Genomic DNA, 144,179 nt, shown 5'->3' with positions numbered 1-144,179 from the left:
CACTTTACAGGTGTGATGCAACAGAGATCTAAAGTATGTTTAAACAAAAGCGATGTTTATTCTATAAATCCAGATAACATTTTATAAACACACAGTAAACATCTTGACTGGTATTCTCCGATCCTGCGGCCAAGTTCAGATGCCAGCATCAAAAGCGGCACGAGCGACTCCGGCCTCAATGGGCCTCCAGGCCCAGGCATTTACACCTTCCTCGGGGGCTAGTATGGTGCCGGAATGGTGACTGCTGCTCCGGCGCTCGAAAGCCGGCGCAACACGGCCGGTGAGGGTCCACGCATACGTGGGTTCCCATCTCCGTGCCGGCCCCCGGGCAATATGGTGGAGCCCTATAGGGTCCCAGCGCCGAGGAACATAGGCCCCCCATGGAATTAGCCCGGCCACCGATCAGTAGGCCCCGATTGCGGGCCTGGCCACCGTGGAGCCTCCCCCCCCCCCGGAGTTGGATCCCCCCGGCTCCCCACCAGGACGGCCGCCGCAGCCAGAACTCCGAGGTCCCACAAGGTAGGACCATACATAACCCATGCCGGTGGGACTCGGCTGAACTCGCCGGGCTCTTGGCCCGTCAAGGCGCAGAGAATCGCCAGGCGGGCCTCTTTTAACGGCCCCGACCGCCGCCGTGGCGACCCCGAGAACGCAATTGCCACCGATTCGTGGAGAATCCCGGCCCTTATCAACGACCAACACTGATAATCCCCATAGATACAATACTCTATAGGTAACTCTCAATAGCTTTTCTCACAACATCCAGAAGTCAAAAACCATTTTTAACAAAGACTGTAGGTTTGCATTCCTTACAGAAACAGGTATTACTTTAAAATCATCAAAGCTCCCCAGCTGAAAACGAAACCAAGGCACAAAGCGGCTTCCAGCTTACAACGAAAGTAAAAGACAGAAACACATTCCAGCTCCACCCACAGAATTACACCACTGCAGCTATTTGCTAAACACCCATTTCTTAAAGGGACCCGCACATGACAGGTCTGACCAGAGTCTTGTACAGCCATAAAGTACATCCCTGCTCTTACATTCTGGCCTTTCGGCATAAATGCCAACATTGCATTTGTCTTCCCAACTGCTGACTGAACCTGCACGTTAACGTTAAGAGAATCTTGAATGAGGACTCCTAAGTCCCTTTGTGCTTCTAATTTCCTAAGCTTTTTCCCATTTATAAAACAGTCTATGCCTCCATTCTTTCCATCAAAGTTCATAACCTCACAGTTTTCCACATTGTATCCCATCTGCCACTTCTTTGGCCGCACTGCTGGCCTGTCCAAGTCCTTCTGCATCCCCCTTGTTTCCTCAACACTACCTGTCCCTCTACTTATCTTTGAATCATCTGTAAACTTAGCAAAAGTACCCTTAGTTCCTTCTTCCAGACCGTTAATGTATATTGTCAAACGTTGTTCTCCCAACAACCCCGGAGGCACAACACTAGTCACCGGCTGTCATCCTGAAAAAGGCCCCTTTAACACCATTCTCTGCCTTCCACCAGCCAGCCAATCCTCTATCCATGCCAGGATGTTACCTTTACCCACCACAGGCTCTTAACGTATTCAACAGCCTCCTGTACGGCACCTTGTCAAAGGGATTTTGGAATTCTAAATAGATCATGTTCAGTGGTTCTCCTTTGTCTAACTTCCTTGTTACATCCTCAAAGAATTCTAATAGATTTGTCAGACATGACCTACCCATAATCAGATCTGCCTCATTACACATCACCAAATCCAGAATTGCTGCTCCAAAAAACCATCTTGTAGACATTCCACAAATTCCTTTATAAAAGCAAATTACTGCGGATACTGGAATCTGAAGCTAAAAGAAAAAATGCTGGGCTTTAACAAAGGACCACCTGGACTCGAAACGTTAGCTCTTTTCTCATCCTACAGATGCTGCCATTTCCCGCATTTTCTCTTTTGGCCACAAATTCATTTATTTGGGATCTGCTACCAACCTGATTTTCCCAGTCCACCTATCGAAGACCCTCATGATTATTCATATATTGCCTTTTTAATATATTTTTTCTATCTCCTGATTTATTTTCTTCCCTACATTAAGAATACTGCTCGAGCGCCTGTATATAACTCCCATCGGAGTTTTTTCCTTTGCGATTCCTCAACTCTACCCACACAGATTCAATGCCTTCTGATCCTATATCACTTCTTGCTATGGACTTAATTTTATTCCTTACTAACAATGCAACCCCGTCCCCTCTTCCCATCTGCCTGTCCTTTCGATAGGACACATATCCTTGGATATTTAGATCTCAGCCCTGGTCCTCTTGCAGCCATGTCTCTGAAATGCAAAATGAAAATCGCTTATTGTCACGAGTAGGCTTCAATGAAGTTACTGTGAAAAGCCCCTAGTCACCACATTCCGGCGTCTGTTCGGGGAGGCTGTTACGGGAATTGAACCGTGCTGCTGGCCTGCCTTGGTCTGCTTTCAAAGCCAGCGATGTAGCCCAGTGTGCTAAACAGCTCCTGTGACACTCACAAAGATCGTACTGGCCAATTTCAATGTGCGCAACAAGCTCATTTACCTTGTTTTGTATACTGCATGCATTTAGATACAAGACCCTCAGTCCTGCATTGACCACTCCCTTTCTTATATTAGTCCCTTTTTTACTCTACCTGAGGCTAGATTCCTGCCACCTTCTATACTCTCTGTTCTATTACATGGTCTGGAAACTTTACTAACTTCTCCTAAGCCCTCGCTTCCTTTAACTAATTGAAAGTTCTCATCATTAACCTGTACTTCTACACTCTCCTTTAACTTTGATTTTCTAATTCTCCATACAACTGAACCCTCCCCCCACTATTTAGTTTAAAGCCCTGTCCACAGCCCGAGTTATACGATTCGCCAGGACTCTGGTCGCAGCATGATTCCCCAGTGCTGGTGCCAATGTCCCAGAGATTATTACCTTTTTGGTTCTGCTTTTTAATTTAGTTCCTAGCTGTTCATACTCCCTTAGCAGAACCTCTGTCCGGGTTCTATCTATGTCATTGGCATCTACGTGGACCACGATAACTGGATCTTTACCCTCCCACTCCAAGTTCCTCTGCAGCCCAGATGAGATATCCCGAACCCGAGCACTCGGCAGGCAACACATCCTTCACCATTCTCGATCCTGGTCACAGAGAACAGTGTCAATGCCCCTAACTATACCATCTGCAATTACGAGGTGTATGACACTGGATGGGGCAGAGGTTTGAGAGGCCATGAGGGGGCGGGGGAGGTGGATGGTGTGAGGTACCCTGGGGGGTGTAACAAATTAGGGGGTGCTCTCTGATGGGCTCATGAAGGAGCGACCCATCTGCCCACCACCAATCCAATAGGGAAAACTACTGGGCCAGGCTCTTGGCGTATACGAGAATTGAAGTTGTGCTGTTTGCCTTACTCTGCATCACAAACCAGCTGTCACGCTAACTGAGCTGAACCAGCCCCAGAATGCATAGTTGCTTGGCACATGAATGTCTGGCTCAGATGTCCCCATTCCAAGTACAATTAAGGGATAGTTTTCAAAGGGAACATACACTTACGATTGGATCAGAACCCTCATCGTCCAAGGCATGACAAACGGCCACCAATCACACTGCTGCACCCACAAATGAACGTGTTGTTGAGATATTTGAATGTGATAGTAAATTAAGGTAATAATATGGATTATATATTTTGTTCGAAAGTTGGCTCTGTTTCTATAAACATTATCATTTCAATTTCTTAAAACCATTAAATTCAAACTATCCGAAAAATTTTTTTACTGCATAAATCATTAAAACGTAACAAATTCCGTTATTGGAATAGATTTTAGTACGAGCTATCTGACAAAAAGGCATTGTATACAAAGCAGCTCATTAAAATGTAATAATCATGTAGTGAAGTTATACATCCTTTGGGGAAAATATCCCATGGTAAAAAAGAGAATTACAAAACATTTTATAATAACCATGCACAGTATATTGGAAAGAGATAATGGCCGCGTTTCTCCGGAAAGATTTCTAAGTGTGGTTGCGAGCGGTGATTGCCGTGAGCTTCCTGGCGTTTGACCCAGTGAGGCCAGCAATGCTACTCAACGTTAATTGGTCCACTAAACGAGGCCCCACTGGCTTCTCGCTGCAACAAAGGCCCTCCTGCCGATTCGCCGCTCCCGCGCACGCCAGCCCCACACTAACAACGACAAGCAGCACTTAAACAGCACTTGCTCAGCCAACCCTTGCCAACTCGCAACGATGGAGCCCAGAAGACCGTCCCAAAATTCTGGGATGCAGATCCGGGGAGGCTCCCAGATGCAGAGAAGGCCAGGAGCGATGTCCTGTTCCCCCGAGGATCCCGGAGGGTCACTGTAGCCATCTGGGATGGCCACTTAAGCAAGGAACATGGACGTTCGCCAAGCCTAAAGGGAAATGTGGACAATGTAAGATTCAAGCAGGCTCAGAGCCTGAATGTATATGTGAGCAAAGAATCCAGACAGCGTCGAAACCCCTAATCGATTAGCATTTTGATGGCCCATCTCCGTAAGACAAAGGACTGATACTCAAGCAACCGATACAATCCCAGACATTTCCGCACCACTCCCTTTACTCAGGAAGCCGAAACAACAGGGTCAATGACCACTTAGGACAAGTCCAGCCACCATCAAGGCACCCGCCCCTTTATTGGTTCAAATCAAATCCAGTGATCAAGAACGACCTAATTAATGGGGTCCGAACCGCAGGACCGCCCGAAGGAACGTGAAACACCCCAAGGATAAAGAGAGAAACCGCCATGTGTTCGATCTCTCTTGGACCTGGTGCTCCGGCAACATCCACCTCCAATTGCAGCACCACCAGAAGCAAGTTCAAGTTCAACGCCCGCTGCCGGACGGATGAGCCAGGCTGAGCAGCAGTTACTTCTCCAATCCAGTAGATCCAGATTCGAACAAAGGCCACTGTTCCTCTGACCTAAGCTGGGTGTCTGAAGTTAAGTACAGGTTGTCTTGTTGCTAGATGTAGTTTGACTAATAGTGTTTATGTTGCATGTTAATTGTGTGTGTAAATAAAGTTCCATTGATCTTGAACTAACTAACTGGTGTTTGGCTCTTTGATCGATATCGGGTTAAACCTTGTGGTGGTATCATTTGATACCTGGTGACTCTGAGCAACATAATATCGAGATCTAAAGAAAGAAGGCCAACCTTATTTATTGCCATATTTATAGCAGGTAAGAAAGGCAACATCAGTCACAAGGCAGCCAGTGCTGTCTGGGTCGAAATGGCGGTGGCAGTGAGCGCCGGGAGTGTGACCATGAGGCCTGGCTCCAGTGCTGGAAAAGGTCAACGACCTACACCGGGCAGCACAAGTGAGTTGACACCAACGCTTCCCCCCCACCCCAAAACATTTCCACCCCTACGTGAGCATCCACCCCCTCTTTAACTCTCCATGCGGCCCTTAACCCTATCCCCACCCCCCATTTCCCTTAAACCCCTCCAACCCTGATCCCATCTCCTCACCCTTCAACCCCCCTGAACCCCCCACACCCCCTCCCACCAATGTGAACGATGCCCTCTCTGTGTCTTCTCAGGGAAAGCTGTCCCACAATCACCGGGAAAGGGCAAAGACTGGTAGTGGGGCCAGCTTTAAGTGGATCAAGGGGATTTAAGTCCCAACGGCGGAGTGAAAACCGGAGTTTTTCACTCCGGCGTCAGAGGCCGCTCCCAGCCCCCTATTCTCCCGCCCCCGGAGGGCTAGGAGCGGCGTTGCGTCATTTACATGCGCCGGGCCTTGCCGCCCCTTAAAACGGCGCCACATAAATGACGCGGCTGGTGCTGCGTAAATGACATCACCCACGCATGCGCAGGTTGGCCGGCGCCAACCCGCGCATGCGCGGTTGCCGTCCTCCCCACGGCCATCCCGCAAGAAGATGCTGGATGGATCTTGCGGGGCGGCAGAGGAAAGGAGGTCCTCCTTCAGAGAGGCCGGCCCGCCGATCGGTGGACACCGATTGCGGGCCAGACACCTTTTGAGGCCCCTCCCACTGCAAGGACCCCTCCCCCCCCACAGCCCCCACCCCCCCCCCCAGCGTTCCCGCGCTATTCCCGCCAGCAGCGACCAGGTGTGGACGGCGGCGGTGGGAACCTGCCGTGTTGGGCAAGCCGCTCGGCCCATCCGGGCCGGAAAATCGCCGCTTGCCCGTTACAAACGACGAGCGCCGATTCGCCCAGCGGCCAGCCGTGAATCTCTCCACGCCGGTTTTTGGGGGTGGGGGTGGGAGAATCGCGTGCAGGTGCCGGGGCGGCTTGGCGGGACTCGATCGGTGCCCTGTCGATTCTCCCACCCGGCGTGGGGGGGGGGGGGGGGGGGGGGGGGGGGGGGGGGAGAATTCCGCCCAAGAATCCTCACCTCTTTCGTGGAGCGGGCCCGGGAGGTGATTGGGGTGGCCGAGGACAGGACGGTCACCAATGCGGAGGCTGACAAATTCCGCAGAGATGAGGAACCACCGGGCTTCGCATGGAGGACCTGTTAAACGTGAGTTGTTGTTGCCTTACTGACTGACCAATTCCTCCCACTGACCACATGTCCATTCTCCCACAGGTCCTCAAGCTGACAGTGCTGGCCCATTGCAACCTTCCACGGGACCACCTCAGAAGAGAGCTCCGAGAAAGACACGGTTGAGGTGTCATAGCTGTCATCCCCACCCTCCACCAGCGCAGATACACGCAGCTTGGTTGGAAATGTTAGTGATCAGGCTTCTGGGGCGCAGCCTGGTGAACACCACACAGCTGTGTATGTTTATCTGGTGGAGGCAGGAACCCCCAGGCGAGACAGCAGTTGGAGGTCTGTTGGGTCCCATGGTCCAGCTGGGTCCCAGCCTGATGCTGAGCCTATGGAAGAGGTATTCCCAGAGCTGATGGAGATGATAGGCAATGGTCAGGACATTCAGAGGGAGATGTCAGCGACACTCCAGCAGATCCATGGCCGATTGGAGGAGTCCCAGAAGTTATCGGCACAGGAGTTGACACTGGCAATGCGCATGCCGAGGCCAGCAATGCTAGGATGATGACCGCATTTCGCCTATGGGAGCGGGCCGGTTGCATCGCAAACTGATTTGCGTCTGGCGCGGTTCTAATTTTTGCCCTCTCTTGCTATTCACCGGCCTCGTTTCTCTCAAGCGAGAGAATCGTGCCTAATATCTATCAAATGTGCCTAAATTGTGGCGGTATCATGCGTTCAGTCCAAATCTACAATAGTGATAATCTGAAATCATTCAAACGGTTTTAATTAAAGTGATATTCGTCTTTCCTCTCTCTTAACATTTCAACCATTAAATTCGAGTTTTAATATTTTGAAGTAACCTTCCAAATTATTTGAAGTTTAATCCATGTTATGTTCCACTGGTGTATATTTCGTAATAATTCAGACAGATAGGGTTGAATATTAAGCACAGGTAAAAAGGGGGTTGCAGATTATTGACACCACCAGTCGATAGGTCAGTCAGCACCTTGCCAATATGAAATGTGGCTGCCTTGCAGCAATACTACACTGGCGGTGGCCTTAATGAGTGCAGAGTGGGACTTCTGCCCCTCAGGGCCACTCTGATTGGCTGGCGGCTCTGTAGATCCAGCAGCACCAGAAGACAGTAGTGGCCAAGTCTGGGACTACAACCACAAAGAAGTGAAAGTGAATACCAGATTTAAGATAACTCTGAATTTTTGATGGACATGGTGAGGAGGGAGTGGGTGTGGAGTTAAGAGAGTCTAGGTTTGGAAGGAAGGAGAGGGGTACTATCTTTTGTGGTTCGGGGAGCTGCCCCCGATGGGCACAAGTACCCCCTCTACTGTATTATTCATTGTGTCTGAATAAAGCTCGTAGTCTTACAGTCGAAGTAGATGCTTTATTTGTATGAATTTGTTCTCTCTTCAGTGCTTATACTATGTTACATCTGAGCTGCCTGTCTGTGTCCTCTCACCAGCTGCCGTTCCTGTTAAGAACCGACTTCCTGTTTGTCTATGTATACATACATTTCTGGTGCTCCCTCTAGTGGTTACTTAGTTGTAGTGTATTTACCTTAACCCCTTGTGTATATACAGTGATGCATATCACTACATCCCCCTTTTTCTTTTTATATATTTTCTGTACTTTGTTAAAGATAATTGTACAAAACAGGTAGATAAATGATGATATGTACACATTGTGATGATATTGATGGTTGTACAAAGCCAATTAATATTTATTAATCCAATCTTAATTAAAAAAATTATGAGTCCAAACATTATGGGCGAAATTCTCCGCCCCCCACGGCGGGTGGGAGAATAGCGGGAGGGCCCTCCCGACATTTTTGCTGCCCTCCCGCTAATCTCACCCCCCCCCCCGCCGAAGTCCCGACCCGAATCGCTGCCGCCGTTTTTTACGGTCGGCAGCGATTCTCAGCTGTTAGATGGGCCGAAGTCCCAGCCCTTTACGCCGTTTTTACGAACGGCAAACACACCTGGTCTTGCCGTTCGTAAAAACGGCGTCACAAACTCGCTATTAATAACCATGGCACCCTTGGCACGGCCGTGGTACTGCCGTGCCAATCGGTGCCATGGGCCCGCGATCGGTGGGCACCGATCGCGGGCAGCGGGCCCGATGCCCGCGCACTACTTGTCCTTCCGCCGCCCCGCAGTATCCATTCGCGGGGCGGCTGAGGGGCAACCCGGCCCGCGCATGCGCGGGTTTCGCGCAAAAACGCGATGACGTCAACCGCGCATGCGCGGGTTGGAGTCTTCCAAACTGCGCATGCGCGGCTGACGTCATATGACGCGTCAGCCGGCACTAACTCCGGCAAGCGGGCTTAACGATTTTCGTTAAGCCCGTCTTGCCGGAGCCTACGACGTCGGGCTGCTAGCCCCGACCGGGGACCAGAATCGGTCCCCGGTCGGGAAGGGGCGCGCTGCCGTAAAACCCGCCCGGGTTTTACGGCAGCTTTACGATTTCTCCCGTTTTGGGAGAATCTCGCCCTATGAATTTGTTCGGATGAGTTACTTTCTTCTTCTGTTGTTGAAGTGGTGATGTTGATGTAATTCCTTTGTGAACGTTGTCAATGATCTTGTGTTTAAGTAACCAAGAAGTCATCATGAGGTGTGTGAATGGTCGAATCACTTTGTTGTCTGATTTAGACTTTTTTTCTTATGCTTGTGGTAGCAATACTGTATGTCATCTTTGTTGTCTGACATGGACTTTTTTCTGTGTTTGCGGTATTGATTCTGTATGTCATCTGCCTTGAAAACTGGTTTGCTTGTTTGTAGTGGGGCAAATGTGAATTTGTGAGCTTTGTTGTCATGCCATGGTATGTTTGTACTCTTGCCATTGTTTTGAGCTGTGCTGTTACATGTCGTACAAGTTGTTGTTTCATTGTTGTTGTTTTTGTCATTTCTGTCTGTTGTTTCCATTATTGTTCTTGTTGTTTTTGTCGTGCTTGTTGTTGTTGCCTTTGTTATGCTTCTTGTTGTTGTTTTTGTTGTTGTTCTTGTAGTTTTTGTTATCGTGCTTGTAGTTTTTGTTGTTGTGCTTGTTGTTGTTTTTGTTGTTGCTGTTGTTGTTCTTGTTTCTATTGTGCTTCTTGTGGTTTTTATTTTTCTTGTTGCACTCAGTGACTGTTCCGTGTGGATAATTCGAGTCATTCTCAAAGTTATTTGTGTCAGTGTCCTTTGTGGTATTTGATGTTTCATTGAGCGTTTCTTCTTGAGGATTGTGAGAATGATCTGATGTTGCATTGATCTTGGTGACATCACTCCTTTGTGGTTGATGTGATTCCTCTTTGATTTCTTGGTGCTCCTCGTCTGGAGTCATTTCTGGTTCACTTGAATCATCTTTGATTTCTTGGTGTTCCTCTTCTGGAATCAAAATCTTCAAGATTTTGTTTTCCAGTGGGTAGTTAAGAGTAGATGAGGTTTTAATTAACGTGGTCTCACTGGACTCAAGAGTAGTTTCACTTTGACTGTTGAGTGCTTCTGTACATACGAGCTGGGATCTGTCAGTCTTGCTGTGATCTTGCACATCTTGTATGTCGATTGCGATCACATTGTCACTATTCTCACATACAGTGGGTAGACATTCAGTGTCTTCTTGTTGGTTAAATGAGCTGGGTAGACTTTCATAGTCTTCTTTGGTGCTAAAATAAGCTGGGTAGACTTTCATAGTCTTTTTGTTGTTCACGTGAGCTTGGTAGACTTTCATAGTCTGCTGCTAGTTGCTCAGATAAGGTTGATAGACCTTTATGGTCTTGTTCATGCATGGACTTCACTCTGGAGTTTTGAGTTGCTTCCACTTTGGAGTCTGTCAATGAGCTCTCTGTGGAGGCTTGTGTCACCCTCTCTGTGGAGTCTTTCATCGCTCTCTGTGTGGAGTCGTGCAGTGTTCTCTCTGTGGTGTCGATCTGTGCTCTCTCAACAAAGTTGTTCAATACTCACTGTGTGGCATCATTTTCTTCTTGGGTAGGTTGCTGTCATCCAATGTATCGACGATCTGCCATTGCATCATGGTATTGGATTCATTTACCATGAGTAGAGTCGTGTTGAGCTTTTCAACTATGGCGCTGATGCTTTTATGATCATCATATCCGAATAACACAGCCATGTCTGAGTAGTATTTTTCGATAAACAAATCGTCTTTATTTGTTTTGGATTTGTTATTGTCCACTTCATGTTCAATGAACAAATCATCGTCTTTGGTTTCGGACTTGTCATTGTGCTCTTCACGTTGGGTGGTGCAAACTGCTTGTTCCATGGTGCTGCAAAAGTTATGTTCAACTGCTGGCAGAGGTTCAGGCTTTGGAGGTTAAATTTGTTGGTTTTGTGCATTTAAGAGTCTTGTTTGTGATTTTTGGGAATTTTATCCTTTAAGTGGGCATGGTCTGAGTTGTCCAACGTCATGACGCTCGTGACGTAAAGCGTAGGAATCATTGAAAATTTAAATTGAAAATCGCTTATTGTCACGAGTAGGCTTCAATGAAGTTACTGTGAAAAGCCCCTAGTCGCCACATTCCGGCGCCTGTCTGGGGAGGCTGGCACGGGAATCGAAACGTGCTGCTGGCCTGCTTTAAAAGCCAATGATTTAGCCGAGTGAGCTAAATTGATTTTCCTTTACTGTGTGCTTTTTTGTAAACTGTGCATGCGTGCCTTGCGCATGCGCAGATCCCTCTTCGAGCTGTGCGCTCTTTTTGTTCAACTGCGCCCAAAACTTCTTTTTTCAATTGCGCATGCTCGGCTGCGGTTTCCTGTGCATGTGCAGAAACAGATTTGCGTCATTTGTTCCCCAGGCAGTTTAAATTATGCTCAGGCACCATTTTAACTTCTTCAGACCCATGGAAAAGAACTTTTTCGCCGTTTATTCTGGTTAAATTATTTTTTTCTTGCGATCTGCCCTTGTCAATCACGATTGCCAACGTTAAACCTTTCTGTTCTGTTGATTGAGTTTTTAAACTTTAATTCCCTGTGCAATTTGGCCTTTGAGCATTGAATGTCTTGAAGCAGCATGGTTACTGGTGTTACAGTAATCTTCACATTTTTTAATTATTACTTCTAATTTGGTGTTGTCTTCACCTTTCAAGTAATTAAAGTAGTTATAGATTTCTTGCGCTTCATGTCCTGCTCGTAGTTCTATTTTCATTTCTTCTGAGGCCGTGCTCAACTCATTAGCTACAATGTATAGTTTGAACATTTGTTTAAAGATTTTCCATCTGTGACTTAAAATTACTAGTTGTTTTCAGCTGCGGTGGAGTTCCAACGAGTTTTATCGACTCAGCGAAGTCTCCCTATGTACAAGTTTTCTTGTTTTCGATCTTGCTTTGTCTGCATCTTGTGTAACCTTCTAGTAAGCGTTCTGATGTTTCCTTGTACAATGTATTATTCCTTGTGTCTGAATAAAGCTCGTAGTCTTACAGTTGAAGTAGATGCTTTATTTTTGTGAGTTTGTTCTCTCTTCAGCGCTTATACTATGTTACATCTGAGCTGCCTGTCTGTGTCCTGCTTACCCGCTGCTGTTCCTGTGAAGAGTCGACTTCCTGTTTGCCTATGTATATATACATCTCTGGTGCTCCCTCTAGTGGTTACTTATTTGTAGTGTATTTACCTTAACCCCTTGTGTATATACAGTGATGCATATCACTACATCCACCACCACCCCAATGGCGATACTCCCCTTCCAACTGAAAACATCAAACCTGCCGAGCTGCTTACCTTCCCCCGCATATTGAAAATTTGTTGTAAAAGCAGAACGAGGCCCTTAAGTGGCAATTAATTGACCACTTAAAGACGTCAATATGTCTAACAGTTGGGTAGTCAGACGGGCTGCCTGCCACCTTACTCTACATCCATAATATAGGGATTAGGTTGAAGGTAGGCAGGAAGGCACCAGGCTGGCCAACATGCCCATCCCCTCCCCACAGGGTCAACAGTCCATCATGATTAGCTTATCGCGTTACTATTTAGTAACTAGGCAGCAACAGTATTTATATTTGACCATATTTATAAGATTTCCCTCAGCTTGTTCTGATGAAAGGCCATTAACCTGAAACATTAATTCTGTTTCTCGCTCCACCTGCTGAGCATTTTCAGCATTTTTTTGTTTTTATTATGGTACTCAACATGTCACGTTCGATCATTAGCAACTCGATTCTCCATTTGAAGTATATTAAAAATTAGTTCCTCATTTATCATCATGACATAGGTAGCATTGAACTAATCATGGCAACCTTTAATATATTGAGGTGTACATCTGCATTCAGACACACTGTGCTGCAGCATTGTGTTTTGTAATATCATTTAGTTTGCCTCATTAAATATCATATCTTGGTTATGAGACTGTTTATTCTGTTAAGGTTTTGTAAAGTTTCTGCTTAGACCATTGGTAATGGCAGTTGAAGATTTCTTCACTCATTTATGTAAAGAAGTGTTCAGTTTGAAGTTAGCACTGAGCAGGTACCTAGGGTTTTAGTTCCTGGATGGGACAAAAACAGAGGTGAATGGTGTGTGAAAATACTGGTGCCAGTTTGTGTGTGGGTTTCTGAATGCTGTTCCTGATGCCGACAGCCTCGGGAATGCTCGGGAATTCAGTAACAATCGCAATTATGGTCACTGAAGAGCTCCTTGAGGGCCTTAGATTCACAGAGATTTATGGCACAGAGGGAGGCCATTTGATCCACCTGTACTGACTAACAAGGAGCCAAATGGAGTATAATGTGCGAAAATGTAAAGTTGTTCACTTTTGAAGGAAGAACAAAAGAACAGAGTGTTATTTAAATGAAGAAAAACTGCAGAAAGCTGCAACACAAAGGGACTTGGGGGTACGTGTGCACGGAACACAGAAAGATAGCACACAGGTGCAGCAGGTAATCAGGAAGGCTAATGGAATGCTGGCTCTTATTTCAAGGCGGTTGGTGTTTAAGAGTACGGGGAGAGTTACCTGGGCACTTTGTTCCAGGAGGCAGTCACACCCTGTACCTCAAAGTACCTCAAAGTCAGTCAGTGGGCAGGGACAGCAGGGTGTGACTGCGCGTGAGGCAACTAGCAAGATCATGAATTCAGGAATGCAAGAGCCTCAGCACTTGACCTTGTCCAACCAGTCTAAGGTACTTGCTCCTTGTGTGGATAAGGAAAAGGACAGTAGGGAGGACGAGCTAGCAGACCACTGTGGTACAGGAGGCCATTCAAGCAGGAGGATCAAAAAGATGAGAGGCAGTTGTAGACGATTCTACAATTAAGGGAATTGATAGCATCCTTTGTAAGAGGACCGAGAGTCCTGCATGGTATGTTGCCTGCCCAGTGCGAGGTGAGGGATATCTCTGACCAGCTTGAAAGGATATTCCCATAACAGCCTCCCCGAACAGGCGCCGGAATGTGGCGACTAGGGGCTTTTCACGGTAACTTCATTTGAAGCCTACTCGTGACAATAAGCGATTTTCATTTCATTTCATATTGGAGTGGGAGCGAGAGGATCCAGTTATTGTGGTCCACATTGGGGCACAAAACATAGGAAAGACCAGGAAAGAGGACCTGTTGGGGGATTATCAAGCACTAGGAACTAAGTTAAGTAATGGTCCTCGAGGGTTAGAATCTCTGGATTCCTTGAGCTGTGTGCACATTGGCATAGGGATGACAAAATTAGGGAAGTAAACACGTGGCTAAAGTAGTGGTGCGGGAAAGAGGGGTTCCTTTTCATGGGGCACAGGCATCAGTATTGAATCGGGAGGGATCTGTACCGTTGGGACGGTCTCCACCTGAAACGACCTGGGTCCAGTGTTCTAGCGGAAAGGATAAAAAGGGTGGTCGCAAGGACTTTAAACTAGGTAGTGGTGGTGGTGTAGGGATGGGGGGTGGGGGGGGGGGGCAGAAGGATAAAACTATGGGAAGAATAATGGTTAATGGGAAGTAAAACAGCAGGGTAGCATGTGGCGAGGTGGGTTCTATGCCAGGGAAAATTATGAAAAAAGTTAAAGGGAAGGAGGACTCAGGGGTTGTTATAAATTGGGGATGTTAGGATTCAAAAAGATGGTCAAATAAATTAGCATAAGGGCACTTTACCTGAATGCACGTAGCATTCGAAACAAGGTAAATGAGTTGACGGCACAAATCATCGTGAGTGAGTATGATTTAGTGGCCATTACAGAGACATGATTGCAGGGTGGTCATAACTCAGAGTTAAATATCCAGGGATATCAGACTATTCAGAAGCACAGTCAGGAAGGTAAGGGAGGTGGTGTATCTCTGATATTTAAGGATGACATCAAGGTGGTAGTGAGAGATGGTTCTATGGAGAAAAAGGTTGAATCCATCTGGGTGGAAATTAGAAATAGTGAGGGGAAAAGATCACTGACAGTCATAGTCTGTAGGCCCCAAAATAAAAACATCACGGTGGGGCGGGCAATAAAGAAAGCAGCACGGTAGCATAGGGGAAGCACGGTAGCATAGTGGTTAGCACAAATGCTTCACAGCTCCAGGGTCCCAGGTTCGAATCCCGGCTTGGGTCACTGTTTGTGTGGAGTCTGCACGTTCTCCCCATGTGTGCGTGGGTTTCCTCCGGGTGCTCCGGTTTCCTCCCACAGTCCAAAGATGTGCGGGTTAGGTGGATTGGCCATGCTAAATTGCCCTTAGGATCCAAATTGCCCTTAGTGTTAGGTGGGGTTACTGGGTTATGGGGATAGGGTGGAGATATGGGCTTGGGTAGGGCGCTCTTTCCAAGCGCCGGTGCAGACTCGATGGGCCGAATGGCCTCCTTCTGCACTGTAAATTCTATGAAAATAACTGATGCATGCTAAAATTGTGCGGCAATTATCATGGGGGATTTTAATCTACATGTCGATTGGTCAAGCTAGGTCGGTCAAGGCAGCCTTGACGAGGAGTTCATAGAATGTATCCCCAATAGTATCCTTGAGCAGTATGAAATGGAACCTACGAGGGAGCAAGCTATCCCAGATCTGGTCCTGTGTAATGAGACAGGAGTAATTAATTATCTCATAGTTAGGCATCCTCTTGGAAGGGGCGGTCACAGTATGGTTGAATTTAAAATACAGATGGAAGGTAAAATCCAACACCAGTGTCTTATGCTTAAAGAAAGGAGACTACAATGGGATGAGGGAGGAGTTGGCTAAGGTAGGAGCAAAGGCTTTATGGCGGGACAATTGAGGAACAGTGGAGGACTTTTAAAGTGATTTTTCAGAGTGCTCAGCAAATGTATATTCGAGTGAAAAGGCAGGACTGTAGGAAGTTCACAGTTGACACAAACATGAGTGGCAGAGCAAAGTGTGCAGAGTACTGTCTGCAGAGGGATACAGATAGTTTAAGTGAGTGGACAAGGGTCTGACAGATGGAGCAAATGTTGGTAAATGTGAGGTCATCCATTTTTATAGGGATAACAGCAAAATGGACGATTACTTAAATGGTAAAAATTTGTAGCATGCTGCTGTGCAGGGGGACCTTGGTGTCCTTGTATATGAATCGCAAAAAGTTAGTTTGCAGGTTCAGCAGGTAAATCAAGAAGGCAAATGGAATGTTGCCATTCATTGCGAGAGGGATGGTGTTTAAAAACTGGGAGATTATGTTGCAGTTGTATAGGGTGCTGCTGAGGCCACACCTGGAGAACTGTGTGCAGTTTTGTTAGTGTGGTCAAGGTTTGTCTCTGAGTTCCTACCTTCTCAAGTTCTTCAATCATTTCATTCATTTATTTAAAAAGTGATTTCTTTATGTTTCTTGATAAAGGAACTCTTTGCCATGCATTTGAATATTTTGCTTCTGAGTTTTGATTTAGTTCTTATGTAGTGTGTTGAAGTGAATCATTAGCAATAAAGTTATATTTTAGACACCTCCAATCAAGCGGACAATCAACTGTTATTAAAAGATAAAGAAGAGATCTTACAGCTTATGAGGAGTGACTGAGTATTCTGGGACTATATTCATTGGAATTTAGAAGAATGAAGGGAATAATTAAGATAGAAGCAGGAGGTTATTTCCACTGTGGGCGAAACTAGAACTAGAGGGCATAGCTTCAAAATAATGGGGATCAGATTTAGGACTGAGTTGAGGAGGAACTTCACCAAAAGGATTGTAAATCTGTGGAATTCGCTGCCAAGGGAAGCAGTTGAGGATACCTGGTTGAATGTTCTTAAGGCAAAGGTAGATATATTTTTGAACAGTAAAGGAATTAAGGGTTATGGTGAGCAGGTGGGTAAGTGGAGCTGATTCCACAAAAAGAGCTTCCATAATCATATTGAATGGTGGAGCAGGCTTGAAGGGCCAGGTGGCCTATTCCTGTTCCTAGTTCTTATGCTCTCAAATCGGCAAAGTCCAATTTTGGGCGGTGAAAGTGACGCTGACCCAACAATGGCAATAACACTTTTTTCCACCGTATAATGTGACACTTGTTTTAAAAAATGCAGAGGCACAGGTTTCATGTTAGATCAGTGGTAGGATGAAATGAAATGAAAATGAAAATCGCTTATTGTCACGAGTAGGCTTCAATGAAGTTACTGTGAAAAGCCCCTAGTCGCCACATTCCGGCGCCTGTCTGGGGAAGCTGGTGCGGGAATCGAACTGTGCTGCTGGCCTGCTTGGTCTGCTTTAAAAGCCAGCGATTTAGCCCAGTATACTAAACCTCTGATTCAGTTACCCGACATGACAAATGGAACTTCAGTAATCCAGGTGTCATATTTAAAGACCACCCCTGCACAAATCGTGCAGAAGATGGCACATGTGTGTGACCAGTGCCCTTGACATGTGCAATCATCAGCGACACTGATTCTCACTCATTTGCAGTTCTGCTCCAGCCTTTGGCAAGCCAAGAGGCGCCGTCACATTTAATTCCATCTCTCCTGCCTATAGTCAATGAGGCAGGCAGTGAGATCGCCAGGTTCCATTTTACTGACAGTCTTTTCACTGCTGTATCAAAGAGAGAAACATGAGGATCAGCAGTTATCTCCTGACGACCACTGTTCCACAGAAACATAGAAAAATGGAGCAGGAAGAGTGCACTAGGCCCTTCAAGCCTGTTCTGCTATTAATTATAATTATGAATTATCATCCAATGCCTGATCCCGCCTTCTCCCCATAACCCTTTTATTCCCTTTGCCTCAAGTGCAAACTGCTTTTTGAAAACATGCAATGTTTTGGCTCCAACTACTTTCCCTGGTAGCGAATTCCACAGACTAACCATTCTCTGGGTGAAGAAATTTCTCCTCACCTCTGTCCTCAATGGTCCACGCCTATCCTCAGACTATGATCCCTGGTTCTGGACACACCCACAACTGGGAACATCCTTCTTGCATCTACCCTGTCTTGTCCTGTAAGAGTTTTCTTTCTTTCTATGAGATACTCCTCATTCTTCTGAACTACAGTGAAGACAATCCTAACTGACTCAATTTCGTTTCATTTGTAAGTCCTGCTGTCCTAGGAATCGGTCTGGCAATCATGTCATAGCCTAGTTACCTGTCAAAGCCGCTTAATGCACACCAGTGAGTCCAGGCCACCACATTGATGCCCAGTGTTTATTAATGGTTTACCAAACTCCCCACCCACCCCCAACCCACTCAACAACACCCAAGAAGCTCGGCACCATCCAGGACAAAGCAGCCCGCTTGATTACACCTCCTTCCACAAACATTCAAACCTTCCACCATTGATGAGCAGTGGCACCCATGTGTACCATCTATAAGATGCCCTGCAGTAACTCCTCGAGGTTCCTTCGACAGCACCTTCCAAACCCACAACCACAACCATCTAGAAGGACAAGAGCTGCTGGGAACCCCACCACCTGGAGGTTCCGCTCCACGTCACTCACCACCCTGACTTGGAAATATACAGCTGATTCTCCACTACCGCTGGGACAAAATCCTGGAACCCCCTCTCTAACAGCACAGTGGGTGTACCTGCACCTCAAGGACTGCAGCATTTCAAGAAAGCAACTCACCACCATCTTCTGAAGAGCAGTTAGTGATGGGCAATAAATGCTGGCTTAACCAGCGATGCCCACATCCCATAAATTAATCCAACACCACCCCACACCACATGACTGAGTGGCAACTGCTTCAGCCACTTGACTGCATCCTGAGCTCTCATCGCAGATGCAGGCATTGTCCGGACCTACGGTTTGCTTGGAGCATTAGGGTGATTTTTCAATGTTTACTTAAACATACAGAAAGGGGTTAGGAGCACATTGTTCCATTAGTGTTCCATGGCCACCTTTTCAAAGGAATCCCCAAGCTTGCCCAGTGATTCTGCAGCATCATAGCACTCATTCAATTTTGGTTTGCATGCAAGGGGTTAAGAATAGAGGAACAATCATTAGAATTATTGAATCACAGAATTTACAGTGCAGAAAGAAGGTGGCATTCGGCCCATTGAGTCTGCACCAGCCTTAGCAAGAGCACCTTACTTAAGCCCACGCTTCCACTCCATCCCTGTTACCCAGTAACCCCACCTAAACTTTTGGATGCTAAGGGGCAATTTAGCATGGCCAAGCCACCTAACCTGCACATCTTTGAACTGTGGGAGGAAACCGGAGCACCCGGAGGAAACCCACGCAGACGCGTGGAGAACGTGCAGACTCCACACAGACAGTGACCTCAGCCAGGAATCGAACCTGGGACCTTGGAGCTGTGAAGCAACTGTGCTAACCACTGTGCTACAGTGCTGCCCAACTGCTCTTCCCTCAGACTCCTGGAAGTGGTCACACAATATGTTGATCACACAACCCTCCTTCCCAAGGCTTTTCAATGTCTCCTGCTTCCGGCTTTTGGAATTCTGGCAATCTTATATTTCGTTCATATACCTTAGTGTCATTACTGGTTGTACTTTGAAACATTTTTTCACCACCCTCATCAGTGATGGCTCAGATGCATAGATTTTTCAATGGGCCAAATAGAATTTGCAGAGCGTTTGATTGGCATCACATGCTGTGCTTGGCGCTGGTCCCACTGTAATTATCTGATTGCATTACGGCTAAAACCTTCCATCCTCATTCATGGCTGGGAATTTCCGTTAACAGTGAGTGGAGTTTTGGCTGGAGCGCCAAAGTTTCCATTCTCACTCGCAATGGGTCCCACCACGGACGAGACTAGAGACTCCCTCCCTGCAGGTGAGCTCCAGGAATCAGAAATGCCTCTGGGTAGGGCCCTGAGAATAGTTGTCCAAAGGAATTTAAATGATTTCCCACATTTATCTATGCCAACCTGACTACTTCACATCCTTGTAAACAATACAGGAAGCAGCTTGGTGAAGCAGCTTTATCAGGTGAGATAAGGTATGAGAAACAGATTTTTCCTCAACTGTCGTATAATGTATGCTTGCCACTTCCAATTACTCTTCTTTTAGAGAAGTTTAAATTGTTACAATAAATGCAAATGAAACAGCATGGTGCTCTTCACACCTCCAAATTTCATCTGGAACTGCTCTTTCTTTTACATTCTCATAAGAACTCAGCACAAAAAGCCTCTTGTGCAATGTGACTGCTTGTCGCACTCAAATGTATCAGATGCATAATGTGTTAGCCGCTGACACATGATTATTACTGGATGTCATGGTAACATTAGTTACTTCTCAACGCTTCTGAAGGAGAAGACAGTCCATAACAACAGGGAGAGTGCACCATTGGGTTATAGCCCTATAAACCTGAAACCTTTTACCCACAAGGAAGAGATTTCCTTGGAGAGAATCCATTAGGCGCTGGAGAAGTAGGAGGGCACGTTCTAGTTCCATTTGTCTTTTCCTATATCTGATTATCCTGTCATTAATGACAGAAAAATATTTGATGAAATAAAAACAGAAAATGCCGGAAAAGCTCGGCAGGACTGGCAGCATCTGTGGAGGGAGAAACAGAGTTAACGTTCTGAATCCGTATCGCTCTTCTTCAGGGCAGAGCATTTCTTGAAGCTGTGCATCATCTCACTTCTCCTACAAGTTAGTCACAATATCTACTGATTGTAAGACTCTGTCGCAAACTATCTTTCACTCCTGAATCAACCTGATGTAAAGAAGCGAGTTCTCACTATGTGCAACATGCAAGGACTCCATCCAATCACTCACTACCCTTCCTAAAGCACCAGAGAAGAAATATCCACCTTAGGGACTGAGTGATTGAAAAGAGAGGGTGGGGTGAGACACATAAAATGGGAGCAACTGAATGGGTAGTGGAAGGAGGAGGTATCTGCTGTCTGAAAAAAACTGCTGACTCAGGTCTCTCCTGATGACCATGGAAATTTAAATCTAGTTTTGAAATAAATGAATAATTTTGCGCATCAAGCTGAGATGCAAGCATCAAGAGTTTGAATCTGGCAGTGCCTGTGGGGAAACCCATTGTATTTGTATAGCCATCCTGAACAGCTTTGTAACACTGCAGTCCACCAACGCTGAGAGCAACACCATGCACAAGTTCTTTTGTGTTTTTCACCGATCATCAGCCAGCGATCTCAGCTGCGGCGCAGAAGTGTCCTCTCGGTACAACAAGGCATGCAGGATTCTGATCCTGACAGCCCAACAGACCCCGATGCTGACTGCCTCGAGTCTCCATATCGGGTGGGCATCATAACCACACGCGAGCTGGTCTCCACTGCACCTGCAAACCGCCTTTCGATCCTCAGTGTGGATCCCGACGACGAGTGGTGTGCTGTCCTCACAGTCAACCAGGCTCGCATCTGATTTAAACTGGACACCGTGTGTCTGCGAACCTCATATCACAGTCAGATCTCGACAGCATCCGTGCCCAACCAAGCATTCTTCCACCAGCCTGCCAGCTCCTTGACTACAATGGGATTGCCATAGCTGCCAGTGGATTGTGTCAGCTCAGGGTATCTCACAAGGCAATCAAGGCAACATTACGATTCGAGATCGTCCAGCCTGACAGGGCGTCCCTGTTCGGTGCTCACGCCTGCAAGCTCCTGAATCTGGTCCAGCGAGTCCACACCATGTCCTCGACACCGGCAACTGCCTCGCCCAATGTGAATCTCCAGGCCGAGATAGACTACATTCTCACACAATACCACAACGTGTTTGATGGAATGGCCACGCTCCCATATCGCTACAAGATATTGCTCAAGCCGAACGCCACCCTAGTGATCCATGCACCACGCTGGGTGCCGGCTCCTCTCAAGGATCGTCTGAAAAAGCAGCTACAAGACCTCCAAGACCAGGGCATCATCTCAAAGGTCACGGAACCAACAGACTGGGTCAGTTCCATGGTCTGCGTTAAGAAGCTCTCTGGTGAACTCCTCATTTGCCTTGATCCCAAAGACCTGAACTGCAACATCATGCGAGACCACCACCCAATCCCAAAGCGTGAAGAGTTAACCAGTGAGATGGCTCATGCCAAATTCTTTACCAAGCTGGACGCTTCCCGTGGCTTCTGGCAAATACAGCTGGACGTGTCCAGCCGAAAGCTGTGCACGTTTAACGCTCCATTTGGCCGCTATTGCTACAACCGCATGCCTTTCGGTATCATAGCAGCTTCCAAAGATTTTCATCGCCTTATGGAGCAAATGATGGAGGGAATCGAGGGGTGCGAGTCTATGTGGACGACATGATCATCTGGTCCACAACGCCCGAGGATCACATTGCCCGCCTCAGACAGGTCTTCCAGCGGATTCATGAAAATGGCCTCCAGCTCAACAGGGCCAAATGCTCGTTTGGTCGATCCGCTATCAAGTTTCTGGGTGACCACATTTCACAGCAGGGTGTGCAACCTGACGGCGACAAGGTGCTGGCAAACAACGCCATGAAGAACCCGGAGGACAAAAAGGTGGTCCTCCGTTTCCTCGGGATGGTGAATTTTCTCGGGAAATTCATTCCCAACATGGCAGCCCACATCACGGCCCTCCGGCATCTCGTAAAGAGGTCAACAGTGTTCCAGTGGCTGCCCGCCCATGAAAAGGAGTGGCTTGAGCTGAAGGCGAAGCTCACCACAACCCCAGTACTGGCGTTCTTTGACCCAACCAAGGACACCAAGACATCTACTGACGCAAGCCAGGATGGCATTGGGGCGGTGGTCCTCCAGCGACACGACTCCTTGTCCTGGGCTCCAGCAAGAAGTCTTACAACACCAGGTTAAAGTCCAACAGGTTTGTTTCAAACACGAGCTTTCGGAGCGCAGCTCCTTCTTCAGGTGACTGGTAAGGTATGGAGAGGTACCTCTCCAGTCACCTGAAGAAGGAGCTGCGCTCCGAAAGCTCGTGTTTGAAACAAACCTGTTGGACTTTAACCTGGTGTTGTAAGAGTTCTTACTGTGCTCACCCCAGTCCAACGCCGGCATCTCCACATCTGGGCTCCAGTGGCATATGCCTCCAGGGCCATGACACCGACCGAGCAATGGTATGCCCAGATCGAAAAGGAGTGCCTGAGTCACCTGACAGGAATAGTCAAGTTTCATGACTACGTATACGACCTGCCAAAGTTCACGGTGGAAACAGACCACAGGCTTTTAGTCCACATAATCCAAAAGGATTTAAATGACATGACACCTCGGCTGCAGCGAATTCTTCTTTGTCTCCGCCGATATGACTTCGAACTCGTCTACACACCGGGTAAGGAGCTGATCATCGCGGATGCCCTATCCCAATCCATCACCACGCCATGTGAACAGGGCGACTTCATCTGCCACATAGAGGCACAGGTGCAGTTGTGTGCCAGCAACCTCCCAGCCACTGATGAACGAGTGGTCCAAATACACGAAGAAACTGCCAAAGATCCTCTACTGCAGCGCGTGATGCAACACCTCGCCCATGGCTGGCAAAAGGGGCAATGTCCCCAGTTCTTTAACGTCGAGGACGAGTTAACGGTTGTTGAGGGAATCCTTCTTGAACTAGATAGGATCGTCATTCCTCAAAGCATGCAAGCTCGGGCAGCACGGTGGCGCAGTGGGTTAGCCCTGTTGCCTCATGGCGCCGAGGCCCCAGGTTCGGTACCGGCTCTGGGTCACTGTCCGTGTGGAGTTTGCACATTCTCCCCGTGTTTGCGTGGGTTTTGCCCTCACAATCCAAAGATGTGCAAGGGAGGTGGATTGAACATGCTAAATGGCCCCTTAATTAGAAAAAAAATGAATTGGGCACTCTAAAATAAAAAAAGCATGCAAGCTATCATGCTCGGACAGATCCGTGAGGGTCACCTTGGGGTCGAAAAATATTGACGCAGAGCTCGGCAGGCAGTTTACTGGCCTGGCATCAACCAGGACATTGCCGACACAGTCCTCAACTGCACAACCTGCCAGAAGTTTCAACCGGCTCAGCCCAAGGAAACACTGCAACAGCACGAGATTGTGACCTCTCCATGGTCTAAAGTGGAGATAGACCTCTTTCACGCCAATGGGCGTGACTACGTGCTCTTGGTCGACTACTTCTCCAGTTACCCAGAAGTGGTGAAACTGTCGGACCTCACGTCCAAGTCAGTCATCAGAGCCTGCAAAGAGACGTTTGCCAGGCACGGGGTACCACTCACAGTAATGAGTGACAACGGTCCATGTTTCTACAGCCAAGATGGTCCAACTTTGCACGATCCTACAACTTCAGTCACATCACCTCCAGTCCCCATTCCCCGCAATCAAACAGGAAGGCCGAGAAATGGATCCATATTGTCAAGCGGTTGTTGTGCAAGGCTGCAGACTCAGCCTCGGATTTCAACTTGGCGCTGCTGGCATACAGGGCAGCCCCCCTGTCGACTGATTTGTCTCCGGCACAGCTGCTGATGAACCGCAACCTATGGACGAATGTTCCAGCCATTCATATTCCAGATCCTGACCACCTCACGGTGCTGCAAAAGGTGCAGCGATCTAGGGACCAGCAGAATATTATGTATGATGCTCATGCAACGGATCTGCTCCAGCAGATGTTGTTCGCATCCAGTTGCCTGAGGGAGGCTGGTCAGCCCCAGCTGTTGTTGTCAGGAAGGCCGCCCCAAGGTCCTTCTTTATTCAAATGGCTGATGGCTCCATTCTCCGGCGCAACAGGAGGGTGCTGCGGAGAGTTCCCCGCCCACCACCTGACCGCATTGCTCCGCCGGTTATCATGCTTCCTCCGGACGTCTCCTGCCACGAGGCCACCGATCTGCCAGCGATACCACCTGTCCACGACACCGCCGCGATGCTAGCGATCCCACCTGTCCATGACGCCACCGCAATGGCAGCAATCCCGCCTGTCCAAGTGCCGGCGTCTCCTGCTCCACCTCTGCGGCAATCAACAAGAATTTGTCGCCCGCCTCAAAGACTGAATCCATAGAACAAAGAACAAAGAACAAAGAAAATTACAGCACAGGAACAGGTCCTTTGGCCCTCCCAGCCTGCGCCGATCTCCTATTTTCCAAGCACTACTTCCCTCTGTTCCCGCCCATTCATATACCTGTCTAGATGCTTCTTAAATGATGCTATCGTGCCCGCCTCTACCACCTCCGCTGGTAAAGCGTTCCAGGCACCCACCACCCTCTGCGTAAAAAAACTTTCCACGCACATCTCCCTTAAACTTTCCCCCTCTCACTTTGAAATCGTGACCCCTTGTAACTGACACCCCCACTCTTGGGAAAAGCTTGTTGCTATCCACCCTGTCCATACCTCTCATAATTTTGTAGACCTCAATCAGGTCCCCCCTCAACCTCCGTCTTTCCAACGAAAACAATCCTAATCTACTCAACCTTTCTTCATAGCTAGCACCCTCCATACCAGGCAACATCCTGGTGAACCTCCTCTGCACCCTCTCCAAGGCATCCACATCCTTCTGGTAATGTGGCGACCAGAACTGCACGCAGTATTCCAAATGTGGCCGAACCAAAGTCCTATACAACTGTAACATGACCTTCCAACTCTTGTACTCAATACCCCGTCCGATGAAGGCAAGCATGCTGTATGCCTTCTTGACCACTCTATCAACCTGCGTTGCCACCTTCAGGGTACAATGGACCTGAACTCCCAGATCTCTCTGCACATCAATTTTCCCCAAGACCCTTCCATTGACCATATAGTCCGCTCTTGAATTTGATCTTCCAAAATGCATCACCTTGCATTTGCCTGGATTGAACTCCATCTGCCATTTCTCTGCCCAACTCTCCAATCTATCTATATTTTGTTGTATTCTCTGACAGTCCTCCTCGCTATCTGCAACTCCACCAACCTTAGTATCATCTGCAAACTTGCTAATCAGACCACCTATACCTTCCTCCAGGTCATTTATGTAGATCACAAACATCAGTGGTCCAAGCACGGATCCCTGTGGAACACCACTAGTCACCCTTCTCCATTTTGAGACACTCCCTTCCACCACTACTCTCTGTCTCTTGTTGCCCAGCCAGTTCTTTATCCATCTAGCTAGTACACCCTGAACCCCATACGACTTCACTTTTTCCATCAACATGCCATGGGAAACCTTATCAAACGCCTTACTAAAATCCATGTATACGACATCTACAGCCCTTCCCTCATCAATTAACTTTGTCACTTCTTCAAAGAATTCTATTAGGTTTGTAAGACATGACCTTCCCTGCACAAAACCATGATGCCTATCACTGATAAGTCTATTTTCTTCCAGATATGAATAGATCCTATCCCTCAGTATCTTCTCCAACAGTTTGCCTACCACTGACGTCAAGCTCACAGGTCTATAATTCCCTGGATTATCCCTGCTACCCTTCTTAAACAAAGGGACAACATTAGCAATTCTCCAGTCCTCCGGGACCTCACCCGTGCTCAAAGATGCTGCAAAGATATCTGTTAAGGCCCCAACTATTTTGACCCTCGCTTCCCTCAGTAACCTGGGATAGATCCCATCCGGTCCTGGGGACTTGTCCACCTTAATGTCTTTCAGAATACCCAAAACTTCCCCCTTCCGTATGACAACTTGACCAAGAGTATTTAAACATCCATCCCTAGCCTCAACATCCATCTTGTCCCTCTCCTTTGTGAATACCGATGCAAAGTACTCATTAAGAATCTCACCCATTTCCTTTGAGTCCGCACATAAATTCCCTCTTTTGTCTTTAAGTGGGCCAATCCTTTCTCTAGTTACCCTCTTGCTCCTTACATACGAATAAAATGCTTTGGGATTTTCCTTAACCCTGTTAGCCAAAGATATTTCATGACCCCTTTTAGCCCTCTTTATTGCGCGTTTGAGATTCGTCCTACTTTCCCGATATTCCTCCAAAGCTTCATCAGTTTTGAGTTGCCTTGATCGTATGTATGCTTCCTTTTTCATCTTAGCTAGTCTCACAATTTCACCCGTCATCCATGGTTCCATAATCTTGTCATTTCTATCTTTCATTTTCACAGGAACATGTCTGTCCTGCACTCTAATCAACCTTTCCTTAAAAGACTTCCACATTTCAAATGTGGATTTACCCTTAAACAGCTGCTTTCAATCCACATTCCCTAGCTCCTGCCGAATTTTGTTATACTCTGCCTTTCCCCAATTTAGCACTCTTCCTTTTGGACCACTCTTGTCCTTGTCCATGAGTATTTTAAAACTTACGGAATTGTGATTGCTATTCCCAAAGTAATCACCGACTGAAACATCAACCACCTGGCCGGGATCATTCCCCAATACCAGGTCCAGTATGGCCCCTTCCCGAGTTGGACTATTTACATACTGCTCTAAAAAACTCTCCTGGATGCTCCTTATAAACTCTGCTCCATCTACGCCTCCAACACTACACAAATCCCATTCAATGTTGGGGAAGTTAAAATCTCCCATCACAACCACCCTATTGCTCCTACATTTTTCTATAATCTGTCTGCATATTTGTACATCTACTTCATGCTCGCTTTTGGGAGGCCTGTAGTAAAGTCCCAACAATGTTACTGCACCCTTCCTATTTCTCAGCTCCTCCCATATTGCCTCAGTGCTCGAATCCTCCATCGTGCCCTCCTTAATCACAGCTGTGATATCATCTCTGACGAGTAATGCAACTCCTCCACCCCTTCTACCTCCCTCTCTATCCCTCCTGAAGCATCTATACCCTGGGATATTCAGTTGCCAGTCCTGCCCTTCCCTCAACCAAGTCTCAGTAATTCCAATAACATCATATTCCCAGGTACTGATCCAAGCCCTAAGTTCATCTGCCTTACCTGCTACACTTCTCGCATTAAAACAAATGCACCTCAGACCACCTTTGCGTTCATCATCTCTTCCCTGTCTACTCTTCCCCTTAGTCACATAGACTTAACATTTTGTTCAGTTTGCTCTGTATCTGCACGACACCTTACCATGTACATATGTTCATTAAATCATCACTTGCACATAGTCAGGCATGTATATACCTCCACGTTCCAAAATGTATTTTAAAAAAGGGGAGATGTCATAATATCCACTCATGTACATTATGAAATGCAGACAGGCAGTGATTGACACACAGGATGTCCAATGAACACACAACATAGAACACCCAATCACCAGACAGGACACAACCACTATAAAGCCCACAGGGCATTAAGACTCTCCCTCTCTCAGGACCCAGCTACTGAGACAGTCAGAGTGCACAAGCTAGTGAGCATTATCACCATGCAGTAGCCAGCAAATCTGGTCAAGCCAGTAAGAGGTCATCAGTTAGATTGGTGGAGTGTCAACCCACAGCTGAACATGTACAGCAGTCCACTAGTTAAATAAAACAGTGTTGGATCATCTCCTGTGTCAGATGCCTGTTTCTAGTTTCACTGCATCCTTCGACTTTTAATTCCAGATATTTTATTGAGTTTATATTCCACCACCTTCCATGGTGGGATTCCAACCCAGGTCCCGTGTCTCATTATCCTGGGTGACTGGATTACTAGTCCAGTGCCAATGCCATGAGGTCACCGCCTCCTCAGTGCTTCTTCATCCATCGAAGCTTGGTATGCCAAAGTGGAAAGTGCCAGGCATATGAACTGGTTAGAATCACAGGTCAGGATTTCACTGAGCTCTTTGGTGTCATTATAACAGTGAATGTTAGTAATGTAATGCCCAGAAGCAGAAATATGGTTCCAATAGGCATGGGTGACGCTGCTGTTTCTTCTAATGTCAACATAACTAGGCTCTCCAGCCTGCCTCCTCTTACACTTGCACAAGTAAGGAAAATAATGTAGGCTCAGGATGCACGATCTCAAGAAGTTCCTATTGGCACACAACAGCCAGACAGACTATACAATCCTGTAATTGAGGCAGCATCAAGGCAAAGTATCAAATTATGGTTGAGGTCTCAGGTGACTGTGTGAAGTTTGCACGTTCGCCCCGTGTCTGTGTGGGTTTCCTCCGGGTGCTCTGGTTTCCTCCCACAGTCCAAAGATGTGCAGGTCGGACGGATTGGCCATGATAAATTGCCCCTTAGTGTCCAAAGGTTAGGTGGGGTTACTGGGTTACGAGGATTGGGTGGAGCATAAGTTTAAGTAAGGTGCACTTTCCAAGTGCAGGTGCAGACTTGATGGGCCGAATGACCTCCTTCTGCATTGTAAATTCTATAATTTTATGATCTACTGATGCAATATACCTTTAAATGGTTAAGTGCTAATGCCAGTAAGGGCAAAACATAAAATTTTCCAGTATCAGCCTAGTTGCACAATTACAAATATCCAAGTACCTTTCTAGATAGAACACAGTGATGAGAGGAAAAATGGAAGAAAAATTCAAAGAGGTGGAGTAGCAGCATGCCTGTCTACTTAATTTAGTTTCAGTTCTGTCTGCAGATTCAGATATGTAGGCACTGGTGGGAGACAAAGTGAATTGTTGTGCACCCTAACATCCCAGGCACCCCCTATAAGAAGGAAAATACGGCAGTTTGGTGGATTCCTATTTGTTAATCAACCAATACCAGTGATAAATAATGAGAAAAAAATGACTAACGGGGCAGCAAGGTGGCACAGTGGTTATCATTGCTGCCTCACAGCGCCAGATACTTGGGTTCAATTCCCGCCTTGGGTGACTATCTGTTTGGAGTTTGTACATTCTCCGCTCCTTCAGATGGTCGGTGCAGACTCGATTGGCTGAGTGGTCTCTGTGGTGATATGCATCACTGTAAATACACAAGGGGTTAATGTAAATACACTTAGACTAGATAAACACTAGAGGGAGTACCAGAGACATCATGACACACAGACATTCAACCAATAGGTCAGTAAGATAGGACACGACCAATGGGCATTCAAGACACACACACAGGTGACACTACCACAGGGGTGCATTACACCAACCCATATAAAAGGACACAGCACACATGCTCAGTCTCTTTCCAGTGGAGACACTTAGTGAGTACATATAGGGTTGATTGAAACACATCACACCCACCACGTGGATTGTAGCAGACTGGTTAGTTAGTCTGAGTAGCTATAGCAGGATTAACAGGAGAGTCGAATCCAAGTAGGAGAATTGTGAACAGTTCAATAAATGTGTTAAAGCTATCTCCAAGTCTGAACCTTCCTTTGTCAGAGTGCACATCAAGGAAGCAGCTTATGCTATGTCAAGAACATAACAAAACATGGTACCAGTGAGTGACTGTTAAATCCATATAGTCACAACTCAGCAAACACTGATAACCAGCAACGGCACCCAGGCAAGATGATGTTCGCGATTCCGGTTCCACATCAGCTCAGGTACCAAGGCAATCTTAGTGAAAACTGGTGTGCGTTCAGGCAGAGACTCGAGATCTACCTGGTAGCGTCCGACTTAGATGGCATGGCAGATACAGAGAAAATAAAGCTTCTACTCACCATCGCGGGTAAAAAAGCAGCAGAAATCTTCGAGACCTTCAAATACTCAAAGGGGCAAAACAAGAGCGACTTCCAGGCAGTCCTGGACAAATTCCAAGAGTTCTGCGAGGAACATATAAGAATAAATAGTAAAAGAGGCGCCAGTACTGACCACGAGGCGAAGGTAGGCTTTCCATTGCAGAAAACGGCAGTTTTGATTGGCGGCCATCTTGGAAAAGGTGCCGCACATGCGTAGTTGAGAGGAGGGCGCAAAGTAAAGGAACAGCGGTCTGCGCATGCGAAATCCATTCCTACGCTCTAGTCACAAGCGTCATGACATCAGAGGCCCCGGACCACACCCACTTAAAGGGGAAATGTCCCAAAACACAAAAAAAATGTTTTAAAGCCGTAAAACCCAATTCTTTCACCTGGAACGACGTCATAATGCCTGAAATTCGACCAGCAGCTGAAAATAACCTCCGCAGCACCCTGCAACATTCAGTAAGCACCGCCCTAGAAGATGATATGGTCTTGGAAGACAACGACTCAGACGAAAATTTAATCTTGGGAGGTGGCTACCCCAGTGCCAAATCCGAACCGCAACTAAAGGTGTTGCACATTGAAGACTCTGACGATGAGTTCTTCGGATTGGGGAATCCTCAGCCCAGCAAAAATGACATCCCGCCTCGTGAGTGCAGGGTTATGCTGCGGCCTGACGCCAAGAGACAGAGACAGGTACAAGCCCACAGAGAGTGGCCTGCTGCCACACAGAGAGTGGTCCACGCACCGCAAAGAATCCCTGACTCCACACAGAGAGTGGTCCACGCACCACGAAGTGCCCCAGCCTCCACACAGAAAGTGATGAAAGACTCCACAGCGAGTCAACTGCACGTCTCCACACAGAAAGTGACTCCAGTGACACAGCGAGCTCGTGAACAGCCTCCACGATAGAAGCAACGCAAGACTCCAGAGCGCAGTCCTTGCATGAACAAGAAGTGATGACAGTCTCCACAGCGAGACAAATGCACGATTCCACACAGGGAATGCTGCAAGACTCCACAAGGGGAGTGACACAAGCCTCCACAGCGAGCTCGTGGACAGACTCCATGATGGAAGGAACGAAAGACTCCAGAGCGCAGTCCTTGCATGAACAAGACTATGAGTGTCTAGCAACCTCCTCAGAGCAACCAGCAGCAGACGATGCAGGGAAGAGATGGTCGAGTGAGGGAACCATGGTTAACAATAGAGGTTGAATGTCTTGTTAAGAGGAAGAAGGATACTTATGTAAGGCTAAGGAAACAAGGTTCAGACAGGGCGCTTGAGCGATACAAGATAGCCAGGAGGGAACTGAAGAAAGGGATTAGGAGAGCTAAGAGAGGGCAATGAAAAATCTTTGGCGGATAGAATCAAGGAAAACCCCAAGGCCTTTTACACATATGTGAGAAATATGAGAATGACTGGAGCGAGGGTGGCTCCGATCAAGGACAGTAGCAGGAGATTGTCTATTGAGTCAGAAGAGATAGGAGAGGTCTTGAACGAGTACTTTACTTCGGTATTTATGAATGAGAGGGGCCATATTGTTGGAGAGGACAGTGTGAAACAGACTGGTAAGCTCGAGGAGATACTTGTTAGGAAGGAAGATGTGTTGGGCATTTTGAAAAACTTGAGGATAGACAAGTCCCCCGGGCCTGATGGGATATATCCAAGGATTCTATGGGAAGCAAGAGATGAAGTTGCAGAGCCGTTGGCAATGATCTTTTCATCCTCATTGTCAACAGGGTGGTACCAGGGGATTGGAGAGTGGCAAATGTCATGCCCCTGTTCAAAAAAGGGAATAGGGGTAACCCTGGTGTTCTTGAAAATACAGAAAAATGTGTCATTTGAAACATGGAAGTCTGGCAATATCTGGTTTGAGAGGATACAGGGAAAGATCCCACAAAAGTTTCATAGCAGCTTCAAAGAGCAGGGTTGTAAAATGCAGATTCTTGCTCACAAGCAGGTTTAGCAAACACACAGGTTTCATGTGGTAAGCTAAAACAATGGCTCACACCTTCATGGAATGTAACTATCTCAGGAAGCATCTGGAAAAGCATGGATGAGAGTTTCAATTGCATTAAGTGACGAATGTTTAAAACAGGCAAGTCTTTCAAGTCATAACCAAGTTAAATTTTAGCATACAGCTAAAAGCAAAGTTTCACACCTTAATTGAAATAAACTCTCTTAGTAAACAGCTGGAAAGGATGGAAGATGCTCAGTCGAATTTGGTGTCAATTCTAAAGTGTAAAATTCTATGAACATCAAGTCAATTAAAAGAAAATTGGAGACGACCTGTCTACGAGAAACATAATTTAAGTCAAAATCAAAGGCAAAGTTATGAGCTGGGGACAATTGGAAAATTAAACGATTCGAAATCACAGAAATAAAAGTAACACCTATTGAAACCAAAGCATTGTTTAATCAGATCTGAGAGGAGACGATATGCCCAAAATGAATAATTAGTTGTAGTAAAATGTTTACATCAAAGATACTTTTAAACTATCAAAGTGAAACAAGCTCATTTACAATAAAGTCGTTAAAACTTAATAACTCTCAGAAAGAGAATATAAACCCAGGGAGCAGCAGCAACAAGGACAGAGGACAGAGGACAGGACAGAGGAAACCAGCAACAGGAGAGAAGGGGAGGAGAACTCAGAGAGAGAGAGAGAGAGAGAGAGAGCTCGGTCATGGGAAAGACAAGGCAAGCAGCCAAGTTTAAACAGTTATACATCTAAGGAAGACTAGAATTTAAACAGGAGCAGAGCCAGAGCCAGCTCTCACAGCTCGGTACATGGGAAGGACAGGACACAGCAACCGAGTTCACCAGCGAATACAACTCAAGAAGACCAGATTTTAAGAAGATCGATTGTCAAGGTGGGCCTGAAGGTCTGTACAATCAACCAGCAGCAGCCAGAAGCAAGATCTTTTTTCCTTTCTGTAAAGAAAGTGTTTGCAGCTTTTAAAAGAAAAAATATAATAATAAAAATAACTTAACCTGAAAAAGTGGTTATTAGCTTACTTCACTTCCTTAATAACGCAGGACCCAGGACATCGATGCTATTAAGGGGTAAGTAGGTAAAATTCTTTGGTGAAGGTATGGGTTATACCAGGGGATAACTTGAAAAGATAGTTTGACCTGAATAGCACCCACAGAAGCCTGCATCGGAGTCAGGGAGTGAGAATCCCTGTTCACCATTTAGAATATCGACCTTTTTTTGGTATAGGGGGAATTCTAAGAATAGTGGTGAGTTTTAACTTCATGGCGCCCAGCGTGGAGGCCTAGAATATTAGAAGTTTCTAGGTAAAGTGAGCCTAGAATATTAGAAGTTTCTAGGTAAAGCGGGGCTAGAATATTAGAAGTTTCTAGTTCCCAAGAAACGGTTGGAATATTAGAAGTTTCTAACCGGCACAAAGGCTAGAATATTAGAAGTTTCTAATCTATGTGTGAGTCAAACTTTACCTGCCGAGTTTAGTTTGGAAAGTCATGTGTGATTGGCTTTTGTAAGGATATTCTGTGGATCGAGGGGACTGAAGCTCAGGTTGGGTGTGAAAATCAGTAGACTAGAAGATACTGACCCTGAGTGAAAGTCTGCAAGACATCTTGGTGACAGCACTAAAAATCTTGCATCCATTACTGGTAAAAGGAGGCCAAAAAATAAATCATCCTTAGAGTAAGGCAGATTGTGTGGAAAATGTTCTGGAAAATGGGGACGCCTAGAATTCAGAGACCAATAACCAATCGACCCTTAACTAAAACAGGAAGATAGTGCCTTAGTCAGCCTTGGATAGGGCCCAGAAAGGGTACTTATCCTTAATTTCAGATTGCAACTGAAAGGGACAACCAGGAACAGAACTTGAATTCCGAAAAATGGCAATGAGAATAATCCTCTTGCTCTGAAACATGGTCAAGAGAGTTGAAACAATGAAACAAGAGTAGAAAAGCTTAACAGAGGCTTATGCAGAAAGTAAGGAGGCATGGGATAGTGGGACATTTGGCCAGTTGGATAACGAACTGGCTAACCGATAGAAGTCAGAGAGTGGTGGTGGATGGCAAATATTCAGCCTGGAGTCCAGTTACCAGTGGCGTACCGCAGGGATCAGTTCTGGGTCCTCTGCTGTTTGTGATTTTCATTAATGACTAGGATGAGGGAGTTGTAGGGTGGGTCAGTAAATTTGCAGACAATACGAAGATTGGTGGAGTTGTGGATAGTGAGGAGGGCTGTTGTCGGCTGCAAAGAGACATAGATAAGATGCAGAGCTGGGCTGAGAAGTGGCAGATGGAGTTTAACCCTGAAAAGTGTGAGGTTGTCCATTTTGGAAGGACAAATATGAACCCGGAATACAGGGTTAACAGGGATCTTGGCAATGGGGAGGAGCAGAGAGATCTTGGGGTCTATGTTCATAGAACTTTGAAAGTTGCCACTCAAGTGGGTAGAGCTTTGAAGAAGGCCTATGGTGTGCCAGCGTTCATTAGCAGAGGGATTGAATTTAAGAGCCGTGAGGTGATGATGCAGCTGTACAAAACCTTGGTAAGGCCCCATTTGGAATACTGTGTGCAGTTCTGGTCGCCTCATTTCAGGAAGGATGTGGAAGCTTTGGAAAAGGTGTAAAGGAGATTTACTAGGATGTTGCCTGGAATGGAAAGTAGATCTTACGAGGAAATGTTGAGGGTGAGGGATTAGAATAGAGAAGGATGAGGGGCGACTTGATAGAGGCTTATAAGATGATCAAGGGAATAGATAGACAGTCAGAGACTGTTTCCCCGGGTGGAACAAACCATTACAAGGGGACATAAATTTAAGGTGAATGGTGGAAGATATAGGGAGGATGTCAGAGGTAGGTTCTTTACCCAGAGAGTAGTGGGGGCATGGAAGGCATTGCCTGTGGAAGTAGTTGAGTCAGAAAAATTAGGGACTTTCAAGCGGCTATTGGACAGGTACATGGATTATGGTAGAATGATGGAGTGTAGATGAATTTGTTCTTAATCTGGGACAAAAGTTCGGCACAACATCGTGGGCAGAAGGGCCTGTTCTGTGCTGTATTTTTCTATGTTCTATGTTCTATGTCTGCCACGCTCAAGTGAACAACAGAAAGACTATGACAGTCTGCCATTCTCAAGTGCACAGCAAGAAGACTATGACAATCTACCACGCTCCAGTGAACAGCAAGAAGACTATGACAGTCTACCACGCTCACGTCAACGACAAGAAGACACTGAGGCTCTACCCAATGTATGTGCAACAAGTGCCGATGGCATCCCACATCCTATAAAAGATGTGCAACGTGGCAGACCTCAGCTAGTGTGTACAGAGGCACTCGACAAGCACAGTGAGACCACTGGTGACTCCGGTGACACCACGTTACTTCAAACCTCATCCGCTCGAGCCTCTCCACAAGCAAATGCATTCCTGAACGTTTTGACTCTGGACGGGGAGCATCAAGAAACCTCAGCTGACTCAAGTGAACCAGAAATGGCTCCAGACGGGGACCAACCACAAGCCAAAGCTGATTCAAGTAAGCCGGACATGACTCAAGTAAGACGGTGAGCGCCGCAAACTCAGTGACGGCACGCTCAAGGTGACAGCAGATGCCACAAAGCATGCTGACACGAGTAACTGTGTGAAGGACTCGTATTATCCACAGGGTGTGGTCCTTGAGCGCAGCAAACACGACAACAAAACCAAACAACACAACCTATGAAAACCATATCAAAGATAATGACACAAAGTGTACCAAAGGCAACAACGTCGGCAATAAGCGCGACAACATCAACAATGGAACTACAACTTGTACAATATAGTACAACTCTGCAAATGAGGGAAGCTGTTAAATTATCTAAAATACCAGAACTATAACATCATTAAATATAAGAGATCTATTGCACCGAGCGTCATCTTATCTTTCTTGAATCTATTTTTATATCAGTCTCAGCCCCCCTCCAAATTTTCCTCAGTTTAACGTAAGTGTTGTTGCTTTATATGTCAGCTTTGAGACTGACATACATCGGCCTTTGCATTACTTTTTGTTTTACATTTGAATTCCCCCTGAAGCTGCATGATTGTGGTCGAGATATGCTTCTTTGTACAAGATCTGAAGAAAAATATATTTGAAAGTAATTGCTTTGTACTTGAGCCAAGATATTCATGTAGAATCTCCCTTCAGTGAATTGGACGCTGCTGAGGTGTGCCTGGAGCGTGCTTCGGAGCCTAATGTGGATTTATCCATCTTTCAGACATGGTTTATTTGATTTTTTTTTTGCCCTTTTGGAAAACGATAATATTGCTCGAATATTCTTTTTATATAGAATGGATTAAAGAAGAATCCACCTGCTTTGGGGAAAGTTTTGTCCCTGATTAAGAGCCCCTTGGGCAAAATTGACAAACAGTTCCATGAAATCAAAATGGAGTGGAATTTTCCGGCCCTTTCCCCTGGCAGGATCTTCCGGTCCCGCTGAAGGCGGTCCGCTGCTGAGGGTTCCCCGGCAGTGGAACGGATTAGCCACCTCCACTGCTGGAAAACACGGCACGGGGAGGATAGAAAATCTGCCCGTCTACTTCCCGAACATTGGAAACTTGTGTTACACTTGGGGGGTTTTGAATACTCCAAGAGGTAATTAAAATTCTTGATAAATTTAAACACATGATTGATGGAAAGTATATTTTAAATTTTTGAATATATAGAATATTGAAGTACGTTAGGTGGACAATAGTGACATAATAAAGTGACTGCCATAGAAAAGCAGAGGATTGAAATAAGGTAAGATAAAGTTGCCATAGTCCCAGATGACCAAAGGCTGTTTTCCCTTTTGAGGGGAAGAGCTGACTGGTAGTTGTTTAACCTAAGGGCCACCACACCACCACAAAGGAGCAAGGTTGAGAAGACGGAACCTTCATGAATAACCTCAGCCAGTATGGGAGTATGAACCCGCGCTGCTGGCCTTATTCTGCATCACATAACAGCTGTCAAGCCCACTGAGCTAAACCAGCCCCATTGGAATAGTAATTTCACAAAGCAGTTGGAGAATTTGAATTCAGTTCAGAAGAAAATGTGAAAATCTAGTATCATAAAAAATATTACAATGAAAATGTTGGGTTGGAAAGAGAAACAAATTGGGTTATTAATGTTTTCCTTTTGTACTAAGCCACCACCTGCACCACCTCATGCCCATGCCTCTGCCAATATGATGGTCAGAAAACATGCACACTTTCATTATGACAATGCCAGCTGCTTGTTAATGAGAGAAATAAAAGAGGTGCCTGAAACATAATAAGGGGCTTATTAAGGGGCCAATTTGAAGCTGGTGCAGCGAGACTGGATTGCAGGCAGCTGGCACCAACAAAGACACACTCAATTAAATACCAACCAAATAAAGAGGCTTTTAAGTTTACTAAACTGAATGTCGAGCTGGGAGGGACAGGCCCCTGATCGTCTGACCTCCTGCCTTCACTTACTTGAGGACTAATGCAATGCAATCAATATTTTTTATTCATTCATGGGATGTGGGCATCACTGGTTCGGCCACCAATTATTGCCCATCCCTAATTGTCCTTGAGAAGATGATGGTGAGTTGCCTTCTTGAAGCGCTGCAGTCCATGTGCAGGACACCGACAGTACTGTTAGGGAGGGAATATCCAAATTCTGCCCCAGCAACAGTGGAGGAATGGTTTCAGGATGGTGAGTGGCTTGAGAGAACCTCCAGGTGGTAGTGTTCCCATGTATCTGTTGCCCTTGCCCTCTAGATGGTACTGGTTATGGGTTTGGAAGGTGGTGTCAAAGGAGCCTTGCTGAGTTCCTGATGTGCATCATGTAGATGGTACACACTGTTGCTATTGTGCGTCGGTGATGGAGGGTTTGAATATGGATGGTGTGCCAATCAAAGTGGTCTGCTCAAGATTCCAAGCCTCTGACCTGCTCTTGTCGGCACAGTATTTGTATGGCTAGTTAGTCCAGTTCAGTTTCTAGTCAATGGTAACCTCAGGATGTTAATGGCAGAGGATTCAGCAATGGTAATTCCATTGAATGTCAGGGGGCAATGGTTGGATTCTGTCTTGTTGGAAATAACCATTGCCTGCAACTTGTATGGGGCAAATATTACTTGCCACGTGTGTGCCCAAGCCTGGATATTGTCCAGGTCTTGCTGCATTTGGACATTGATTGCTTTGGTCTCTGAAGAGTGTGCAATCATCAGCAAATATTCCCACTTCTGACCTTAAAATAGTCTGATCTTGGATTGCCATTCATTCTCTGCTCCAATGTTTACTTCCTTTGCGATAGTGGAGGAAGTGTCATCTACCCTTACTCACTTGGTTATTCCAAGTGCTACTTCAGTGGGGTCTGGTTGACTCACTTGAACCATTGTTTATGCTTGATCATAAGATGGTCATAAGATGGTCATAAGATGGTACCGGTGGCTCAGCTGTCTCATTGCCACTCTCCCCTACCTGTGCCTTCTCGTGAATATGTACCTGATTAGTACCAGAATTCAAATTGTGATCTTGGCAAATAACATGGATCAAAGTATGATTTTCTTGATTTGCATAGAAATTCATTGTAGTGTGTGACAATATTCACTGAACAACAACTTACATTTATGTTTTGCCTTTCACTTAACGAAAAGTCACAAGGTGCTTCAAGAATGATAACAAGCCACCTAAGGACATATGGCCAAAAGCTTGGTCAAGGAGATAGGATTTAAGGAGTGTCTTACAGGAGGAATCAGAGAGGTAGTGAGGCATAGGCAATCCCAGAGTTTGAGGCCCAGGCAATGAAGGCACAGCCACCAGTGGAGGAGCAATTATAACTGGGGAGTCACAAGAGGCAGAATTAGAGATGTGCAGATACTGTGGAGCTTTTGGGGCAGGAGGAGGGGCGAAATTCTCCCCTACCCAGCGGGGCGGGGGTCCCGGCGTAGCGGAGTGGGGCCAACCACTCCGGCGTCGGGCCTCCCCAAAAGGTGCGGAATGCTCTGCACCTTTAGGGGCTAGGCCCGCGCCGGAGTGGCTCTCGCTCCGCCGACCGCCACGAACGGCCTTTGGTGCTACGCCGCCCGGCGTCGGGTCTGGCCGAAAGGCCTTCGCCGGTCCGCGCATGCGCCGGAGCGTCAGCGGCTGCTGACGTCACCACCGGTGCATGCGCGTGGAGGGGGTCTCTTCCGCCTCCGCCATAGTGGAGGCCGTGGCGGCGGTGGAAGAAAAAGAGTGCCCCCACGGCACTGGCCCGCCCGCCGATCGGTGGGCCCCGATCGCTGGCCAGGCCACCGTGGGGGCACCCCCGGGGCCCGATTGCCCCGCGCCCCCCCCCCCCCCAGGACCCCGGGGGCCCGCTCGTGCCGCCAATCCCGCCAGCAGAGAGGTGGTTTAAACCACGTTGGCGGGATTGGCCTGTCAGCGGTGGGATTCGGCCCATCGCGGGCCGGAGAATCGCCACGGGGGCATGCCAATTGGCGGGGGGAGCACACCGATCGGCAGGACGTGATTCCTGCTCCTGGCAATTCCCAAGTGGCGGAGAATTCCGGCCACGGCGGGGGCAGGATTTACGCCGGCCCCTGGCGATTCCCCGACCCTGCGGGTGGTCGGAGAATTTTGCCCGAGATTTCAGAGAAAGGGAAGGGCAAGGCCATGGGGGGGGATTTGAAACCAAATTGAGAATTTGCGAAGTCAAGATGCTGCTGGACTGGGAATAAATTTAAATCTATGAGCATTGGTATGATCGGGGAAGGGAACTTGCAGCAATTTACGACACGAGCAACAGAGATTTGGATGACCTCAGGTTTATGGAGAATAGAATGTGGAAATCAGCCAGGAGTGTGCTGGAATAATTAAGTTGAGAGGTAACAAAGGCGGGAATGAATACTTCTGCTGCAGATGAGATAATATTAGGACTGTTACGACCCCTTTGGTGGCCAAGAGCTGTGCTTTATATGATTCCCCCCTTACACAGCTGGGTATGAACTCCCCTGGTAATAAACTCAGTATAAAAACCCTGATCTGGGTGCAGGTCAGGGAGGGTGGTCCTTTGAGGAAAGGAGCTGTAGTTTTCTTATTTGTGTATACCGCAATTAAACCTTTTTGTTCATTTCTATCCTACCATGCATTCCTGCCGCCTCTCCCGTCGGATTCTACACTGGTAACGAGGGTGAAGTGGAGCTACCGCAGCTCCTGCCGCCATGCGTTATACCACCAACCTACTTTGTCTAGGCTCGCAGGGCCCTCCACTCTGAATGGTGGGATGACGCGCATAGGGAAATTTGCTGAACAGTTTGTTGTTGGTACCAATGACTGGACACAGTAACTCGAGCGGGTACAGTATTTTTTACGGTTGAACGCAATCATTAGGGGTGAACGACAGACCATTATCCTGTTGACTGCAGTTGGGGGAACCACCCATGCGCTCATCAAAAGCGTCACACACGCGGACAGGCCAGGCTCCAAGCAGTGGCGGACTGGGTCTAAAAATATTGGTTGCCAGGAGACAAAGGGGGCCCACCCACAACTACAATGCTATCATTTAATTTTCATAACGAATAAATAAAATTTTCCAAAAAATACATGTGGAAAAAAGGGTACAATTAAAATTTTTGTGGAAAAAAATGTGTATTTCTTAGTAATTACAATGTACATGTACTGCACATATTACTGGCAGTAGATACCAAATGTAAATACAGAATGTTAGAATTGAATTTTTATTTTTTTATTTTAAGTAATTGATTGATATTTTTTAATAGTTTACTGCACAATTTACACATTAACAGAAAGTTCAAAAGCACAATAGAGCATTGCATGCAGTCCACTATATTAAGAGCAATCGTTTGTGTTCGCTAGATGATTGTGCAAATCTGCCAATAATTGCTTCTGCATCCAATTCATCTAACAATTCCTTTTCAGTAGAGAGCAACATGTATGATTCTAAATTCTCCTCAGACAGCGAATTTCTTAACCTTGTCTTTATGATCTTTAGCTTTGAAAATGTCCTCTCACATTGGGCTTGAGTAACTGATAGTGTGCAGATGACTTTATAAAGTTCATAAAAGTTATCATATGCCTTGTCATGAAGTCTGTTGGATGCCAGAATTTTTAGTACACACGATGGGCAAGTGCTGCAAATTTTACAATTGTTGCAACTGGAATCCACATTCTCACCATCATTAAGCAATAGCTTTAATACATCAAAGTTTGAAGCAAAAGAAAACAGTTCGAATATTACTTGATCTTTGCTGATTTGTGGAAACAGCTTAATAATACCTTCCAATGCTTCATCTTCAAGGCCCTTCTCTGCAATAGTTTTAAACTTTGCTGGGTCCAAGCAGGACAAATCTTTATACAACTGTTTGTGTTGTACAAAGCGTGATTCTAGTGACTGGACAATGCGATCCATTATTAAGTTAAACACATTTACTCGAAAATCAGCTAGAGAATCTGAGGAATTTCTTTCATCATCAATAAGCTCATCTGCCATTCTTTTCTTCGTCCTCTGCCTCTTAACTGGCAATGCTGTTTCCATTTCCAATATTTGATTTTCATCCATATTCATCTGTGAAATCCTGTCATTACATTTATTTACAAATTCCAAAGCCTTGCTGTGAACGTTATCAAATGTTCTTGTCTGTTCCTTCAACTTTGTTGTAGCTGAATCTATCAAACTCCATGCAGTAAACGTATCTAAACTACTTGTCTGTAGATAACTTGATAACGGGGTTGTAGTTTCAAATATATACAAGTTAAGTAAATGCTGTCAATATGGTTTCAAACTTTAGAAGACTTTGAAGTAAAACATTTGCTTCATGTTTTGTTTTTGCATCAAACTTTTCTGAATCTTGTATCATTGATAAGCATGTCAATAGATTTACGAAAGTTCTGGCAGCGGCATCATCAAAATGTCCAAATATAGTTGTTGCTGCATTGGATTTTCCTGACCATCTGGTCTCACCAATTAGCTTTAATCATTTCATTTTTTCTTGTCCTAGATGTTCAACAACTTCTATCCATACAGCCATTCTCTTGTATGATGCTTTCACAAAAGTTGCTATATTCTGGAGCAAATTGAAAAAAGAAACTGCAGGCACACAACATTTTGTTGTTTCAGTTATCACCAAATTCAAGACATGGGCATTTCACCATCTATGAACATGTTGATCAGCCACATCAGCAATTTTACTTTGTAAACCATTATACTGGCCATGGTAGCTTGCAGCGCCACCTGTGCTATCAGATAAACATTTTTGGGGGTCAATTTTAAGATGCTGTAATGTTTCAATCAATAGATCAAAAAGTCCCTGTCCTGTACCATCATTACTTGGCACAACTGAAAGTAGTCGCTCACAGATAATACCTTTAAGCACATACCGAATAATAATGCTAAACTGATCGATGGATGAATTATCTTGTGTTGAATCAACCTGAATAGAATAATATTTTGCTTGAGAAACTTCATGAGTAATTCTTTCTTGTATCATATTCTTCATAATTTTGATTAACATGTTTATAGTTGTTTTACTGAGGTATGTAACAAGTCCACCACGGCCTTTACTTTGAGCCTTTCCTTGTTTCTCTAATCGTTTGATTCTTTGTTTAGACTTGTTTTGCACTGCAGAAATGTGAGCTACCATAATGGGGTCATATTTTGCCATCAACTGCACTGTAGCTAAAAATTGCCATGATTCAGAACCTCATTACCTAGAGTGTAGGCCGATTCATTTCTGTGACCTCGAAAAGGAAGTGCTTGCTTGCCTAACATCGTTATGGTGTCTATAATCCTCATGACAATACTTCTCTGCTTCAATACTTCTTCTTTCCTTTTAATTAGTGATGCTGCAAAAAATTTATCTAAGGTGCCATCATTAACCACACTGATATATTGCTGAGCATTTCTGACATGTGTTGTTGTCGATTCATGTAAACTCAAGCTCTGGCTAATACGCCTGTAGTCACTAAAGCCACGTACAAAGGGTGATGGATTACAAGTGTTGGGAAACTCAAAGGCTAAGCAGTATGAACAATATAAGCATCTATTTTCTTTGTTATATGTTAGCCATTTTCTTGGGACTGAGTCATTCATAATTTTCCTCTCAGACAAACGAGCATCAAATGGCAGATCATCAAGTGGCTGAAGTGGATGTTCAGCAAAAAACTGTTTTAGCTTTGCTCGTGATGGATATTGGAAGATTCAAGTAATTGATCTTTCATTTTCTTGCGTAGGTTCATTTACAGGATGTGCTTCAGAAACCAAGTCATTTATGCTTGAAGGAATATCTGATTCCCTGTCACTAGTTGAAGCTATATGTTCAGACGTTGCAACTACAGGCAGTACAGATACCGGAACAAGGAAGCCAGAAGAAATATTGGGCCTGTGTTGATTAGTAATGGATGCACTTGTATTTGTCTCTACATTCAAAGTAGCTCTTCTCTGTTCTTGTAACTCGCATGTCATTGCATCATCACCATGAGCATTGTTTCTTGATTCTTGATTATTTGTTGCAGAACTGGATATTGATGTGGATTGTGCTTGTGGTATTATAAACTCTGTAATAGGCCTGCATCGCTTGGCTGATTCCTTCCTTTCTGCTTCTTTTTGTTCTTTGCATTTTAGTGACCCAGATTTATGCTTTTTCTTTTCCATGCTGGTAAGGGTAATATTCCTGAAATAAAAACTTAATTAAAAATAGCCCACATTGGGAGAAATGAATATTGATCATTGCAAGAATAACTTGAAGGATCGCCAGATAAACCCCTACTTGATAAAAAATATAAAATAACTTACTTACACTTCAATAGGCTATGTTCATTAGTCAATACTACTGTGGCCTATGAGGCTTCAGAAGAGGAGACAATCCACTGTCCAGTGTTCACACCAGCAAGCAACTGAGACAACTGTTGAAACTTAGAAGTTTGATCCGACTATAGTAAGACATTAAGAATGGTTCCACGACCAAAGTTAACATGTCCAGTTTGATACCAGTGTAGCGTTACAAGTCGCAACCCTTTGAGTTTACCGATCATGGCTTATCACTTCAATATCTTTGACCTCATGAGTCACGGTCAAAGGTACCGCTTCTCCTTTTCGGTGACCTCACGACCCTATGTACTGCTTGATATCCTTTCAAGTTGCCGACCATCTCAAATCACGAACTGTAACTTTATCTTTAAATTCACACACTCTTGCTGAAAACGTGGATTTCCAACTATGTCCGACCCGGGTGAACCAGCCCCCTCCCCCCTCCACTCCTTTTCACATCCGTTTAACACTGCTTCGTTCCTTCATACACTGAGTGATTATTTGTTTGTTTCTTTATTGCATTTTTATTTGGTATTGCTCTTTTTAAAACCAATTATATTTTATTAAGTTAGAATACAAATCTCAGGAAAGAAGTTGGAGATTTATTTATCTAATTAATTATAATTTTTAAGGGCCCTTCAGAGATTCACGGGCCCCTTCTTGGCTCTCCGGGCTCCGGGCCCCGGACCGATGTACCGGCTGAACCAAGACTACTGCTTGATATCCTTTGAAGTTGCTGACCATCTCAAATCACGAATTGTAACTTTCTCTTTAAATTCACACACTCTTGCTGAAAACATGGAATTTCCGTAATTATGCCCGACCCGGGCCCTCCTATTCCACATCCTTCCACTACCTCCCCTGCTTTGTTCCTTTTCATGCACTGCTTATTTGTGTCCTGTTCTGTTTTTTTTCTTATTCCTTTTTATTACTAAAATAGTTGTCTGTGTTTGTTTCTTTATTGAATTTTTATTTGATATAGGGGGCCCACTTCATCAGGGGCCCACTTGCCATCGGACAAGCTGACACCCTGGCCAGTCCGCCACCGGCTCCAAGTCTTTTGCAGCATTGGCATCGCTGGTAGAGGCGCATCTTAAACCTGCAGTCCCTGATAATGGTCCGCTGGTTCACACGGTCTCTCAGGCCCAAGAAGAATAAAATAGCAAATGTTTGGCGCACCTAAGAACACTCACAGCCCCCTGAGTGTTCGGGGTTGCCCTGACTGAATCCTTGCTGGACCGTTTACTCTATAGACTCCGAGACACTGATACCCAATGAAAACTCCTTATGACGTCCCAGTTAAACCTCCAGCAGGTGGTCGATATCGCTGTTTCCCAAGAGAGCATGGAGGACGGTGTCCAGGAGTTGCAGGGCTTGTCTGTCCTAAACCTCAGTTGCCAAAGCGACAGTCAACCGACCGCTCCCAGGCTCGAAAGGCACAAGCCTCTGTTAAGCAAGACTGGCCACAGTACCCAAGGCCATCGCTATGGCGCATTTGGGCACAACCAGGATGATTCCACCGAACCAGAGCACTCAGGTGGCAGTCGCAGGCCACGGTCTGTATGTCGCTAACAGCGCTGGGATACCAGACAGGCCCCTGAAAGCACTCTTCCCCATCGAACACTCAGGTGTTACCACCCCCCTAGAGGCCAAGCATGTTATGTTGAAGAGCAAGAGGAAGAGTACTATCAGTAGCACCCATCTGGTTTACCTGAGAGGTGAATGGACACCGCACTGAAATGGCTCTTCATACCAGAGTGGTGATCTCAATGATCAGCCGCCGGACATCACCATGATCAAATCCGGTCTCCAGACTTTGGACTTTCGGGACACGCATGCCCAATTGGTGACATAACTGGAGAGCCTTTTGTCATTGAAGGCACCATCCATGTGACCATTGCATATGAGGACCATTCTTAATGTAGTTCGCTTACTGGGCCACAATTGTCTGTGCCATTTAAAATTGGACTGGCAACATGTCTGCCACATGTACCCTCATGACCTGGAAGGACTGCTGGTGAAGTTCCCAGGAGTCTTCGCTGAAGACACAGTGGCCAAAATCAGTGTGGATGAGAATGCGCAACCCCGTTATTTCCACGCCTGCCCAGTGCCATATGCACTGCAGCTCAAGGTCAACGCAGAGCTGGATTGTTTGGAACACTTGGGCATCATTCACCCCCTTAACTTCGCTGATTGGGCTGTGCCAGTGGTCCCAGAGCTAAAACCCAACAGGTCCATATGTCTATGCAGACATTACAGGGTCTCTAGTGAATCGTGTTTCTAGCCTTGACCGTTACCCAGTCCCGCGCATTGAGGATCTGTATGCCAAACTCAGCAGGGGAACAACATTCACGAAGCTGGACATGATCCCTGAGTACCTACAGCAGCTGCTAGCTCCCAATTCTCGGATGTTCGTTACAGTCAACACCCACAGATGGCTGTACGAATACACCAGACTGCTTTTTGGGATCTAATCGGCCTGTGTGATTTTCCAACGTGTGATTGAAAAACATCCTGTGAGGCCTACCCAGGGTGGCCGTATACCTAGATGATGTACTCATCACGGAGCCTCGGACAAAGAACATTTAGAGTACCTGGTGAAGTCCTCCGGCGTTTTGTTCAGGCAAGCGTCCACCTCCACAGAGAGAAATATGTTTTTAACACCCCCAAAGTCATCTATTTATGGTCCCAGGTAGATAGGAGGGGGCTTCACTCAGAGGAACACAAAATGCTGGCTGTCCGGCAAATCCCCATCTCTCAATGCCCGACCTAACTCTGCTCCTTTTTGGGACTCATCAACTACTGCAGGAAATTCATTCCCAACTTGGGACACTGCTGAATACCCTGCACCAATTATTAAGAAAAAGGACACCAGTGGGAATAGAACTCCCCGACAACAGAAGGCGTTCCAAGAGGTCAAGCAGCAATTGTCATCCAAAAAGCTGCTGAAACACTTCAACCCAGTAAGGTCACTTCAACTGACATGCCACAGGAGCCGTCCTCGCACACCGGATGCGCAACAGGTCAGAGCGACCAATAGCTTTTGCGTTGTGCACACAGGCTAACGCCAAACAAAACTATTCCCAAATCAAGAAGGAAGGCCCGGCTGTTATGTTTGGTGTGAGGAGGTTCCATAGCATGTCTACAGTGTACAGCCACACATTCATGGTCTATACGAACCACAAACCTTTACTTGGGCTATTCAAAGAGGATCGTGTGATTCCACCGACTGCATCTGCCAATGTCCCGTGATGGGCATTACACCTAGCAGCATACAAGTCCACGCTGGAGCACCACTCGGGCACGCGGATCCCACATGCTGATGCATTGAGATGCCTGCCCCTCCCCATAAGACCGCCGGCTCCCGCTTCAGCTGCAGAAGTAGTAGTGGCCCTCCACTTCATGGACTAGTTGCCAGACACGGCGGCTCGCATAAATGAGTGGACCAGATGGGCTCGCAGCTATCAACGATCGACACATGGTCCAGTATGGGAGCCACAGAACTTTGCCCGACGATCTATACGACAAAGCTCTCGGAGCTGAGCGTGGAGGATGGGGGACACGGGTAGTCGTCCCGGAATGCGGACATGTGCTTTTAATACAAGACCTTCACAATGGACACCCTGGGGTATCCAAGATGAAGATGCATGCCTGCAGCTATGTTTGGTGGCCTGGGATAGACTTGGACATTGAGAAGGTGGCCCAACACTGCGGCTCTTTCCAGGAGAATCTTTCTTCATGGACGTCCAGAGTGATTTGCCCGCGGTTTCACGCTGGAGTGGGTACATAGCCCCTTTATTGCAGAATCCCGTTCGTGATGTTTCACAACTGCAGCATATGGGAGCTCCTGGATGTCATTTGATCCCAAGCAAACATATCTGCAATAAGTGTTTGTTGCTCAAGGAACTTCAGCTCAGAGTCATTGCATTGGAGGCCGAGCTGCAGACACTGCGATGTATCAGGCAGGGGCAAGATTACCAGGATGTTTTGTTCCAAGAGGCAGTCACATCCCTTAGGATAGGGTCTTCCAATTTTGAAATAAACGTGTTTTTCTTGTTGTTCAAACCAATTGACAGTCCTGTGACTCTGTTCTGTCACCTTTTACAAAACAAGTTACGGTCTTTTGAGCTAGGATTCCTTCTGGGATCTTCCAGTTCAGCTATAACATCCGCTGGGATTGTAACATCTAATATAATGTTTTGTCAATTGATAGAGGAATTGAATACAAAAATGGACAAGTTATGCTTCAGTCATACAGGGCAATGGTAAGACCACATCTATTGCACCATGTACAGTACTGGTCACCTTACTTAAGGAAGGATGCAAATGCATTGGAAGCAGTTCAGAGAGGGTTTACTAGGCTAGTACCTGGAATGCGTGTTTTGTCTCATGAGGAAAAGTTAGACAGTCTAAGCTTAGATTCCCTGAAGTTTAGCTGAGTAAGTCACGACTTGATCGAACCATGTAAGATCCTGGGTGGTCTTGACAGGGTGAATGTGGAGAGGATGTTTCGTCTTGTGGGAGAATGTAGGACAAGGGGTTAAAGTTTTGAAATATGTGGTCGCCCATTTAAGGCACAGATAAGGAGAAATCTTTTCTCTCAGAGAGGCGTGAGTCCTTGGAACTTTCTTCCTCAAAGCAGAGTCTTGGAATATTTCTGAGGCACAAGTAGATAAATTCTTGATAGGCAAGGAGGTGAAAGGTTATCAGGGTAGGTGGGAATGTGGAGTTGAGGTTACGATCAAGCCAGCCATGATTTTATTGAATAATGGAACAGGATCGAGGGGCCATGTACAAAATATGTACAAAATATTTAACTGACTCAAAAATATATTCAATGATGGGTAAATAATCAATAAGCAGTTCACTCGTCCCATCACTGAAAAAATGCACTAAAAGGAAGTTTATGCTTGAATTAAAACTTTTAACGATGGTCGGCCACATTCACTGAGCTAATCTTTATTCACATAACTATGTCAGTTGAAAATAATGAATTCTCTAAATTGGAACAATATGAGCCAAGTGTTTGTACAATGAAATATAAACATATAAAAATGCGTCAGACGTAAACATTGTCCAAGAAAAGAGAAATTGCAGTTTGAAAGGTCAATGGCCATTGATGCAGTATCAATGTTTATTTTGTTATTAATGTATAATTTAAGAGTATCACAATGTGTCATCAAGTTATTTCCAGTCAATGCCTTTGCATTGCTTTAATCAAATGGCTTGCTAACACTTGTGTTCAAAAGAGTCTACGCTGGATCTAATTGGTTGGTTATACAGTGGTTATACATTACAGTATACAGCATCCATCTGCACGGTAAATATTAATTGGAAAAAAAATGATATCTGACTCATCCTATTTCCAAGAAGACTGAGACCACAGGAGGATACTGGGTAAGATAATAATGATAGAAATAGGCACTGATTCAAGCAGTCATAATAAAACTGAAGTACAGCTGTGGAGAATAAATTTACTGATTGCAATGGCTAACCATGTCTCAAATAATTTATGCAGCTGAAGGCTGTATTTTACATGTTGTCTTATCCCATCAAAATAAGAGAGACATCCACGTCAACTGCTTTCGCCTGCCTCCAGGTTATCTGATGTACAGGATTTTCTTCAATTCTATTTGAAGTCAAGTTTTAGAAGTTGGCATGAAACTAAAAATTGAGAACAGAAATATTATGCTCAATGGAAAACATCTATCTAAAAACCACTTTTCCACATTTTTATTTTGCCTTTCAATGTTTTTTTTTTAACTTTAGACTTCTTCATTTCTATTTTGAAGGTAGACTTAAGGGAACAGTTACATTAATGGGCGCGATTCTCCGCAAATGCGGAGAGTCGTAAAGGCTGCCGTGAAACTGGCCGTGTTTCACGGCAGCCTCCGCGCCCCCTCCCGGGACCCGATTCTGCTCCCCGGTCGAGGCTAGCAGCGCGGCCCCGTGAACCACAGCATCGCAGGCTTAGCGACCGTCGCTAAGCCCGCGCGCCAAGGGTCACGGCGGCTGATGCGCATGATGACATCAGCCGCGCATGCGCGGATTGGACAGCTCCAACCCGCGCATGCGCGGATGACATCATCACGCATATGCATCAAACCCGTGCATGCGCGGGCCGTCATGCCCCTCAGCCGCCCCGCGGACTGATCCAGCGGGGCGGCGGAGGAACAAAGAGTGCGCAGGTTTCGGACCCGCTGCCCGCGATCGGTGCCCACCGATTGCGGGCCCATGCCACCCTTGGCACGGCCGTGGTGCGGCCGTGCCAATCGGCGCCATGGTTGTCGGGAACGGAACTTTGCGGCCGTTTTCACGAACGGTGAGAGCAGGTGTGTTTGCGTTCGTGAAAACAGCCGTAAAGGCCTGGGAACTCAGCCCATCGGATAGGGGGGAATCGCTGCTCGCCGTAAAAAAATGGCGAGCAGCGATTCGTGTCATGGGGCGGCCGTGGGGGGGGGGGGGAGAATAGCGGGAGGTCGGGAAAAATGTCGGGAAGGCCCTCCCGCTATTCTCCGACCCGTCGTGGGGGGCGGAGAATCGCGCCCGCTATTATTCATGCTTTCAAGTTTCTTCCATCACAACTTCAAAGTCACGAGGCAGAATTCTCCGTCGGCTGACGGCGAAATCACGAAACGCGATTGATCGAAGAATAGATTCTAACGCTAAAATCGCGGAGGGCGTCGATTTGACACCAAATCACAATAGTCCATCACCTCGACAGCGGCGTCAATGTGGTCTGGAACACACATACAGTAAACCCCGGTATTCTCTGGGGCCTCCACAATGCTCCACCTCCAATGGGGCGAATTCTCGACAGCGCGGTTCACTTGCACTTTTACATATCGTGAAACCGGCGTCTTGGCTGCTGAGGAAGAGAGAGGGAGTACAGAAAGTGTCCACCATCACCATAGTATGCTGACAGTTGTGCTGCAGGCCTGGGGATTCTGCCAAGGCCGGAGGGAGTAGCAGGGGTGGCCAGGAGGTGTGCTGTGGGGTCGTGGTGGATGGGCAAGGAACACCATTGCCTCAGCCGGTAAGGCAGTCATGTAGCTGCACACGCCGTTGACAGCCCACTGTGAACCTAGGGCCATGTGTTGTATGGGTGTCCCCCACGCCATCCCCCTAAGTGCCTTCTGGCCCAGCTGACCCATCAGCCATATGGGCATGTTCCAGCACAACCAGTGCCATCTTATTGGCTGGTATGAGTGTGTGTGGGCACTTTGGTGTGTATATGGCTGGTTTAGCACAGTGGGCTTGTAATGTAGAACAAGGCCAACAGAGTGGGTTCAATTCCTGTACCGGCCTCCCCGAACATGCACCGGAATGTGGTGACTAGCGGCTTTTCATAGTAACTTCATTGAAGCCTACTTGTGACAATAAGTGATTATATAATTATTATTATATATGCGGCTGCAACTTGCCAATCTCCTGAGTGTCAATCATGGAGTGGTTAGCACAGTTGCTGCACAGCGTCCGGGTCCCCCAAGTTCGATTCCCGGCTTGGGTCACTGTCTGTGCAGAGTCTGCACATTCTCCCCGTGTCTGCGTGGGTTTTCTCCGGGTGCTCCGGTTTCCTCCAACAGTCCAAAGTTGTGCGGTTATGTGGATTGGCCATGGTAAATTGCCCTTAGTGTCCAAAAAGGTTAAGTGGGGTTACTGCGTTACGGGAATATGATGGAGGTGTGGGTGCTCTTCCCAAGGGTCGGTGCAGACTTGATGGGCCGAATAGCCTCCTTCTGCTTTGTAAATTCGATGTCTATGTCTATAGTGCTCTGGGGACCCAGGTTCACATTCCACCATGGCGGATGGTAAAATTTGAATTGACTATAAATCTTGAATTAAAGTCTAATGATAACCATTGCGACATTGTCGATTATCACAAAATCAGATCAGGTCCACGAGTGTCCTTTAGGGAAGAAAATCTGCTGTCCTTACCTGGGCTGACTTGCATGTGACTCAAGATCCAGCAATGTGATTGTCTCTTAAATTCTCTCTGAAATGGCCGAACAAGCCACTCAGTTCAAGGACAATGAAGATTGTACAATAAATGCTGGTCTACCCAGTGATGCCCACATCCATAAGAAACCCTACAGTGCAGAAGGAAGCCATTCAGCCCATCAAGTCTGCACTGACCCCCCCAAAGGTGCACCCAACCCATTCTCCCGCCCTATTCCTGCAATCCCACCAACCTGCCCATCCCCGGACACTAAGGGGCAATTTTATCATGGTCTATCTTCTGTGTATCTGAACAGGTGTCAGAATGTGGGGACTAGGGGCTTTTCACAGTAACTTCAGTGTGGTGTTAATGTAAGCCTACTTGTGACATTAAAGATTAGTATTATTAACCTGCATATCTTTGGACTGAATCCTTTGAATGAATTCAAAAAATATATCTGGGGCGGAGAGGGACACTGTCCAAGAAAGGAAGACAAACTGTCTGGAGCAGAGAGGAAGGCAGCGAGGGTATGCAAGGGTGCAGATGTGGGATGGAGGAAAAGGCCTTGCCTGTTAGGTCTGGGATCCTGTGGTTGAGTAAGGGAGTACACTTCCAGGCACTGGTGGAGGTGTTCCTAGAGGGCAAGGTTGATGCTATCCATGGTGGGGTCCGTATGGGTTGAACTGAAGGTACTGGGCAGTGGAGGGAACAGTCATAATGAAGGAGGGAGTGGGATGAAGTAGGGTTGCATGTCAAGGGTGATAGCTGGATAGCTGAAGGTTTCATGGAAGGTTCATAGGAACAGACTAAACAGTAATGGGAGCGATGAGGATCAGAGTTGGCTTAGGGTCAATAATGGGTGTAGGTTCAGAGGGGAATCAAGGAATGTGAAGGGTCATGGTTATAGTGGCATGACTAACAGGGGTAGGCTCAAGGATGACATGGGGAGAGGGAGGTTATATTGAGTGCTTCAAGGGTGATGGGTGACAGGTGTGGTATAAAAAATTAAAATTATGAAAGATGATGTTGTACTACTAATATCAGTCGGTCATGTGTAAGACTCTCACTCTTGAGAGAGAGAGACAGAGACAGACAGAGAGAAAGAGAGAGAAAAGAAAGAGGTTGGAATAACACCTGGGAGCTGCAAGCATTAAGCAGATACCAGAGTATCTATAATCATGTCTAAAGTCTGTCTACAAACTAATTCCCATGCATGGAGCACAGGATAGAAGAACACACTCGGAACAGCAGAAGGAGGTGAGAAGGTGGTGGAGCAACTCTCGAATGTGACGCACACCATTTTGGTATTCTCTGTCATACCACACTGTCTCTCTTAAACTGCGATCCTTCAAGGTGAAACAAGGGTCTTGGGTGGGTTTGTTCCCAACTCATCTATCTCAAAACATCGAGGTCCCAGCAATTTGCCATCTAAACAGGTTACAGGGTAGGCACATTGGTGTGTTGGGTATGCTGGGTCTGCGAGGACTGCGTTTACCATAGCAGTGAGAGAGACAGGCTTCCAACACTTGAATAAATGCAACTCGATTTTATTGAACTCTTAACTATCATACATACTTTAACTGTGGGTGGACACTATGCTGAGTTGACTGGAGACCTGAGGCTAACCTGACCAGACTATCTTACTACCACATGGTGGATGTTCTAGTTGTTGCTCACAGGCTCTGACTGTCTCAGAGGCTGCATCCCAAGAGAGCGGGAAAACTAGTGCCCTCTGGCTTTATAGTGGCCGTGTCCTGTCTGGTGATTGGCTGCTGTGTTCTGTGTGTTCATTGGTCATCCTGTGTGTCAATCAATGTCTGTCTGTGCACCCTCATATACTTGTCTGTATATTATGACATCTCCCCCCTTTTTAAAAATGTGTATATGTCAAGAAATAGTGAGTGTGTGTATGAGCCTGACTATGTACAAAGTATGTGAGCGTATTTACATGAATAGGAGCCTGACTATATACAAAATACGTGAACGTATTTACATGGGAAGGTGTCTAGTGCAGATAGAGGGCATACAACAAATTAGGAAGAAACAATATGTACAGACGTGTAAACGAAGCACAAGGCAATGAAACATTCAGTCTATAAATTCAGTCTCTGTGGTGGGCGTCAAATTCTGTTGACCGCCTCAAGGGAGGGTCAGGGGCTGCCTGCGGTAGAATAGGCGGAGCTGCACCCAATGTAGTGGGTGGCAAAAGAAGGGGCAAATCGGTGACCTCTTGGAAGGGTGTGTCCTGAGGAATCAGCAGGCGAGGCGGGACATCACGTTCAGGTGGTGAGCGTGGAAGCAGCCGCAGTGCCCGCCTATTACGCCGAAGAAAAGAGCCATCATGTATGCGAATGAGAAATGATCTGGGGGCCACTTGCTTGACCACCACAGCTGTGGCAGACCAGCTACCGTCAGGTAGCTGAACACGAACTCGGTCAGCAGGGGCGAGAGCAGGGAGATCTGTGGCGTGGGCGTCATACGGCAACTTGCATAGGGCCCGAGACAGTTCTTTGCAGGACCGGAAAATTGTCAAGTTCCGGGATGTGGATAGCTGGCACCGCCGTCCGTAGTGTGCGGTTCCTTAGCAGGTGTGCTGGGGACAGGCCAGCGGACAAAGGAGTCGCCCTGTAGGCTAACAGTGCGATGTTAAAATCTGAACCCGAAACAGCTGCTTTACACAGCAGTCATTTGACAATGTGTACCCCCTTTTCAGCTTTCCCATTTGAATGGGGGTAGTGGGGGCTCGAAGTAACGTGCGTGAAATTGTACTGTCGGGAAAAATCCATCCACTCCTGACTGAAGAAGCACGGGCCATTATCAGTCATGACCGTGAGTGGAATGCCATGACGGGCAAAGGTCTCTTTGCATGCCCTGATGACTGTTGCTGATGTGAGGTCATTCAGTCTGACTACCCCGGGGTAGTTAGAAAAATAATCCACGATGAGGACGTAGTCCCGGCCTTTTGCGTGAAAGAGATCAATGCCAACCTTTGTTCTTGGGGATGACACCAGTTCATGCGGCTGCAAAGTCTCTTTTGGCTGAGCCGGCTGGAACCGTTGGCACGTTGGGCAATTGAGGACAGTGTTGGCAATATCCTGATTGATGCCAGGCCAATATACTGCCTCTCGGGCTCGCCGGCGACACTTTCCCACCCCCAGGTGACCCTCGTGGAGTTGGCCGAAGACGAGCTCTCGCATACTCTGTGGTATTACTACCCTGTCCAGGTTCATCAGTATGCCATCGACCACTGCCAGATCGTCTTTTATATTGTAGAACTGTGGGCACTGGCCCTTTTGTCAACCATCTGTGAGATGGTGCATGACCCGTTGGAGTAGAGGATCCCTGACCGTTTCATGACCAATCTGTACGACCCTTTCGTCAGTGGCTGGAAAGTTGGATGCGCAGAACTCAACATGGGCGTCGATCTGGCAGACGAGGTCCGACTACTCGCACGGCGTGGTGATGGAGCGAGAGAGTGCATCGGCCACAATGAGCTCTTTGCCCGGGGTGTAGACCAGGTTGAAATCATAGGGTCGGAGTTTGAGGAGGATACGTTGTAGGTGTGATGTTATATCGTTGAGGTCCTTCTGTATGATGTGAACCAGTGGCCCGTGGTCCGTTTCGACCATAAACTTGGGGAGTCCATACACGTAATCATGGAATTTGTCAATCCCCGTGTGGAGGCCCAGGCACTCTTTCTCGATTTGAGCATAGCGCTGCTCAGTAGCTGTCATGGTTCTAGATGCATATGCAACTGGGGCCCAGGAGGAGGATTCTGATGTGTTGGGTACTCTGGATCTGTGAAGACTGCGGTTACCCGAGCAGTAACATAGACAGGCTACCAACACTTGTAGAAGTACAACTCTATTTTATTTAACTACGAGCTGTTAAACATACTTGCACTGTGGGTCGACACTATAGAACATAGAACATAGAACAGTACAGCACAGAACAGGCCCTTCGGCCCTCGATGTTGTGCCGAACAATGATCACCCTACTTAAACCCACGTAACCCGTATACCCATAACCCAACAATCCCCCCATTAACCTTACACTACGGGCAATTTAGCATGGCCAATCCACCTAACCCGCACATCTTTGGACTGTTAGGTTGACTGAAGACCTATGCCTAACCTGATCAGCCTATACTGCTAGCACATGGTAGAGGTTTGTGCTACTGACTGCGGGCTCTGTCTGTCTCAGAGGCTGCATCCCGAATGAGCGGGAAAACTAGTGCCCTCTGGCTTTATAGTGACTGTGCCCTATCTGGTGATTGGCTTCTGTGTTGTGTGTATTGATTGGTCTTGCAGTGTGTCAGTCAGTGTGTGTCTATGCACCATCATATACTTATGTGTATATTATGACAGATTCGTTCCACTGGAGGAGTACTGCCCCAATGCCAGACTGGCTCGCATCAGTGGAGATCTTCATCTCCTTGGCAGGGTCGAAAAACGCCAGTACCGGGGCCTTTGTGAGTTTCGCCCTGAGCTCACGCCACTCTCGCTCATGAGCGGGTAGCCACTGGATGTTGGTGGTTTTCTTTACACGATTGCGGAGAGCTGTGGTGTGAGATGCAAGGTTGGGGATAAACTTCCCAAGGAAGTTGACCATCCCCAGGAAGCAGAGGACCGCCTTCTTGTCCTCCGGTGTCTTCATAGCATTGATCGCCGACACCTTATCTGCATCTGGCTGCACACCAAACTGCGAAATATGGTCGCCGATGAACTTTACTTCTGCTTGACTGAACGAGCATTTGGCTCTGTTGAGTCGGAGGCCATGCTCGTGGATCCTCTGGAACACTCGCTTCAGGCGATCGATGTGTTCCTACGGAGTCGTGGACCAGACAATGATGTAATCGACATACACTCGCACCCCCGCGATGCCCTCCATCATTTGCTCCATTATTCGGTGGAACACCTCCGATACGGAGATGATGCCAAAGGGCATCCGGTTGTAACAATACCGACCAAACGGGGTTTTAAATGTGCAGAGCTTTCGACTGGATGCGTCCGGTTGTATTTGCCAAAACCCCTTGTAGTCATCCAGCTTCGTGAAAAACTTGGTGTGAGCCATATCGCTGGTGAGCTCTTTGCGCTTAGGAATAGGGTAGTGTTCCCTCATGAAGTTACGGTTCAAATCTTTGGGGTCGATACAAATGCGCAGTTCCCCTGACGGTTTTGTGACACAAACCATGGAGCTAACCAAGTCCGAGGGTTCCGTGACCTTAGAAATGACGCCCTGGTCCTGGAGGTCTTGCAGCTGCTGCTTGAGGCGGTCCTTAAGAGGTGCCGGCACCCGACGGGGTGCATGAACCACAGGTTCAGTTTCAGAAGAATCTGGTATGTGTAGGGGAGTGTGCCCATACCCTCGAAGACGCTGTGGTATCGTGCTATGATGTCATCTAATTGGATTTGGAAGTTGGCATCTGGCAAGGCCATTGCCTCAGCGGGCGACATGGAGTGAACCCGCTGCACAAGATTCAGGATTTTGCAGGCTTGGGCATTGAGCAAGGAAGCTTTATTGGACCCTACAATTTTGAAACGCAGGGTGGCTCTTGAAGAACAATGGGATACCGCAAGCTGGCATGAGCCACTGGCAGCAATGGCATTGCCATTGTAGTCGAGAAGCTGGCAGGCCGATGGAAGAATGTTCGGCTTGATATGGATGGTGTCCAGGTCAGACTGCAAAATGAGGTTGGCTGAAGCGCCGGTGTCCAGCCTGAAGCGTATGCGAGATTTTTTGACCGTAAGGGTGGCACACCACTCGTCGTCCGGATCAATGCTCATCACTGGTAGGGGTTTAGCCTTTTTTGCGGAAAACATCGTATGCTTGGTGATGATGCCCACCCGGAATGGGGATGTGAGATCATTGGTGTCGGGATCTGGAACCATGTCGGAGTCGGAGTCTGCAATGGGTAGCTGCACGGACCGAACATTCCTGCGCTGCTGCTGGGATCGTGGGAGTTGAGCAGATCTGCACAGGTCTGCGTAGTGGCCAAGCTTGCCACACTGGAGACAGCGTCGAGATTTCGCGGGAACATTGCCGCTTTAAGTGGGAGGAGCCACAGTTGTTGCACGTCATGGCGCAGACGTCAGGACGCTCTGTGCGCCGCCGCGCATGCGCGGTGCTGTCGAACGATGTGCGCACCTGCGCAGTTCGGTTTTCGGCCTCGCCGTCCTCTCGGTAATTGCGCGCATGCGCAGGAGCCCGGGTAAAGCACACTAAATGGCTGCCCTCATCTAGTCTCAGGCCCTGGAGCTGTTTTACGGCCTGCACCCCTCCGCATCATGGGGGCCTTGCGTCTCTGTCGCCTTGATATGGGAGTACCGGTTAGTAGCGTGCACATGTAGGACACAGGTCTCGATGGCGAGGGTGAGCTGCTTTACTTTAAGGAGCTGCTGGCGAAGGGGGTCGGAGTGGACCCCGAAAACAATCTGGTCGCGAATCATGGAGTCGGAAGTGGAGCCGTAGTTGCAGGATTGCACGAGGATACGGAGATGGGTTAAGAAGGACTGAAAAGGTTCGTCCTCACCCTGAAGCCTCTGCTGGAACACATAGCGTTCAAAGCTCTCATTGACTTCGATGTCACAGTGGCTGTTGAACTTCAGCAGGACTGTTTTAAACTTTGTCTTGTCCTCTTCTTCAAGAAAGATGAGTGAGTTAAAGATGTGGATAGCGTTGTCCCCGGCTGTAGAGAGGAAGAGAGCAATCTTCTTGGCATCCGATGTGGCTTCAAGGTCGGTGGCTTCAAGATACAGCTGGAACTTCTGCTTGAAAATCTTCCAGTTTGCACTGAGGTTGCCGGCAGTTACCATAGCAGTGAGAGAGACAGACTTCCAACACTTGGAGAAATGCAACTCTATTTTATTGAACTCTTAACTATAAAATATACTTTAACTGTGGGTTGACACTATGCTGAGTTGACTGGAGACCTGAGGCTAACCTGACCAGACTATCTTACTACCACATGGTGGATGTTGTAGTTGTTGCTCACAGGCTCTGACTGTCTCAGAGGCTATATCCCCAGAGAGCGGGAAAACTAGTGCCCTCTAGCTTTATAGTGGCCGTGTCCTGTCTGGTGATTGGCTGCTGTGTTCTGTGTGTTCATTGGTCATCCTGTGTGTCAATCAATGTCTGTCTGTGCACCATCATATATTTGTGTCTATATTATGACACACGTAACTCCTCGGCTTTATTCCAACCTCTCTCTCTCTTCCTCTCTGCCGAGCCCAACACAAGGCTCCTCACACATGGCTGTCATAACCCCAGTCAAAGAGAAATGTTTCCTTCCACGGATATGTATGAACAGGAGGAGCAATCACCTCTGTTCCCCCAGGATTTATTTCACCTGGAAAGGGTAAAGTGGGTGTGCCACGTCTAGATGGAAGCCAGGCCCAGGGTTTAGCATTGGCTAAGTGTCTCAATGATGGAGGTAAACTAGCAAAGAAAATGCTTCAATTCGTTTTCAGAACCACGGAGACCAAGATGATGAAGGCTCCAGGCAACCCTGCCTTGCTTCTGGCTCTCATCCAGATGAGGATGAAGAGGGCCCATTGCAGATTGACACATGCCATGAGGAGCGATGGACTGCGCAACAAGAGGCAGTAGGGTTTTGACAAGGTCAGAGTAACAGCGAGCATTGATCCGACCATGGTTATATCACAAGTGGTGCACCTGTCTACAGATGAGTGAAAGGCAATATCGGAGGCAACTTAGGATATCCCAGAATGTGGTTCAACACATCTGCCAGATTTTCCATGAAGACGTGTGCTGCAAAGACTTGAATGACAATTTCATGCTGAACACATTAAAGGTCAACACCGCATTAAACCTCTTTGAAAGTGTGTCCTTCCAGAGCTCCACTGGGGACAAGTGTGGCATCTTAGAGTCAGCGACAGACAAGTGTACCCACCCTGGAGTTGACAGGTGCCCTGTTCAGAAGAGTGGACCAATTTGTTCAATTCTGTCTGCAACCCAAACGTCTGGCAGTAACAGCATTGAGTTTTACAGCAATCGCAGGTTTTTAAAATTCATTACGGAATGTGGGTGTCGCTGGTTAGGCCAGCATTTATTGCCCATCCCTAGCTTCCCGTGGTGCATTTCCTTCTTGAACTGCTGCAGTCCTTGAGGTGTAGGTACACCTACAGTGCTGTTGGAGAGGAGATTCCAGAATGTTGCCCCAGCGTCAGTGAAGGAATGACGATATTTTCCAAGTCGGGGTGATGAGTGACTTGGAGGGGAACCTCTAGGTGGTGGGGTTCCCAGGTATCTGCTGCTCTTATCCATCTGGATGGTAGTGGTCGTGGATTTGGAAGGTGCTGCCTAAGGAACCTTGGCAAGTTTCTATGGTGCATCTTCTAGATGATACACAGGCTGCCACTGATGGTAGCGTAGTGGTATGGGATTGGATGTATGTAAAGGGGTAAAAATCAAGCGGGGTGCTTTGTCCTGGATGGTGTTGAGCTTTTTGAGTGTTGTTGGAGCTGTACTCATCCAGGCAAGTGGAGTGTATTCCATTACACTCCTGTCTTGTGCCTTGTCAATGATGGTCAGGCTTTGGGGGTGAGGAGATGAGTTACTCGCCATAGGATTCCTAGCTGTTGACCTGCTCTGCTAGCCACAGTATTAATATGGCTAGTCCAGTTCAGTTTCTGATCAATGGTAACCCCCCAGGATGTTAATTGTGGGGGATTCAGCGATGGTAATGCCATTGAATGTCAAGGGGCAATGGTCAGATCCTATCTTGTCAGAGATGGTCATTGCCTGGCACTTGTGTACCTCAAATGTAACTTGCCACTTGTCAGCCAAAGCCTGCATATTGTCCACGTCTTGCTGCATTTGGACATGGACTGCGTCATTATCTGAGGAGTCGTGAATGGTGCTGAACATTGCGCAGTCATCTGCGAACATCCCCGCTTCTGACCTTATGATGGAAGGGAGGTCATTGATGAAGCAGCTGAAGATAGTTGAGCTAAGGACACTACCCTGAGGAACTCCTGCAGTAATGTCCTGTGGCGGAGGTGATTTACCTCCAACCATCACAACCATCTTCCTGCAATTGCAAGATGTTATTGACTGCAACACATGAGGCATTGAGAGCTCCCTGGCAATACCCAGTCAAATTCAACAACAGGAAAGGTTTCCAGCCTTTGAATACACAGCTGATATGTGACAAATCCTCTAAATGTGTGTGTGGTTCCCCCGGAGCTCTCACAATGCCTACATTCTGAACCACTCCAAGGTGCCACACATTTTTGCAAGGTCTCGGTCATTGCAATACTGGCTTATTAAAGGGCTACTCCGAGAAGATCTGGCAGGTAATGCCAATTCACCATTCAGAGTGCAACTGAGTAGAGTTACAATGCTGCACATACCTCCATGGTTGAGCAGATGATTGGCTTCCTTAAGATGAGGTTTGGATGTTTGAACCACAGAGAGAGTAAAGGGATTATCATTGTCTGCCCAACCTCGAGTTGAGAGAGAGAAATAAGAATGGGTGTAACGTTCAATAGAAAGATGCTGCAGGGCGTTAAACAAAGTGACCTGAAGTTCAAACACACATTGCCCTGAAGTGTGAGTACAGGTAGATGAAACCATAAAAAAGGCCAACTGCATTTTAGGTGCCCGACATGGTGCTCATCTATACATTTACCCGTGAAGCAGGACTGAGCATCTTTAGCACCACTATTACTGGTGGTATACATTCCCCAAATGAAGAAGGAAACTATTTTCTGGTACTTGTACATGGATGAATGGTAATTTTCATTGCTTGATTTTCTGTTGGATAGTCTTTCTCATTTATATATTCATTTATGTTCAGTTAATCAGATATATGATTACTTTGCAAAGTGCTTATTTCAGCCAATCACTGTTTTTGCTCAGATGTGACACCTCTGAGGCCACACTTTCAAGTGTTTTAAAAGACACATCATGATGGATGCTAGATTTAATTATAGAGATTCAAATATTGGACCGAGCTCTCCAGTGAGATACACATTTTTCAATCACCATTACATTTGCATACTGATTTTATATGGTTTACTGTGAGCTGTTTTGATTTGCAAAGCATAAAAAATGGGTAGTTTTTAGAGCAGCAATTCTAATCCGAGAATAATTTATGTTTTTATAGCAATATGAAGTATTTGGCGGAAGGCGTCAAACAGCAGGAAAAAGGTGGGGGGGGGGAAGAAATGGGGCAGAATCCAAGTGCACAATTGAATGGAAGGAAAAGGAACAGATTTTTGAAATGGGGAGCAGAGTGTAGGGAACTGGGCAAAGAGTTACAGTGGGTACCAGCTAAATAGCTGAATAGGTAACCATGAATAAATAAAAGCCCACGGTTTGGACTTTTCTCAGGAAAAGCGTACCATGTGCCTTCAAATGTTTATAGAAACTTGCTGCATTTGAAGAGGAAGGACTTGACGTTCTATAGAGTTCCCTCTGATTTCCTACTGTCAGGAAAACAAATGTAGTTTTCAGGGATTTATATTTTTTGCATTGGTAAAAATTAGAAATAAGGTATATCTTTAAGTGGGTTTAATTTAATGTTTCTGTTCCTTTTAGGGAAAGTGTGTAGTTAGATTCATGCTAGACAAAGGTGTGTGTATATGTTGGGGTAGGTTAAGTTCCACCTATGTTTTTACTGTGCTTAGGGAAGGCTACGTCATGAAGAATAAATAAAAGGCATAAGCATGTAGGTGCTTACAAGAGGCCATCTTCCTTTGTTCTTAGTTTTAACTGGAAGCCTGAGCAGTTGGAGACAAAATATCATGGTATGAATGTCCCTTAACTCTGTCGGAAGAAAAAATTGGACAGGACAGGAGCTGCATTGAGGCAGGCTTCCTAAAGTATAAGTTACAATCCAGATAACTAGTGAACTGGGACAGAAAGAATGTTTGAGGTGACTGAAATTAATAGAACAGGCCAAGGTATTTTCAGAAGTGTTCAAGGAAGAGTAAACAAAGTGTTCTGAATTAGAGACAATTATAGTAACTAGATTTAAAGTTTTTCAGTAGAATTCAGAGGTAAATGAAACATTTGGGGCTGGATTCTCCCAAAATGGGACGATGTCCCCACGCCGGCGTAAAAACGCTGGCGTTTCACTCTCGGGTTTCCGATAAAAAAAGATCAGCTAATTCACTCACCTTCAGTGGGCTGGCAGGGACCCAGAGTGATTCACGTAGCTTTAGCTGCAGACACTGGCCCCCGCACTTCCGTTTTCGGGTCCGCGCATGTGCACGAAGGCAGCCTCCAGTGGCCGCGCCGAACACCATGGCAGATTTGGACTTCGGAGGCAGCTGCAGAACGTAGGCCCCCACGGTCGGCCGCGCGCCCGAAGATCCGACCGGCCCGATCTGTCCCCCGGCCGCCCATAAGATTCCCCCCCCCCCCCCCCCCCCCAGTGCCCGATCCCCCTGTCCCCCAACAGCGTGGCCGCGGACTGAGTCCACAGCAGCCACGTGAGCTTCCCGAACGGCGATAGGTGGTTAGAACCACGCCGTTGGGAACTCGGCCTGTTGGGCCGCCAAACACAATATTGGTGGGGGGCTGCGGAGAATCCAACCCTTGATACCATGTTAATACAGTCTGGGAATCAAAAGGTAAAACAATTATGAGCAGTTTGCATAGCAGTCAAGAAAAGGAAATCCAGGGAAGCTATCTGAAAGTGTGATAGAAATTGATAGGAAACTGAAGAAGGGATGTAAATAGAAAGGTAATTGACCTGAAAGCTTTGCCTTGATGCTAACACCACACCCCCTCCATGATGGCTTGGTGAGAGTTGGGAAAAGGCATGGTTCAAGACTTAATTCTGCAGAAGGCATTCCCAACACAACAAGCACACACATACACGTAGCGGCCTCCCCGAACAGGCACCGCAATGTGGCGACTAGGGGCTTTTCACTGTAACGTCATTGAAGCCTAGTGTGACAATAAGCGATTATTATTATTATTATGCTTTTCTTTAGCGGCGGTTGTAAAGGAGCCCAAGTTTCATTCCTGGGATGAAGGGCTTATTTTCGGAAGAAAGGTTGAACTAATTGGCCAGCGCCCATTAAAGTTTAGAAGAATCAGATGTCACCTTATTGGGACGTTGAAGATCCTGAGGCAACTTGACAATAATAATCTTTATTAGTGCCACAAGTCGGTTTAGATTAACACTGCAATGAAGTTACTGTGAAAATCCCCTAGTCGTCACAATCTGTCGCCTGTTCGGGTACACAGAGAAAGAATTCAGAATGTCCAGTTCATCTAACAAGAACATCTTTCGGGACTTGTGGGAGGAAACCGGAGCAGCTGAACAAAATCCATGCCGACACGGGGAGAACGTGCAGTGACTCAAACCGGGAATCGAACCCGGGTCCTTGGCACTGTTAAGTACAGTGCTAACCAAGGTGCTACCATGCCACCCATAGTGATAGTACCCTATCATGTGAGGATGTTTTCACTTGTGGAGGAGGCTAGAAGTTGGGTACAGAGGTTAAGAGTAAGAGGCCTTCTATTAAGATACAAAAGAGGAGAATCTTTTCTCTCAAAGGGTCATTAGTCTCTGGAATTCCCTTCCTTAGACAGCAATGGAGGCAGGTAACTGAGTTTACTCGAGGTTGACTTAGATAGAAATTTGATAGGGAGTCAAGGGTTATAGCAGCAGAGGGGAAGGTGGAGATGGCACCATAATCAGATCAGATCACGATTTTATCAAATGGCGGAGCAAGGTTTAAAGGTGGAATGGCCTACTCCTGTTCCTACATCCTGTTTTCCTACGTGTTCTGCAGCAGAGAGAGGACACTTTATTATCAATGAATCTGGAATCCAGATTAAAAATTAACTGCTGCTGCTTGAGATCCACATAGGTTTGGAAACCCCATTGTAAAGTGTTACCTTCTACCCCGACAGGTTACTGTACTGTCTGGACATGAGAGTGTGGTAGTCACCACTGTTGTATTATATACTGCATACGAGGGTATTACGGTAAGGCCCCTGTACTACATGTACGGGGGTAGATCCCTGCCTGCTGGCTCCGCCCAGTAGGTGGAGTATAAATGTGTGGGCTCTCCGAGCTGCAGCAATTTCGGCAACAGCTGTGGGAGGCTCCACATCCCTGCGTAATAAAGCCTCGATAACTCTCTACTCTCGTCTCGTCGTAATTGATAGTGCATCAGAGAGTTAGGAGAAACAATAGGTAGAATTTAATGTGTCCAATGGAGGTCCAACCCACAGATTGGAACACCAGAGGGAGGCCCATGTTGCTTCTCTCATGGAGGCCCGTCGCAATTACCAAGTAATCGGGCATTTACCTGGACAGCATCAGATTTCCCACACAATCAAATCCCCTTTAGGGCAGAAATCTCACCCTCAAGAACTGCCTACCAACAAGAGACCAGTATCTTTCAGGTACTGCAGGGACACTGGGAGCACTGACGATACTGCACTCAGACCTGCAGAACGGATTGGTCACTGATCTCCTGATGGAAGTGAATGTGTGTAGTATGGGGCTTGCAAGAAGGGGCACCAACAAGGTGGAGAGGGGGTCAGAACAAGGGCATTTGGGTGACATTTTGTGGGCAACCCTTCCCAATTTTGGGTTTCCTAATGGGGCACTGAGTGCCTGTGAATGTGGGACCCCCTTGGCCAGTGAAACCTAACAGGGTTTACTGGACCTGATTTTGCCCTTGGAAACCTGCTTCCAGTGGGAAATTCATTGAATTTTGGATTCCCTAAGGGATGAGCACTTAATTATTATGTCAATGTATTTTATGCCCAATTAAAGCCGGGGGGGCAAGAACAGAGGCAGGTTTCAGACACTAAGGCAGAGCTATGCATATGATCACCCAGAGAGCGGTCACCTCCTGTTGGTCATTACCTACAAAAACTAACCAGGTTGTCCGTCTAACATTGGTTTCAAAGATCTTTATAGTTTTCATTCCACCTGAGCGATGTTCCATGGACAAGATCATATTGTCCTATCAAAATTCACCTTAAGCAACAATTACCCAATTAAGTGTCTAATTCGTTCTTCAAACTATAATATTAGAGAATTCTTGACATGGTCCATGTTTTGAACCTTCTTTGAAGCCTTTCTTTCCCCAGCAACCATGGGCCGGGACTCTCTGAAAATGCGGCTAAGTGTTGATGTCAGCGTAAACACCGGAGTGTTTCACGTCGGCGTCAATGGGCCTCTTGGCCCAGCGATTCTGTTGTCCACAGGGGGCCAGAACGGTGTTGGAGTACTGCGTGCTGCTCCAGCTGCCGTACGCGGCCCTGCAGTGCTTGCTGCAGTTTCGCGCAGGCACGTGCCAGCTGCTTGCGTGCTGGTGCGGCGCAACATGGTGGAGCCACACAGCGGCCAGGCACGGAAGAAGTTAGGCCCCCCCGATCGTGCGCGGCAACCGATCGGTGGCCCTTGATCACCGGCCTGGCCGTCGTGGAGGCCCCCCACACCCGGAGATCGATCCCCCTGCCCCCCCCCACCAGAATGGCCATGACAGCCGCGATGCCAATCTCCCACCAAGTGGAACCATACGTGAACCACATCAGCAGAAACTCAGCTGGTCGACCACGGAGAATCACCATGGGGGCCTCTTTCAATGCCCCCTGACCGATGCCGCATCAATCGCGTGCGACTGCCGCCGATTCTCCGGTTGCCGGAGAATCGCGTCCCGGCATCGGACCGGCGTCGTGGGTCGTCTTGGTGTCAACTCCAATTCACTCTTATATTGTCAGTTTAGCCTCTATCTCCCCAACCAATCATGGCCTCTCCAGTTCTACCCCAACCATTTCAGGCTCCCTTTTCCTCAGTCTTTTTGTGTTATCTCTCCTCTTGCCAATCACAGCTTCACACTCCCTCCTTGCTGGCCGCAGTCTCTCTTCCACCCCCCAAACCCCACCTCATTCACAGCCCCTCTGTCTTCGCTTGCCAAGGGTCCTAGTGGCTGCCTGCTGCTTGTTTTCTCAGGGTTTGACAGTATCTTTGCAATCCTGGTTTTTCCAAGTTCTTCAGCTGTGTTCCGCCTCCTCTACCAGGGCCCTGAATTCTACTTCTCTCTCTGTAGATGCTGCCTGATCTGCTGAGAATCTTTGAGTATTCTCTGTTTTTATTAAAGAGGAACCTACACACATTCTGGAATCAAGGACAATATACCTTTATACAAAAATAAAACAAAATACCTCCAAGAAGAGAGACTCGATCAAGTATAACTTTCTCTCAATATTTCTGATGCAGTCCTTGTACAACAATGAAATATTACTTTGTGTCTGACTCAAGTTTTCTAATGTATTCTCAGAACAATCCAGCATAGGTTCTAGTTTATATTCTGTGCCAAATACTTCTCTGAATTAGAAATAGAAGGCAGCGAGATGGCAAAGGCATAAGCGAAGCAAAGGTGGGACAAGCAATTTTTCTTCAGTATTTCTGTAGAGATACTCTGACCTTAATCTTCAATTCCTATTGGAACTGGCCAAGAATTTCCCCATGCTGTAGCTGTCAATGTCAAAATGAAGGTGATGAAAATTGCACTCTCCTATCCCTCTTCGTGCCAAAATCATGATACACGTGTTATCTAGTTACATTTTGCAACTGAGCCAGAGAATGAATGAAGCAAGTTCAGTAACCTGAAATTGGTCGGGCTTGTACAACAAATGCACAGAGAAGAAAATGGCTCATTTGGGAACAACTATCCAGTGTGTGTATTTTGCTGTTGAAACTGAGCTCAAGGTAGCTTGTTGAACATATATCTTATCGATGATGACCCTTAAGCTTAATATAGAAGCAATTTCTTCTGAAGTCTTTGCCAGTCTGTTTCACATTGGGATATATCGCACGTTACTTACTTTGAATGTCAATATTCCACAGGTAGCCTCAGAATGGTGACATAGATGATATCCACTGAGTGGAATTCTCATGATCAGAATTAGCATTATGAGTGATAGGGGTTGCAACCAAGTAATGAACTTCACAAAGTCCCTCAATTTGATAATAAAATACTCCCTTAATAAACATAAAAAGAAAAAATACCATCACGTCACTGCTGGGACCATCTGCTCAGATTTTCCTTGCACTGTTAAAGTTTCCTTATCTGGAGAAATAAGGAGGCTTCTCTGGGCACCATCTAAATAAGCACATTAGAAGCAGTTGGGGGCCTGCACTTTATTCCGAGACTGTTAAAAAAGAAAGATAAAAGCTGTGTCAATTCTGCATGTGCCATGTTTCAGTAATGTTTGATAATTAAAGCCAGGCATTGGAACCATTAGGAATAACAACAAAAGGGATTATTATTTAAATGATAAAATATTATAACATGCTGCTGTGCAGAGGGACCTGGGTGTCCCAGTGCATGAGTCGCATAAAGTGGTTTACAGGTGCAACAGGTGATTAAGAAGGTGAATGGAGTTTTGTCTTTCATTGCTAGAAGGATGGAGTTTAAGACTAGGGAGGTTATGCTGCAATTGTATAAGGTGTTAGTGAGGCCACACCTGGAGTATTGTGTTCAGTTTTGGTCTCCTTATCTGAGAAAGGACGTACTGGCGCTGGAGGGTGTGCAGAGGAGATTCACTAGGTTAATCACACAGTTGAGGGGGTTGGATTACGAGGAGAGGTTGAGTAGACTGGGACTGTATTTGTTGCAATTTAGAAGGATGCAGGGGGGATCTTATAGAAACATATAAAATTATGAAGGGAATAGATAGGATAGATGCAGGCAGACTGTTTCCACTGATGGGTGAGAGCAGAACTAGGGGGCATAGCTTCAAAATAAGGGGACATAGATTTAGGACTGAGCTTAGGAGGGACTTCTAATAGGGGCTGGTTTCGCACACTGGGCTACATCACTGGCTTTTAAAGCAGACTAAGGCAGGTCAGCAGGTCAGCAGCATGGTTCAATTCCCGTACCAGCCTCCCTGAACAGGCGCCGGAATATGGCGACTACAGTAACTTCATTGAAGCCTACTTGTGACAATAAGCGATTTTCATTTAATTTCATTTCTTCACTCAAAGGGTTGTGAATCTATGGAATTCCCTGCCCAGTGAAGCAGTTGAGGCTCCTTCATTAAATGTTTTCAAAGTAAAGATAGATAGTTTTTTGAAGAATAAAGGAGTAAAAGGTTATGGTGTTTGGGCGGGAAAGCGGAGCTGAGTCATGATCACATTGAATGGCGGAGCAGGCTCGAAGGGCCAGATGGTCTACTCCTGCTCCTAGTTCTTATGTTCTTATGTTCTTATTACCCAGGATGAGCAATAAGCATGTTATGACCCAATCGCAGGAGTTTCCAACATTGTGTGGATGGGAGTGGAATTTAAATAATCCTTCATGTTGAGCTTTACATGAATTTAGTTATAATGGGATGGGGGTGACAGATTTGGCTCGGAGCTATGAAAATTTCCGCAGGGCATTCCACCCCTTTAATGTGTTCCACCCTTCAGTTCGATCATTGCTGATATTGAGTTATCAATATTCTGAACTTTGCATCATATACATTAATCACAGAAGGGCAATGGCCAAAACACAACATAATACTCCAGATGGGGTCTGACCAAAATTCTGTCCAATCAAAATGTTATTTCTTCAGGACTTGGCCTCCACAGCCTTCTGTGGTACCAAGTTCCACAGGTTCACGACCTTTGAGTGAAGAAATATTTCCTCATTTCAGTGCTCAACGGTCTTCCCTGTATCCTGAGACTGTGTCCCTGGTTCTAGATTCCCCAACCAGGGAAAACTTCCTCCCTCCATTTAGTCTGTCCAATCCTGTGAGAATGTTAGATGTTTCAATCAGATCTCCTCTCGTCCTTCTAAACTCTAGTGAACACAAAGGATGGTCCAACCAATTCCCGTATCAGGCTAGTTAACCTCCGCTGCAATAGTGAAAATCTTAAGTTAGTATTTGTTCCGTTACCCCAAATTTCAGTGGACAAACTCGAGCAGGATATTGGCTCAGTCTTCCATGATATACATCCTTCTCACAGCAGTTCATAACCTTTCCCTTATTGGATTTATCCTCTGAGACTGAGATTGCACAAATATTTAATTAGCTAGAAAATCTATTTGTGGTAATGAGAAGCTGGTGGTCGGGAAAATTAAGTCTGGTTTTCTGAAGCTTCTCACAGGCTGTAACGTTCATTCAGATTTTAGTCTGTTGTGATCCTTGGCCAGACCCTGGGAGGTGGGGTGAGATCTGTTAGGGGCCAATAACGTTTTGTTTAAACTAGTTAAAGGTTGAGACTTAAGGCACCTGCTTTTGGAATAATGCCACAAGATTCCACAGATTTTGAACAAACAAAAACAAACTTTACAATTCGAGTTTAGAAAGATAAAACAACTTGCAATTTGTTTGTTCTTCTCTGATATTCAGCATACATATGAGGTACATTACTAAATTGTGGTAGTTGGGCACATGATACTACAGAGTAAATGACAAATGCAACCAAAACAGATTCCATACAATCCTCAACAAATCACCCAGATGTTACTCTCACTGTATGTCTGTCTCTTTCCAAACTCCACCTTTGAAGATCTCCCCTTGTAATTCTCTCTAAAATCCGCAGCAACTCGGATGCTTTAACAATGGCCGACCTCACAGGATTTCAACCTTGCCTTCTGAGATCCTTCTCCCTGCATTCCCAAGGACACCAAACACGAGCTTACAAGCACGCTTTCTGATCTGTGGCCATCCAAGCAGAACACCGCTGCTCTAAAGGGGTACGTCTTCCCCAACAGCTCTCTTTTCTGCAAAGTCTACTCTACACAGTTCTTTCTTCAACTTAATTGGGGCCTGGGCCGGGATTCTCCCCTACCCGGCGGGGCAGGGGGTCCCGGCAGGACGGTGTGGCGTGAACCACTCCGGCGTCGGGCCTCCCCAAAGGTTCTCCGCACCTTTAGGGGCTAGGCCCGCGCCGGAGTGGCTCCCGCTCCGCAGGCCGGCGCAAATGGCCTTTCTCGCCCTGCCAGCCGGGGCCGAAAGGCCTTGGCGGAAGTCCGCGCATGTGCCGGTACGTCAGCGGCTGCTGACGTCATACCAGCGCATGCGCAGGGGAGGGGGTCTCTTCCGCCCCCACCATGGTGAAGGCCATGGCGGGGCGGAAGAAAAAGAGTGCCCCCACAGCACAGGCCCGCCCGCCGATTGGTGGGCCCCGATCGCAGGCCAGGCCACCGTGGCGGCACCCCCCGGGGTCAGATCGCCCCCCCCCCCCAGGACCCCGGAGCCCACCCGCGCCGCCAATCCCGCCAGTACCAGAGGTGGTTTAAACCATGCCGTCGGGAAAGGCCTGTCAGCGGTGGGACTTTGGCCTATCGCAGGCCGGAGAATCGCTGCGGGGGGCCCGTCGACCGGCGCGGCGCAATACCCTCCCCCGCCGAATCTCGGGGGGTCGGAGAATTCTGTTTCTGTCCCTTTTGACTTTGTGACACTTGTTGGCTGGCAGACTGCCTCAAACTGACTGCCTCGCAAGGAGGTGTTCACTGATCCTCGAACTGATCTGGTGACCTATCAAAATACCGTCAGGTGGTGTCCCCCCTCCCCACTTTGCTACTTGGCAGGGACCAATATAACACGCATTGGACATCCTTTCCTTAAATGTTACAGTCTCCACAGACTGCTAATTTAACACCCATGGACACAAAGATCAATGGATTTCAAGATGTGTTTGAAAATAAAATCAATACACATGTCATTACATCTAAAACGCTCCACATGTAACGTGCCTTGGAAACTGGAGTTAATTTCATTTTCATCTAAACCAGTTATATTGTAACACTTTGGTGTTTTTGCAAAGATAAGTAGACTCCTGCAGACTTGTGATGGCAAAATATCCTTTGGATGGGTGTCTGGAATGGATCAAAATTCTCCTCATTAGGCAGAACATTAAAAATCTTTGAAGAAAACTGACCACCTAGAAATAACAGAACGATGCCATTCATCATTTGTGATACAAGCACATGAGAAAGGGAAGTACTGTGGTGGTATGATTTGCATAGCTATCTGCCATTGGTGCAGAACACCGGCTTACCATTGGCCCTGGTCGGTCATGTGCCTCTTGACCGATTGGTTGAGACCAGTCATGTGACGGCTCTCCAATTGGTCGAGAGGCTGAGTTAACCACGCCTCCATACCGAGGTATAAATAGTCAGAACGCCCGGCGGTCGTCCATTTTATTGTAGTCGACCGCAGGGCTAAGTTCTATCTTATTAAAGCCTAACTTTTGTATAGCAACTCGTCTCTCGTGCAATTGATGGCTCATCAAGTACTTTAAAGGGGGATGCAAACAGGATGAAAGTGCTTATTCCATTGTGCTTTGGAAATCAAAGGTAAGATGTGACAGTCTAATTAATTCCTTATCCATTGATTCCATCCACCTTCCTGGCAGCCTTCTGAGGTTAAAGGATACTTCATATTGATCTTCTAACTCCATATCGTCTCCATCACTAAGCTCCTCTGCTTCCATATTCATAATTTCACACATCTCCCAACTTCCTCAGCCCATCAGCAGCTGAAACCCTCATCCGAATCTTTAGTACCTCCAGACTCAATATTCCAATTTTTTCCAGCTGGCTTTGCACCGTCTGCATACTTCAGCTCATCAAAAAACTCCACTGCATATATTCAAAGCCAGTTCCGTTCATCATTCACACCTATACTCACTATTGGCTCCTGGTTCAGCATGCTTGTATGTTTGAAATTTTCATCCTTGCACTCAAACCCCGACATGGTCTCGGCCATCTCAATAGTCTAACTGCGGCCAGTCCCACAAATCTCCAAGATCTCTGCAATCCTCCAATTATGGCCTTTTATGTACTCCTGATTAGCACTGCCATCATTGGTGGCCTGTCAGCTGCCGAGGCCTTAAGTTCTGGAATTCCATCCCTGAACGTCTCCACCTGCCTACATCTCTCTCCTCCTTGTAGAAGCTCATTAAAGCCAGTCTCTATATCCAAGCATTTGGGTACCTGCATTGACTCTCCAATATCTCCTTACATGTCTTGGTATCAAATTTTGTGAATTAGGATGTTTGACTATGTTAAAGGTGTTATGTAACACCAGTTATTGTTGGCGGTAAACTGGGTATTGGGGGGAAACATAGTCTACCCTCTTACATGCATTGCTCCCGAATTCTTATTTTAGCAGCAGAGGTGATTGAATACAATGGACGTGATCTACCAGCCACGTCACGCCTGAACAGGAGCGCGCCATGGCCAGGAGCGCGCCTGGCTTCCCAGCAGCCAGCACGCCTTGTGAGATCAACTCGAGGTGTCGCGATTAGGATCCCGCCCAAAATGGGCATGACCAAGGCTCATGCACCAAAGTCGTTTTTAAATCCACTTCGGCATGCTCAACTGGGATCTACCGTCTCCCGGCATCTAACAACCTCCGCAGGGAGTCCCAGCCATGTGCTGTTCAGTATTGATCCACACAAATGTTGACCAGGTGGAATGGCACCCGGAGGGGGGATCTCCCTGGCCATTAGATCTAAGATTCTGTTAGATCGTGCCCAGCATCTTTAAAACAGCAGACAAAAATGTAAGGACGAACATAGAGGCTTGTCAACTACAGAGGTTTATACCTTTAGCGTGCAGGCCATTTGTTATCAAGGTCTGAACATTTACGATGCCCTGTCATCCGAAGGTTCTCAACTGGCTTCGGCTGCCCCACTGCACCTTTAAGCTCTAATAAGCATTGATTGGCATTCGGCTGGTCTGCCACCACTCACTCAGGAGGAAGTCACGTCTTGGAGAGTTGCCGGCCAAACTGGTTGCAGAGCTGTCATGTATTGTAGCCATTGCCCTCTGTCACATGATTATGTGGTGACATCATCAAAGGCACTTTGGATATTTCCCTCCACTTCCATCTTAGACTGTGAGCAAGCAACACCTCTACAATAAACCCTGACAATTGGATAAGTAACCTAGAGTTTGGTAACCTGGTTATCCTTGATTGGTACTGTGAGTAAAAGTAAAATCCCCGAAAACATAATAGTATTAAAAACAAAGCTGGCGATGAGGATCTTTTTCCACCAACATTCAGAAGAATAACAACAGCCGGACCTGGACCTCGAGGTGAAGGTCGTTTTTCCGGAGACCACTCCATCATCCATAAATATGCGGTAAAACTGGCCATCAGGAAAGGGGTTTTTAGCCTTGCTATGAATGCATGTTAACTTTAGAAATTCCCAGGCCTTGGACATGCTGATCCACGACCATTCTTACATTTTTCTCGACACAACTGTGACCCGGGAGCGCTCAGAGATTCGGAGGCGGGAAAAGAGAACATTTTCTCAGCCAGAGAATCAGTCGATCTGCACAATCAGTGGGCATAGAAAAAAACAACCTCCCTGGAAAGGAGAAAGCCAGGAAATATGGAGGTAGACTGTAAATAAAAAAGTTCCTCATCGAGCTTGGGGTTTTTTCCAGCTGCGCGCCATTGCACGTAATGGGCAGCAGCATCGGATCCTCAAACTCACAGAGAGAGAAAGGCCTGCTTTTGGGAAATAAACTGCTCAAAAAGGCAAAATAACATGCTGGTAACCAAAACTAAGCAGAATTACAGCTGAAATCTTCTGTTTAAAAACTGATTGGTGTTTGCAAATAAAAATGTTTTTAAAGTCACAGTCCAACCAAGAAAATATATTTTTTTAAAGAAACAACAAAAGAAATAATACAATTGAATTGGAAGAGAAAGGCATGAGATGTGAGGAAAAGTTAAAGAAAATACTACAACGTAAGAACAGGTAACTGCGATGCCGGGAAAAGGTGGTGCGATAGAACCATTTGAGGAGAATGTGGAATCATTGAGTTCCTATGAAGAGAGATTTCAATACAAGCTTGTTGCAAACAGGATGCCAGATGAAATTTAAATAGCAATTTTCTAGAGTGTAACAGGATAGAAAAACTTCACCGATTACAAAGTCTTGACCATCCTGCAAAACCTGGTGCAATAACTTGTGAGGAATTAACAAAAATCCAAACCATTAATCATAGAAGAGAGATTCAGGTTTTATCGACTGAGGCAAGTAGAGGGTGAAAATATTCCACAATTTGGAGCAATATTATGGAAACTAGCTGCGAGCTCCAGAACGGCAGCCTGCTAGCCCCTGCAAGGCAATGAATCTGTGGCCTTTTGACGCCAGTTTTCCTGGCGTACTGGCTGCGGTGGGGGGCCCCCTGCCAGTGCCTGGGGAGAGAGTGGGACGGGCTTAACAGTTGGGGTGCCCCTCCCTCTACCACCGCAGGACTGGGGTGGTGCCATCTTGCTGTGCACCCACTGACCACCCACCTCGGCCCCTGGTTCTACACAGTGACACCGGCCATATGTGTGCAGCCACCTCCGCATCCCAGCGCACGCCAAATCACTCCCCCACCCCCGGCCCCAAACAGCTGCCTAACTGGCCACCACACACCGGGGCACCACACAGGGCCATATCCAAGGCAGTGCCAGCCAATGCTACCTCTGGTAGCAGGGATGGGCACCAGTACCAGGGGCATGAGATGGAGGATGATGACAACCCACTGTGTGATGAGGCCTGGTGCTCCACATCGTACGACAACATCTGGCTCCTGCCCATGGTCGCACTTACCACCGTCCACCTGGGTGATTCCTGCTTGTGAGCTGGCCATTCCAGCGCACGTTCTCGTCGGATAGCCAAGGATGGCGGTGGTGGGAACTGTCGGAGGGAGTGGGTTGTATTCCCAGCCTGCCCACAACGTCCGCCCATTCCACACTCCCTCCCCACCTCCCCACCCCCCTCCCATCCCCGGCCAGCCCAGACTAGCCCACTCCTCACACCCATCTGGCAGAGCACCAAGGCAAGTTGTAACAGTGTGAACAGGTGTTTAATGCAAACAAATATTTACAGGTTTGTGCCCTAGCCCCTACAACTAAACTGTGCTCTGCATTCGTGCCTACTTAACTGTGCTCTGCATTCGTGCCTACTTAACTGTGCTCTGCATTCGTGCCTACTTAACTGTGCTCTGCATTCATGCCTACTTAACTGTGCTCTGCATTCATGCCTACTTAACTGTGCTCTGCATTCGTGCTTACTTAACTGTGCTCTGCATTCGTGCCTACTTAACTGTGCTCTGCATTCGTGCCTACTTAACTGTGCTCTGCATTCGTGCCTACTTAACTGTGCTCTGCATTCGTGCCTACTTAACTGTGCTCTGCATTCGTGCCTACTTAACTGTGCTCTGCATTCGTGCCTACTTAACTGTGCTCTGCATTCGTGCCTACTTAACTGTGCTCTGCATTCGTGCCTACTTAACTGTGCTCTGCATTCGTGCCTACTTAACTGTGCTCTGCATTCGTGCCTACTTAACTGTGCTCTGCATTCGTGCTTACTTAACTGTGCTCTGCATTCGTGCCTACTTAACTGTGCTCTGCATTCGTGCCAATGTAACTGTGCTCTGCATTCGTGCCTACTTAACTGTGCTCTGCATTCGTGCCTACTTAACTGTGCTCTGCATTCGTGCCAACTTAACTGTGCTCTGCATTCGTGCCTACTTAACTGTGCTCTGCATTCGTGCCTACTTAACTGTGCTCTGCATTCGTGCCTACTTAACTAGTGTCTAACTTTCTGGCCTAACAGGGATATAATGCTGCACCTAAGTGGTTCCCCAGATGGTGCAACAGGAGTAGAGGCGGCCTGCTGTGATTCCTGCCCTGTGACCTAGGTCCCTGTTGGTGGCCATCTTATTGGGCGACCGGGCCTGGATGGGCCCAGCTGCTGCTCGGATGTCCTAGGTGGCATGGTGCTGCCCTGTTCTGCCTGATGCACCAAATGCACCAGCGACAATGCCTGAGCAATGCCGCCAATGTTCCCACCGTGGCCTGCTCTGACTGGGCCATGCTCACGAGCACCACTGCAATGTCCAGATGGCTCTGAGACATGGTTGCCTGTGAGACGGCAACCCTGTCCTGGGCCTCAGCCAGCCCCTGCACAGAATGTCCCAGGCGTTGGACATGCTGACCCATAGCAAAACTGTTGTCCCCAATGCCTCCACCACGGATGCGCGGTGTTGGCCTGGGTGGCACGCATTGTTGGATTCCTCCAACTGCACCTGCAGGCGCTGGACGGTCGCCGACAAGCACTCATGTAGTCGGCTCTGCGACTCCATCTCCATGATTAATGGGACTGTCCGTTACAGCAGTGTTTTTCAAACTTTTATTCCGGGGGACCCATTTTTACCAACTGGCCAACCTTCAGGGCCCACGCCGGCCGACCTTTGCAACCCGCGCGGGCCGACCTTCGCAACCCATGCCGGCTCACCTTCACAACCCACATGGCCGACATTCACGGCCCAACATTAATCCCCAACCAACATGACTGAAAGAGATGATTTGGTCATTGTTTATGGGAGCCGGTGTGCACATACTGACTGCTGCATTTCCTGTCTTACAGCAATGACTATACTTACTCGGTTGTAAAGCACTTTGGAAATATCCTGAGGTCATGAAAGGTGCTATATAAATGTAAATTGAAACAGTCCCAAGATGAGCTTGCAGTGCTGGGAAAGACCACTCTATCTATCAGGACTCTGTTGAAATTTGGGGCCTCAGTGGGGGACACCCTGCTCCATTCGCCGGAACTCCTCAGTGCAGGAAGACATCGGTGGGGTGGGGGGGGGGGGGGGGGGGGGGGGGGGGCAGCTTCTATCCCACAATCACTTAAAATTTCTTGTCTTGTCAGTTCAAAATGAAAAACCTACCCAACAAGCAGTTACAAGGCATAACACCCGCAATGCATATCAAAGTGTTTCATTATTAGAATACATGTTAGGAACATGGTTCTGCGCCTATGAACCGATGAGTGGGCACGCATGCGCAGTGCACCCACATGTTTCTTCAGGTCGCGGACGTCATTTTGAAGGCTGCTCTCAGCCGGCATTGTTAAAAGCTGGATGCTGCGGCAATCGTGCATGAATTTGCGCAATCGGGAGCACTGCGACAGACGGCTCCGCGACCCTCCCAACACCTGCCCATGACCCACCTGCGGGTTGCGACCCCGACTTTGAAAATGCCTGTGTTACAGAAGCCCAAAACCCGTCTGGATGGCAGCTCATCTCTGCGACGGTCCACCCTATAATAATAATTTTTATGGTCACAAGTAGGCTTACATTAACACTGCAATTAAGTTACTGTGAAAATCCCCGAGTCACCACATTCCAGCACCTGTTCGGGTACATAGAACATAAAACATAGAACAGTACAGCACAGAACAGGCCCTTCGGCCCTCGATGTTGTGCCGAGCAATGATCACCCTACTCAAACCCACGTATCCACCCTATACCCGTAACCCAACAACCCCCCCCCCCCCTTAACCTTACTTATTAAGGACACTACGGGCAATTTAGCATGGCCAATCCACCTAACCCGCACATCTTTGGACTGTGGGAGGAAACTGGAGCACCCGGAGGAAACCCACGCACACACGGGGAGGACGTGCAGACTCCACACAGACAGTGACCCAAGCCGGAATCGAACCTGGGACCCTGGAGCTGTGAAGCATTTATGCTAACCACCATGCTACCGTGCTGCCCTACACTGAGGGAGAATTCAGAATGTCTAAATTACCCAACTGTGCATCTTTTGGGACTTGTGGGAGGAAACCGGAGCACCCAGAGGAAACCCATGCAGACACAGGGAGAACATGCAGATTTCGCACAGACAGTGACCCAAGTCAGGAATCGAACTTGGGACCCTGGCGCTGTGAAGTAACAGTGCTAACCACAGTGCTGCCGTGTCACCCAAAGTTGATGAAGATTGGTACTATTGAATGATTGAATTGGCGAGTATGATTGTGTCTACTGATGATGCCTCTTATGTTTGAAGTGCTGTGAGATTTGTGAAAGATGCAGAAGTGTAGGGGTTGTGATGATCAATGTATAAATGGATGGTGAATGTAAAGGGCCGTGATTGTGATGTCGGTTGTAGCACAGTTATGGAGAAGTGTGTATGTGTGAGATCAAATCATACCTTGACAACTCATGTCAAATTGTTACATTTCTTGCAGCATTGGACCCAATTCCTGGGGCAATGCTCCTGTCGATGACCTCTTCACTAATCACCTCCAAAGCCGTCAGATTAATTGTCCCAGTGGTGTCCTATGCCCCCATCTTCAAACACTCCCTTCTCCATGCACACAAGACATGCCTACTGTGCAGTACTTCCTCCACCAGAGCCTCAGTACTACTTCTGTGAACCTCTGAACTCTGTCCCTCAGTCCCCAAGCTATCCTGAAACATTCTGCTGTCTGTCAGCCAATGTACTCCACAGCTTCAGTGGGAGTGCATATCTCCTCCAGGAGAATTGTTTCTGATAAGTGCCTGAATGCTAAATGTGCAGATGCCACATTTTTTTGCCTTCAGGCAGGTTTAAATCACGGTAATCATCAATTCACTCAAAAATTGCAGGCTAAAATCAAGCTTTTAAACAGGCTTTTCTTGTGAGCATAGAACCCACTCAGTGCCTGTTTTCATCCTTTCCCCTCAACCGCCTTAGGTGAAAAAGGCAGAAGGTCTCAATGCTGTAATCACCTTTAAAAAGTTAGCTAGTCTCTACTCATCATGCCTGCTCCTGAGAATGCTGCAAATTACATACATTGTATATGGCAGCAATTAACTTAAAAACCTGAAGAAATATTACATTCGTATAAGTGCCATATAAATGCAAGTTATTGTTGCTGTCAGGGACTTGGCAACTCTGGCACCTTGAGTCATCGGACTCATGAGCAGCTATGTATTGGTAAAGAGGTGGACAGAGCAACCTGCTCCCTGCAGTGGATCAGGACCTTTGGAGAATCAAAATCGGAGGTGAACGACAATGGAAACTGGTCGCAAGATAAATTGCGAGCTTATAAATTCTACTGTATGGCCTGTAAACCTCTAATTTACCATTAGAAATGCAGCGTTTTAGGGTTCGGGTGCAGTGTACAGTCTTTCACTTACTTAACCTCTGGAATTAAGTTCCAATGAGAAGTGAAGAATATTGCATGACTGTCCCATCCTCTCACAACTTCTCAGAACTCCCATTCATTTCAGTCACTTGGTGACTGACAGTTTGGTTGAAATGCTTTGGTTAGCAACTATGTTAGTTTTTATTCGTAGTCCATGTCCAAAAGATACAAAGAGAATCTTTGCTCTATTACTGCGGATGAGCTACAGAGTGCATCACTTCTTGGCCAACAGTTCTAGTCAAACATCAAATACAGCAAGAAATTATACCAAGACAATATAATCATGGAATCACTACAGCTCTGAAGGAGGCCATGAACTAAGAGTCTGCACACGCCCTCCGAAAGAACACCCTACTTAGACCCAACAATCACCAGCCCCCATATTCCCATAACGGCACAGAACCTTTGGGCACTAAGAGGCAATATAGCATGGCCAATCCACCAAACCTGCACATCTTTGAACTGTGGAGGAAACACACGCAAACACGGGAAGAATGTGAAAACTCCACACAGTCACCCAAGGTTGGAATTGAACCCGGGTCCCTGGAGCTGTGAGGCTGTAGTGCTAACGACTATGCGCCCCAGCTTGTAGATTTGTTCTGTCAATTGTGATTTGTTATCATTGTTTTGAAGTGCTTTAGAAATCTTAATCAAGCCTTCTGTAGCCTGAATCCCCACTTGCATTTCTTCTTAAATAATTAATCATTGAGTAAGCACCATGACAAGTTACTGTATTTAATTTTATAGTATTGTTGAATAATTTTGTACCCCTTACATCTTTATAACATCAAGTATACAGCACAAAGGCAAGTGGAGCATCAATGGAACTCAGGTTGTTTCCACTGGAAAGGATTGCTAATGCTGTTAAAGGCACAAAAAGAGGGTATCAGAGAAGGCTAGAATTTTTAAAGAGGAATTTTAACCAGTGCCAGGGGTTAAGTTAACAGGATTGGCACCAAACGTGCCAAATACTGGCCGTATGAGGCTGTTCCTTTTTAACTGCTGCACCTCAACTGCATGACATTGACCATTCCAAATGATTAAGAAGCTGCAGCTGATTGGTGAGCTGTAGCGTACATTTTCACAGTAACTTGCAGTGTTAATGTAAGCCTCCTTGTGACAATGAAGATTATTATTATTATTTGGCCAGTGAGAAGTCGCTGGTCAGCACCAAAGTCGCGGGTTGTGGATTTCAGAAGGCTATTATGACAGAGAATGGGTGGTGGAAGCCAGAGGCACACCTATTATTCCTGATCCCAAGCGAAAAGTAAAAAGTTAAAACTTTCCTAGAAATGTCCTCTTCTGGTTTTAGACTCCCTTCTCACTCTCCTCCCCTGGCAGGAAAGTTAAGCACCGACTTCTGTACTCAGGTCACTGTCAAAACTGCAGGCAGAAGCTGATGACACCTTCAGAGTACAACCTGCATATTTATTACTCGTCCCCTGTTTAGAAGAATTGGTTAAAATTAGGAACAGTGTGAAGCTGAACCACCCAAAGATCGGTGGTTGTGGGAGGGTGGGAACGTTCAAACCTGACACAGGCAGGGAGACCTGCAGGGCAGCACAAGTGGCTAGCACAGTGGCTTCACAGCGCCAGGGTCCCAGGTTTGATTGCCGCTTGCGTCACTGTCTGTGCGGAGTCTACACGTTCTCCCTGTGTGTGCATGGGTTTCCTCCGCGTGCTCCGGTTTCTTCCCACAGTCCAAAGACGGGCAGGTCAAGTGGATTGGCCATGATAAATTGCCCTCAGTGACCAAAAAGGTTAGGAGGGGTTATTGGGTTACGGGGATAGGGTGGAAGTGAGGGCTTAAGTGGGTCGGTGCAGACCCGGTGGGTCGAATGGCCTCCTGCACTGTATGTTCGATGTTCTAAAGCACCCTCCAATCCCTGGTTAAAATAGAGGTCTATCAGACTGCAGGTGACCAATCCACTTTCAGGAGGAAGGCCATCACTAAAATATTTCAAAGCGGTCACATGCTTCAATTTTAACACCATTTTTATTTTTAACACTTGCAGACAAGGAATCTCAGGCTGTGGAAAAGGTGACAGGGAAAAGAAGGTGAGAAGGGTTGAATCCAGGAGGTAAGTGCCTTTACTGCATTGTTTGTGGATTATGGGCATCAAGGGGGCGGGATTCTCCCATCCGGCGGCTAAGTGCCGACGCCGGTGTAAAAACGGGAGTGTTTTACTCCGGCGTCGGCACCTGTTCCGGGACCTCATTCGGCAGCCCACAGGGGGCTAGCACGGCGCTGGAGGGGCCCATGCCGCTCCAGCTGCCGATCCCAGCCTGAACTCGGCTCCGCGGGATCCGTGCATGCGCAGTTGGGCCGGCACCAACTACCGCATGTGCAGTGGCCTTCTTCCCCACGTCGGCCCCGACGCCAAATGGCGCAGGCCTACTGGAGCCGGCGCGGAGGAAAGGAGGCCGGGGAACAGAGAGGCCGGCCCCCCGATCGGTGGGCCCCGATTGCGGGCCAGGCCACTATGGAGGCCCCCCCAGGGTCGGACCCCCCCCCCCCTTCAACGGCGAGGTCCTGCCAGCTCAGAGGATGTTAGAATGGCGCCGGCGGTACTCGGCTTTTTGGTGACGGCCCCTCAGCCCATCCGGGCCGGGGAATCGGCGCGCCGGCCCGTGCCGTCCCGGGCCGGAGATTCGGCGCATACCCCGACCGGCACCTTGCCGACCATGCCGGCCCCAGTGGTGCTCTGCGGAGAATCACGTCCCGGCATCGGGGAGGTGTGGTGTGATTCACGCGGTCCGCCGGCGATTCTCCGACCCGGCGGGGGGTCGGAGAATTCCACCCGCGGTGTTTCTCCAGCCACTACAAGCTCGCCTTCATGCAGACTGACCTCAGAAAATGGGTGGTCCCCAGCCCTTTGTCATTGCCCAACACCTACTCTGATGTCCAATTCATCCTCAACCTCCTTGCAATATCCAAGCTCCACCTCCCCCCCCACCCCCCAATATCTGTTTGGCTGTCAGGCAGGAAACTGATTGAAACCGTTTAGCAGGCACCCTACTCTTAAATTTGGTGGGATGTGTGGAAAACCAATGTTTCTGGGTTACCTGTCAAAACATTTTCCACACTCCTGGCCCTCTTCTTGGTTCCTCGTAAATAACGGAGCCAGTGTGTATCTGTTGGTTGTGTCTGAAAATTCAATCATTTTAAGCTGTCTCCTTACTTAGCAATCTGCGATATTGAACACAACCTGACAGAACAAAAACAAAAGAGAGCAAATTTGTCACATTAACCAAATGTCAAATTATTTCAACCTTGTCAGCTCTTGAAGTCTTTCTGGCATGAGAGAGATCTGAGGAACGTAATGCTTGGAATTATGATTGAGTGAATTGACTTCTTGACTGACTAGACTGACGAGGTATATGTACGACATACATTTCTGTTCATAAGTGCAGCAGCAAGTAACAGTATTTAATGAAATTAATCGTCTCCTTTAACTGAAATACACACTTTCGTTATGAGACTGGAACTCCTTACTCAGAATTAATCATCAGCCCTCACAAATTTCATGTGAATGGGAAGTTTTAGCACATATGCAGACTAAATCTGTAAAGCTGATAAACATGCACAATGAATGAGATTTATATGGCATAAACAATTCATTGCCAGTTCCTTGCAGCATTATACATTGTTATAATATCATGTTTTGGGACTGCATTCAGGGATATAAATGATGTAAAATGCAACACACTCGATATCCCACAGTTCTCCCTTGTACCGCTGCATTCAATTATTTTTTAAATAATGCTAGAGCTTTAAAGATTTTACTATCTTTCAATGATAAAACTTGCAGATGCTGATTCTCTCCTCTATATTGTATGAGCCATTTTCATTTCCATCCACGGGCCACCATTTTAAAAATGCCAGAAGCAAAGATGAAGTATTAACCAGATTGACATTGGCTTAAATATTATTTTTCAGAGTCTGAAGTACTCCTGATTAGAAAAATAAAATACATTTGTAGCCACAATATCAGCCACTGTGCAAAAATTAACCTCATTATAATTCAATTTAAAAGCATACGTGAAGCCGTATGAATAGGAATACAGGTCACCCAGCTGATTGCATTGCTGGCAACATTTGTAATTTAATTAATTACTTATTGATTTTGTCCTATTGCTAACATTTCTGTGACTCATCAGGTAAAAAACGAGGGAGGGAGAAGATTTGTCTCTATTCCTAAATCAATAAATCATTAACAAAATCACAAGTGTTGGCAGTGATATGATTAACCTTGCTTCTTCCACTTGTCATGAACAATTTGTAGGTTGGGGACCTTTGTAAATTATTTTCTGGGCAGATCGGCAAATCGCGAAGAAGATAAATGTTCGAACCTCCATGCGGACCATGGCGAAACAATCATTGATCTCCCTGTGGGACTCACTGTGGTAGTCACCACTGTTGTATACATATCGCATATGAGATGTATTACGGTAAGGCTCCTGTACTACAGGTACGGGGGTCGGTCCCTGCCTGCTGGCTCCGCCTAGTAGGCGGAGTATAAATGTGTGGGCTCTCCGAGCTGCAGCCATTTTGGCAGCAGCTGCGGGAGGCTACACATCTCTGCGTAATAAAGCCTAGATTACACTCTACTCTCATCTCGTTGTAATTGATAGTGCATCAATTTATTACGCAGAGATTTTACAACGATGGATCTCCGCATCAAGCCTGATCGTCTGCAGCTGCACCCTCAAGCAGACAACGGCAAGTCGGCCTTCGCACATTGGCTAGCTTGCTTTGAAGCATACATCGGATCCGCGACAGAACCACCCTCAGAGGCTCAGAAGCTCCAGATCCTCTACATGCGGCTGAGCTCCGATATCTTTCCCCTCATCCGGGACACACCTGCCTACGCTGAGGCTATGGCGCGACTGAAGGAGAACTACACGCAGCAGATCAACAAAATCTACGCCAGGCACCTCCTGTCCACGCGGCATCAACTCCCCGCTGAGTCTGTGGAAGATTTCTGGCATGCCCTGCACGCCCTGGCGAGGGACTGCGATTGCCAGGCCGTTTCGGCTGTTGAACATTCTGAACTTCTAATTAGAGACGCTTTCATAACGGGCATAGGTCAGCTTACATCCGCCAGCGCCTCTTAGAAGGGGCTACCCTCAACCTCGCGGCGACCAAGAAACTCGCAATCTCACTCACAGTCTCCACCCGCAATGTACAGGCGTACGCCCCCGACCGCATGCCCCCCACTCCTGGGCTAGCGAACACCCCATCGTGGACACCACCAGAAACCGCCACCAGCCAACCCCAAGCCTACACCGTGCGGCACCCAACCAACCCCGGGGGACCCAAGTGCTACTTCTGCAGACAGACAAAACACCTCGGCAGCGCTGCCTGGCCCAGAGCGCGCTCTGCAAGGCCTGCGGGACGAAAGGACAGTTCGCTGTTGTGTGTCAGGCCCACTCGATTGCCGCTATTGTCCCTGCATCCCCTACGTGCGACCCATGGGTGCTGCCATCTTCCTCGCCTCTGACTTCGTGCGGCCTGTGGACGCCGCCATTTTTCTCACCTCAGACCATGGGCGGCCCATGGGCGCCGCCATCTTGCTTGCCTCAGGACACGTGCTGCCCATGGGCGCAGCCATCTTTAATGCCGCCCGCCACATGTGTCCCGTGGGCGCCGCCATCTTCCCCGCCCCAGGACCCCTGCTCGCGGGCACCTCATCAGGCCGTTCATCACCTGCAACCTGCGCCGACCAGCCAGGGGCTTTCCAACACCAGCCGCATCTCGCCTCCATCACGATTGACCAATCCCGACCGCACAACTCGCGACCGCGTCGACAACAGTGAACTTCGATGGGCATGAGACATCATGCCTTCTGGACTCCGGGAGCACTGAGAGCTTCATCCACCCCAATAGGGTAAGGCGCTGCTCCCTCACGGTACACCCCATTAACCAAAGAATCTCCCTGGCCTCCGGATCCCACTCCGTGGAGATCCGGGGGTATTGCACCGCCACCCTCACCATCCAGGGTGTAGAGTTCAGCGGCGTCCGGCTCTACATCCTACCCAACCTCTGTGCTGCCTTCCTACTCGGCCTGGACTTCCAGTGCAACCTCCAGAGCCTAACCCTGAAATTTGGCAGGCCCCTACCACCCCTTACTGTCTGCCGTCTCACAACCCTCAAGGTGGACCCACCTTCTCTGTTTCCAAACCTCATCCCGGTTTGCAAACCCGTCGCCACCAGGAGCAGACGGTACAGCGCCCAGGACAGGACCTTCATCAGGTCTGAGGTCCAGTGGTTGCTACAGGAAGGCATTATCGAGGCCAGCAACAGCCCCTGGAGAGCCCAAGTGTAGTTGTGAAAACTGGGGAGAAAAACAGGATGGTCGTTGACTTCAGTCAGACCATCAATCGGTACATGCAGCTTGACGCGTACCCCCTCCCTCGCATATCTGATATGGTCAATCAGATTGCACAGTACCGGTTCTTCTCGACAGTGGACCTGAAATCTGCCTACCACCAGCTCCCCATTCGCAAGGCAGAGCGCCCGTACACCGTGTTTGAAGAGGATGGCCGCCTTTACCACTTCCTTATGGTTCCATTCGGCGTCACAAATGGGGTCTCGGTCTTCCAACGGGAGATGGACCGAATGGTTGACTGGTACGGACTGCGGGCCACCTTCCCGTACCTGGATAATGTCACCATCTGCGTCCATGACCAGCAGGACCACGACGCTAACCTTTCCAAATTCCTCCACACCGCCAAACTCCTCAACCTAACCTGCAACAAGGAGAAGTGTGTGTTCAGTACTAGCCGATTAGCCATCCTCGGCTATATGGTTCAAAATGAAGTTCTAGGGCCCGAACCTGATCGCATGCGCCCCCTCATGGAACACCCCCTTTCCCACTGCCCCAAGGACCTCAAACGATGCCTGGGATTCTTTACGAATTATGTCCAGTGGGTCCCAAACTATGCGGACACGGCCCGCCAATCATTCACTCCACTGGTTTCCCACTGACGGCCGGGGCTCACCAGGCCTTCAACCATATCAAGGCAGACATCGCCAAGGCCGCGATGCACGTGGTTGACGAGACGCTCCCCTTCCAAGTCGAGAGCGATGCATCAGACGTCACTCTGGCTGCCACCCTCAACCAGGCAGGCAGGCCTGTGGCATTTTTTTCCTGCACCCTCCTTGCCTCCGAAATTCGGCACTCCTCCGTCGAGAAGGAGCCCCATGCCACAGTAAAAGCAGTGCGACATTGGAGGCATTACCTGGCCGGCAGGGGATTCACTCTCCTCACTGACCAACGGTCGGTTGCCTTCATGTTCAAAAACACAGCAGGGTAAGATCAAAAATGATAAGATCTTGAGGTGGAGGATCGAGCTCTCCACCTACCATTATGAGATTTTGTATTGCCCCGGTAAACTCAACAAGCCCCCCGATGCCCTATCCCGAGGTGCATGTGCCAGCGCGCAAGTGGACCGACTCCGGACCCTGCACGACGATCTCTGTCACCAAGGGGTCACCCGGTTTTTTCACTTCATAAAGGCCCGCAATCTGCCCTACTCCATCGAGGAGGTCAAGGCTATCACCAGAGACTGCCAGGTCTGCGCGGAGTGTAAACCGCACTTCTACCGGCCAGACCGAGCGCAACTGGTGAAGGTCTCCAGCCCCTTTGAATGTCTCAGCGTGGATTTCAAGGGGCCCCTCCCCTCCACCGACCTAAACACGTACTTTCTTAACGTGGTCAACAAATTCTCCCGATTCCCCTTCGCCATCCCATGCCCCGATATGACGTCTGCCACCGTCATCAAAGTCCTCAACACCATCTTCGCTCTGTTCGGTTTCCCCTCCTACGTCCACAGCGACCGGGTATCCTCATTTATGAGCGATGAGCTGCGCCAGTACCTGCTCAGCAGGGGCATCGCCTCGAGCAGGACGACCAGCTACAACCCCAGGGGAAACGGGCAGGTGGAGCGGGAGAATGGGACGGTCTGGAAGGCCGTCCTACTGACCCTCCGGTCCAGGAATCTCCCGGCCCTCCGCTGGCAGGAGGTTCTCCCCGACGCCCTTCACTCCATTCGGTTGCTCCTTTGCACTGCGACTAATGAAACCCCCCATGAATGTCTCTTTGCCTTCCCCAGGAAGTCCACCTCCGGGGTTTCGCTCCCAACGTGGCTGGCAGCTCCAGGACCCGTTCTCCTCCGTAGACACGTTCGACTCTACAAGGTGGGCCCGTTGGTTGAGAGGGTACAGCTACTTCATGCCAACCCGCAGTACGCCCGTATCCCAACGGCCGCCAAGACACAGTCTCCCTCAGGGACCTGGCGCCAGTTGGGTCCCTACATGCCCCCCCTCTGCCCCGGCGCCACACTCCCTCCCCCAGGCGCATCTCACCACAGCCCCCGCTCCAGGACGATCCGTCCTCCCCTTGGTCCCACCCGGGGATGAAGATGATGTAGACATGCTCTCGAAGTCACCGGCGACCGAACCAACGCCTACATCACCACCGGGACTGTGGTGCTCGCAACGAAGGATCAAGGCGCCCGATCGTCTGAATTTGTAAACTTTTCCTAAAATGTTAAACATATGCATGTAAATGGTCTTCCACCACCACCGCTGGACTCTGTTTTTACCAGGGGGTGAATGTGGTTGTCACCACTGTTGTATATATATCGCATATGAGGTGTATTACGGTAAGGCTCCTATACTGCAGGTCCAGGGGTAGATCCCTGCCTGCTGGCTCCGCCTAGTAGGCGGAGTATAAATGTGTGGGCTCTCCGAGCTGCAGCCATTTTGGCAGCAGCTGCGGGAGGCTACACATCTCTGCGTAATAAAGCCTTGATTACACTCTACTCTCGTCTTGTCGCAATTGATAGTGCATCACTCACGGAATACGAACTCCCTTGGTAGGGGGCGGAGGTCAACAACCTGGGGCTTGTTGAGGCAGGGGTTGAAAGCAGGCCCAACTGAGGGCCTGATGAGATCTATCCTCCCAGCAAGGTCTGCAACTGGAAGTGAGTTGCTGTGCTAAGCATGTAATTGGAAATAAATTCATCTTTGTCCGCGACAGCTTCCTTATGAGTTTTATGATTTTATTTGCAATTGTTTCCTGGCACTTGATAGTAAAGATGAAAAACTGCAGAACTGCCTAGCTTTCAGATCTGATCAATTATATTTTACAAGCGTATCGCTAGTTTTAGTAGGATTAGAGCCATGGTGCAACATTAATCTTTACGCCTAAGTTTTACACGGCACGTGACCTAACTGGAGAAGGAACATCGAGCAGGGAGGCCTGCATGTGCCTTACAGAACCTGCAAGATTTTCCTTCATTAATTTCAGTCAGTGAGGGGAAAATGAGCCCAAAATGTTGCCAGACGTGATCCTCCTGGTCAGAATATCCTTTCTAAACTCTGTTCAGATGGCACTTTGTGCTCGGGTGATCAGGATGAAGCTCAACCTTTCGTACAAGATTTGATCGTCGATGCCAATAATTAATCTTATCACCGTTATAGCATTCCAAGCCCCCTTACAGAGTTAATATTGTAAAGCACCTGGATATCTTAGAACTTATTTGTAGTACAGATGACATTTTAGAGGATTGTCTTGAACTCTTAATAACCTTCAGAGTGGCCTTCAGATACCATTGGTTTCCCAAGCTGTCCAGTACTTATCAGGGTCACCAAGATGAAAACACAATGGGGATTGATGATTCAGTGAAACTGACATGTTGGGAAGCCTTTAAATACTAAAGTATAGAATCAATAGAGTGCATAAGACAGCCATTTGGCCCATCAAGTCTGCACTGACCCTCTGAAAGAGCACCCGACCTCGGCCCAATCATCCACCCTATCCCCATAACCTCGGGGCAATTTAGAATAGCCAAACCACCTAACCTGCACATCTTTGGATCGTGGGAGGAAACCACAGCACCCCAGAGGAAACCCACGCAGACACAGGGGAATGTGCAAACTCCACACAGCCAGTCACCCCATGTTGAAATCAAACCTGGGTCCTTGGCACAATGAGGCAGCAGTGCTAACCAATGTGCCACCATGCTAGTGAAAGGCTTTTGTTCATAGGACTTGTTCTGAGATTTCTACATTCACTGCCTTAGAGTGATTTCGAGCATATTACAATTTATTTTTGCTACCTTGAAATTTACTTAGGAAGAAAAAGAGAAGAAAGACCAACACCATCAGAAAAAACACCAACACCAGCAGCAACAGCTTCAGGAGAAACGGTAACACCAGCAGCAACAGCCTCAGGAGAAACGGCAACAACAGCAGCAACACCATCAGGAGAAACACCAACACCAGCAGCAACACGATCAGGAGAAACACCAACACCAGCAGTAACACCATCAGGAGAAATGCCAACACCAGCAGCAACACCATCAGGAGAAACACCAACACCAGCAGTAACACCATCAGGAGAAATGCCAACACCAGCAGCAACACCATCAGGAGAAACACCAACACCAGCAGTAACACCATCAGGAGAAACACCAACACCAGCAGTAACACCATCAGGAGAAACACCAACACCAGCAGCAACACCATCAGGAGAAACACCAACACCAGCAGTAACACCATCAGGAGAAACACCAACACCAGCAGCAACACCATCAGGAGAAACACCAACACCAGCAGCAACACCATCAGGAGAAACGCCAACACCAGCAGCAACACCATCAGGTGAAACACCAACACCAGCAGTAACACCATCAGGAGAAACGCCAACACCAGCAGCAACACCATCAGGAGAAACGCTCAACCTCAATGGATGTGAAATCCCAATATAGGGAATGTACTGCCAGGTTGTCTGGGGCAGTACATATGGGTGCCAGGTTGGCATTGCCAGGGTGACAAGGTACCAGATTGGCCCTGCAAGGGGTGGGGCCTGAGGGGGGTCATGTATATGAAAGCAGGCTGAGGGGGTGTATGAATGGAGGGGGACATGTAGGGGGGTATGAATGGTGGCGATGAAGGGATGGGTCCTGAAAGTGGTGGTGGGAGAGTGGGGGGGGGGGGGGGGGGGGGGGGGGGGTGTTGGGAGCGGTGCTGGCAGAATCTGAAAGGGAGCCCTAAAGGTGGATGGTCCTCAGCGACCCTATAATTAGGTATTTACTTGGGGAGAGAAACGGAGGGCAATGCCTTGATGCCCACAAGGATGAATGGGACGCCCTCATGCCAGGTTGATAAGGAAGGGGAGCTTACTCAGACTTGTAGTGATGATTGGAGAGGTTGCCCTTCGTGGTTGATGGTTGGGCGTGTTGCCCATGTCTGCAGAGGGTCACATTGTCTGTGGGTGGGTGTGTGGGGGATCCTCAACTTCCTGAGATCAGGGCATCCATTCAAAATGGCGCCCCGATCTCTGAGGAGCTGGTCTGGTTGGTGAGTTTAGTTCCCCATGACAGAAATATTGTGGGATTTATCAGTGAGGAACTCCTCATGTCCCCCAAAAATGACTGAAATGTGGGTGAATAACTGTCTAGATCTCACCAAAAAGCTGACAGGAATCACCCTGCCAAACTCACCCGAAATGCCACTTAGGGTGCGATTCAGTGGACTCAAGTTAAAGTCCACCAAACGCCACATTTCACAGGGTGTTTCTCGCCGGCGAAGCCGTTTTTTTTGGCCCGGGGGAGTTTCTCCCCATCTAGTTGCACAAGAGGGATTTCCTGCCAGCGAGTTCAAGCTCGCCTAGGAGAGCCTTCTCACAGATTGAGGTGCCATTTTGTCAGTCAGCCCCGATCTTTCCCCTCATTCCTCACCCCCCCCCCCCCTATTCATCTCCGCCCCCCCCACCCGCTCCTTTTTTACCCACCAACATTGGGAAAGCCCCCGGGAAATCCCCCTCAGCACCCCCTCTACATAGCAAGGCCCACCCAGGCCAGACTGGCAGTATAAAGGTGCGAGGATGCAAGAGGAAGTGCCAGGTTGCCACCCTGCCCTGTCCCCGACCACCCAGGTGACTCCAATGGCCGAGGAGACCTCCACAGGTGCCATTACGACGAGGTCCCCCAGGTGGAGCCGGTGAGTCCCGGGTGCCGGATGAATATTCAGATTTGGATCCCCCTCTCACTGAGTGACACGCGATTGGCCCTGTGCCCGACGCGAAGCCCGATTTGGGGCTGACGCGTGATTCATCCGTGCACCCAGATACACGGCGGGCCTAATGGGGCCACTGAATCATGCCCCTAGTCATTTTTTGGGTTAATCACACCCATAGAAACTTTTGCACCAACATCAATGAGAAGCGATACTGAGATGCCCACAATCTCGACTGGGCATTCCTGAAAACGAGCTAGTGCTTTACCATGCATGCAGATACACACAGTGAGCCATATCACATTCCCAGTGTGAGACTCCTCCAAGTGTCAAACTAATTAAGTACTCTTCTTAGACACGCAGACCTTTTCCATGTGGTTCCACTTTAAGTATGGTTTACACTTCTACCCTCGATTTGCCATGGCATTGTAAATGAATGAGCACTTCCACATCTGGGCACATGTTTGTGTGTGATCCTGATGGGGCCCAGGTTGATGAAATGTCTGCAGGCTCTTTTTTTTAAACTTCCAGGAAACTTGAAGGTCATATATATATTTACTAAAAGTTTTTTTTGTTACCAGAAATCTGATCCCAGGTAAACCTAGCTATTAAGGGCACCGTCACCCGATAGAAAATCTCAACTTTTTTTTCCCCCAAAGCACATGGGCTACCACAATATATTTAAACTTTTCAGCATCATCCGAGTCGCCTGTTGTGTTTCATGCCTTGAAGATATGCAGACATGGTACACCAGTTTCTTTGTGTGGAGGAGGAGTTTTATTTACAATGCCTTAATGGTTTGATTTCAGCATCGATGGTAGCCATGATGTGGAGATGCTGGCGTTGGACTGGGGTGGGCACAGTAAGAAGTCTTACAACATCAGGTTAAAGTCCAACAGGTTTGTTTCAAATCACTAGCTTTTGGAGCGCAGCTCCTTCATCAGGTAAATGAAGAATTTGTCTTCAGATGTGTTTATGGAACCCACCCCTTTATTCAGCTGCTGAAGGAGCTGTGCTCCGAAAACTAGTGATTCGAAACAAACCTGTTGGACTTTAACCTGGTGTTGTAAGACGTCTTACTTGATTTCAGCAGCTAATGGACTACAACTTCTAATTGTGAGTATAATTGTTACATTCCTCTCTTTACAATACTAATTCATTCCATTTGTCTCTGCCAGGGTCTTTCCATGTGTCACATTAATCCGTGAACCAGCCGAATGAAAAATTCTCAATATATTCCTTCTGAAGCTCCACTACCAGAGGATTCATGCTCAACATGAATTGCAGATCAGGGGTTTGCAGGTGTCATTTTCACCTGCTGACACAAGGTGAACAAGAGAGTAAGAAAAGACAATCATAACAGTGATAGCAGTGGTGAACCCACACTGAAGCGTCAGTCCTCTCCAACTCTGCTCAGATGACCGGTTTAAAAAAGAGGGTAATCATTCAGGGACAGCAGAAAATCTGCAACATGAAGGCACATATTATCCAAGATTTCAGAGAGAATGAGCAGCCCAGTTTAAGCCTAAATGGGTTGATGTCACAGAATATTGTGCGGCTGTCTTACTGATGATAATAATAATAATCTTTATTCTCACAAGTAGGCTTACATTAACACTGCAATGAAGTTACTGTGAAAAGCCCCGAGTCGTCACACTCTGGCGCCTGTTCGGGTACTGATGTACCATCAATTGAACGCGAGACGAGTTGCTGTACAAAAGTATGGCTTTAATAAGCTAGATGTTAGCCCTACGGTCAACTACAGTAAATGGATGACCGCCGGGCGTACTGGGTATTTATACCCCACCCTGGAGGCGGGGTTAACTCAGCCTCTCGACCAATCAGGGAGCCGTCACATGACGGGTCTCAACCAATCGGTCGAGAGGCACATGACCGACCAGGGCCAATGGTAAGCCGGTGTTCTGCACCAATGGCAGACAGCTATGTTAATCATACCACCACAGGTACACTGAGGGAGAATTCACAATGTCTAATTCACCTCACAGCATGTCTTTTGGGACTTGTGGGAGGAAACCGGAGCACCTGGAGGAAACCCTCGCAGACACAGGGAGAACATGCAGATGCCGCACAGATGTGACCCAAGCCGGGCATCGAACCTGGGACCCTGGTGCTGTGAAGCAACAGTGCTAACCTCCTTCATGGCCAGGACAGGCAGCTTTGTGGAACATCAATAATGGCAATCAAATTCGTCCAGGCCTTCAGCAAAGGCATGCAGTCTCTGAGAGACAATGGGCAGGAATTTCCAGCCCCGCCTTACCTCAGGATCATCCAGTTCCCCGAAACTCAATGGACGTTTGGCTGGTCTGCCGAATCTCCCATGCCGGGACCTGCAATGACGGGGCCAGAAATTCCCAGCCAATGTGTTTGATACTTTAAATATAATGAAAGACAGCTAAGCTGTGGCCTTCTTGTGCTGCGCTAGTCTACACCAGTGTTTTACAAACTTTTTTTCCTCCCCATTTTTACCAACCGGCCAACCTTCGCGACCCACGCCGGCCGACCTTCACGACCCACGCCGGCTGACCTGTGCGACCCGCCATTTTCTCTTACCTTGTCTGTTGCTGACAATAATGGAGGAAATGGTTTTGGGTCCCTTTGGCCCCAATGGTCCCTTTGGTCCCATTGCCCCCCTCCCGAACTTGTAAAAAAAAGGCTGCGACCAAATGAAAAAAAAAATGCGGCCGTACTGCGCATGCTTTTGCGCATGCGCACCAATGATTGGGCACGCATGCGCAGTGCGGGTAAATTTTAAAAATATGTTTGTGGCCATTTTGAAGGCCGCTTGCAGCCGACATTATTAAAAGCCGGCTGCTGTGGCTGTTGCGCACGGATTCGCGCGATCGGGAGTGCCGCTACGGACGGCTCCGCGGCCCTCCTGACACCCGCCCGCGACGCATTCGTGGGTCGCGCCCCCGAGTTTGACAATGCCTGGTCTACACCAAGCTGCTCCTCAGCAGAGTAGTAAAAGTTAAGGGTGTCTGGCTTATGAAAGTGATGGATTGTTCTACCATGTTGAAATGATAGGAAAGGAAAGGTAAAGCTTTGCACAAGGCGATACTTTTGCGTGTGGGAGAAAGTGCTATGTGCCCTGAAAAGCAAAAGAATTGAGAGTGCTGGTACATTCACAGCTACTGGTAAAGTGTGGCCACCAGATCCAGCAGAGAGCAAGCCTTCTTCTCGAAGTTTCCTGAAGATTACCATCACCTGAGGTGACAACTGCTCTTCTAAGAGATAAACAAAACTGAGCCTCCGCTTGTATACTCTTTGACAAGGGTATCAGCTTCTGTGAACTAACTGCTGCTTCCCTCTCTGCTGACCCCACTCCACAGCAGGATGCTGCTAATGTGCATCTTGCCCCTTGTTCTAGGGTCCAAATTAAGGAAGCTACAGTGTTACTTACCTCTTCTGAGCTTGTCTGCAAAGTGCACAAATTACCTCTCACTGCAAATACTCTGAGAAAACACTTTCCACGTGAGAGGTAAGCAGCTGCATGCATTGTGTACTTATTGCTGTATTTGCCTGACATTTTTTTTTATAAATTTAGATTACCCAATTACTTTTTCCAATTAAGGGGCAATTTAGCGTGGCCAATCCACCTACTCTGCACATTTTTGGGTTGTGGGGGCGAAACCCACGCAGACACGGGGAGAATGTGCAAACTCCACACGGACAGTGACCCAGAGCCGGGATCGAACTTGGGACCTCAGCGCCGTGAGGCGGTTGTGCTAACCACTAGGCCACCGTGCTGCCCTATTTGCCTGACATTTAATAAACCCCATGAATTGCCATTCTCTTCTTGCCTTGATTTCAATGACAGTTTTCAGGAAGCCTGGGAAACCTATGTGCAGTAAAGGAAAGATTGGCGATTGTCAGTCGGTGTGTGTAATGAATTATAATAGTTTATTTACAAACAGTATTAACAGAGTCTTTCACAATGTTATCACTACTAGCTCTAGGATCTAATCTAGCTGCAAAGTCCCACGCTCTGTCCCAAGATCCCCTTGATCGATTCCCATTGGGTGATGGGGTCACATGACCCTCCTGTTGTACACCCCTTAAAGGGGCCAGCTCCTACATCCCTCCCCCTTTAATCCCTCATTATACAATACATGAAAAAGTTACACCATGAACAAAACCCCAGTACTGAGAAGCAATTCCTAGACACAGTCTATCAACACCTCAGTCTATCAGAGGACTTTCTTTTCCTCTGGGAATGACGTCGCTCAATTGTCGAGTTCGATTCTGCTACAATTACCTCACTCGGACTCTCCTCTAGAACCTGTGTCTCGCTTTCTTCAGTTTCAATGGGAGCAGTACTTTGGCCTATCACTGGCTGATCAATCACTTCATCTCTTGAACAAACCACCACACTACCTCGGGGACAACTGGATTAGGCAGCAGACTGGCTCTCGGGATGGTTCCCGCCTTCTTAAATGGTCCACACGCTTCTTGTACTTGCCCCTCATACAATAGTGGACCTGTTCTACAACAGCCACCACATCTCCAGGAACCCAGTTTGAACCACTTATAAAGTTTTTGCTGAAGTCATCTATCTCAAACGCCCTCTCTATTTTTGAATAATCGTGGTTCCTCTTTTGACAACTCTGCCTTGTCACCACTCTCGCCTCCAAATTCAGAACTATGATGCTTAAAAACTCGACTAGAGCTATTCCCGTCGTAGTATACAGGGCTGCTCTCTAAGCCAGGCGAAAATGTGCTGCTTTAGTCTCCATTGAAGCAAGTGATTGTTTATTCATGCCAGCCTTGAATGACTTGGACAGCACGTTGAGCTAACCCATTCAATGAGGGGTGGTAAGGTGCTGTGTAAATGTGTTTAATGCCATTGAAGGCCATGAACCTTTGGAACTCGGCACTAATGAATGCTGTGCCATTGTTTGAAAGTAGCACCTCTGGCACACCGTGGGTTGCAAAGCATTGACACAACTTGTCAAGTGGAGCATTGGACAGGGCAGCACGGTGGCTAGCACTGCTGCCTCACAGCACCGAGGTCCCAGGTTCGATCCCGGCTCTGGGTCACTGCCTGTGTGGAGTTTGCACATTCTCCCCGTGTTTGGGTGGGTTTTGCCCCCACAACCCAAAGATGTGCAGGCTAGGTGGATTGGTCACGCTAAAATTGCCCCTTAATTGGAAAAAATAAATTGGGTACTCTAAATTTCAAAAAAAGTGTAGCATGGGACGTTGTAGACCTCATTTTGAAAACCTCGATCCATTTTGTATGATATACACTAGCAACACGAACATTGTGCCCATAAATGGGCTACCTAATCCATGTGGACTCTCACCCACAGCCGACCTGGCCACTCCGAAGGGTGTATGGAAGCAGTGGCAGGTAATTTCTGTTGTAGTTGGCACTGGTCACACTGTTTTACCATCTGTTCTATATCTGCATTAATCACGGGCCACCAGGAGTAGCTCCTCGCTAACATTTCCATCTTTGATATGCCTAGATCAGGGGTGGGCAAACTACGGCCCGCCAAAGGTCTTTATGCGGCCCACCAAGATCAAGTCATTAAAAAAAAAAAATTTTTTTTTTTTTTTTAAATTTTTTAAATTTAAAAACATTTTTTTTTTTAAAATAAGGTTAATGGGGGGGGGGGGGCTGTTGGGTTACTGGTATAGGGTGGATACGTTGACTTGAGTAGGGTGATCATTGCTCGGCACAACATCGAGGGCCGAAGGGCCTGTTCTGTGCTGTACTGTTCTTTGTTCTATGTTCTATATGAGGCGCCCAGAATCATAACCGGGTGAAGCACCATTTTTGAAAAGTAGACAAAATGAGGGCTAAATGCAGGATGCCGCCGTGGGAAGCGCTGAGGTATATGCCGCACGCTAATTGGTTACAACCGGGACTATTAATTAATATACTATGCGGCCCTTTAAAATTGTGAATTTCTGAATGTGGCCCTTGCACGGAAAAGTTTGCCCACCCCTGGCCTAGATGGTCACTATGTAATTCTTTTATGAACAACTATCTTCCTTTTTTGGGACAACCTCTCTAGTTCCCAAAGGATGACACCATCCTCATAAATAAACTAATCCTTTCTGAGCTGATATAGCTTCATCTCTTCAGGAGCTTTCACGTTTTACCATTCATATAATATCATGTACTTAATCTTTGACAACAAAAGGTCCCTGTTAGTTCAGTATTTGACTTGCTGTGCTGTGATGGACAAGGAATCCATAAAGTTGAGAGCCATCACTATTTCTTGCGTGCTAAGGGGAGTGATGTGTGTTCAGGTAACGGTAGACAACTTAAGGTGTCTACATTTGCTATGTGAGGCCCTGGTAAATGCTCAAAAGTATACTCGTAGACCGCTAGGACCTACACCCACTGCTGAATTTGGGCTGAAGCTATATCTTCTTTAAAAGTCCTAAAAGTCCTTCTGATCTGCAATAATGGTGAAGTGGAGGCTGTGTACATTTTGGTGAAATGCCTTAATGCCATAAAAGATCGCAAAGCCTTCCTTTTCAATCTGTGAATATCCCCATTCTGCATCAGATAAAGATCTGATACATATGGGTCCCTCAGACCTGTCTTCCATTACATGGGATAATACAGTCCAGCTCCATACGGTGATGCATCACACAAATATTTTTCGCTTTGAATAAAAATGTACTAATAAACTTGGAGATTGAAGCACTTGCTCCACTTAATTGAAAGCTTTGTTTTGTGGAATCTTCCAGTACCATTTTTGGCACTTCTTCAACAACACATGTTGATAGGTGAGGGAGGGACTTTCTGTAATTGTTAACCATTCCCGGGACATTGGGTGTCGCCCTTGCGTATTCACCCTATATGCAAGATAAGCCGTATCATTCACCTGAAAGGTACACTTTCTCCCTTCAGGCACATTCCCGCTTCCTGTAAACTCTTTAAAACTTCATCCAGATGTTCCTCCTCAGTGCACCCTATAATCAGGATGTCCTCTATGTAAACAATAACTTTGGACAACCCTTGCAATCAGCTCTCCACATTCCACTGGAAGATGCCACAAACTGACAAAATCCAAGGGATAAATGTGTATATTGCCTTTGTGGGTATGAAATGAAATGAAAATCGCTTATTGTCACGAGTAGGCTTCAACGAAGTTACTGTGAAAAGCCCCTAGTCGCCACATTACGGCGCCTGTCCGGGGAGGCTGGTACGGGTATTTATGGTGACATAAGTTTTTGACATCTCATCTAGTTCCAATTGTTGGTAGGTATGGCTCATGTCAAACTTAGTACATGTCAGGCCCCCAGCCAACTTTGCATACAGATCCTCTATTTTGGATATTGGGCAGCTGCCCAACTTCGCAGCTTGATTCATCGTTATCTTATAATTTCCACAAATTCTGATTGTTTTGGATTAAACTATCGGTAGGATGGGTGCGGCCCACTCAGAAAATTGTATTGGTTTGATGATGCCCAGATCTTCCAATCACCATAATTCTCTTTCAACTTTTCCCCTAACGCATAAGGCACTGCCTTGCCTTAAAAAACCTTGGTGTAGGTTCTGGATCTACGTGGATCTCAGCTTCTAATCCTCTAAACTTTCCAAGTTCTTCGAGGAATACTTTTTGATACTTCTTACAACCTCAATCAGACCCCCTCCTTTAATATTAAAAATCTCCAGCCAGTTTAATTTTATCTCGAGGGCGGCATGGTGGTGCAATAGTTAGCACTGCTGCCTCATGGCACCAAGGACCTGGGTTTGATCCTGGCCTCAGCTCAGTGTCCGTGTTGAGTTTGCACATTTTCCCTGTGTCTGCGTGGGTCTCACCCCTACAACCCAAAGATGTGCAAGGTAGGTGGATTGGCCACGCTAAGTTGCCCCTTTATTGGAAAAAAAGAATTGGGTACTCTAAATTAATATTTTAAAAACATTAATAAACTTAACTATGTTTAAATTTACAAACCTGATGACTGTAATTATTGGGCTGCTAAGGGCCAAAGACTTCAGGTATTTTTCCAGGAATTAATAATTAATTCAATTGTGTTGCGACTCCCGTCAAGGGTTAGAATTGACCATGCACTGGCCCAGGGTGTTGTAACAAGCTCCTTTTGGACCTGGAGGGAAAACTCTTGCTCCTCCAGGACTAGTGCTGTAAGTGCATTTACCTCATGGATCCAACATTCTCATTTCTTTTTACCTGTTGCGTTTCCCAAAACGGATAAAACGTATGACAATGGAAACACACAGCTTTCTTAAAAGCTTTTACCAACTGACCAACCTCCTGAGCGTGGATTGATCACTCGCCTATGTTAAAATAAATTAAATCGGTAGTGGACTGGTTGGAGGTAGGAAATGAAATGAAGTGAAAATGAAATTAAATGAAAATCGCTTATTGTCACAAGTAGGCTTCAAATGAAGTTACTGTGAAAAGCCCCTAGTCGCCACATTCCGGCACCTGTTCGGGGAGGCTGGTATGGGAATTGAACCATGCTGCTGGCCTGCCTCGGTCTGCTTTCAAAGCCAGCGATTTAGCCCCGTGCTAAACCAGCCCCATTGATTTGAAAGTCTTAGAATTTCAGTATTAGCGATATCTTTATTTTGTTTACTGCTTACCCCCAAGACTGAGAAATTATGCATTGGGAAGCAAGCGAAAACCTCGTTGCCCATTCCGCCTCTGAGGGCAGCATTTATATTTTGCTTCTTCTGGTGCTGCCAAAAGTCATTTCTCAGGTTGGCCTTAACAGCTCCAGGGGAAGCCAATACAACTTCATTCTGCCGTTATTGGCAGTGGTGTGGCTGAAAAGTAAATAGGGCTTCACACATTAAATTGTAGTAAGGGTAGGCTGAAGATCAGAACTGTGGACAAAATATTGCCACGTGTATGAGAAATTGGTGTCATTCTGGACTATAATCACAAAGGTCTATCATATTAAAACATCAGAACATATATTGTGTAAACCATGATCACTTTATGATGCGGGTCGTTTTTGCCAGCATTTTTATTTCAGTTGAAGTACTGATATTGTGATTGATATCATTACACTGTCTAGTTTCATTGCAAGGAAGCAGCGAGCATCATTTGCTCAATTGTGAACAAATGGTTGTTGCTTCCAGCAGTGAAAGCCCCTTCAGGATCCGAATAACTGATAATACCTTCTCCAATGCCATTCGGCTTGGATCGATGGCTCTAATATGTCCTAAAAGTATTACTTAGAAACAACCCACTGAGAAACAAAAAGATGCGAGCAGGGGAGAGTTTAACTCTTTAGTGGAATTCGGGAGGGAGATAAAATCAGGTGGTTCGAATCGGCGCTCCATTGTTGCTCCACAGCATGTTTAACTCTGCCGATTTTTCCAACAGAAACATCAGAAAAAAGATAGGACTCTGCTATTGTCCTGCTTTATAGGTAGGCAGAGGGAAATTACTGGGGAGGAATTCGGGACAGAAAGCCTGGAAACACGGATTTCCTGGACATGCTGCTGGAATTGACAGCAGAAAAGATTTACAAACGTTTTCACCAGATTTCTACTTTAACAACGGCCAGTACGCACAGCAGAATCTGTTGGGAAAAAGCAAATAATAATCATCTTTATTGTCACAAGTAGACTTACATTAACACTGCAATGAAGTTATTGTGAAAAACCTCTGGTCGCCACATTCCTGTGCCTTTTCGGGTACCAAGAGGGAGAATTCAGAATTTCCAAATTACCTAACAGCCCAGCTTTCGGGACTTCTGGGAGGAAACCGGAGCACCCGGAGGAAACCCACGCAGACATGGGGAGAACGTGCAGACTCCACACAGACAGTGACCCAAGCCAGGAATCGAACCTGTGACCTATGTCATAAAAGATCAGTTTTAAACTTGTTATGTAGAGTGAGAGGAAATAGAAAAGTCTTGAGTTCTAATGTCACAGGTTTATGTCAATTTAAACGTTTGTGCTCTTTGGGTGGAATTTTCAGACCCCATCAGGGCAGGGTGAGGATTGGAAAATCTGGTGAGCCCTTCAAAACTCCAATGACTCCCAGGGGATAGAAAAATTCCCCTGGTGGCAGGGGCTATAAAATTCTGACCTCTATATTTTTTTTGCACACATAGCCAGTATATCAGACAAGTTTGTCCATTATTTATTTTATTTATTATTTACCATCTGCATAAGAAATTCAAACCTACAACTTCCTCAGTAAACTAGCATAACCTCATGGAATTCACAGGCCTAGACCCTAAGGACCTCTGCATTAGCCTACACACACTTAACTACTGAATACTGATCTCCAGCATGGTGCCATTCTGCCCACACTAAACTTATCGATGTGCAATTCAACTGGACAATGTGCATCATTATAGGTTATCTTCGACCAACTTGCCTCCCTTGGCTCCCAGTACTGAGCAACATTGTGCCTAAGCACACCCAGATTAAATAATTACTGGCATCTGTCGGGAGGCGATGGACTGTGTCCAGGGTGAATGTCAATTCTATGTTGGACATTGTCTGTTGTGGCTGTAGAGGACAATTCATGACTGGAAGTCCCTTCTGCAGCTGGTTTAGATGAATAGTTTTGGCCCAATAACTTGTGTCAATGCTGATTGTCAGTCCAAACTGCTTGTAGGCCCAGAACTGATCCACTAGCAAGTTGCAAGTGAACTTCAGTATGAGATGCCAATGCAACATAATAAGCAAACAGCAAGTCACAGAATAGAATATGATGTATATTGGTCATCGAGCACAGTTGAACAGCTTACCACCAGCTTTATTATGTAGGTAAATACACTCATTTGAGGAATGAAAGCGTACAATAGAAAGATGGAGAAAAATAACAGGGAGTTGGCACCGGGACGCAGCCCTGTTTTACCCTGCTGCTGATCTTGAAAGCTTCTAATAATACTCTGCTGCTACTGTTTAAACTGTGCGTAAGCTCATGGAAAGAGGAAATGACACCAAGGAGTCCAGGCGGGCTGCCTATTTTCCACAGCAGTTCAAAGAATCCACCTTTGCTGGCAAGCTCGAAGGCTTTGGTGAGGTCTAAGAAAGCAATCTAGAATGATCTGTGCCGTGCAGCCGTCTGGATGGCCACTTACAAAGTAAACATGGATACTTGCAAAGTCTCAAGGGAAATATGGCCAATACAGGATTCAGGCAAACTCAGAGCCTGAATGTGTATTTGCTGACAGAGAACCAGACAGTATCGAAACCCCTAACCGATTTGCATTCTAATGACCCATTTCCCCAGGACAAAGGAATAGTACTCAGGTATCCAATACCATTCCAGACACATTGGCACCACTCCCTTCACCCAGGAAGCCCAAACAGCCAAGGTCAATGACAGCTCAGGACACGCCCAGCCATCAAGGCACCCATCTCTTTATTGGCTCAAATCTAAGTCAGTGATTGAAGCCTGCCGAATTATTGGGTCCAAAGCTAAGGACCACCCAAAAGAGCACGAAACCCCAAATGATAAAGCGAGCCACTGCCCTGTGTTCGATCTCTTTTGGTCCTGGCACACCATCACTCTTTGGCCCAACCTATACCTGAAGCCAATTGCAGCACCACAACCAGAAGCAAGTTCAAGATCAACGATCGCTACCAGACGGATGAGCCCAGCAGAAACAAAGTAACTTCTCCAGACCTAGCCACTCCAGATCCGAACAAAGGCCTTGTTCCTCTGCCAAAGCCAGGTGCCTGAAAGTTAAGTACTCAAGGTTGTTGTAGTGTTAGGTGTAGTTTAGCTTGTAGTGTTTTTATGTTGCATGTGTGAGTTAATCTTGTGTGTAATTAAACCATTATTGAACTTGAACTAACTGACTGGTTGTTGGGTCTTTGATCAATATCCGGTTGAACCTTGTTGTGGTATCATCTGATACCTGGCGACTCTGAAAAGCAATTTTACTCACTATTGAGATCGTCAACATTATTGGCGCCTCTGGTGCAGAGTTGGCAACAGTTATTAGTGACGCTAGTGGTATAGTACTCCACTCATCAAAACCAGCAACAGTCGTCCACAGAATTTCTCCTGCAGCTACCAAAGAGAGAAAATTAACTGTCGACTGTCGATCTGCCAACTGTGAAGTGGTACTGAAACTCAGGGTAGATGTATGACGCATTGGTCTCCAATCTGGTCAGAACAATGCAGGCAGCGGCCTTCCCCACAATACACAACATGGAGATGCCTCAGTATTTGCTGCAGTCAGAGCGATCCCCTTTGTTTTAGCACAGGTTAGGGGCTGGTTTAGCACAGGGCTAATAGCTGGTTGTTAAAGCAGACCAAGACAGGCCAGAGCACGGTTCAATTCCTGTACCAGCCTTCCCGAACAGGCGCTGGAATGTGGCGACTAGGGGCTTTTCATAGTAACTTCATTTGAAGCCTACTTGTGACAATAAGCGATTTTCATTTCATTTTCATTTCACGTTGACGATATTTGCAGCAGGCATGTCTTGAGGTACAAATCTTTCCTTCCAGCGGAAAGGTAAATTTCATGGAGATCCTTCAGCAGTATTGGTTTTCCACTTTTAATAATTTCAGGCGGAATACTACATAGTTTCCTGGGACTTTATCACTGGCAAAACAGACTGGCAACACAGCTCAACTTGTTGAGCTCTACTGGCGTAGGTTTACTGTCCTCCAGCTCCCCCATGACAGGAAAGTCTGGAATGGAGCTGACAGTTTCTCAGTGCCAACATTCTCCATTGTGTGGAATGTGAAATAGTGCTCCACCCACACATCCATCTGCTGGCTAGATTCAGTGATGATCATCTGCCTTTGTCTTCAAGGGGGCTGATTTGATTGCTGCTGGGCCTGTTACTTTCTTCATTCTTTAATACATCCCTCAAACAGATTGTAAGCTGTTGCAGAGTTTCAACTGGTATTGATTGGCACAGTGCCCAAGCAATCTGTTGAAACTTGATTCAAGCAGCTCTGAGAGCATCTAAATTTTGTTTGCGAGAGATTAGCTTCTACTTCATGAGTGCTCTCCTTTTGCTTGCAGTAACTGGCTCCATTTCAGTCCAATAAGCCTCAAAGAAGTTCCTCTGATCTCTTTTCCCATAAGCAGTGAGTGCAGAATTATAAAAGGTGTTGGCCAAATGATTTCACTTTGACACCACACTGGCCTTGGGCATTGTTGTCCAAAAGAACCTGATTGAGGAACTCCTGGATCCTTTCTGGATCAGAGGTATGGCAAGGGTTGATCCAAGGATGACCTTTCTTCTTGGGGTGGTATAGTTTCCTTGGCTGAAGCTTGACCTTGCTTCACATCAGGGACTGGTTAGTGTCACAGTCAGCGCTATGATAGCTACAAGTGGTAAGGACACTTGAGGTTGGCATGTCTGGTGATGATGATATCTGGCTGGTGCCAGTGTTGTGATCTCAGATCACGGACATCTTGTTTAGAGATAACTGTTTGTCAAACAATGTCCATGATAAAGCATAGCTTAAAAAAACAATCTCTGTCCATTTCTGTTCATCTTGCCGATCCTATGGTGCCCAATGAATGTTGGCCAAGCTGTGTAGCCGGTCCCCATCCTTACATTGAAGTTCCTTAAAAGGTATGGTCCCTTGCTGCTGGCAACATCAAGTGTTCTCATAGCAATGATCCTTGCCATCTGGGATGGAGGTGAGCGTTGGTGAGGCAATGAAGCATGGAGTGAGATTTACAGTAAATATACTCTATTCATAACGATTGAACTCTTCAGAGAAGGCTCAGAGAACTTTGTACTGTTCACTTGTCAACAAGCATGGTCCCAGTTACCATTAGAAGAAAACATATTTCATATGTAAAATTGACTTTTTCCCTGGAATGCTGGAAATTCTTCCTACCTACCCTAATATGTATGGCCCTCAATTTTCTACACCTCGATCAGGTCTCCCCTCAGCCTTCTCTGCTCTAAGGAAAACTACACCAGCCTAATCCACCTCACTTTAGAGCTGAAATGCTCCAGCCCAGGCAACATCCTCATGAATCTCCTCTGCACCCTCTCCAGTGTAATCACATGATTCTGTGGAGAGAGTTAAGCTTCCGGCCAAGGGCCTTTCATCAAAGCTTTTCTTGCAGCTGCAATGCACCCCTCCGTTACAAAGGACCAGGCTGCCTTTAAGTAGCACTAGCCATTTATCATATTGCACCTCCTATACTGCATTCAGCCAATGAAAGGCATGGGTAACCCAGGTTGCATGCAACATTCATGCCAAGCAGCAAATAGCACAAATTTACTATCCTGCAGCACAATGAACAAGTATGGGTTAATTGTATACTGTGATCCCCACACCCATTTCTGAGGGGTAGGCAATTTCTTCCTCATCTCCTCTTTCCTCACCGATAATTTGGTCCAATTGCTGTCTTTGACAGACTGCCATGTAGATTGTATCAATTTGATAAATCCATGTGGAAAATGCAAACTCCACAACATCTTGTTTAATGTTAACTAGATGTTAAATTAATGCAGATTAACTTCTGCTTTTTTTGATTACAAGAAATAAAATACATAAATATATTAACATTTCAAAATGTCTGAAAGCAATATTCCCACTCCTTCCTGTCATATTATTATACAGATACATACCTATCTGGAAGAAGCTGCTCTCCTATGATTAAACAGCTCACTCAACCTTAGGCATTGGCATTTAACCAGCAGAGGAGTAGCTTTACTTTGATCAAACAAAGACAGCACATAAGTATTCCAAACCACTACAAGGCCCCTCATTTCTTATGTTATTTTAAGTAAGGTTATTTTTTTGCTCCTGTCCTGTCGGCTGAATCAAAATTTATTTGTGTTAACAGTAAATAAACAATGACTGTGCAATGACTCCAGGGTGTTCTTGGTTAACCTGGGACTGGGTTATGGCTCAAAGTAATTTTTCTTCCTTAAGTGGTGTTATATATGCAGGGAAGCCATTTAGAAATGCATTAACATTTCAATTCTCAGTCCTTGCAGTTGGTATTGAGTGTTTACTCTGGAGCTCCTGAAATGATCTGTAAACCATACATTGGTGAACAAAACAGTCAATGTGGTTGTAATTGGAAGGTAATCAGTTTGAAAAAAGATTTAATTCTCCAACCAAATCAAATATTTAACTTTAAAACAAATTCTTGATCTGTTTTTTGTGTGTTGTTGCAAAGAATATATTTAAGTCATTATCCTATTGGAATGGATTTGGTTGTGTGTTTGTTTTTACCTGTGATGTTAAAATGTCAGATTTATAATTCTAAATTTAGATTTATGCATTTTTTCAGACCACTGATATGAGAGTAAATTTATCAGTTATTTTACTTCTATTATATGGATATTTTAAAGTGCGCTTTAACAGCGTTGGCACAGACACTGGCTGCATCACAGACCTTCCAATGAAATCCAATGACTGCAAAATAATCACCCAAAATGCCATTTGGTTTCATGAACATTTTATGAAGAAAGCCATTTGTACAGATGCATAATTGTAAAAAAATCCATAAAGAATGCTACACGGCAGTAATTAAAATAAGTATGGTCAATGCAAACTGGTTTAGAACTTGGGTGACTGAGGATATTGTCGTTTGTTGCAAGGAGAATGGAATGAAAAAGTAAAGAAGTTTTGCTATAGTTCACAGGACATTGGTGAGGCCCCATCTAAAGAACTGTGCACAGTTTTAATCTTATTTCTGAGAACATATAATTGCATGAGATTACTTGACTGATTCTTGGAATGGGCATTATTTTATAAGGAGGATTTAGCCAGGCTTGGTTGTATCCCTTGGAGTTTAGAAGAATAAGAGGTCTAATTGAATTGTGTAAAATCCTGAGGGGACTTGACAAGGTGGATGCTGAAAGGATGGGCAGGATTCCCCCCCCCCCCCGGCAGCATACTCTCCAGTAGTAGACACAGCCCATCATTGGCCAGCGGCAGAATCTTCCAGTCCTGCCGATGCCAAGAGGAATTTGGGAGCCTTACACCCTCAGCTGCCGGGAAACACACTGCTGGGAGTCTCCATTGGCATGACCAGAAGATCCCGTCAGCGGACTGAGATGGAAAATTATAGCCGATGTTTTTCATCGTGGGAGAGATTCGAATGAGGTGAGAATGTTTAAAATTAAGGGGTCTCACATTAATGGTAGAAATTAGGAGAATTATTTCCTCTCAGAAGGTCACTACTTTCTGTAATCCACTTCGCTGGAGAGCAGTGAAGGCAGGTTTTGAAGGATGAGTTAAATTCTTGACGACAAGGGAATCAAAGAGTATAGGTAGACGACAGGAAAGTGAGGTGAGGTCACAATCAGATCAGGAAAGATCTGATCAAATAGTGCAGCAACCTCAAGAAGCCAAATAACCAACTCCCGCTCCCAATTAACAAATAGGCACATGTTTATGAATGTAGTTCCAATATCTACTAAAATTAATGGGCCCGATTTGGCAACCGCATTGCGCCTGCTGTGGATCTAGGTGTGCCTGGTGAATAGTGGGAGAGTGCACAATCGAGATTTGCGCTGTGCAAAAACCATTTTGCAATTCATCTGCTCCACTCCCAATGACGAGTTCCAGATAAGAACATAAGAACTAGAAGCAGGAGTAGGCCATTTGGCCCTTCGAGCCTGCTCTGCCATTCATTGAAATTCAGGCTGATCATTTGTGGACTCAGCTCCACTTTCACACCTGAACACCATAACACTTTATTCCTTTATTCTTCAAAAAACAATCTATCTTTATCTTGAAAACATTTAATGAAGGAGCCTCAACTGCTTCACTGGTCAGGGAATTCCATGTATTCACAATCCTTTGGGTGAAGAAGTTCCTCCTAAGCTCTGCCCTAAATCTACTTCGCCTTATTTTGAGGCTACGTCCCCTAGTTCTGCTTTCACCCGCCAGTGGAAACAACCTGCCCGCATCTATCCTATCTATTCCCTTCATAATTTTATATGCTTCGATAAGATCCCCCCGCATCCTTATATATTCCAACGGTACAGTCCCAGTCCACTCAACCTCTCCTCGTAATCCAACCCCCGCAACTCTGGGATTAACCTAGTGAATCTCCTCTGCATACCATCCAGTGCCAGTACGTCCTTTCTCAGGTAAGGAGACCAAAACTGAACACAATACTCCAGGTGTGGCCTCACTAACACCTTATACAATTGCAGCATAACCTCCCTAGTCCTAAACACCATCCTTCCAGCAATGAAGGACAAAACTCCATTCGCCTTCTTAATCACCCGTTGCTCACCCGTTTCACATGCAAACCAACTTTTTGCGACTCATGCTCTAGGACACCCAGGTCCCTCTGCACAGCAGCATATTTTAATATTTTATCATTTAAATAATAATCCCTTTTGCTGTTCTGCTTACCAAAATAGATAACCTCACATTTGTCAACATTGTACTCCATCTGCCAGACCCTAGCCCATTCACTTAAACTATCTAAATTCCTCTGCAGATGTCCAGTATCCTCTGCACATTTTGCTTTACCACTCATCTTAGTGTTGTCTGCAAACTTGGACACATTGCCCTTGGTCCCCAACTCCAAATCATCTCTGTAAATTGTGAATAATTGTGGGTCAAACACTGATTCCTGAGGGACACCACTGATTGCGAACCAGAGAAAAATCCATTATCCCCACTCTTTGCTTTCTATTAATTAACCAATCCTTTCTCCATGCTACTACTTTACCCCTTACACCATGCATCTTTATCTTATGCAGCAACTTTTTGTGTGGCACCTTGTCAAAAGCTTTCTGGAATCCAGATATACCACATCTATTAGCTCCCCATTGTCTCCCGCACTGGTAATGTCCTCAAAGAAATCCACTAAATTAGTTAGGCACAACCTGCCCTTTGTGAACCCATGCTGCGTCTGCCCAATGGGACAATTTCCATCCAGATGCCTCGCTATTTCTTCCTTGATGATATATTCCAGCATCTTCCCTACTACCGAAGTTAATCTAACTGGCCTATAATTACCCGCTTTCTGCCTACCTCCTTTTTTAAACAGTGGTGTCACGTTTGCTCATTTCCAATCCGCTGGGACCACGCCAGAGTCTAGTGAATTTTGGTAAATTATCAATAGTGCATTTGCAATTTCCCTAGCCATCTCTTTAAGTACTCTGGGGTGCATTTCATCAAGGCCAAGAGACTTGTCTACCTTTAGCCCCTTGAACTTGCCCATCATTACCTCCTTAGTGATAACAATCGTCTCAAGGTCCTCACCTGTCATAGCCTCATTTCTATCAGTCACTGGCATGTTATTTGTATCTTCCACTGTGAAGACCGCCCCAAAAAACCTGTTCAGTTGCTCAGCCATTTCCACATCTCCCATTATTAAATCTCCCTTCTCATCCTCTAAAGCACCAATATTTACCTCAGCCACTATTTTTGTTTTACATATTTGTAGAAACTTTTACTGTCTTTTTATATTCTGAGCAAGTTTACTCTCATAATCTATCTTACTCTTCTTTGTAGCTTTTTTAGTAGCTTTCTGTTGCCCCCTAAAGATTTCCCAGTCCTCTAGTCTCCCACTAATCTTTGCCACCTTTTATGCTTTTTCCTTAAATTCGATACTCCCCCTTATTTCCTGAGATATTCACGGTCGATTTTTCCTCTTTCTACAGTCCTTCCTTTTTGTTGGTATAACAAAATTGGTACAACAAACAATTGTTGATCTTGCCCAATAATTGTTTGAATATGATTAACTCTAATTTGCATTCATTTCAATCTCATTAATGATCTGGGAAATACCCAGATTTCCAGTGGAAAGTCACACACGTGTCGTTTAGTTTCCCTTTGCAAAAATGCAAAGCTGGTGCAATAGCTACTGAAGGGAAGTGAGGACGGGAGTAGTGATGTGCCATCAACGAACACGAGATGGGCAATGATCGTAACTGAGGCTTTAATAAACTAAACAGAAAGCCTCCTGGCCTCGGATCCCGAACTGGGGCAGCAGCGGAGATCAGCCACCTTTATACTGAGCCTGAGGGGAGGCAGAGCCAGCAGGCAGTGGTTCACCACATCACATATAATACAGTGGCAGTTTACCACAATACACATATTATATACTACAGTGGTTCAGAGCCAGCAGGGGCAAGCCCAGGCATGTAGAAATACAACAGTACAATACAATACAGTGGTTTACCACAAGTAGTCCTTTCCATTTACGGGCATGCTGCTCAAAGGCACCAGGGGTGCTTTCCAGTGCTCCATGGGAGAAAGCCCTTCGGGGGGTAGGGGCTGTTCGGGGAGCTGGAGAGTTCCAGGTCAGGGTTGCCCATGGGTCAAGGAGGTGAGGGGCTTTGCATCTGTGTGACATTCAAGCCATCTTTAAATATTGTGCAGAACCATAACGGGACAACCAACCACAGCTGCAACCTGTCTATCTGACCAAACTCTTCCAGGGCAGAGGCTGCTGCAGCTTCTTTCCTGAAAAACAACTTCTCCCTCTTTGACTGTGAGCAGTCTCTAGTTTCATAGCTGAAGGCTAGAGCTGATGAGGAAATAGCCTTGTTAGTTCTGATTGCACTTCATAGCTGCAGGTTGTGTTTGCTACTTGCTCCTGCTGGTCTCTGCAAATGCCTGGAGGCTGCTGTTGCTGTTTCCTTCCTTTTCTGCAGCCGGAAAGAAGGACAATTGTTTCCAACATACCTGAGTCCTGTAACACCGGGCTCAAGAGAATGTTTGAGTTTGGAAGGCAATCCGGTTTGAAGCAAGAACACTCTGTGTGACCTGGTGCACAACATTGTTCCAAACCAGCTAATGCCGTTGAAGAAGTGCATTCGCAGATTGCTGATGCTTTTGTTGCTGCTGTGGTGAATGCTGCATGTAACTAGCACGTCACCGCGGGTTAAACATGCCGGAAGTCAAGATGTTCAACTGCACCTTTCGCACTCTTGGAATATGTGGATGCCAGGATTTGGTTCCGATGTGATTGGGCCATGTGGGAGGTTCTGCACAGCTCCGGCTCCTGGACAGCGAATGGCACTGACACATGGATCCAGTCACACACTAATGGACAGATCATTTCTACGATAAAGTTCTGGACATGATAACACATTCTCAGGCTTGTCGTCCATTTCTATTGAGGAACCTATGAGGGGTGATACCATGGGTGGGATTCTCCGTTGGCTGACGCCAAAATCACGAAACGCAATTGGGTGGAGAATTAGTTCCAATACCAAAATCGCAGGTGCAGATTTGACGCCAAACAGCAATACTCCATCACCTCGACAGCGGCGACAACGCGGTCCGGAATACACGCACAGTTAACTCCATTTGCATGCTATTAGCGGGCCCAACCCGGTATTCTCCGAGGCCTCCATGATTCTCCGCCTCCGATGGGCTGAGTTCACGACAACGCGGTTCACTTGTAATTTTAAAAATCATGAAACCGACATCGAGGCTGATGAGGGGAAGAGAGGATGTAGGGCATAGAGAGGAGCGACTGTGGACTGTCGGGCCTGACACTGGCTGGGGTGAGGGGGGGCACAGCCTGCCCGGATCGGGGGAGGGGAAGGGTGATGGGGAGCAGGCCGAGTGGCCGGGGTGACCCCGCACAGGACTGGGGCAGTGTCCAGGCACTGACCGTCATTACCTGCGAGGCAGCCAACTTGCTGCACACTCTACTGACCACCCACCTTGGCCCTTGGTTCTGCAATGGGACACCAGCCATATGGGTGCCCGCACCACACCCCCACCCCTGCACCTAACCCTCCACTATACCCCCCTCCTCGACCACCACCCTCTAGAGGCCCACCGAGGGCAATGGCCACTGTAGCTCCTACGGGGGTGAGGGGCGGGGGCCGCGGTGCGTACCGCGGGCGAGGTCAGTGCCATTTGACGGTGCACCTGACATCAGGGACAGCTGCCAGAGCCAAATGCCCCCAGGGTGCCGGGCAACAAAGGGGCCGGGGTGAGGAGATGGAGGGGGGAACATGTGAGGGCAGAGCCCGCAGTGCCAACCATGTAGCCTGGTGGACCTGGTTAGACTCAGGGGTATGCACCATTGTCACATGTCAGCCATTCACCCCCTGCAGACAATGGATATTGGAATTCAACCTGCAATGGTGGCCTTCCTGCTCATCGCCGCAGTCCTGGGTGATGCGGTGCAGCTGTACGGTTTGGAGGGTTGGAGCTGCTCAATGAGGAGGATCTTGCAGCAACAAAGCCTACAGCAGCGGAGCTTGCTGCTATGGAACAGGCTGAGGAGGAAGAGGTGACAAGGAGGAGCCGTGTCCAGGCCACCCACAACATCTGCCCATTCCCCCACAATCGTCCGCCCATTTCCATCCAACCCCTTCTCTGGCCAGCTCACCCCTCACATCCATCTGCCAGAGCTTCGAGACAGGTTGTAACAGAGGTAATAGGTCGTTAATGTGACAACGTATATACAGATTTGTGGCCAAGCCCCTATAACTGAACTGTGCCCTGCACCCGTGCCAACTTAACTGGTGTCTAACTTTATGGCCTTAAGGGCCTTCACACTACATCTTGGCGGTTCCCCAGACGGTACAGCAAGAATGGAGGTGGCCTGCTGTGATTCCTGCCCTGCAACCTGGGTCCCCATTGGCAGGTGTCTTCTGGAGCAACCGGGCCAAGATGGGCTCGGCTGCTGCACGGGCATCCCAGATGGCATGGTGCCACCCTGTTCTGCTCACTGCCCACCAGATGCACCAGGGACAGGAGGGGTGGGGGGTGGGGGTGGGGGGGGGGGGAGTCCAAGGTGCTGCAGTGTTCCGGCACCTCCCCGGCAAGATTCACAGGCACTGGACCCATCACCTCCTCCTCCCTTGCGGTGCCCAATGGCCCTCGAGCTACTCGAGCAGGAGTTCGAGGGGAGCTAACCCCCGAGGCTACCCCTGCCATGTGGCGCTGCCAGTCCTGTACGCCCAGTCTGGTCTCGAAAAGGGTCTGCCTGCTCACGACCATGGAGCACAGGGAGTGGGCCATCTCTGCCTGGGACTTCACCACATCACCCATTGGTGACTGTGCCACGACATTCTGCAGCCTATGAGTCATCTGGCTCTGTCAGTTCTGGAGGCTCGCTGTTTGCACCATTGTGTTGCGCGCTTAACAATGGTCCTCAGTGACTGGGTCACACTCTGGGTCACACCTGTGTGTGGGATATGTCCCTCATCAAATGGTCATGGTGCCGAGGCCCTCAGCCATGGTCATCACGGACTGAGCTATACCTTGGACACCACCACTCAAGGCCCGGATGTCATGCTCCTAAAGGCTTTGGGACTCCTCCGGTCGGTCTTGCAGTCGCTGGAATGTCGATGATACCCATCCTGAAGCTCACGGCTCTAGCCTATCATCTGCATCAGCTCTGGAGAATTTAGTCCAAAGGGTCGACATCTGGCTGGGACCCAGATTTCTCCTGGAATCCAGCAGACCTGCTACTGCTGTTGCCCCTGGATGTTCTTGCCTCCACCTGATGTGCGTCAGCAACTGTGTGGTGCTCAACAGTTTGTGCCTAAGAAGCCTTTCCATTAATGTCACCCAGCAAGTAGTGTGTCTCTGAGCTGGTGGAAGGTGCGGGTAATAGCTGTGATGCATTGCCGGTGTTCTCCTTGGAGCACTCATCCGAGCTGGTCTCTTGGGTGGCAAAGGGGGGGCACGACTCCGGATGGCCCAGCCCCAACAGTTGGTGATCCTGCGAGATAATGGATATGTGGTCAGGGAAAGGGAAAGGCTAATTTTGTTGGACATCAACAACTCACTTGTGACAGGTCATCTGGGTGAGCGGGCAGTGGATCCTCATCCTTCTGACACAGGCCAACCTCGCTGTCAGTCACTGCTCTCTCTGCGGGCAACGCCCCTCCCGATCTCCAGGGCCCATTCCTTATAGGGGGTAAGGATTCAGGTCTCTGGAACTCCTCCTGCCCATTGTCGCCCTTTCCCGCTTACTATGGGCTATTTTCTCCTGCAGGTTCAAAGACAACCTGTGTCGGGCGGGGTCTATAACAGCTGGTATATGTGGGCACCGCACCTAGACATGAAGGTTTTGCTGGACGGTGCCAGGGGATTCTGAGGAACAAGCGTAAAGCTCGGATGTGGCGATGGCGCGAGGTGTCAGCCAGTCATTTGGGTTGGAGGAGGCACGTTTGATAATTTGAGGGGAGGCAGGCAGAACTAATAGCTGGAGAGACGTGGTAACTTACCCTTACAGCTCGTTGGAGGTTGTATATCTTCTTGCATCATTGGATGGCAGTCTTCCTGGTCATGCCTCCCATACTGACTGCAACTACCACTGCCTGCCAGGTGGCATTGCTGACATTGCTGCTGGTTCTCCGACCCGGGGAATGAGGTGCCCTATCTCTCATCCACTGCGTCGAGAAGCCTGGCTATGTTGGCACCTGCCATACTGGGGTGTTGACTGGGAGTGAGTCATGAGGAAGCGCTTAAAAGCAGCTTCCCCTTGCTGGCGGCAAGCAGCTGAGATGCCAGTCAGGCCAATCAAATGGTGAGGGCACCAGAAATGGCGAGATTCACATGGGGGCTCATTTTTGGCACTAAGTGCCGTTGAATACAGGCTGCGATTTCACCAACGCGGCTGCCATGAAACACCCTGCCAATGCATCCAAAAGCGGACTTTAACCTTTTTCCGCTGAATCACGCACATTGTTTACCAGTTTGCACCGTGTTTTCTACTGTCATTTAATTTATTTCAATTAACCTTTTTCCTTGCGATCTACCTCTATATTGATGAAGCCTCCTGTTGAATAAATGGAAGAGCCTCAAGTGTTATGGGTGCATTGATGGGTAAGAACCAAATCCGGGACATGCATACACAGCTGCACATGTTATACAGAAAGCTGAGTAATGCAAATAGATACATATCCTTGTGTGTCAGTCGCTTGGTTATCTAGAACACAGTCCTGCAGTTTCAAATTTGTTCAAACCTACCCAGTAGGCAGTGTATAATTGTTTGGGGCTGTACCTACCTAGATGATGGGGTTAATATTAAGAGACTTAAAGGTGGCTGTTAGTGTTCCTTTATAAAGTTTCATCTGATCATCTCTGTTCCAATTGCAGGTCACCTTAAAGAACAACTTTTGGAACAATGGGCCATGGTACAGGAATGCAATTGGAGTTTATTGACCTTGGCCTCATTTCCATGTGACGAACATGTGAGGAAATCAGGGCGAAATTCTCCGACCCCCACGACGGGTCGGAGAATAGCGGGAGGGCCTTCCCGACATTTTTCCCGCCCTCCCGCTATTCTCCCCCACCCCCCGCCCAACTCCCGACACGAATCGCTGCCGCCGTTTTTTTACAGCCGGCAGCGATTCACAGCTGTTCGATGGGCCGAAGTCCCAGCCCTTTACGCCGTTTTTACGAACGGCAAACACACCTGGTCTGGCCGTTCGTAAAAACGGCGTCACAAACTCGCTTTTCATAACCATGGCACCGATTGGCACGGCAGTACCACGGCCGTGCCAAGGGTGCCATGGGCCCGCGATCGGTGGGCACCGATCGCGGGCAGCGGGCCCGATGCCCGCGCACTCTTTCTCCTTCCGCCGCCCCGCAGTATCCATTCGCGGGGCGGCTGAGGGGCAACCCGGCCCACGCATGCGCGGGTTTCGCGCAAATACGCGATGACGTCATCCGCGCATGCGCGGGTTGGAGTCTTCCAATCCGCGCATGCGCGGCTGACGTCATATGACGCGTCAGCCGGCGCTAACTCCGGCAAGCGGGCTTAACGATATTCGTTAAGCCCGTCATGCCGGAGCCTACGGCGTCGGGCTGCTAGCCCCGACCGGGGACCAGAATCGGTTCCCGGTCGGGAAGGGGCACGCTGGCGTCAAACTCGCCCGGGTTTGACGCCAGCTTTACGATTTCTCCCGTTTTGGGAGAATCGCGCCCTCTGTTCTGGCACTCTTTTCTGCCACTTGTTGCCAGTGATACATTATAGGTAGTGCAAGTGCAAATAGTTAAGACAATTGATTTGGAAGATCACCTTTCAGTAATCTCCTTTGCAGAATTAAAAGCACCGGTTGTAGGATTGGATTCTCCTCTGTGAGGATCCTCATGTTTAAGCCCTGTTTGTTCTCTGCTTTCCCCTTTCTTTTATTTTGTTTTGCTATTTATATTTTACATTTTGATCCATGGAAGATTAATGGAACTGTGCATTTAATTCGAACAGGAGCCTGGGCTGGTTCAAACTGGAAAATAACCTGTGACTTTAAGAAGACAGTCTGCATGAAGCAGCCTTTAATTCAAACAAGTAAATTCTAGAGCGATTTGACTTCATCAATGATGATTCAGATTTATGGACTTGGCTGGCAACCAATGAACTGGGTTTTGCCGATAGCCTGTGGTGATTGGTTCTGATTTCTCTGGAATCTCTCTCACCCCAGTAAGGCTGGGTTGTAGTTTTTCTTTCAGTTCAGAAGGTGGGGAAAGCTTCTCTGAGTTTCCAGTATAACAACACGTTTCTTTCCCCAGTAAGGTTGGAAGGTCATTTTAGTGACACTGCAAAGGATTTGAGATTAAAAACTTGGGCTGGGAGCTGGGTTTGATGCAAAACCAAGAGTCTTGTGAGAGACATAATCTCAAAGGTGGACCTTTGCATTGAAGGCAGAGTTTAATAAAGGCTAAAGTGTCTCTCCAGAGGAAATCCTGCTGTCTGTGAGTACTGTTGCTAGAAGACCATCACAAACTGTGGGCGAAATTCTCCGCACCCGCGGAAAATCGTAAAACCGTCGTAAAAATCGGGAGCTTTTTACGACGGTCGCGAAGGCTTCATTTCCCGACGGATTCACTTCCTGGAAATGGGCTAGTAGCGCGGCCGCGTCAATTACGTGCGTGATGACGACGGAACGCGGCGACGACACGATCACGCCCACGTGACGCCGCCCGAGGCCGTAAAAAGGCGCGGGCGACCACAGAATCTGTCGGGCAGGATGTCGGAGCCGAGGAGAGCTGCTCCTCGCTTTGTTGATGCTAATGTCGAGGTGCTGCTCGATGCCATGGAGCAGAGGAGGGGCATCATCTGCCCGCGGAGAGGGCATCGCCAACCTGCCAGCGCGGTACGCCAGGCCTGGCGTGACGTGGCTGCTGCCGTCAGTGCTGTGGGGCAGACCCCTCGCTCAGCTGATCAATGTAGGAAGAAGCTACACGACCTCACCAGGTCTGCCAGGGTAAGTGCCATGAGGGTGCCCCCTAGTCACAACCATCCCTCCCCCTTAACTTAAGCACCCCCCCCCCCCCCCCCCCCGGGCACGGGAGGGGGGGGGGGGAGAGGGATTGGGGCAGAGTTATTTGAGGATGGTTCACAAAGTTGTTGCAGACCCAGCGCTCTGGCCCCGAGGAGAGATGCAATCGTCTTATGACAACTTGACCCCCCCCAAAACTGTGCCAGTATCTGAACGGACTGCTGATACCTTCCGTTTTGTAATGATCTACCTATGTTCCCTCCCCCAACAGGCCAAGGCCATTCACAACCACCGTGAGCGGCACAAGACTGGAGGGGGTTCGCCCAACCTGCACCCCCTCAGCACCTTTGAACAGAGGGCCCTGGACCTTGTTGGGGGGTCTGCCACCCGCGATATCGCGCTATGCGAGGTTGGCGGAACTGTAGCAAGTGAGACAACCCTCCCTGACAAACACTCACCCCTCCCCCATCCTCTGTCCCTTCACACACCCTGCCCACTGGGACACCTCCCCCATCCTCTGTCCCTTCACACACCCTGCCCACTGGGACACCTCCCCCATCCTCTGTCCCTTCACACACCCTGCCCACTGGGACACCTCCCCCATCCTCTGTCCCTTCACACACCCTGCCCACTGGGACCGTCCAGCGGCCTGCCGAGCAAATCAAAATAACCCGTCTCATTCTCTTCCCTAGGACGTGATGCCGAACGACCAGGGCCGTCTGCCTCCAGACGGAGACAGGAATCTGCCGCCACCTCACCCGGGGCCTCACAACAGAGGGTGCCCAATCAGCGGGCAGCCCCATCCGCCCCAACCCAATCTGCGAACCAGGACGCACAGAGGGTTCGAAGTCCACAACCACCAGAAATGGCCAGGGACAACCCTCCTGACGCTGAGCAGCCCCACACCCTGGAGGAGGCCCTAAACATTGAGAGCGTCGGGCTTGCGGCACTGCTTTCTCCCACCACATCCATCATCCCAGAGATACACACCCCGGCGGGCCTATTTAGTGATGAGTCTCCTGGGGCACAGTCTGGTTGGCACATCACAGCTGAGCAGGTACAGCAGGTGGAGGTCGGAGCAACAGAGGGCCCGGACTCGCGGAGGCCAGACCAGGCCCAGGATGCAGCTGGCTCCCAGACGTTTTCTGAGTTCCTGGAGTTTATCAACCCACCCGCACAGCCGATGCCTCAGGAAGCCCAGGGAAACAATGGCGAGAGGAGGGCTGCCTTCCTGGCTCTGCAGACGCTGTTAGAGGAGTCGAACCGCGTCCAAGAGCAGGGAGTGGTGCCTCTCATGGCAGAGACCCAGTCCGACACCGCACGGGTGGCATCCGCGGTGGAGGCAATGGGTCAGGTTATGCAAGACGTTGGGGTTAATGTGCACGCGTCATCCTCGGCCCTGGACAGGGTTGCCCTCTCACAGGCAGCAATGTGCCAGAGCCAAAACGACATTGCCGGCGCCCTGCGGGCCATGGCCGAGTCTCAGCAGGTCATGGCCCAGTCGCAGCACGCCATGGCACAGTCCCAGCAGTCGATAGTACAGTCCCAGCAGTCGATAGCACAGTCCCAGCAGTCGATAGCACAGTCCCAGCAGTCGGTCGCGGAGACCATCAACCGCCTGACACATGTGCTGGATGGCGTCGTGCACACACAGGTTGAGGTCGTACAGTCCCTGGTGGGAATGTCTAACTCCCTGGACTCCGTCTCTGCAAACCTTCGGATCCTGGTGGATACCGTTGCAGGCCTCCAGGACTGGCAGCGCCAGGTGTTGGTGGTGCGACGGGGCACCTCCCCGCTCGCACCTCTGTCCCAAAGTGAGGCCCGGGGGCCACCGGGCTCCCCGAGGGAGGAGGAGGTTTCGGGGTCCGTCCCATTAAGGCCATCACGGGACATCCCGGAATTCTCGGCCTCCCCCCGTCCCATCCCTGGTGCATCGGGTGGGCAGCAGGCAGAGCAGGGTGGCACAATGTCACCCGAGACGCCCGCAGAGCAGCCTGGCCCATCAAGGCCGGGTCGCCCCAGGAAACGCATAGCCAAGGAGAAACGAGTCGAGGGGGGCGATTCACAGCAATCCTCCTCCACTCCTGCTGTATCATCTGGGGAGTCACTTAGACGTAGTGGTAGGGCCCGTAAGGCAACTAAGATAGACACTGAGTAAGTTGGCACGGGTGAAGGGCACAGTTTAATTGTAGGGGCTAGGGCACCTGTAAATAATTGTTAATATTAAACGCACTGTTCCACCTTACTTGTAATACCGTGTGATTGTTCCACAGCCACAGGAATCGTGATGGTGACCGAGTGTCGCTGGGGTTGACGGGTGGTGAAACCTCGGTGCCGGGTGTGCAGTTCCTGCCCCTACCCCCTCCCACAGCTAGCCCACACGGGCACGTGATGGAGTGTCAGTGACAAACTCAGAGGCCACCAAGGTGGATGGTTCAGCTATTGCCATGGGACTCTCTCTAACGATTCTGAGCTCTCAGCTCTTCGCAGAGCGGGCTGTCATCATTCCACATGGCACTGATCACACCCGCTGACACAGCCATCAATGTTGTGCCATACCCTCTGGACCCAGTGATAAGCGTGATGTCGAAGTGGAGCAGTGTACACTGAGAGGGGGGGGGGGGGGGGGGGGGGTTGTGGTGGTGGCAGTTGTGTGGTGACCCTCTGCATGACTAGCGATGCAGGTGGTGGTTTGGTGTTCATCGGGGACGTCACATGCGATGCGTGAACCGTGCTGCCACCAGGGCGTTGCGTTCCCGCCGTCCTTGCGGGTCCGTCGTGCCGCCTCCTGGACATCATCAGCACCTGGGTCGTGTCTGCGTTCTGCGCCCGCCACTCCGCCAGCCTCCTCCTCCTCCTCCTCCCTCGCCTCCTCCTCCTCCTCCTCCTCCTCCTCCTCCGTGCTGGCACCACTGTCACTGGCTTCTCCCTCCGCCTCCTGCAGCAGGTCATCTCCCCTCTGCATCGCGATGTTGTGCAGCGCACAGCAGACCACTACAATGCGAGCGACCCTGTCGGCCTGGTACTGCAGGGCCCCTCCGGAGCGGTCCAGGCACCTGAATCTCATCTTCAGGAGGCCAAGGCAGCGCTCCACCACACCCCTGGTTGCTGCATGGGCCTCGTTGTATCGTGTTTCCGCATTGGTCTGAGGCCTCCATATAGGCGTCATCAGCCAAGACCTCAGCGGATAACCCCTGTCGCCTAGCAACCAGCCCCTCAGCCTGGGGGGACGTCCCTCAAACATCGCAGGGATGAACGACTGCGCCAGTATGTAGGAGTCATGCACACTCCCTGGGAACCTTGCACAGACGTTCATGATCCTCATGTGGGGGTCGCATACCACCTGGACATTAATGGAGTATGTCCCCCTTCTGTTTGTGAACACTTCCTTGTCCACAGCAGGCGGGCGCATGGGGACGTGAACACAGTCGATTGACCCCTGAACCCTCGGTATCCCGGCCACACTGGCAAATCCACGAGCTCGTGAGTCTTGACTTGCTTGGTCCTCGGGAAAGGTGATGTAGCGGTCCGCGATGGCATAGAGGGCGTCGGTCACATCCCGGATGCACCTGCGCACCGATGACTGGGAGATCCCGGAGACGTCCCCGCACGGAGACTGGAAGGAGCCGGTAGCATAGAAGTTCAGAGCGACCGTCACCTTGATGGCAACCGGGATCGCGTGTCCTCCCCCCGTTCCACGTGGGGCGAGGTGCAACAGGAGTTGGCAGATATGTATCACCGTCTGCCTACTCAGCCGGAGTCTTCTCCTGCAGGTGATGTCCGTCATTGTTTGGAAAGAGACCCGGACACGGTACACCCTCGGCTTTGGTCGTCGCCTCTGGCGCCGTGGCTGCACCCTCACTCTCTCCTCTTCCTCTTCCTCCTCCTCCTCCCCCCCATGCTGCTCGACGACTGGCGACTCCTCGGCCCTTCCCTCTGCTGCTGCAGCTGGCCCTGCATCCACTGTGGGCTGTGGCTGTGGATGCTGCTGCATCTCCAAATGCAGTGCAGCGGCCCCAACCACTGCGCAGAACATAGTCGTTCTGTTCACAGGCATTGTGCTAACCTACAGAAGGGTGGTGGGGGGCAGAGAAACGGGACATGTTAGACGGAGGTTAGTCGACACCTCGGCAGCCGCCTGCCACGGGATACCTGTGTGTCCCGGTGGCCTGGTCGCGCTGCTGACACGCGGGCAGCCTAACCCCTGGTCACTTTCTGCATCCAACGGCCAGTAAAATATGGCCTCCTCACGGGTGCGTCAGTGGCCTGTGGCCGGAAGCCACAGGGGAACCAGCGGCTATGTCCTCGTGACCGGCACGCCATGGCATGCTGGCAGACATTTTGTTACGGGGTTGGACGGCTCACTCTCTACCTAACCCCCCCCCTCCGTCGCCCCCCACTGCCTCCCCCGTCGCCCCCCACTGCCTCCCCCGTCTCCCCCACTGCCCCCTCCGTCTCCCCCACTGCCTCCCCCGTCGCCCCCCACTTATTCCCCCGTCGCCCCCCACTGCCCCCTCCGTCTCCCCCACTGCCCCCTCCGTCTCACCCACTGCCTCCCCCGTCTCCCCCACTGTCTCCCCCGTCGCCCCCACTGCCTCCCCCGTCGCCCCCCACTGCCCCCTCCGTCTCCCCCACTGCCCCCTCCGTCTCCCCCACTGCCTCCCCCGTCGCCCCCCACTGCCCCCTCCGTCTCCCCCACTGCCCCCTCCGTCTCCCCCACTGCCTCCCCGTCTCCCCCACTGCCTCCCCCGTTGCCCCCACTGCCTCCCCCGTTGCCCCCACTCCCCCCGCTCTGGACCCCCTCCCGTTCTCAGGGATGCCTTCCCCGTTGTGGCCAGACTCGAGCGGTGCGCTGAGCGGTGCGCTGAGCGGTGCGCAGAGTGGTGCCCTGACCTCCTCCAAGCTGTCGTCAGCCAGGCCGACTGGTTGACGAATTGAAAAAGCAGGTGTGTTTCACGACGTGCAAACAGGGCGCCATGACGTCGGGACTTTGGCCCATCCGGGCCGGTGAATAGCGGGGGGGGCTATCAGTAGCGATTCTGGTCGTGTCAGGGGCGGGAAGGAGGCGTTTGTCGGGAATGGCGACTCCGACATTTTGCGGGGTTCGGAGAATAGCGGGAGGGCGTCGGAACAGCGTCGCCGTAAAAATTTCCGACGCCCGCTATTCTCCGAACCGTCGTGAGTCCGGAGAATCGCGCCCTGTATACCTGTGGCTTTGACCACTCAGCAGGCTGGGAGTGCAGCAAATAATACAACCTCATATCTTTCTTTTATCTTAATCCTTATTATTTTCACCCCTTTCCACCCCTCTGTGTTTGTTTGTCATGTGTATATGTGGGTAGAGGATGGAACAGCTGAAGTGGGTAGTAGGTTAGCTTGCCATTATTCCATTGTAATTACTGCATATTTAATCTTTATTTCTCTTGTAAATAAACAGTATTTGTGTTTCAACTTACAAACCTGGTGACTTGGGCAGCCAAGAGTCAAATGTTTCAGGAATGTTATACGAATCATTGGTTAATTCATTTGTGTTGGCACTCTGGGGCGTGTGGGTCTGGAATCACCACGCACTAGCCCAGGGTGCTGTAACACCTCCAACTGGACTTTTAATAAATATTCAACTCCACAAGCTTCAGAGACATTATAAAAGTTCAGGAGATCCGAGAAGGAGAATCAAAATGGCAGTTTATTTTTAGCCTGAAAAAATGTCTGCTACGCAGCACACCGCACATAGGTCCCAACCGGGGCTACTGATCATGCTGGTCCGAATAGAGGATGGCTTTTAAGAGGTGTTTCTATGAGCCCCAGCTAATGGGCCTTCGCCTGTCATCGTCCCAGAGGGTCTCTTGAGGTTTATTACAGGCGTAAACATGGCAAACAGGCCTAACCTCAAACTACAGGGGCAGGCTGTACTGTAAGTGGTTAATCTTCAAAGCACGTTAATACCAAAACAAAGACGATACCACGTTAAATGACTGGGACATTATCTTCTCAAAAACACAAAGCAGATGGCCCCAGGGAACAGCCATTATACAAACAAACATTGACATCAGCTAAGGAGAAATGGACCCTGTCACTCGCATATCAATTTATGAGCCAGAGACAGGACAGCAGGATGGGGTCCATTGCTTCAGTTGTGGAAACAACGTCGTGATAAATGGGTGTCTCTGGACCAAGGCAAGAACCAGGCTAAAGAATTTAAAAGGGTGCTGAGTGACCATCCAAACAGAATGTCTCCAAGAAATTTGCTTTAGTATTTTCAATATAATTTTGTAATAAAAAGGCCAAGGCAGTCGGGTCTGGCACTGCAGTCACTAAGGAGAGTCAGGAAGGGTCAATCTGATTCATGGACCTACAGCTCACACCAGAAAGGCCAATTATGAGGGGAGTTGTAAATATCAGCCAGGCCTCAAGGATATTGGGACTGAGCAACTAAATACTGATTCCTATTGGTCATTATTGCTTCAATGGATTACCCTTTGGAATTGTGTTCACTTCAGAAATATTTCAGCGGACAATGCCCAACACTTGTAAGGAATAATATGCTATCTGGACAATACACTCATACATGGATCCATTTGAGAAGAGCATGATCAAAGCGTCAGAGAATTCCTGAGAGCCTGACAAGCTGTAGGCCTCATATTGTATAAAGACTCTGAGTTTGTCAATCCAATGGTAAGGTTTCTGGGTCACATGGTACGAAGCACTGGAATCACAGTTGAGCTGCATAAAAAGGAAAGCTGTAAGAGAATGTTTGCAACACAGGAACATGACTGAACTTCAAAGACTCCTAGGGATGGGGAACCAAGTGGGTAAGTTACTACCAAATTTAGCAAAGGTAAACAAGAGTTTGAAGCAGCTTTGGAGATGGTGGTCAATGATGGTGCCAGAACATGGACCAGAAAAATGCTTTTGAAAGGATTAAACCACTTTTAATCTTTTCTGAAATCTCAGAAAATTACACCCCAGTCTTACCAACCATGGTATTGGTGAAAACATTGCAGTTTTGAGGGCAGTACTATTTCAAGGGCTGAAAGGATAACAAGCATAGACCAGTCTACTATGCCTCTAGGTTACACACAGAAACGGAACATATGCCGCCATAGAACAAGGAACTGCGGCAGTAGCATGATTATGTGAAAATGTTTCTATGTGACTATGTTATGGGATTACGTATCAAAAGCAAAACTGGATATAAACCATTTGTCACTCATCTAAACAGGGCAGCACGGTAGCACAGTGGTTAGCACAGTTGCTTCACAGCTCCTGGATACCAGGTTCAATTCCCAGCTTGGGTTACTGTCTGTGTGGAGTCTACACGTTCCCCCCACGTCTGCGTGGGTTTCCTCGGGGTGCTCTGGTTTCCTCCCACAGTCCAAAGATGAGCAAGTTAGGTGGAGTGGCCACACTAAATTCCTCCTTAATTGGAAAAAAATAATTGGATACTCTAAATTTTTTTTTTTTAAAACAAAACCAAAAAAAAAATTTTATATTTGGTTTCAGTAATGATATTAAAACTCTGGTTTAAAATATATAAAGGCAAAATGTCTGCTAAAGCTATAATTAAGGAATCACAGAGGCCATGATGGATTCCAACCATTTACTTGGTCACAGATGAAGAGCTAATGGGATATTTTTATGATTTCTGGAGATTCCCTGGAAAAAATATAATTCATGAGGGGTTGTATTTAGTCAGGTCATGTGACATCTCTGGGATGCGGATGATGTAATTAATGGGAGGTGCCAGGTCTGTCTGTAGTTTTGTAGTTTGCCATAGGATTGGAGTCTGACAAGACAGAAGGATTTTAAGCTCAAAAGCAGTTAGCGTACTGGATCTGCTCTTTGAAGGAACTATTTCCAAAAGTCTGCACATAGCAGAGCAAGTAATTGAAATTATTGTAAGTATCGGCTTTTCCTTGTGTTTAAGATCTGTTTAATGGATAATTGTAAAGCTATTTCTTTGAGGTTAATGTGGTTAGTTCTGTGTTTAAATTAAAGTGTGTTCAGTCATAAAAGATACCTATTGGTCTGTCATCACTCCTGGTGTGAAGTATTCTTTCCTCACAGTTTTACAAATAAAAAAAAAATGTTTGTGAGCCTTGCCCAGTATGTGGAGTCTAGGGCCAGGGAGATAGATCGTGGACCTAATGCTTTGCCTATTTATGGGCGCCTTATGCCCAACCCACCTATTAAACTTCTCCCTCCCATCCTTTGGCTTTCTGGAGTGGGAAACCATTGTCAAAGTGGGGTCAAACAGGTTCATAAAGGGTTTGCCAAGCTTCTTAGCTTTTGTACTCTATCGGTGGGATTTTTCGGTCACACCCTTCCCAAGACCAGAAATTCCCAATGCACCTTTAAATAGTCAGATGTAGTTAACGGAATGAGCCAGGGGTGAAGTAGTCAGGAGTTGAGATTTAGTTTTAGTTTTGTGGCTGGAAGGCAAGCTGAGAAGTTTCTGAAGGAGTACAGCCAGAGATTATGCATTGTTCTGACAGGGTTCAGATCTATTTTTTCAAGCAATCTCTCAAGACATCTCTGTGCAGCAAGTATTTCTATGTGCTAACTGTATTTAAAAGTGTATTGGGATCTGAGCTAGTTTCGTTGTTTGAGTGGAAACAGAGATGTCAATTAAGGGTTATTGTGTCACTCTATTGATTAGCATTGTTTATTGGATAATTATGAGCTATTTCCTTGTGTGATGTTAAAGATATTTTAAGACGATGGTAGTAATAAAGTTTGTTTCAATATACCATATCCTTATTTTGTATGAAATCACTCCTGGAGTGAGGTATTCTTTCCTCACAGTCTTACAAAATTAGAATCAAATATTAAGGCTTCTGTCCAGTATCCTAGCCATTGTTGGGGTCTGGTCCGGGATCATAATTGGGGTATTATATTATTATGGGCGGAGAGTTGGTATAAATAGATCATTTTCCGACTGATATGCTGTCACTAGTTGGGTTCCACAGGGTTCAGTGGTGAGCGTAAGTATAATTCTCAAACCCAGTTGTGAAAAAGGCACAGAAACTGATTGCTTTGGTGGAAACTGTTTATTACTTGCCACAGATCTCACGTCTCCACTCTAACCCAGACACAGTGCTGGCTAACACTTCTTTATAAATGTATCTCAATATAATTAACTAATCAATTTACCCAACACCTGCTCACCTTATTACTTTAAACTATGAGGTATTTAACATCCATCAATAGAACCTATTAGATACTAACACTAAGGCCTCAATTATTTACAATCTATATTAATGACTTGGCTGAAGGGCCAGAGTGTATTGTAGCTAAATTCGATGATGGTACAAAGATAAATGGGAAAGCAAGTTGTGAAGAGGGCACAATCTGCAAAGAGATATAGATAGGTTAAGTGAGGGGGCAAATATTTGGCAGATGGAGTATAAGGTGGTAAAATGTGATTGTACTTTTTTTGGTACGAAGCATAGAACAGCAAATATTATTTAACAGGAGAGACTGCCATATGCTGAAATGCAGAGGGATCCAGGGTTCCTCATCATGAAATACAAATAGCATCCAACACATAATTAGGAAGCCAATGGAATGTTGGTCTTTAATGCAAGGGGGATGGTGTATGAAATTAGGAAAATCTTGCTAAAGCTGTACAGAGCATTGATTAAGGCACATCCAGAGTACAGTGTACAGTTTTGGTCAACTAATTTTAAAAGGAATATATTTATATTAGAAGCAGTTCACAGAAAGTTCACTGTTTTGATTCCTGGGGTTAAATGACTGACTGATGAGTAAAGGCTGAGCAAGCTGGGCTTATATCCATTGGAATTTAGAAACACTTAAATTCTGAGGAGCATTACAGGGTGGATGCTCAGAGGATGTATAGACTTGTGGGGAATTTAGGACCAGAAGGCAGAGGGCAAGATCCAATGGCCACGTTGCACCTGAAAATCACAACAGAGACCAGACAAAACAGGATTTTGGGGATCTCCAAGGGGATCAAAGGCCCCCAGCTGTATGCCCTTTGGCCCGGGTGGTGCCCCAGCATTGCTGGTACCACCTGGGCATGCTGGCTGTGCCAGCCTGGAACCTTGGCACTGCCAGTTTGGCATCCTGGCAGAGCCATATTTGTGTCAGCCTGGCACTGTCAATGTGCCCAAGTGGCACTACCAGCTGGGCATGGGCACTGCCAGTGTGCCAGTTTGGTACTGTCAAGGTGCCAAGCTGACATTTTTTGCACATTCATGATCAGGCTAGGGGTCCTCCCATAGTGCGTTAGAACTGTGGTGGGGGGTGGTGGTGGGGGTCAGGGATCACTTTGGGGGCCTTGGCGATGTGGATGCCATTTAAAAATGGCGTCCCAATTTCTCGCTACACTGGGGAGTTTCGGTAAGCTGAGCTCCCCAGTGCACAAAACGGGGCTATGTGCGGCCTTGGCTGCGCATTGTCCATTGAGGCCCCTTGTACAATGAGAGTCGCCTTGTTTTGCCATGTGCTTCCCATACAGCGAAACGGGCTCGCTATGGGGCTTTGTTCGTGCCCAGGATGTCTCAATTTAAGAGAGCTATGAGGAGGAACTTCTTCTTTCAGAGGGTCATGAATCTTTGGAATTCTTTACCTCAGAGAAACATGGATGCTAAGTTATTGAATATATTGGAAGCTGAAAATGACAGATTCGTGAACTGTTGGGGAACAGGCAGGAAAATTGAGTTAAAGTCAAATCAGATCTGCCATGATCTTATTGAAAGGCAGGGCAGGCTCAACGGATCATATGGCCTACTCTTTGACAAAGGGTCATCTGGACTCGAAACGTTAGCTCTTTTCTCTCCCTACAGATGCTGCCAGACCTGCTGAGATTTTCCAGCATTTTCTCTTTGGTTTCAGATTCCAGCATCCACAGTAATTTGCTTTTATTTATATGGCCTACTCTTATTTCTTATGTTGTTATGTTTTGAGATGACAGAATGGAACACAATGCAGTTCTGCTTTCCTTTAAACAAAGGCGAGAGCAGCAACACATGCTACAAACAAACTACAAACTAACTTCCTTCACAGAGGATAAAATGTATATGTGGACTCTGAAAGCTGTATCAGCACTTCCAGTTATTAAGGAAAAAGTCACTTTTGAGAACAATAATCTGTATTTATACAGCACATCTATCGTCCAAAGAGGACTCACGGAAGCACAATCAGAACAAAATGAGGCCAAGCCAGAGGAGGAGATGTTAAGCTTGGTCACAGAACACAGGAAATAGGAGTGGGAGTAGGTCCTTTGGCCCCTCAAGTCATCTCCACCATCCAACTAGAACATGGCTGATCTTCTACCTTAATGCCATGCTCTCTCAATATCCCAATATTTTTTAATATCTTTAATATCTATCGATCTGTGCCTTGTTCGGGCAGCACGGTAGCATAGTGGTTAGCACAATTGCTTCACAGCGCCAGGGACCCAGGTTCGATTCCCCGCTGGGTCACTGTCTGTGCGGAGTCTGCACGTTCTCCCTGTGTGTGCATGGGTTTCCTCCGGGTGCTCCGGTTTCCTCCCACAGTCGAAAGATGTGCACGTTAGGTGGATTGGCCATGTTAAATTGCCCTTCTTGTCCAAAATTGCCCTGAGTGTTGGGTGGTGTTACTGGGTTATGGGGATAGGGTGGGGTGTGGGCTTGGGTAGGGTGCTCTTCCAAGAGCCGGTGCAGACTCGATGGGCCGAATGGCCTCCTTCTGCACTGTAAATTCTATGAAATATCTGTAAATTCTATGAAATTGAACATGCTCAATTTTGGAGCCTCCACAGGCCTTTAAGGTGGAGAATTCAAAAGATCCACCACACTCTGAAAGAAGAAATTCCTCTTCTTCTCATTCTAAATGGCCTATTTCTCATTCTGAGACTGTGTCACCTGTGTCAGAGGAAGGGCAGAGCAGTTTAGGAAAATAATTCCAGCCTGAGGCCAAGGCAGATGAAGGCTCAGTTGTCAACGGTAGATCAAAAGGAACTCGGGTGTCTGTTAGGTCAGAGGGTCAGAGGGAGAGGAACAAGGTATTCTGCTCAGGGAGGTGGGGGTGGGGTACTGTTGCCACCGGTGTTGAACAGGGAAATGGAGATGCCGCATGTCTGGAGGATTTCCAGAGAAAGGCAGAATGACACTTTGTAGGGATTTAAACACAGGAATTAGAAGTCATTGAGTGATGAGGAGCCAATGCAGGTCAATGAGGACAGATTAATGGGGGAGGGGACTTTTCTGGGTGCCCTGGACACTAAAGAGACCAATTTCGAGAGCATCCAAAATAAGCCCCGAAAGTGCTTTGAAAGACTCATGAGACCCATGAGACCCTGATCATGGAGAAGTGTAAACATCTTCACCACCTGATGAAGACCTGGTGTAAATTTCAGTCTTCATGCAGAACCAGTGTAGGAATCAAAATCCCAATTTTCCATTCCCAGGGAAAGCTCGGGATATGGATAATAAATTCTGGCCTTCCATACATACCATGAATTTAAAATTAAAACAGAAAATGTTGGATAAACTCACCAGGTCTGACAGCATCTGTGGAGAGAGTAACAGAGTTAATGTTTCGACAACAAAGAACAAAGAACAATACAGCACAGGAACTGGCCCTTCAGCCCTCCAAGCCTGTACCGGTCATGGTACCAACCTTGGCCAAAATCCTCAGCACTTCGTTGTGCCGTATCCCTCTATACCCATCCTATCCACGTGTTTGTCAAGATGCCTTTTGCACGCCATTTTGAATCCATATGAGTCTTCTTCAGAGCCGAGAGGGTAAAAATGTGAGGGGTTATATACTTGGAGTCAGGAGTAGAGAATGTGGAGCTGAAAAGAAGGTCAGGGAAGCCAAGGAGAGATTGACAAAGATGTAATGGACACAAGACAAGGGGAGTGTTAATGGTAGCATGACGGACTAAAGAAGGTGCCAATAGCAGAATATGTTAATAGGAGAAAAAGGTCAATGCTCACTGAAAACAAAACTACAGAACAAGTGATAGATGGATCTGTTGGGGGTGGGGGTGGGGGTGGGGGGGTGGGGGGGGGGGGGGTGGGCGTTGCATTGGGGAAAATCAAAAAAGAGGTCAGGGTGGAGGAGAAAGTTCACAGTCGAAAGTTGTTCAACTCAATGTTGAGTCCTGAGGGCTGTAACTTCAGTTTGGGTTCGGCTTCCTTGGAACATTGCAGCAGGCCAAGGATGAACTTGTGGGCATAAGAACAAGATGGTGAGTTGAAATGGCAAGAAACAGGAAGATTGTGATCATGCTTACTAACTGAGAAAAGGTGTTCTGCAAAGCCTCCGTTTAGTCCCTACAATGTAGAGGAGACTACATTGGGAGCAGCGAATATAGGAGACCAAATTGAAGGAGGTGCAAGTGAAACACTGCTTTAACCAAAAGGAATGTTTGGGGTCCTGGACAGTGCTGAAGGGGTAGGTAAAGTGGCAGATGTTGCAACTTTTGCGTTTGAATGGGTAGGTACCGTGGAAAGGGGTTGAAACATTTTGGATAATGAAGGAGTGGATCAGAATGTCATGGAAGGAGTAGTCTCTGTGAAATGTTGACGGGGGGGGGGGGGGGGGGGGGGGGGGGGGGGGTAGTTTGGGTAGATGTGTTTGGCGGTGGCTATAACAGTATGGATATTGTATGGGAGGTGAAGGATTAACAATTTTATGTAAATATATCTAACCACCAGATGGTTCTCAAGAGCAGTCAAGTAGACCACGTGACAACTCTTGATTCTGGGAGAAGGTGTTTTGGTGTGAGAGAGTAGTTGTGTATTCTGGAGTTCTGTAGATAGAGTTATAGCATAGTATATTTTCAACCTTTGTACATAGGAAGACGTTTGAATCTAGTTATAAATATTGTTAATAAATTAGCTTTGTTAATCAACATAGCTTGATGTTCTTTGTTGAACGGTACACATCAAATCCATCCGTACCAAGAAAACAGAGACATTACACAGTACCAGGAGTGTTTCTCACATGGTACCAGAAGGTCTTCTGAAGGTAGAATAGAAAGTTTAAGCAAGAAAAAAAAACACCTCTGTGCGAAAAAAAACTTGCGAAGAAAGAAGAAAAAAACGCTAAACCAGGCTCCAATCTAATGATCTCATGGAAGCCAATAGTGTCAAAACAAAACTGCCCAGTCGAAGCTTGGTGGAGAATTTTCAGACTAAAGCAATTCCGGACATCGGGTAAAGTTGATGTTAACTGGAAAAATTTACAACAGCAGTTTGAATTATATATCTCAGCCTTAGACCTCGAAGCGGCCAGTGACCAGCGAAAAATAGCATTGTTCCTATGAATGGCAAGCTTTAGAAATGTTCACCTCATTCTGTTTTGAGAACGGGGATGAAAAAAAGATATAACAAAGTAATCGAAATGTTCGACAGGCATTGCGAGCTTCAGATAAATGAAACTTTTGAAAGATATATTTTCAGGAACAGAGTCCAGAAAACAGGTGAACCACTTGACTGCTTTATTACTGATCTCAGGCTCAAAGCGCAGGCCTAATTTTTCCATATTATTAGATTCCCTTCTGCGCAATCAGATTGTATATGGAGTTAAAAGTGAAAAGCTGCATGAGAGATTATTGAGACAATCAAAGGTATCGTTAGAAGACACCATTAGAATACGTAGAGCAAGAAAACTTGCTAAAAATCAATACTCTGATATGTTGGTCCGTGAAAGTGGTGCGAAAACAAACAATGTGGCTGATGCCATTAATGCTGTGGTGCACTTGAAAAAGCAGCGTGCTCCAGACAGCGGCCATTTAGCACATGATGTCATGAGTGTCTTGATATGCAAAAGTCGTGGTCATTCCCATCATGTAAAAAAATGCCCTGCCTTCGAGAAAACATGTGCAAAGTGTCATGGACTTAATCACTTTGCTTCTCAGTGTCGAACGGGAACTACATCACAACAATTTAAGAAGATGAGTACAGTTACTAAAAGAAGAGCTGCACAGGAAATAAGTTTAAGAAAACATGAAAATGAAGCGCATAGACCTGACACTGTGGAAGATGAATTAGACTTGGAAGGTGCATTCGAGTTAGATGATTCTTTCTTATTCACACGATTGAAATTGTAGACATAGTTCAACGGGCAGTTTCCACTGCGGACAAGTTGAAACCAATCATAATCATTCATGATCATAATGATTGGACGATTCCAATAAAAATTGACGGAACCAATAAACAAATAGAATTGCATACCAATGCCAAATGGGATCTCAGTATTCATCCAGATGATGAGCCAGAAGAAGAATAAGACAACCCTATAAGTTTGTTTAGTTTATTTGCCATCAGTAATGAGTTGATAACAAGTAGCATCCAATCTGTGCAGGGCAACGGGGAGAGTGACAGTGCTAAGATGGACTGTGCAGAGGCTGAGAATAAAAGTGCTACTGCACACAAATCAGTTGAGAGCACATCTCTTGCAAACAGCCAACAGGAAACTGAAGAGATAATCCCCATCTTGGGGAAGTTGGCTCCAGATAAGAAGCACACAAGACTACAAATGATGCACTTTTTGTTGGAAACTTGAACTTTGAGAAGAAATTTGAGGAAATAAAGAGAGCGTTTAATGACTTCTTCACACAGAAGAATCTGTCAGTCAGATGTCAAAATTGGATCCAGCAGGAAATTTGGTTATGTCGACTTTGAAATTAAATGATAACGAGAACACACATTGGAATTCGATGGGAACAAAGTGTTGGGACTTGCAGTCAAACTTGCAGTCAAACCAGATAGCAAACGAGGAAGGGACATTGTTTGAAGGAAATCTTCCATTCGAGATAACACAGGCAGATGTGTGTGTAGACCGTACCAAGTTCACGTATGATGGCGCTACAGCCAGGAAGAAACGGAGGAGAAAAAAGGGATGGTACTTGCTCAAAGACCGGAAAGAAACTTTTTTCAGGCAAAGGAGACAAGAAATCATCACCACAAGCACAGGAAAAAGACCACTTCAGGCAATAAAGGTGGTTCAACAGCATAATCAGTCGAAAGCCTGATCGATTGAACTGATGACTAGCTGGTGATGTACCACATCTCCACCGTGAACAATGAATACAGATCTACTGAAGACATCAACACCACGATTTGAGAAGGTCCACGCGTATCAAAAAAAAACGGACAAACACAATTTCTGAACTTTTAAAAGCACAATTGTTAACAAATGGGCAGTAACCATTCAACCATATATAGAACATACAATGCTCATACCATCTAAACCTGTTTGTACAAGTCTCCAAACAAATTCAAAGAAAGGGGGATATAACAATATAGATATTGTATGGGAGATGAAGGGTTAACAATTTCATGTAAATACATCTAACCACCAGATGGTTCTCAAGAGCAGTCACGTAGATCATGTGACAACCCTTGATTCGAGGAGAAGGTGTTTAGGCGTGAGATAGAGTAGTTGTGTTTTGTGGAGTTCTATAGATAGTTGTAGCTTAGTTCATTTAGCAATCTTTGTACTTAGGAAGACGTTCGAATCTAGTTATAAGTAGTGTTAATAAATTAGCTTTGATAATCAACATAGCTTGATGTTCTTTGCTATCCTTACCAAGAAAACAGAGAACATCACAGTGGCATCATGCTAGAGTTGGCAGAAATGGCAGAGGAGGATCGTTTGAATGTGAAGGCTGGTGGGGTGAAAAGTGAGGACAAGAGGGACCCTATCATGATTCTGAGAGGGAGGGGAAGAGGTGAGGGCAGAGGTGCAGAAAATGAATTGAACCTTGTTGAATGCCCTGTTAACCACAGTGGGGTGTAAACCTCAGTTGAGGAAAAAAGTAGTCATGTCAGAAGCACTACTTTTGAAGGTGGCATCATCAGAACGGCTGCAACAGAAAGGAAGAAATTGGGAGAATGGGATGGGGTCCTCACAGGGAGTGGGATGTGAGGAGCCGTAGTCGAAGTAGTGGTGGGAGCCGTTGAGTTTGTATTGAATACTGGTAGTCAGTTTATCCCCAGAAATGGAGACAGAGAGGTCAAGGAAGGGAAGGGAAGTGTTGGAGGTGGACAATGTGAAGGTGGAAATTGGAAGCAAACTCAATACATTTTTCCAGGTCCAGACGAGAGCATGAAGTGGCACTGATGCGGTCATCGATGTAATGGTTGTGGGAGCAGGCCTGAGTAGGACTGGAACAAGGAATCTTTCACATACCCCACAAAAAATAGGCATAACTGGGGTTCCTGCAGGTACCCATTTATTTGCTCCTTTTATTTGCAGGAAGTGAGACAAGGTAAAGGAGAAACGGTTGAATGAGAGAGAAACTTCAACGACGCAGATGAGAGTAATGGTGGATGGGGATTGTTTGAGCCTCTTGCTCAAGGAAGAAGTAAGAACCCTCAGACCCTCCAGCTGGGGGATGGAGTTATGGAGAGATTGAAGTGGTTAGGACTGGGAAACTGTAAATTGTTGATGTGATGCAGGGGCATCGGAGGAATTGTTAATGTATGTTGGAAGGGACTAGATAAGGGGAGAGAGAATGGAGTCACAAGAGTAAGAAATTAGTTCCATGGGCCAGGAACAGGCTCATGTTATGTGTCTACCAGAGCAGTCCTGTTTATGAATATTGGGAAGGATTTTGGGTGGACTATGCAGGGTTGGGGGACTCTGAGGTTGGAAGCTGTGGAGGAAATATCTCCAGAGGAGATGAGATCATCGGCAGTTCTGGAAATAATGACTTGATGTTCGGTGGTGGGGTCATAGTTCAGGTGATGGGAGGAGGGAAATTCCTGCGAGATGGCACTCAGCTTTTGCAGAGTAAGGGTCGGTGTGCCAGACAACAACATTATCGGCAGATTGGATAACAAAACCAGGGTTGAACTTGTGAGAACGGAGTGCCGCAAATTCAGAAGGTGACAGGTTGAAGTGGGTGAAAGGATCTGAGATGGCCAAGATCCAACAGTTTTTAATGAAAAGGTCAAGATCAAGTAGGAGGCTAGAGAGTGAAGTGTTGGTGTATGCATTCTGCAACACTTTGAGAAAATGAATTTCAATAATACGGAACACAAGTACGGTATGTGGGTATAATATGATCGTGATATGACCAAGCTGGCATTCAGGGAAGGCTATAAACCAATTCAGCTTTGCTCTTGAGGATTATGCTGTGATTGGAGTGCCTTTGTCAGATTATCTCCTTGAAATTGCATCCTGATATCCATGATGCTATGATTAATCACACATGAAGAGCTATAAAATTATATCATCAGGACAAGATAAACTGAGATCTAAAGTGATATGTGACTATTATATTTATCCATTTCTATTGTACAAGATTGGTGGAGAAAACTTCAATGTTTAAATTTTGTGCGATGTTGCCAATACTTGCATTTATATTTAATAATTTTTCATGCTGAAATATCTTAAGCTTCTGTGGTAGATCAAGACATACACTGAGGTTTCCAGTAGTTAACAAAAGGGTTTATTGATGAAAGGCAAAAGCAGTCAAGTAACAGGCACAGAAGACTATGCAGCAGATCTGTACACTTAAGCTCCTTGGTTCACACTTCCCAGGGTCCTGCTTCAGGGCCCCGTGCTAACTTCCTATTGGCCAGGCTCCTCGTGCCTCCGTGCAATTGGCCGCAAGTCTGTCAGATGTTCCATGGAGCCTGCCTCCTTAAAGGGGCCGTGTATCACATTGATCCCCACTTTGGTCCCTTATTACAACTACCCCAAAAACTATATATAGATGTTACAAATGGTACAGAGACAATAGGAGAAACAGAGTCCATCGAATGTCAATTAGTCCGGAGGCCTTCAGGTTTTCCTGGACATCTATAGCCCGGCAGGCTCAGCACTCTTTTGGACAATCGAGTCGTCAACAGTCTGTGTGACCTCCAGAGACACAACCTCAATGACAGACTAGCTGACCTCACCAACCTCCGCAGGCGCAGCTGATTGTGCAGAATCAGGAGTCCCTGGCTTCCCTCAGCTGGACAGAGTTGCAGGAATGTTCACAATGCTAGCTGAACATGTCGACTCCAAGTTGGGTGTCACCAAGCCTCGATTCCTCAAATGGTCGTAATAATTCTGATGGTCTTCCGCTAGCATTGACCAGACAAGATACTGCCCCTGACTGCGCCACAACTCATCCCTCTAGCCAAAGCTGGCCTGAAACAAAATTATGGACCAAAACAGGTCCATTAATGCTTCAGACAATTTCAATCGGAGCTATTCAATTGGATTGGATTCAACAGATACATTGCAGGCTCTCCTTCAAAGCTCTTCTCTATGTTCAGTGGCGCTGTTGTTTTCTGTGCATTGGCGTGCTTTGCCTTGCATGGCTGTTATGGACCAGGGTTTAGAAAACTCCAAAGTATTTCATGGAGTTCATCTGACCTACAACTGTTTATTAATTTTAGTCAAGAGGAGCACAAGGGCCTACCTTTCAGGAGTTATTCAACAGAGGCCTCACACACTTTTAATCAAAAACAAAGTTTATTCTATGCATTTAGTTAACATTTTTATAAACACACATAGTAAGCATTTTTATCAACTACAAACATAAATACCCCACACAGCTACAGTACTCTGTATAACCCTTAATAAATTCCCCCTTTAAGCTGTTCCAATTTAGTAACAAGATCCCATAAACCAGAAACCTGTTTTCAAAGGTGTGGCCCAGCACACAGCACTCAAGACCTGGTTTAGATGCTCTTGTCCTTTCCAAATAGCAGGTTTGAATTTCTTCCAGAAAACAATTATTTATTTTCAAGTTATCAAATCATCTGGAAACAGCTTTTAAAATGCAGAGAGAGAGACAGGACAAGATTTCTCTGTCTGAATCCAGCAGCCAAATGTGCAAATGAAAGCAAAAATCTCAGAGCCACACAACTGCCCCAAACCAAAACAAAAGTAAAACTCAGTGCCACAGCCCAGCTCCACCCACACAATGACATCACTGAAGCCATGTGATAAAGTGCCATGACAATGGCAATATGCTTGAATATGCCCCCTTCAGTTGCATTGGAAAGATAGGAGGTCCCGCTCATGACAGATCTCCTGGGGATGGCCTTCCCTGCAATGATAGCAGTCCACCTCAAACTCGGGTTGGCAGTTCGATTTCTTCCCACTCCTTGGGTTCTGGTCACGCGGCTGTGTGACTTTGAGCTGTATTTTCTGGCTTTGAGCTGTGTGTATTGATCCTGCCACGAACCTCGTAGCCATAGCACCCCACACTTGGTTAACCTCTCCATCAGCTATGCTTTGGAGCTCAGTGGAGCCTTTTTCGGTGCACTCCCTCATCTGACCTATCGCTTTTTCCAATGTAATCGTCGTCTCTGCCAGAAGCTTCTTCTGGATATTAACGTTATGGATCCCACAAACCAGCCGGCCATGCAACATGTCACTAAGCACAGTCCTAAACTTAAGTGTTCAGTGAGATGACGAAGCCTGGCTGTGAAGGGTAAGACAGACTCTTCATGGTCTCTCTTTGCTGAGTTAAACTTATAATGCTGGAGGATAATCGAGGGCCTTGGGTTCTTTAACCAATTTTACGATCTGGTCAAAGGTCTTTGAGTCGGGTGCCTCAGGGAACAGGAGGTTCCTAACTAAATTATACATTTGGGGCCCACAAACTGTCACAAGTATCGCCTTGGAAAAAAAAACAGAGCATTTGATACACTGACTCCAATCCCTAATTCCTTGGTCAAAAGGTCTAGTTTATTTTTAAAATAACTTCAGAGTACCAAATAATTTTTTTTCCAATTAAGATCAATTTAGCATGGCCAATCCACCTACCGTGCACATCTTTTTGGCCTGTGGGTTGAGACCCATGCAGACATGAGGAGAATGTACAAACTCCTCATGGACAGTAACCCGGGGGTGGAATCGAACCCGGGTCCTCTGCGCTGTTAGGCAGTAGTGCTAATAAACAGCATAACTGTGCTGTCCTAAAAATGGTCCAGTTTACCAATGACAGACATATTCACTCACAATTTAAATGATTTTGACTCTTGCTGGAGCTTCGCTACTTTCTCAACTATTCCTTCCTTCCCCCTTCAATTCACAATGACTGTGACCGAAAACTTTGACCTCATTGCCAAAGTTGTGGTTTGAGAGACACATTGGAGGCATCCAGTAGCTAACAAAGGGGTTTACTGATGAAAGGCAAGGTAAGTCAAGTAACAGACACAGAACACTATACAACAGGTCTAAACACTTTGGCTCCTTGGTCACACTGCCCAGGGTCCTGCTCCCAGGTCCCAGTGCTAACTTCCTATTGGCTGGGCTTTGCGAGCTCCTATGTGATTGGCTCTGAACTGGTCATGTTGTCCGTTTAGCCATGCTATGACAGCTTCAAATAATTAATCCTTTTGGGAATACAGTGACTAGTGTTATGTGAACAGACACAACAGCTATTTTGTGCCTACAACGCTATAATATGAAGAATGACCAAATTGATCTGGAATATCTGGGTTTGAGATAGAAATATTGGCCAAAGGGCTGACAGAACACCTTACACTTCTTTGATTAATATTGTGGGGTCTTTAATACCTACTTCAATCGTGGGAACAAACAAACAATACCTCGATCTGATGTTTAACTCAAGAGCAGCTCCTCTAATGATACAAAAAATCCTTCAGTGTTGCACTGGAGTGTCAATCAGATGATCATTTCAAATTATTGTTCATGTCTCACACTCACAGTGTCAGGAATTGCAGCCATGCCAAGTTGTGTGCTGTTTTATGGGATTTTTTAAATGTTATCTTATAATGATGGCAATTGTGGAACTCCAGCATATGATGCCACAGAGCTGTGAGGTATGTGTAAAGCCAGAGATCTCCATCAGGTGAGTTCATGGTCCCAATTCGCAAGGACAGGTTTCGATTACCAATGAGAGATGGAGAAACATTTTCCAGATGATTTTATTTCATTATTTGAGCTAAGTTTTTATCTGATTCTACACCTTTCCCAGGAGGTTTTTGGGTGCGCTGAAATGGCAGTATATGTATTCCACAAAGCATTGCAGTTGTGTGAGACAGGATGAAGCAGAGGTATTTCCCTGTCTCATTGTTTCTATGCCTGTTCCGTTCATATGCTATAGAGGGGTGCTGAGCAGAGACCAGGAGCTTCTCTGTGGTTTGGAAGAAAAGATCAGAAAAATAGCCAGCAATGGAACACCGTGACACATCTCCTAATATTTAGCTTTGGCTTCATATTACTAGCATTTTGGGACTACCTTGATTAACTGTACGATGTCTTTATTAGAGATAGTGGGCATGATTTAACCACCGCGTTGAGTCCGGCACGGATCTGGTCGCACCGGATAAATAGCCAATAAGACCATAATCGTGATTCGTGCCAGGCGCGAATCAGTTTACAATTCACCCCGCCTGCTGTCGATGATGAGATTCAGATCCCACCCAAAAATGACAAGCATATCATTAACCCTTATTTGCATCATTTGAATCTCATTCCCGAGTTGAAATCGAATGCAGTAGCCTCCAGGGAGTTACCCAACTTCCCAGCGGGAAGTCATGCAGGTGTTGATTAGTACTGCTTTTCAATGTCTGCTGAAGGGGAGTGAGGCGGTGTCTAGCCATTTCCATTTTCTGGCATGCAGCTGAAGGGCACTAGAGCTTCTGGTCCAGTGCTTGTGGTGGGGTTGGGGAGGGGCAATGGGGGGGGGGGGGGGGGGGGGGGGGCGGGGGGGTTGTAGGGTGGAGGAGTGGAGGTGAAGAACTGGAGACCACCATTGTCTCCGTGGTGGCAGGCCCTGGGTTGGTCTTCAGCGCTTTCTCTTCCCTGGTGGTACCCGTAGGACCTTAGGTAACTCTGTGGGACAGAGGGGCAGCTGGAGTGAGCTCCAGAGGCCTCTGAGACATCTAGCTCTACCAGTCCTGGCTGCTTCCCTTTGTTTGTACCATGGTGTCATTGCCCTCAGCGATGGTCCTCAATGACTGGGCTATGCTCTACAATGCCTCGGCAATGTCCACCTGCATTTGAATCATGTCCATCAACGACTGGGGCATGATGTCGAGGCTCTCAGCTATGGATGTCACAAATTGAGTTATGCCTTGGGCACTATCAATTAACACATGGACGTCGTGCTCCAGGCTTTCCATTGCAATCGCCACCTTGCACTGTTGGCTTATGTGCCACGCATTGTGGGCACCATGAGCTGTGCAATTGGCTATGCAGTCACTGGAATGTACCTGTCATCCCCTCCTGAATGTCACAACTGTATCCTATCATCTTCATCAGCTCTGGGAGAACCTTGACCAGAGGCTCGGCATCTGACTGGGATCCAGCTGAGTCCTTCAATTCAGCAGACCTCCGACTGCAGACTCCCTTGGAGGTTTCTTCCTCCACCTGATGTGCATCAGCAACTGTGTGGTGCTCACCAGATTGTGCCCCAGAAGCCTGTCCACTAATGTCGCCCACTGATGTGTGTGTCTCTGTGTTGGTGGAAGATGCGGGTGATAGCTATGATGCCTCAATAGTGGTCTCCTCGGAACTCTCCTCCGAGGTGGCCTCTTGGGTGTCAGGATTGGGTGGGCCTCCGGACGGCTCAGCCTCATCAGATGGAGATCCTGTACATGTGGTCAGTGAGAGGGCAGGATCATTTTGTCTGACATGAACTTGAGATAGGTCATCTGGGTGAAAGGGCAGTGGATCCTCACCTCAGCAGGGTAGGCCAACCTCACTGTCAGTGACTGCTCCCACCTCGGTCAACTAAGCAATCTCCAGGACCCATTCCTCAGAGTGGGTGAGGACTCCGATCTCTGGCATCCCCGTCCCCCCCAACCCCCACCCAGCCCGTTTTGTCCCTTTTCCACTTTTTATAGACTATCTTCTCCTGTGGGACAAAGAGAGTGCATTGAGGGCCGCAAGCTTGTTGGGTCAGGGAGGTCTATAGGTGGCATGTGTGGGAACCGTTCCTGGACATGAAGGAGTTTTGCTGGTGGATACCATGGGGTTTTGGCAATCAAGCATGAAGATCAGCGGTGGGATTCCCCAAGCCTCCGCGCTGAAATCGCGCTCGGTGCGGGGGAGGAGAATGAGCGCCAAACCCGAGACCGGTCCCCGGAGAATCACCGGCAATTGTGCATGCGCGATCGATGCAGCGCCGTTCCAGAGGCAATTGAAAGAGGCAAATCGGAGAATCACCCTGGACTTTCTCTCGGTAAGTCCAGAGTGATTCGCGTGCATTTTATCACGGGCGTGGGGACATAGCCCCATTATTGGAGAATCCTGCCCCAGGTGTGAGAATGGTGTGAGATGTCAGCCAGTGATCTGTGGGCAGGAGGGGGATTGGGAATTGGAGGGGTGGCAGTCAGAACTAATACCAAGACAGAAGTGGTAACTTAACCTTGCAGCTTGGTGGCGGTTGTTAGTCTCCTTCTGAAATTGGACAACGGTCCACCTTGTCATGCTGCCTGCACTGACTGCCATTGCCACTGCCTCCCAGGTAGTATTGGTAACCCCGCTGCCGGTCCTCCGACTCCCTTGGAGGAACAGCGCCCGCCTCCCATTCACAGTGTTAAGAAGCCTGGCCAGGTCAGCATCCCCAAAACAAGGAGTATGTCTGGCACGCTGCTTTGCTTGTGTGTTGACTGGGAGTGAGTGGTGAGGGAGCATTTAAAAGCAGCTCCTCCTTGTTAGCAACGAGAAGCTGAGATGCGAGTCTGGCGAATCAGACGGTGAGACAGCCAATAAGGGCAAGAAGCTCGTGGGACTTCATTCTCACCAACTCGGCCATCAAAGAACACTCTGCCAAACGTGCCCAAAATGAAACATCATTTTTTTCCATTGAATTGTGTCCAGTGTAAGATCATAGAATTTACAGTGCAGAAGGAGGCCATTTGGCCCATCGAGTCTTCACTGGCTCATGGAAAGATCACCCTACCTAAGCCCCCATACCTCCACCATATCCCCATAACCCTATCTAACCTTTTTGGACACTAATGGCAATTTATCATGGCCAATCCACCTAACCTGCATATCTTTAGACTGAGGAGGAAACCGGAGCATCCGGAGGAAATGCAGGAAGACACAGGAAGAACGTGCAGACTCCGCACAGTGACCCAAGCCGGGAATCGAACCTGGGACCCTGGAGCTGTGAAGCAACTGTGTTACCGTGCCACCCATGCAGGGTCATCGAAAAGTTAAAGAAAAATAAATTACCTTCAATCCAGGTTGAAACTGTGATGAGGCCATTGGAAAACCCCAGATCCATATATTCTTTTATATTTAACTGGACAAGATAGATGATTGAAGACAGTCTGATGGCTCGGCTGCATCCGCCTGAACTCACGCTGACAATACTTTTAAATCTCAAAATCACAAGTGGGAGCTTCAGTTTCTTCAGGATGTTTGTTTTGCTGAACAAAAGTAATTGATCTAAAGTTATACCTTTCAGGAGGCCAGTCTGTCTCAATTGCCTGCTGCAGTATAAATGTCCAGACGTTACCACCTAATTATGAATCATGACATGGTTCAGTATTTTGTTCAATTTCCAGTCAAAGTGGGAAATCAAACTGCTCTCAGGAGCCATTTCGGTCACTTTAAAGGATGCCATGTGCCTCCATTTTAAAAGAATTTCAATTTTTAATGCTTGTCTGCGTGATTTCACAAGTGTTGTGTGCTGGCATGTAAAAAAAAATGAGAAGGGCTGGTCCATGAGGTAACTCCTGTTAAATCATAATAGAAGCTGAAAGAGCACCCTACCTCGGCTAACTCCCTACCCTATTTCCTGCAACCCCGTAACCCCACCTAACCTGAAAATCCCTGGAAATTAAGGGGCAATTTACCATGGCTAATCCACCTAGCTTGCACAATTTTGGACTGTGGGAGGTAACCGAAGCACCCGGAGGAAACCCACCAGATAAGGGAGAAGGTGTAAACTCCACACAGCCACCCATGGTCGGAACTGAACCCAGGTATCAGGTGCAGTGAGGCAGCAGTGTTGACCACTGTGCCACCGTGCAGCCCCAACATAGATAGATTGGAGAAGTTGTGACAGAAGTAGATAGGAAGAATCTGTTCCTATTGGTGGAAAGATACAGGATCAGAGCTTTCAGATTAAGTTAATTGAGGAAAGAGCCAATGGCAACATGAGAACAAACATTTTCATGCAGAATGTGGTGAGGATTCGGAATGTACAGCCTGAGTGTGTGACGGAGACAGGATCAATTGAGGCTTTCAGAAGGGCGTTGGTTTATTATCTGAAAAGCAAACAAATTGCAGTACTGCAGGGAAAAGGCAGGGGAGAGGCACAAGGTTCAAGCTTGGATTCAATTGGGTCCCAGGTTCGA

This window comes from Scyliorhinus canicula, chromosome 10 (assembly GCF_902713615.1).
Source record: "Scyliorhinus canicula chromosome 10, sScyCan1.1, whole genome shotgun sequence".
NCBI lineage: Eukaryota > Metazoa > Chordata > Chondrichthyes > Carcharhiniformes > Scyliorhinidae > Scyliorhinus > Scyliorhinus canicula.
The sequence above is the reverse complement of the archived record's forward strand: the minus strand, read 5'-3'. Positions refer to the sequence as shown.